Source organism: Xenopus laevis, chromosome 2L (assembly GCF_017654675.1).
Source record: "Xenopus laevis strain J_2021 chromosome 2L, Xenopus_laevis_v10.1, whole genome shotgun sequence".
NCBI classification, from domain to species: domain Eukaryota; kingdom Metazoa; phylum Chordata; class Amphibia; order Anura; family Pipidae; genus Xenopus; species Xenopus laevis.
In genome coordinates this window covers 142,277,653-142,421,831 of record NC_054373.1, presented here as the reverse complement: position 1 = coordinate 142,421,831, position 144,179 = coordinate 142,277,653, and the positions used below count along the sequence as shown (strand labels likewise).

At 39.4% G+C, this 144,179-nt stretch overlaps 1 protein-coding gene across 4 annotated transcripts; it reads left to right on the top strand.

The window, feature by feature from the left end:
- Window positions 1-30,368: 30,368 nt before the first annotated feature.
- On the top strand, window positions 30,369-140,095 carry adcy6.L (adenylate cyclase 6 L homeolog). 4 transcript variants are annotated; one of them, XM_041582486.1, is made up of 24 exons: window positions 30,369-30,638; window positions 53,162-53,349; window positions 62,925-63,086; window positions 64,378-65,236; window positions 115,797-115,946; window positions 118,114-118,235; window positions 118,756-118,867; window positions 119,305-119,432; window positions 119,759-119,917; window positions 121,054-121,195; window positions 121,825-121,953; window positions 125,036-125,061; window positions 128,129-128,276; window positions 130,759-130,856; window positions 131,167-131,254; window positions 131,333-131,449; window positions 131,915-132,073; window positions 132,541-132,716; window positions 133,343-133,375; window positions 133,829-133,958; window positions 134,248-134,511; window positions 136,490-136,694; window positions 137,949-138,073; window positions 138,213-140,095. In XM_041582486.1, exons 4-24 carry the CDS (start codon window positions 64,382-64,384, stop codon window positions 138,339-138,341), a joined length of 3,495 nt encoding a protein of 1,164 aa, XP_041438420.1. In that variant the 5' UTR covers window positions 30,369-30,638; window positions 53,162-53,349; window positions 62,925-63,086; window positions 64,378-64,381; the 3' UTR covers window positions 138,342-140,095. The 4 variants fall into 4 exon arrangements, with proteins under 4 accessions (XP_041438420.1, XP_018102846.1, XP_018102845.1 ...); XM_018247357.2 differs by lacking the exon at window positions 53,162-53,349; XM_018247356.2 differs by lacking the exons at window positions 30,369-30,638; window positions 53,162-53,349 and adding an exon at window positions 31,031-31,446.
- Window positions 140,096-144,179: the final 4,084 nt, after the last annotated feature.

Genomic DNA, 144,179 nt, shown 5'->3' with positions numbered 1-144,179 from the left:
TTGGTGCTCACTGAAGGGATCAGTGCCGGAACTAGGGGTAGGCAGAGTAGGCGGCTGTCTAGGGCGCCATCATTGAGGGGCGCACTTTTTTTCAAGAGTTAATTTAATAATTTGTTTCAGTAATTATGGTCACCCAGTTGGATGGAATCCATCTCCTTTCCCTTATCCCTCTTGCCGGCAAGTAATAGCTCCTTCTGTGCGGTGCACCGCGACGTGCGTACATGCGTCAATGATGTCACTGATGTGTTGGATGACAGAGAGAGGCAGAGAGCTGGGGGGCTGCTTGGTGTGACTCTCGCTGCTCTCAGCCTTGCACAGTTGCACTGAACTGAAGACATTCTTTCTATTACTGTAAAGTGTGAAGCTTCCTGCTGGCACAGCCAGGTACAGATTTTGGGCCCATATGTTTGCTGTTGCTGCTGGGCGCTGGCACAGGTACATAAATACTTGGGGGCAATATGATGTGATCAGATTTATTTTTGGCTGCTGCTGACACAGGTAAAGATTGGGGGCAATATGAAGGCTGCAGGAGGGCTGTATGATGGATGGCTGCTGAGCTTGCTTGCACAGGTACAGGGGGCAGTAATATAAATGAAAAAGTGTTGTACATGTTCTTGCTCTCTTTATTTAAAAACCATCATGGTAAGGAGGGAAATGGTAATGCAGGACAGGGGGCACTGATTGAAGCTCTTGCCTACGGTGCCAAACTACCTTGTGTCTGCCCTGGCAAAGATGTCACTCATATGTGAAAAAAGCGAAGTCATATAAAACATACCCATAAATCCATATGCCGCCTCCTCCCCTGTGTATAATACAGTACCCCAGCATATGATTGAACACCTTAGGGGCCACTAACAATAATTTTCAAATGCTAACAAACCCCCAAAACAAATACCAAAGTATGACACACACAGGGAGCATAGGGAAGGCAGAACAGAGCAGGAGACAGTAATCAGGACCAGTCTAATATGTACTTCATACAGTGACACAGTGCTGGTGCCCCATTAGCATTTTGAATAAAGTGTGAACAGGTGAACAATGTGGGCAGTTTCAGTCTGGGTCTCAGGTGTGAACAATACAGGCTTTAGGGGAGTGAACAATAGAGGTGTCACAAGTGTGAACAATGCAGGGGGATCACTGGTGTGAACAATGCAGGGGATTAGTCTGAATTGGAGGTTTAGACAATGCAGGGGCCAGTTAATCTCTGTAGTGATACCTTTTAAATCTTACATATGGTAAACAGACACAGCAGGTAGACTTTGATGTGGCGGGCCACATGAGGGGGGGTCGCCAGTTGGACAGCCCTGATGTAGATGTTGATGTTCTGAGACAATTTTTTATGGTTTTTTTTTCAGAAATGTAGTTATTTGTTCAGCAGCTGTCTGCTTTAGCACTTCAGCAGTTATTGAGGGGGTCATATTTACCATATCCAGTGATCAGTCAATGATGGAATGAGAAACTGGAATATGAATAGACGAAGGACCAAAAAAATATAAGTAAAAAAACTAAAAAATTGCAAACTCACAGCGCAATATGTTTTTGGCTGTCAGGCCAGTGACCCCCATTGGAAACCTGGGAAGAGGCAGAAAAGGACAGCAAATGATTAAAAAAAACGAGATTTTTAGGGGCTGTCTGAGAAGGTTAAAAAAAGTGGTCTTAATTTTTTAATTGAGTACAAACAATTGCATAACAGAATGAGCAAAATGTAGTGTTCGGCCTAGCACAAGTTTTATTTATCTATTTATTTATTTTATTTATGTTGTTGCTTGCCCAGAGTATCCCCGCTAGATCCCTCCTACACCAGTCCACCTCTTTCGTTTCAGGGGAGCAATTATTATGATGTAAGTTAAGGGAGATGGACGTAGTGACATTACACTCTCTACCATAGGATATGAGTAGAGCGTTACCACTAAGCAATATAAGTATGGGTTAACACTCAATTATGTTTCTGTGATGTCAATGGAGAAAGGATAATAGGGATAGAGAGCTTAGAACTAAAGAAAAGAAGTGATCACTCTAGTGTTTTGCACTGATACTTGTAGTTATCTTTTCTTTCCCCATGTCCCGCGTTCTCGCTAGCAGTTGAATGAACACACTGTATGGAAAACATGCTTTATTATTGTAAAAAGATTGTCGAGATGTTATTTTTGTGTATGCTATATAAACCAAAAATAAAGATTATATAAAAAAAAAAAAGTTGTCTTTTCCTTACCAACCACACAAGTTCAACCCCTCCAAATGAACCACAGTGCATACACACACTCGTACAGACATACAGTATATATGCACATATATAAACTATATATACCAAAAGCTGCCATCACAACATCGCCCAGGAGGACATTCCACAACCTCACTGTCTTCACAGTGAGGAACCATCTACACTGGCCTCTGGTGCGGTGATCCTTTTTATGGGGAAAAAAATCCCCCGCTATCTGTCTTTAATGCACTAGTAAAGCGTTATCAGGCATCTTTTTTTTCCCAGTGAAAAATATCTTCCATTGCTTTTACCAGGTTAGTAGCGCATCTCTGCACTCTCTCCAGCTCATTTATATCCTTCTCAAGACCAAAAGCTACACTATACTCAAGGTGAGGCCTTACCAGGGACCTATAAAGACAGAATAATGTTTTCATGTCTTGAGTTTATGCCCTTTTTATGCAAGACAGTACTTTATTTGCTTTAGTACCCACAGAAAAACACTGTCTGGAATTAGACAACGTTAGCTACAACAAAAAAACAGAACCTTCTCAACTAAGTATATCCCCAATACTGTACCATTTAGTGTATTGAAAACGTGCATCTTTAGTGAAGTGTATAACTTGCATTTATATTATTTTTACCACATTGTTCCATAAGGCATACACATAAAATTTGATAACTTGATGGAAGTTGCAAAGTGTACAGAAGAAAAGAAAATAACCAGAAATAGTCAGTACATGACCATGGAGTCAGAGAAATAGCCGGCTCATGACCATGAATAGTTAAGAGAGCAGATCTCTGCTACACCTATTGCCTCGGTTTCTGGTAATTATCTTTTTACAGTGATCTATGTTGTAAACTGCCACAGACAGCCTGTTAAAAATGATGGGTTATATATGTCATTTCTTTTTAAAAGTAAAATATAGATGTCAATTCAAAATGAGGAAGGAGCTGCTGCTTTTTATAGAAAATACTTGATTGCTAAAGGTAAATAAACCTTCAGGACATAGTAGCCATACCCAGCCCATGTATGTCTCTAACTTTGGGGAAGTAAGGTTTTCATTGAGCAAAATCTAATATGTGATGAATTAAGCAAGACTTTCAACACTGTCCCTCATTCTAACATTGTAAGAAACCTGTCAGAGAAAAGTACTGTCAGTTACTGTCTAATCGGGCCCGGATTTGTGGGAAGGCCACTAAGGCCTGAGCCTAGGATGGCAGGATTTTAGGGGGCAGCATGCTGCCCAACCACACCCACATTGGATCAGAAACACTGTGGATGCGCACGAGATAAAATAGTTTTTAAATTTTCCGTGCGCCAATCTTCATTGATCCAGTCTAGACAATGAAAATTTGTGAAAATAAAAGGGAGGGGACAGGGGCGACAAACATCTAGGGGCACCCCCTATGTAGATCTGGCCCTGATTCTGGCTGCTGTATTTTCAGTGTAGCAGTATTAAAAAAATGCATCATAATTTCTCTTACCAGAAATTCTACAAGCAAACCTTATGATTATACTGGGGCTGCCACGAGAAGATCATATAGTAGCCACTTCCTTCTGTTTCATCTTTATAGCCCTATTAAGCACATTAGTACTACTAGTAGAAAAACCAGAGGATCCTAACATTTGTTTCACTCAGTGCTGTGCCATGATATAAACAATGATCACTGCTTGATCCAAGTCCAAATGTTTGTGCAGACAATCAAAGTCTCTAGGTTTTTTCTTTATATGAAGAATGATACCATTCAGTAAAAACTATGATAAGCAGCTGCTACCTTTCATGCAGATATCCTACCAGGTTTACAACCAGTATGTTCTTGATCAGCACCATATGGCTTCCTTGAAAGTGTATAGTTTGCTAAATAAGTCTGCACAAACCTTGTGCGTGGGGTCAACATTTCCTACTATTGTTGTGGGTGGTTTGTGATGGCTAACCCATCAGGCTGAATATCTTTAGTATGCACTTTTAAAATATGTGTGCATGAAAAGCCATGGGTGGGTGCTACAAGTACAGTACAGAAAAAAATAGTTTGCTCTACATTATGTTGTTTCTGCTGCTGTCATAATTTTTGTACTGTTAGCATGCAGAGTTTCAGCAAGCTTCTGCACCATAGAGCAATGATTCAACACACATTTCCCAGAATTTACACAGTCCTAAAGCAACTGCAACACATAACATGGGTGTTTTAATTTCACAGTACACTTTTTCCCAGCTTCAGTGTTCTTCAACATTGCCTTTAACATGGTGTCTGTTGTTTTAAATGTACTTTTCCTAGCAAGCTTTTGCCTGCATCCTCCAACATATATAAGCTTGTGGGATCCACAACAGACACTTTCTTCACATTAAGGCAGTTTATTCACACACAGAGGTGACCGTTTATAAAATAAAACCTAAATTGTTAAAATTGAGTTCCATCACTTAAGGGGTTGTTTACCTCTGAGTTAACTCTTATGTATGATGTAGAGGGATATTCCGAGACAATTTGCAATTATTTGTGTTTTTTTAATTATTTAGCTTTTTAAACCATGCACTGATTTGAAAAAGAGATATGAATAGGAGAGGGCCTGAATAGAAAGATGAGTAATAAAACCATAATTGTGTAGCACCCACTAACCTACCTTTATTTTTCTAATTCAAGAGTTCATCCCCATAAAATTACACAACTCTTACTTGTACATAAACTTTCCTGCCTCTCCTCATTCTAGCATTCCCCAAAAAATGCCTTTAAACAATGAACTGGACTGGTATATTACACCCTTGGTACACAATCAATCTGGTATCATAGACCCTTGCGCCCATCCAGAGCAATCATTCAGAAAATCAAGTGTATCGGTATTGATACCATGAAGCAAGGGCTATTTTTCAAGTTAAAAAAGAGCTCTTGCAGCTCGAAACATGTTGTGTTGGTGAATAAAGGCACTTTGCAGCAGTATCCCTGCGCTTTGTGGTATCAATACCCATATGCTTGATTTTCCACAATTAGTACAAGAACACCTTTAAGCTGGCACAATGGATGGTTCCAAAAAACAAGAACTATACCAATGCAAAGTACTTCAAAAGAAAAGAATGATTGAAATATATACTGTATTCGATTGAGTAATATTCAAATGATTTTATTTCACAAACTGTGATTTCCTTAAATTCATGCAGAATAAAATACCAATAATATTACATACATACAACTAGCAGTTAGGCTTTATATAGACTTAAAAGGTTGAACTTGATGGACGTGTGTCTAACCTAACTTACTATGTTACTATGTCATTATGTTACACCTAGTGAATTCAGTAAGTACATTAATGTAATTAAATTCATATATTAAAAAACATTCAATCAAGTTGGTCTGTAACTGGGAAATGGGGCTATGGCAATCTTACTTGAAAAATTAAGCAATCAACCATGAGTTTTTCCCCCTGTTTTTTACATTTGGTAGTATTGGTACTATTAGAAAAAACTAATTTTTAAAATTGTTATCTTTTAAATTTATAATCCCATATCCAAAATAAAAACAATACAAAAAAATTCACATATCTTTACATAAACTTTAAACTTCATAAAATTTAGACTTTGCATACCACAATTAATAATCCATGAATGATTTTGGGCTATTACAGCTTAACTACAGTTTCATTACTTTGTCATAGCAAGGTCAGTCTACTTTGATCCAGCTATAGATTTTTGGTTTTGGCAATCGGCAATTCAGTGTGTGGCATTATAAGCATCTTAAAGCCTGTCTCCCAGTACACCACTCAAATATGGCAACAATTTAAGATTACCATTCCTTGAAGTAAAATTGCATAATTTGGGTGGATTTAATCGTCTGCTGTACATAATATCATTAAAAGAAGAGAATTTGGAGGAATCGGTACACAATGGGCAAGGTTGGGTGAGCATGATCTTCAGGCCCTCAGACATCACTGCATCAGGGACGTAACTACAGAGGAAGCAGTCCCAGGGGGTATAGGTATATACAATTTCAATAAATATTGGTAAAACAGATCAAATGCTAGACATTTTGGGAGCCTAATAATAATTTGTTGTGGGGCCCAGTAATATCTAGTTACACCACTCCACTGCATTAAAACAGACATGATTCTGTTGTGGAAATCACTGCATGGGCTTAAAGAAGGCCCGAGTTGTTGAAACCCTGTATCCCGCAACATTTCACTTTAAAAACGACAGCAATTGGTCTCCTCGGGTCCTAAATGGTTATAAAAAAAAGAGCTGCTGCAACACAATTGGATACATGCCCCAGTCCCAACATTTTTGGAATGTGTTGCTGGCATCAAATTCAAAATGAGCAGATATTTTTCAGAAAACAACATTTCTCAGTTTTTGGCTTTGTACTACGTGCAATTAAATATAGTGTTTAATTTATTTGCCAATCCTCCATTTCCCTTTTAATTTATATTTTACACAGTGTCCCAATTTTTTGGGGGGTTGTATGGGGAGGTCCCATTAAATAACTGTCGGTGTTCAAGTAAGCTTCTGGAGCATCACATGGACAATAGAGAGGTCCCTCATTCTCAAGAACAGTATTAACCCCATTGTTTATTTACACATATTTATTAAGTCAGTATCTCTCCATGACCCCTATAAAGTTGGGACTAGAGCCTAATTAGTAAATGCATGTCATTTCTATACAATATAGGTAAACTCTTCAATGCCGAGGTTGCACTAAGATTCAATTGATGCCATGTAATTAGGTTTGCAGCCGTACATTTTGTGCCAGCAAGCTGCTGTCTCATAATGACTGAGCCGAGGCCCACCTATTGAAAGGTGCCACAATTGTTACATCTCCGGGCATTGTTAGTAAGCTCATTTATGTTTTTTTAACCAGCCTACACACTCTTGTTTTCTCACATGAACTTTCACCCCAATTGGTTGCCGTAGAAACTCTGTTTACACAGTAGCCTGGATCAATCTTATAGATAGGCGCCTCTAAAAGGGAAAAAGATATACACAGACACATATACCTGTTGCTAGGCAACGGTTACATGAAGAGCTTCTCCAGTTCGAAACAAAATATCTCTTTGTAAAAAGACAAAAAGGACATGCATTGGGTCTGCAGTATATCAATAAAAGACACAGGATTCCAATGCACCTTTCAGGGATTCCTCAGATGAATAAGGCAATCAATGCTTTCTTGTTCATATTTCTTCCTTAGCCTATCATTCTGGGGGCAATGGGCAGATGGCCATCTGTGTTATATGCCATACATGCAAGTATAAAACATTTCTGTTCTTTGCACCTAGTCCAGCCAATCTTAAAAGAGAAAGTGCAGTATGAATGGATGCAAGACTTTTTATTAAGGGTTTGTTTCTCCTTTAAGGAAAACTAAATTCTAAAAATGACTGTGGCAACAAATGCTGTACAATATATGTTAAAGGGATACTGTCATGCAAAAAAAACATTTTTTCAAAATGAATCAGTTAATAGTGCTGTTCAGCAGAATTCTGCACTGAAATCCATTTCTCAAAAGAGCAAACAGATTTTTTTGTATACAATTTTGAAATCTGCCATGGGGCTAGACATATTGTCAATTTCCCTGCTGCCCCAAGTCATGTGACTTGTGCTCTGATAAACTTCAATCACTCTTTACTGCTGTACTGCAAGTTGGAGTGATATCACCCCCCTCCCTTTTCCCCCCCAGCAGCCAAACAAAAGAACAATGGGAAGGTAACCAGATAACAGCTCCCTAACACAGACCAGATAACTGCTCCCTAACACAGACTGAGTCGGCAGCTTATTGGCCCGTGTATGGGGGCCCCTGACGGGCTTCCCTGATCGAGATCTGGCCGAAAGTCGGCCAGATCTCGATCGGATGGGACTAAAAATCCCGTCGGATCGCGGCCGCATCTGTTCGCTGATTTGATCCGACCGCCCGTTCGCGTTCGCTAGGATCCGATCGTTGGGCATATCGGAGGGAGATCCGCTCATTTGGCGACATCGTCAAACGAGCGGATTTCTCCATGTATGGCCACCTTAACAGCTGTTATCTGGTAGATCTAAGAACAACACTCAATAGTAAAAACCTATGTCTCACTGAGACACATTCAGTTACATTGAGAAGGAAAAACAGCAGCCTGCCAGAAAGAATTTCTCTCCTAAAGTGTAGGCACAAGTCACATGACCAGGGGCAGCTGGGAAATTGACAAAATGTCTAGCCCCATGTCAGATTTCAAAATTGAATATAAAAAAATCTGTTTGCCCTTTTGAGAAATGGAGTGCAGACTTCTGCTGGAGTAGCACTTATGCGTTTTGAAAAAAACATGTTTTCCGATGACAGGATCCCTTTAAATGTACTGCACCAGACTAAAGGTTCAGTATATACTAGTGATGTGTGGGCCGACACGATACCCGCGGGTCGGGCGGGTTCGGGTCGACTTCGCACTGCTCCGGTTTTATAGTCTTGCGTCTGCTCGTCCCGCCCTTTTGTGACGTCATCGACGGGGCGGGCGGCGCGGGTCTATAAAAGGACCCCAGAAGAGCGGGCGAGCAGCAGCATGTGGGTCATGAAAACCCTGACCCGCACATCACTAGTACATACATAATAGTAATGATCCAGGCCTTCATATTGTTTACAGAGGCTCACAATCTTGGATTCTGTTAGCAGTCAGTGACCCTGCACACGAGTTAAAGGGCACCTGTCACCTGGAATAGTTTCCCCCACCAGATGTGCAGGCTAATAGAGCCTGTACTCCAGTTGGGGTAAAAAATTGTTTTGTTTTTTAAAATGCCCCAACATGTTCATAATCAGCGAGTGCTGCAACACAACATGGCTGCTCACACCGGGATCTGGTAAAGGTGGCCTAGAGCTGGCGGGTGCAAGTTTTATAAGAAAAACTCTATTAGCCTGCACTTTGGACGGGGGACCTATTTTAGGGTGACAAGTGCCCTTTAATAACTTGAAATCTCTATCAGTCTTTTAACCCAAAATTAGCAAAATGGCTAATATAATGAAAACTTAAGAAAATACATGTGAATTAAAAGTGCTCATAAACTAGCATTAAGAGTATTAAGATTATCAAGAGTAGTAAGAGTATTGCTGCTAAAATGTAATTTGCAGATTCTGGACAAATAGATATAATCTATATATAAGAGAAAGCATTTTCACTTTTTCGTGACACTGACCCTTTAGAGAATCTTACAAAATAGGCATAAAATTAGTTGCTAATCTAAATTAGAAGAGAAATTTGGGATACCCAACTAGGTGTAATCACTTCAAAGAAACTAAGGCCCTTCACTATGGGATAGATGAACTGTCTTAGAAAAGTGTCCAGTGGCAACTGTATATACATTTATTTGCATGTGGAGTTTGTTATATATTTTAAGTATTCTTTCTAATATAACTGTAGACTAGACTATATATAACACTAGACTGTATATGGGACTCTATCTGAAGTATCACACAGCAAGGTCATTTAAAAGCATTTGAACTTATACAGTAACACAGTTGTGTGAGCAGTGAGTAAACTATTTCAAATGAAATGCTTTCTGTAATTAACTGGCAGTTTAACTTTCTCACTCTGAACTTTGGATACTTGTATGCTATGCTTGATTTTTTTTTTATAATAAATCCCATTTAACCCATGAAAGTCAAGTGTGAAACTGGAAACACTGAATTGTATTGAGAAATGCAATAATTGTATTAAGAAATGCAATAATTGTATTAAGAAATGCAATGTATTGAGCTCAACATTGATGCTAATTCAGATTGCATTATGTTCAAAACTAAAATATATATGTTTGTGTGGTATGTGTCTGTGTAGTCATTTAATGCTAAACATATTTAGTGCTAATTTGTCCAGATTTATAGAAGCTATATTTTAAAATAATGCATACAAATTTAAATCCACACACACTGAACTACGGAGAAACTGAACCACAGCTTGGTGCGGCTGTAACCTTAGATATACTGTATTTTCCATTAATTTGCCCAGATTATCAGCAAATCAAATAAATGTAATTTTCAAGAAGACGGAAATGTCCAATCCATAGGGGATGCCAAAAGTTAGGGCACCCCAAGGATTGTAATAACTTACACGATACCATGGGTCGGTGCTTCTGTCCGGCCTGGGGTACTTGCGAGTGAGCAATCGTCCTCCTTCATTCTTCACGGGGTTATTCATGTGCAGTAGAGTTTAAAATGGCTTTTTCGCTGTACTGTGCATGCGTAGGCTGCTGGATTTTGAAGAAAGAAAAAGGGTGGAAGAGAATCTCTCACTCACAAGTTCCTGGGGCCGGTGCAATTTTCTGCTAAAAGAAGTATCAGATAAGTCATTACAATTCTTGGGGGTTCCCGAACATTTGGCCCCCCATAGATGATGCTTTCAATCTTGTATGCAGGTTAAATGGGGTGCACAGGTTTCTTAATGGAATACGATTAATTTAATTAATTTGGAAGGCTGACCAATCTTTTCTGTGGCTTCTAGCGCCCCACCTGGTTAGTTAATTTTGGTCTACCCTAAACAAAAAAGCTTAATTTCAAAATTCAGACAAAAGCAGAGAGTTCAATGCATGTAGGGAGTGACTATGATTTTTTTTATATGTAGTGAGTGGCTAGAATGTTTTTTATTCAGTAGTTTCCTTGTGTCAACAGGGCCCCCAGAGGGCCAGAGTCTAAAGTAGCAGCTTTAAGAGGGTGGGCATATACAGTATGCCCACTGTAAGAACTGATACATGAATGGTGTGGGTGGAGTCAGAATTGACAAGGCTTTAATTTAAAAAAATAAAGAAATTTTCTCAGCTAGGTCACTGTTTGAATAAGATAATTGGGTGGTTTATAAAGCTGTTCCCATACTATAACATCACTTTACAATACAAGCAATATCAGCATAGTGGATAGCAAAGCCAATTACAAGTTGCTGATGCAGGGCCTAGTTTTACAGATATGATATATGACCAGACTTATACTGATCCACAAAGCAACCCTCCTGCAAGGCAGCTGTCAAGGCAAAGGTTGCTAAATACTGTGCTTTGTGAGTCCCTCTATTGATATCACTGTAATAGAATCTGTGCTATGAATGTGTGATTTCTGAGTAATGTGGGGAACTCTCTTGAGAAGTCCTGGATCTCTCCGTGTTGCATATTTGAAATGCCTGTGATGTATGTGTTTTCGTTTGCACAAAAATGTTATTATTTGCTCAGGGCTACAGGGACGTTGCAGTTGTTCAGTGTGGCAATGTATATTGCCACAGTGAAGTAACAGAAAAGATACAATGGTTTCCAATATAATGTATTATGTTTGGGTTGCCGCTATTTAATGCATGGCATTCTGTGCATAAGAGTCATAATCAGCTGATCTAGGGTCCTGGACAGCTTGTCCTAAGGCTTTCTGCTGCCCTCTGCATTGTTTTGATTTTATATTGAATTGACTGCAGCTTCACCTGGGCAGGTAAAGGATGTAAAGGATGTATCAGCGACCCCATCTAAAAACAAATGCTCTGTAAGGCTACAAATTTTTATAACTTACCTTTCTATTCAGGCCTTCTCCTACTCATATTCTAGTCTCTTCAATGAATCAGTGGATGGTTGAAAGAGTAATTTAGATCCAAACAACCAGATTACTGAAACTGCAAACGGGCGAGCAGCTGAATAAAAAACTAAATAAATCAAAAACCACAAATAATAAAAAATGAAAACCAATTGCAAATTGTTTCAGAATATCCCTCTCTACATCATACTAAAAGTTAATTTAAAGGCAAACAACCCCTTTAAAGTTAATTCATCAATTGTGAGGTCAGCTAGAATCCAAAGTTCCAGTTCAGTTCGTTTGTCCCCTTCACTTAACCTAACAATTTTTCCTGCTGCAAACAGCACACTTAAGCTGGCCATACATGCAAAGATCCGATTGTTTGAATCCTCGAATATCTCATATGCCAAGAAATATTGAAACACAGCATGGTTGAGTTCTCTGCAGTAGGAGAAAATGTTTGATTTAGGAAGCACACTAATAAATTATTGTAGCTCAAGAACTAGAAGAAACTAATCAGTGTGAAAAAAGAATTATAATAAACTATAGTTTGTGTGCATAACTCCTTCAATATCCCTGTGTATGTTACAACCAGGGGCCCGCCGCCAACGAGGTGAGTTGAGAAACTCGCCTCAGGTGGCACTCCCGAGAGATCTCCAGGGGCGGCAAAAAGCCACTACTGGTACCTTTAAGAGCCGAATTTCGGCTTTAGTAATGCGAGAGAGCGCAATTGCGCTCTCCGCATTAGAGTTCCTGCCTCCCGATGGGTAAACCAGGGAGGGGGGGCGGCATTGCAGGAGCCGCCTCAGGCAGCGGTTTCCTCTAAATCGGCGCTGGTTACAACGTAATTGTTTAATTATAAAAAACAATTGGGTGGATACTGTTCCAAATACTATAGTATTAATTATGTGAGAACATTATATGATATCTGTAAACTTTAATATCCTTGTTGTGTTATTACAGAAGAGGATTGAGTCTCCTTTCTAAAGGTGACCTTTGTCCTGTGCACAGCCCTAGTACTAGGAAGGTCCCTAGAGAATTTTCTGTTTTGAAGTCAAATATGTGTCTGTTATTCCCATCTTCCTTACAATGTTTTACGAAACCCGCAATTCCCTTCAGCATATAGAGAAACCTTGATTGCCTATAAGTACCTGTTTTTAATATTTATCCACATTGTAATAGTTCCGTACAGTAGAAATGACAACTCTATTTCTTCCCACTTCTTATTATTGTGCTAAAAATGCACTGCAACACCCTTTGCATACTTGCCATAGCTTTAAGGGTACACAATTGCCATATGAAAAAATACCAAGGCATTGCTAGAGTTCAGCACCGGCCAAACTAGGGGTAGGCAGGACAAAGAATCAGCGAAGAGGTATGTGCCTAGCCCCACCCAACATTGTGCCCTTCTGCCTACCTCTAGGCATAAGGTTTTCTGTTCTTTTATTGTTAAAGAAAAATATGCACATGTACATGGTATAATTGGTGATTTTGTTCTGGTGACTTTGAATGTCGAGTTAATAATCATCTGCATTCACCACAAGCACAGTGAATATCATCATCAAAATTTTGCCTTAAGTTGGCTATACACAGGCCCCTCCAGATTGACTTGGCAGTTTATCAGCCCCTCTATGCTGCCTTCCAATTGGCCAAATATTAAATGGGCAGGTTTCAAAAACCAGTCAGTTTAGGACTGAACCTGAGCATTCATGCAGCCTTTTTCCAACTGACCAGCATAGAACCCCCTTATGATCTTATCCACGTCTGGGCTGGGATTCAGAATAAGCCCAGACATTTCAAGTGCACAGAGACCCAAAAAGCCTCCCACAGGCCCAATAAATAGCGACTGTCTATGCATTTTACAGCAGCTCATCTGACATTTGCCAGAATTGACAGATTGCCAGTCTGAGCCTGATCTTATTGTAGTACCCTGTATTCCATCTGCCAGTGTAGGGGCTGACCTCTGTTGTATGTGTACGCACGCAGGAGGATAAGATTTAAATAAATGGAGCAGGGGCATGGAGCAGATCTGCTTGTCTCAGCCTCCAAAAAATATGCAGGCTGAGAGCAGTGGAGCCTTCAGTCAGCTAGCTGAAATATGCTGGCTGATTTCAGCCTTACCACGGCAGTAGCCTATTCTCTTTTCTGTATTCGTAAGCATTGAATTGGCTTGGCACAAACAGACTCCACGGATTTTGGCGAAGAACCATGAATCTCTGCATTTTGAGCCGAAATCTGCCAAAATTAGTTTGCGCCAAGCCGATTCAATGCGGTAAAAAAAGAGGAAGCTACTGCCTGCAGTAGTGCTAAAATCAGTTTGTGTATTTCAGCTAGCTGATTTTGGCCCCCATGTGACCCTAGATGCTCTCAGCCTGTGTATTTATGCAGGCTGAGAGAAGTGGATCTGCTCCCTGCTCCATTTATTTGAATCAGATCCGCCTGCATGTGCCTGCGATGCACTCCGCATTGAAATACATTTTTGAAGATTTCTCATAGTCCTGTGTGCCGTTGGAATTCCTTTGCTGTACTCTGTTGTGGGGCTGCCGAACCTCTGCCAGTGAGCACCAGGCATATTGCTGTTATCTATTGGGTGTGCGGGATCCTGCTTTGTTCCTAGCACACATACCTGAGGTCAGCCCAAATACACAAAGGCCTACACTGAATCAACTGTCCTGCTGCTCTCCTTGGCTTTTTAACTATGGGTGGATTTCCTTATCAAATGCAAAATTTTATGTTTTGGTGCCAAAATCCAGGTGCAGGCAGAATAGGAACAGAGGCACAGCTGGGCAGTGGATTATCCACCATAGTCTCACCCTGGCCAAAAGGAGGCATCTCCGGGCAGCATCAGCTCTGCTGTGTGTGTACATGAAGGCTGATCGGATTCAAATCATTGGAGCAGGGGCAGGAAGCAGGAAGCATATCTGCATTTTTGGCAGGCTGAGAGAAGCAGATCTGCTCCCTGCCCTTGCTCCATTCTTTTAAATATGATCTGCCTGTATGTGCACACACACAACGGAGGTCAGCCCCTTAGGCTAGTGCCACCAGGGGGTTGAAATCAGTCTGTTGTAATAAGCAGGCAAATTTCAGCCCCTGTGCGGACAATAGCCTCCTCTTCTTTTTTCATCCAGACCTGTCAGCTCCAGCACAAACCACTTGGCTGATTTTGATGTGAAAATGCTGAAAGTCTTGCATTTCTTCACTGAAGACACAAGGGTTCCATATGTGAAAAAAGAGGTCTACTGCCCACGTAGGGGCTGAAATCTGCCTGCTTATTTTAGTAGGCTGATTTCAGCCCCTGTGTGGCACTAGCCTAAGCGGTTTGGAGGCTCAAAGATAAAGGGGTCCCAAGAGGAACATCACTGTGAGGGACTTAAGCTGGCCATAGACGTGCAGATTTACCTGCAATATCAGACATAAGTACGGACGTCCCCATCTTCCGACCTGCCACTAACTTTCAGTTTAAATAAAGTAGTAAAAGAACAGATCAGATGATATTCTGCCCTGACAGCAATCGTACGAAAATTTATGTCCGACAAAAGCTAGTGACAGTCTCCCACTGAAAATCGTCTGGTCGGCAATACATGCAGATATTATCGACAGCCAATCTTTTAACCTAGGCGATCGTCCAAACGACCGATCTCCATGGGTGAAAAATGTCAGGACTCTCCACACATGAATTATCGGATCTTTAAGTCTATGAACAGCTTTATACTCATGGGAACCACATTTGCTTAATGATTTCTACCGCTAGCTGTTGCTAATGCATATGACTAATACCATCAAGAAAAGTAACTATTGAAATATTTGCGATTGCATTGCATCATCTTGAAGTGTTTAGACTTTCAGCAAATAAATAAACATTCAACTGTGATTCAAAGAACCCCTTGTTCAAAGGTTAGCGAAGATCTGTATAGAGTGTTTGAAGTCAATGTTGAAAACTCTTCTTCCCTTACTACACTGAGGGCACACGTAAGGGTAAGGTCACACTGGGTGTTTTGGGGAGATTTGGTCGCCTGGCGACTAATCAGCTTGTCTTTGCGGCGACCAATCTCCCCAAACGCCTTTGCTCACTCTGCGCTGGCTAAAGACGAGCCGCTAAGACGAGCCGATTAGTCGTCAGGCGACTAAATCTCCCCAAAACGCCCAGTGTGACCATAACCTAATAGAGAGAGAAAGACCTTGGTAACACATGCTCTGCTAGGTGTTAGGGGCAACAGTGTTTACTCTTGAACCCAAAAGAGTTTTGTGCTCATTTTTTTTCATCTATACTATCATTATGTAGTATTTTGCCTGTTGTGCCTTCACTGGTGAATGATGTACAAGACGATGGTAAGTACATCCGCACCACCAAAATTGCATGAAATTGAAGGGTGTGCAATTTTACAACCATGTCTAGACTTCACATGTGCAACTTGCACCCATTTTTATGTATTGCCCCCCACACAACATTACATACTGGTTTCAAGCAAAAATACACACATTTTATTCTAACTGCAATGTATCTTTAATTATCTATAGTTTAACACCAGTAAAGGCTACCTCCTGACTACTATTGCTTACACATTTTTGTTTGACTGCAGTTGAATAACCAGGCTAAATGCCTGACTTTATTGTAACAATGTAGCCATCTCAGTGGTGGATTAATGAGATTTGAGGCCCCTGGACTACATCCACATGTCCCCCTTCTAGGCTGCTGCAGCTGTATGTGTGCAGTACTTAGTATGCATGGTTTGATTCGGCATGCGCCAGGTGTGTCTGACTTGACTCAGCAGTGCAAATAAAAAGAAATATAAAAAGAAACTAGAAAAATGAATTAATTATAATAAATAAATAGAAATAATAATTGAAAAAGCTATATAGGCAATTAATCACACTGGGCCTGTGTGATTAATCTGCCCATCAGCCACTTTATGCCATTCACTTAGATTAGGCAGACCAGGAAAAAGATAAATACGTTCTGTGATATATGATATTTCACAATGCTAATGCAATTAAAATGTCTCTGAATAAATAGGCATTCTTTATTTATACTTTATGAGAAATGTAAATGTTTGCCCTAGTGTGGTGCATGTGGTGCCACTGCCTTATTAAAACACAATACAAGGGTTATACATAATTATAATGATAATATTCGTGAAACCAATGATTTTCTCTTGCACCAAAAATAAATACATATCAAATGCCTAATAAAAGCAAAAGTCTGATTACTATGGTTTGGAGCAATGCTGGTTGCCATGGGCTGTTGGTCAGAAGAAAAACCTTTATATAAGGCAATTTTAATAATTATGGTTATGCCACCCATAATTTTTGTATGCCCAGCCACACAAGTGTGCACATGGGTTGACAAACGGGGTAGGAGGCAAGGGACTATAAGGCAGTGGAAGGATGAGTGGGAAGTGAGAGAACGAGGGCCCGGACTCGGGGTAGGCAGAAGTATGTGTCTAGCACCCTAAGCACGTGCCTCTTCTGACTACCCCTAGTTCTGACCCTGTATGTCAAGTATGGAGGGATGGCAATTTGCGCTCTGTTTTGGAATGGTTTATATGACATACTAACCCAGCAGGAAAATGACCAGGGCCAGATTTCCCCTCAGCTGTGCCCCGTGGCCTCATGGTCCTAGCGCTCCCTGCACGAGCATGTGCCATAGCGTTGGGGGACTCTGAGTTCCCAATGCACATTAGGATGTGGCTGGCAGCATGCCATCCCTAAAATTTTCCCACCCTAGGCCTGGGCCTTTGTGGTCTCACCCCAAATCCGGGCCGGAAAATGACCATGAAAATAACTTCCATAGCAAAAATATCGATAGATGACTGGACTGGAATTAACAAGTAGCCTGGAGCAAAGCACAGTAAGGACTGGAGTAAAGAGGGCTGAATGGAGAAGTAAAGCAAGAATAAATCATTAGAGAAATAATTAATATACTAAACTATGAAGAGGGTGGGTCACAGAAGTTGGGGTAGTTAGCATGAAGGAGGAAAGCTGCATGTATCTGACAGCTTGCATGGATATAGGAGTGGTAAAGACAGATAAGAAAAGAGAATGGAAGCAAATGGAGACAGGGGCAGGTGAATAGAGGGTTTCCCACCCTTAGCACATACTGCTCCCCATGTACCTGTACTGCACACTCTAGCCTTGGGGTTCCTTCTGATTGTTGAATAGTGCAAGTTGACTGACAGCTGATTTCCTTCAAGCATTCACCCTTTCCTATCCTGTGTGAGCATGATGTTCCCGACCTAGGGGTATATTTATCAAAAAGTGAAGTTAGAGATCACCACAGTCCACAAGAGTGAAAAAAATCCCATAGAAATGAATGGAGAGTGGCGAAATTTCACTCTAGAGGACTGTGGCGACCTCTAACTTTACTTTTTGATAAATATACCCCTAGGCTGCTTGCTACATCCCTCAACTATCTACCCCTAAGCTCTAGGGCTGGTCATTCTGCCACTATTTATTATTCATCAATATTTCTCCTTCTCCCACAGCCTTTACATCTAATCTTCAGAGTGTTTCCCCATTCGCCACAAAAACCAACCTGTATCCCGGATCCAAAAAATAACTAGTAATTCTCAGATGAGTCTTAAAGGGGCAGGCTTCTGTTTGGCTGGCTCCTGCTTTGAAACACAGAGACCTTTGCATCCAAACACTGACTCATCACAGCTAATCAAAAGTACACACACTGCAGGTAGTTCAAATAGACTTTTTTCATGTTCACAAGATAAACAAAGCAACCCAATGCAAATTAAAAACAGGAGCATTAGGAGATAAAAATAGTTGGTGGGATTTTCCTCCCCCCCCCCAAACATTTTTTTTGAATGGCAGCCCTGTAGTTAAAGTTAAAACATTTTAAGTGCATGAGCAAATATTCATGTTTTGCCAGCAGTATGATATCCTGCCATTTAAAAACAATACGAATGCCAAATGACAACTAAGCTAAGGCTAATGCCATGTGTGCTGGTGGCCCCCACTGCCCCTTCCAGCTGCTGCCATTGAATATGCACATTGAACATGCACATGAATATGCACATTGAACATGCACAACTGCACTTTGACTGTTTCCATTGAAATAAATAGTGGATGCAGAAAGTAGTAAAGGTGGGTGGAAAAAAGCTATATGTGACACTTGCCTTACATAACTACTATTGGAGTGATATTTCTGAAGATGAATATTTGTGTGCATAAAACCACTTTGGAGGGCCTAAGGCCCCCTTAATGAAAGAACAAACACCATATCACTGAGTCAGGTACCAACAGGGCCACCATTAGACATCACGGGACCACATGCAAAATGTCATGGGCCCTACCCAAAATGTCATGGGCGGCCCCACTCACCACATGCCCCACCCCCGGTTCCCTCCCACATCACAGTAAAGAGGCCACACAGACATGAGCACTAAAACAGTAAAAACACTTTTTGCCAAATGATTATTAAGCCTTAAGCAGGTACCTACTCTAAACAATTATTTAACCAGTATAAGTTTAGAAGCATTTATGTGAGCTGACCACTGTGTACGATGGGCCCTGGGTGCACACGCCACAGACCTTCAGCAAGGGAAGCCAAATACCAGAATAATATAAAATATTGGTGGCTAGGGTCCCCGCCTACAAGTTAAAAAACTTGGTGGTCAAAACATTGGTGATCAGGGCTCCCATAAAAAAAGAAAAAAAACATTAGTGGCCAGGGAATTAAAAAAAAGACCATTGATGTTCAGTGTAACTTAACTTTAAAGTTCGGTGGGTGATCTTCTCTCTCCTCAGGAGGCAGTCTTCTGTGTTTTCTGTCAGTGATGTTTCTTTGGCATCTTCAGCAGTTTTGACTCACATTTGGCGGCTTTGGCTCCCTTCGGCAGCTTCATCTGCATCGTCAACAATATCCAACTTCAAAGATTGCTCAAGAGGGGCCCAGCTAATTCTGAAAGTGCAGCATGGCTGGGACCCCATTTAAACTTGAAATGCACCGGGCCTGGTACAACTGTGCCCCCGATGGAGGCCCTGGGTACCAATATGTTAGGCACCCCCAACCCCCCAATTATACCAATACCAATGCTGCTTTTAGGTGGAAAATGTAAATGTAACACAGCTCTGCCATCATACGTCTGCCAGGTGTCACCAGGGCCGGGCTAAGCTGACAGGGCACCCTAGGCACCCCGGTTGGCTACCCCTGCCCCCCCATGTGTGCGTGCGTTGCCCACCTGGACTAGGGGTAGGCAGAAGACTTTTGAACAGGTACCTGCCCAGCACCGCCCACATCTTTGCGCCCTAGGCAGGTGCCTCTTCTGCCTACCCCTAGTTCCGGCCCTGGGTGTCACTAGTGCAGACTTAGACTTGCGGATGCATAATATTAAATTCAGAAAATATTACTCTATTTTGCACGAGTCTCAGTCAACAAAAGGATGGCTGAGAAAGATAAGAAATGTAAAGTAAATTAGGCTTCCCTGTCCTTTAATAACTAAGGTATGGGGATTTTAGAAATACAATCCCAGTCCCAGCTATTACCTCAAATCCTTGATCTAGATGAGATTGGCATCAAGATCTGAGTATCTAGGAGCCTTAACTCAGTAATGAAGTTGATTCAGAGTCTCTACATCAAGCTAAAATGCAGGATATGGGGTCAGAGATGCCACAATGGCCTGAGATGTCTGGGATGAAGGTTCAGAGACTGTCTCCCAAAAGTTTACATTTAATAGATCCATCTGGTATAGTCAAATGAGGTTCTTAGGGTAACAATACACAAAGAGATTAGTCGCCTGCAATAAATCTTCTCTACCATGAGCAACTAATCTCCTGCAAATGCTTTCACGTCCGCAATAATGTAAATTGCTGGTGGGAAAATATACACGTCGCTAAGACATGAAGTTTCCTTGCGAGGCAACTTTTTAAAAACCAAGCAACGGCAGGAGATTAGTTGCCTGCGGGAGAGGAGATTTATCGCGGGCTGACCAATCTCCTTGTGTGTCATTTCCCTTAATCCTCTTCTCTGCACCAAAAAACCAAAACAAAATCAATATGCCTAGGCTAGCAGTAGTGTTTGACCACCAAGTGTAAATCTTCCAATAGACAGCACTATAATGCCTTTATTTTATCTTATCTCATGGCAGCAAAAAAGGATTGCAATGTTTAGAGTGGCACCCCACTCTTTATCAAGCATATGCATAAGACATTTTTATGGAACAATGGAGTGCTGTCTATTGGAAGATTTACACTTGTTGGGGAGAAGCCCTTGTATCACTCATAGTAAACAACACCACCTTTCATTTCACCACACAAGCACGCTGCCTAGGAGTTATCCTAGACTCACATCTGTCTTTTTCACCACACATTCAAACACTTGCAAAATCGTGTCGCATTCAACTGCGCAACATTGCCTGAATATGACCATTTCTTAGTTCAGATCAACTAAAACACTGATTCAGTCGCTCATCATCTCCCGCCTTGATTACTGCAACCTACTCCTCGCAGGTATTCCAAGTCACCTTTCACAACTCCAATCTGTTCTAAATGCAGCCACTAGACTCATTCATCTATCTCGCCGCTCAACATCAGCTGCTCCCATACGCATGTCCCTTCACTGGCTCCCAATTTCCTCTAGAATCAAATTCAAATTACTAACACACACCTTCAAGGCCTTTAATAATGAAGCCCCTCCCTATATCTCATCTCTGATCTCCAAATACACTCCTTCACGAAACCTTCGCACTGCTTCTGATCTTCGCCTCACTTCTCCTCTCATCACTTCTGCTCATTCTTGTCTACAAGACTTCTCTCGTGCTTCTGCTTTTCTCTTGAACTCTCTGCCTTGAGCTGTCAGACTTTCTCCTTCTTTCCAAACTTTCAAGCGCTGCTTAAAGACCCACCTGTTTAAAGAAGCACCTTAATTAATCAATCATTGCTGCATCAAAAATCACAAATTGTTTCTAAAATCCTAATGTCTCAATTGTACCCTAACCTTCACTTTGTAAACTCTAATTTGTAGGGCTCTCTAATCCTATAGTACTCTATAACCCTTGTTTGTTATCCACCATGTATTCCCTGCTGTTATAACTAAGGTAAAGCACTGCGTATCTTGTCTGCGCTATATAAATAAATGATGATGCTGAACAGACTTCATGACGTGCACCCGGTCTGAGAATTGAACCGAAGAGTAAATGCGGTTTCATTTGAATTGTGTAGTCTTTAATCACCGCAGCCAAAACTGCTCTCTAAGGCAGTAATTTTATTGTTATTTTGACATTTTATTATTTATGTTTCAATTCAGGCCCTCTCCTAACTAGTGTCCCCAACTGGAGGCTCCCTGCCCTTAGCTGTGTTGGTAATTCCACCCTACCACCACTCTCTTATAGTTAGCAGTGTTCTTGGAAAGAGAATGGGTAGTGTTGAGGATACAACACTGGTTAAGTAGAAACATTACCTTTTTGGATGTACCTTACAGAAAGTGTTTAACTGATCTCTAAGGACTGGGAAGCTCCTCAGAAGGAGTTATGTTTGGCTGGGGGAAGTGTTGTCTCTCTTCACAAGCCAGCAGTTAGCTATTGCTTCAGAACAATTGCAATTTATGAAGGAGACATCCAACGGAGAAACCTCCTCTGACAGCAGGGTAGGCAGCGCAGACTCCCTTTGTACTGCCAACCCTGCTGAAGGAAATTAAAAACACAATGTTTCTTTTCATTTTCTTAACTGTACACATGAATCTTGCCTTGTTTTTATACTCACTCCCCATGTAAGATTTAACTGCAATTATCTATGGACTTTTCTGACTATGTGGGTTTCCTTTAAGTGCTTTAGTTTCACCAACACCATAAAACAGATTGGTTAAATGGCTCCTGATACAACTGACCATATACTGTGTAAGTATGTAAAAGGGACCCTAGAAGGTAAGCCCCACAGATATAAAAGATATTCATAGATGATTTTTTTTTTCTGCAGTCCTATAAACCAGATCACATAAACACGGATGGCAGAGCAGCACTGGTTCCTCCCATATGCTTGTCCAACATATTTTCCAATTTAGAGTGAGAGTCTGTAATTTAATGTGAATCATGATACTCATCCAGCCCTCCATATGTTATTAATAGAAAGAGCTATCTCTAGAGCTTTCCAGCAGTGATATGTGGCCTGCCTAACCCAACTGACCAGTGGGCAAAACACACCTGTGGTGGCATGAACTGTGCCTATAGAGCACACCGCCCACAATGTCATCATGCCCCCAATTCCTCCTCTGGCTGTTTGCTGTTCACACACACACACACACACACATATATATATATATATATATATATATATATATATATATATATATATATATATATATATATATATATATATATATATAAAATTGTGCCTTCCTGTTTTGTCCCCTCCAATAACGTTAGAAATGAGCGGGTTGGGCCAGTTAATAATATAAATAATAATAATATAAAAATAATGAAGGCTTAGCTGGGTTGGGTTAAAGATCTGCAGTGGGTCATGCTGTATGCAAAATGCAGAAAGTGAGCAGGTATCTAGGTGTGGATGAAGGTCATGAGATTGTAAAATGGGCTCCTCTACCTACACATATCCCTGTTATTAGTAGTTTATAATGCTGTATTGCAGTGGGTAGCTGGATAAGTCGTGCATAAAGCCGCAATGGGTTGTATCGAGCAGAAGGCCCAGGCATTTAAAAATGTGGTTTGCAGGTACATGTGTAGGCCTTCCTAAGGAGATCAGGGCAGGCCATTGGTATAAGTGACCTGCATAGTTTTAAATCTAAGGTTTCAAAACCTTACATTTAATTAAACAATGGATGTTTGCTTAGTCATCTAGTTTCCCATCTTGTTGACATCCCTTGTAATGATGTTACATCCTGGTTGGATTCAACTTCTTTAGAATTATTTATACAGGAATGCACTGAAGTAGCATTGGGGAGGAACTTAGCACTTTCAGTATGATTGGGATTTAGATGAATCCAAAAATTTTTGACAAGCAGACATTCAGAGACAATAGGTATTGAGAGCTCTGCCAGTAAAAGTTTATTCCACCCATGCTGCCAGTTTTTTATTGTCACACAGTTATCCACTAAATCCCCTAAATTCATGCATGTTAGATTCAGAACTGTTTTAAGCTTCAGAATGCCTTTGGCAAATATACTTTACACTGGCATTCTGCATTCTGAACCCAAACTATTTGTTGTAGTACTGCCCTCACCCTCACTTAACGGGGTTGTAAACTCAAAATTACAATTTTGTCTTTTGAAAGAAAATGCAAATCTTCAAAAGAAAAGATATATATGAGATCCATTGTCCAGAAACCCATTATCCATAAAGCTCCATAGGGTCACATTTACTAAAAAGCAAATTGTTTTTTATCTGATGAATTTTTGCTAAAAAGACAATTCCCAGTGACATTGCCTATTTACTAAAAGATTCAGCAACACACTTTGATAGTGAATTACCTCACCGGCAAACTTTTGCTGCGTTTCGCAAGGCAAATTTTCTCTCAGTCGAATGATTGTAAAGCCTCTAATTTATCATATGAAAATTTCAATTTGTTACCTTTTTCACCAAAATCTATTTCTCTAGGTTCTGACTGGCAAATTAATACAATGAAGCTACATCTTCAACATTATTATGTCTATTTCCTGTATTCCAAAAAAGTCATGAGCAAAAGTCAAAACGCTGGAGTTTTTTTCATATTTAAAGTTGGATAATGTTTACAAGTTGTAACTGTTAAATATAACTTATTTACACTGTTCTTAACATTTGAAGCTCATGCCACATTTGTTTTAGGGTGGGCTCATGGCCTAGGACAATAGAGGATCTCTGTCTTCCTTTCGCTTCCTTGGACATTTTTAATAAGAAGTGGCCACTTCCAGCAATTTGCGAACACCATTTATAAATATGTACATATGACCTTTAAAAAATTGACGTAAGCATAAGTAAGTTAACAAAGTTTCGCTAGGAAGAAAGTAAGGCTAGAGAAAATTTGTTATGACATTTTCAAGCCAGTATTGAACATGCTACATGGTTTTAAATTAATTTAGCTGCAATTACTATTGAAATCCCAAAAGTTCCTAATAGTGCCAGACCCCGTAATCTGGGCTACATCCAAAATCAAATGCATTGGCCAGCTATATAATAACCAAGGATTTAAACTCTTTGCTGTCCTGGCAGCAAAATATAATCTCCCTAGGACTATGTCATATATCTCCAGTTTAGACATGCTGCTAACAGCCAGTTTTCGAGCCTTCAAGGTCTCCCTTTCTGAACTTGAATGTGCTTTAAGGGCACCAGACACAAAAGGACTTTTGTCTTTTCTCTATTCCAAACTCAATAAACAAAGAGGCAATACTCTTGCGAACTGCCATAGATGCAGATGACCTCACTCATTCATATTTACCCTCTGTAATTGGTAGCAATTAAGTCTTTATACAATATAATATAATACATAGAATGTTATCTGAAACTGGCACCCTCCAACTCTGTCGGGCTTAAACCAGACAACTTATGCTTTAAATGTGGAGTGAGACCCGGTACTTTCTTGTATGTTTTTTGGGTAAACATTGAGAACTTGAGTATGCCGAATGTCACATCCCAAAAACATGCCTCTTGGGCTTAGTAGAAAACACATTTTCTAACAGGCATCAGCAAATCTTTTTGAGCCTACTATATTTCTATGCTAGGAAAAGCTATAGTCCTATCCTGGAAGCTGTGCACTGCAGATTCCTTAAAGCTCTGGAAAACTTTGACAAATTACCTCTCCTCAATAAGATGACCTACTTAAGAAGAGACAAATTTGAGGCTCAAGCACAGATGAACAAGTCACATCCCATCTAAAATATCACAACATGCTTAAGACATATTACCTTATACCTTAAAATGGTATTTACCCCTTTCTTCATCTCTACGCCTCTCTAGCTATCCCTCACTATACTATAATTACACAACTTTTTTTTAAAAAGAAATTATGTTTTAGGGGATGAATGTGACACAGATTTAAGCTCCTTAAAGAGTCCATCAAATAGCTCAAAATTCTCTTCTACCATGTTAAAAAAGAACCCAAAGCATTATTCCAAAGCCTATTTCATCATATTAGTCAAGCAAAATAAACTTTAATTACACTGTATACATTATTTGAATCTTGTTTCCATCAGTCTGGGAATTCATAATTATAGCAAGTAGGCAGGAGCCATTTTGTGGACACTGTTTTTCAAGGACCAGTAACATCAAAAAAATATTTAAAAAAATTTGTTTCTACTTAACGGAAAAAAAAACACCAAGACACTTTTAACTTTAAATTCGCAAAGTCTTTATTAAGAAATAACTTACCGATTCTCCGCATGCGATCCTCTTCAGAAACGGCGACAGGGCGATGATCCATTGTGTGGCGCTCGATTTCTCCTCCCTGGCTATCTCCGATAGAAGGCAGGAAAGAGAAATTGATGGTGACCCCCTGGGACAAGATTGAAGTCCTGGATCATTGCTGCTATTGAGATGCTGAAACTTTAGGCTGGTGCAATAAGTGGAGTATATAAAACATGCCATTTGCAGCCCTATTCATTTTTAGGGTTTAGTTCTCCTTTAAGAGAACGGGGGAATTTGGAGAGAGCATTGACATCTGGAAGTGATGAATGGAAAGTTAAAATTAATTGCTTGCCCTGCCTCTATGCCTAAGGCATAGAGGCAGGGCAGGCAATATTTGAGCTTTTTAAAGTTTACAACAGCTATGAACAATTTTAAAAAAAAGTATTTGGATTTCATGTTTAATTTGAAAAGGACTTTTGTTATTCAATGTAGGTTACTGGTCCTTTAAGAGCTAAGGGATGCAATTGCTAAAGGTTCGACTTCCACAGGGGACATGAAATAAAAAAGGCTGTCAACCAGTGCTCTAAAAAATGCATTAGTGCCAAAAATGGGCAATAGTCTAACATATCTTAGAAACAAATAAAAACAAAGAACTTTCTACAGTTCATTATGAGAGCTCATATCTGAGGGTTGCTTCATTAAAATGTTATTGCAAATAAAAAGATGATTGTCCCCTGTCCAGTGGGCTGTGGGCACAAACTGCATGTTTCAATATATTAAGTGCCAGTGATGATCTGACTGTGCTTCCCCCTTCCCACTGCAAGAATTCTTCTTTTCGGGAAGATCTTATTATTTGTGCTTTCGGTAGCCCTCTGAGGACCCTGGTGCTGGCAGTGACTGAAACTATCCCTGACTTGTGACCTCTGCTGCAGTTATTGTAAGGTGGTTTTCTTTTGCTTGTGCAGTTTATGCACCCCATATAGTGCACTATTGACCTTTATTGAGAATAGTTCTGTGACTATGCACAAAGCTAGGTAAATCTGCCCCTGATAATAACTATAAAACAAAGTCTCTGAGCTCTCATACCATATGGAGAATAGAGATTTACGTTACCAGGATTAAACCTCGAAGCTTATGATTATATGGCTCTATAAATCAAAAGTGTAATCTTTAATGGGCTTTATGACAAGACGAGAAAACTGAAAAATCAAACCACACATATAATATGTTTTATTCTGCTTAAAATAAAAAAAACAACAACAACTTAATTAATTTACATTTTCAGGAAAACTTTAGGAAAAGCAACCCTTTTAGATTTCTTTATAATTATTATAAAATCCTGTGACAACCCTTTGCATAAAGGTATTTCTTCTGACCTAATAATTTATTATGAACACAGTCTGAAAGGAAAAACCTGTCTAACCAGTAAGAGAAAAAGCTTGTGTCTTAAATTAAAATGTAATTTGAGCTTTGCCTGTCTGAACTTATGAATATAGGGAACATTAAATACAACCTTTTCAGCCAGAGCAACAACCAATACGAGCAGTCCCGTTAAGAGCTATGCAATGACCACTGTTTAATGATAAACAGCACAGCAGGGATTTAACATGTTGCAGTTCATTTAGTCCTTCCTGGATATAAAGGTTTTTTAAAGGGACAGTTTGCTAGTTTATTAGTAAAGTATTTGTATTTGTAACCATGGTTCAGATTAAAAATGATTCCAAATAGAATTAAAGGAGACATCTCAATTATAGCATTGGTATCCACTTCTGTGGATACAGGCCAACACAGCAGACTGAGAAGAATTACTAGTTGCATTGCCAAGAAGTGGAACATATAAAAATATTCCGTAGAGCAAATGCAATTTAAAATGCCTGAGGCGACATGCCCTTAACACACAGGGCGTTTTTTTTAATGTGTTTGAGATGCAGGTTTAAGCGCACCTAAATATATATAGCTAATTGATTACATTGCATTTTGCCTGGATGTACTACTCCTGAGCATTCAGAGTTGTGTTTTACTCCATTTATGTTTAATTGAGTTTTTTTAGGCGCAACAGGCTGCATTTATGCACAATCAGAAATCAATAGAATAGATTGTGTTTGGAAGAATAGGTTGTGATTGGAAGTGGCAAAAACGCACTTCAAAATAACACATATAAACACACTCAGCATGCACGTGTAAGTGCTTTAAAAAGAGCCCATGTGCAAAAGCCCTAAGGCTACAACAGAAGGCATTCTGTTGCCATGGTTTTTTTTATTGTAATTAGAGGTGACAAAATGCCATAGATAACGCCTATAAGGGCTGAACTCCACGGCACGTTTATGTCCGATTTGTTGCCATGCGATGACACACATGCAACATGTCAGATGTGCAGAAAACAATGGAACTGAACGTGAAATCGCAGGTACAAACTACCTGTATCTGTATCGGATGTAAACGCAGCACGATGCATCTTCATCAGACAATCGGATACATGTAGTTTGTACCTGTGATTTCATATTCAGCTCCATTATCTTCTGCACAGCCGGCATGTCGTATGTGTGTCATCGCAATGGCGACAAATCAGACAACAATGCTCCATGGAGTTCAGCCCTATTTATTCCTTTATAAACCTGATGTAAAACATGCGTACATTTGTTCACATGCCCAAAGCCAGTGTTTTGCATTTTTAAAGTCAAGTTGGCTAAACTGACAGGAATTCTGCATGTTCTAATGATGATAGTGCCAAGCCCACCGGTTTATTCCAGGGATGCACCGAGTCCACTATTTGGGATTCGGCCAAATCCCCGAATCCTTGGTGAAAGATTCGGCTGAATACCGAACCAAATCCTGATTTGCATATGCAAATAAGGGGCAGGAAAGGAAAAAGTGGAAAAAATTATTCTGTTATGATGAAAAGTCGCGCGATTTCCCTTCCCTCCCCTCCCCTAATTTACATATGCAAATTAGGATTCGGATTTGGTTCAGCCAGGCACAAGGATTCGACTGAATCCTAATCTTGCTGAAAAAGGCCGAATCCCGAACCGAATCTTGGATTCGGTGCATCCCTAGTTTATTCCATAGGGAATGAATAGGTGGAGTGGTGCTTTGCACCATCACTGGCATATTGTCAGTCCCACATCTCAACTACCAGTGGGTGCTGGGAGCTGTCATTTAAGAAAACCAAAAGGGTTGTAGCTTGCCCAACCCAGAGCTAGCAAAGATTCACCCTCCTCCACATGCTTTTGCCTATTGAGATAACAGCTCAAAACATAAAAATTTTTAAAGAATATCTCTTACCCTGGTGGTCCAGTGGCCTTCCCTGGTGTTCTAGTGGTTAGCGGGGGCGCACGTTGCAGCTCTGGCATGGACACCCGCCGCGTGCCTCCTATCTCCTTCAGTGGCAGTTCTCTGTGCTTCCGGGTTTATGCACCCGCTTGATGACGACAATGCGCAATGGCACGAGATTCAAAAAGTATAAAAGGGTAATTCAGTGTATAGCTCATTGCCGTTGTTAGGTTCTATTAGTAAAGTTCCTGGGTGTATATTCTTAGTGAATCCTTTTTGATCTTCTGTGTATTGACCCTTGCTTGCCTACTCGACTTTTCTGATCTCTCCAATCCTGACCTTAGCCTGCCTGATTACTCTGAACTCTCCAATCTGACCTTTGCCTGTCCTCCAACTATTCTACGCTCTCCAATCCTGATTCCGGCCTCTCTGACGATTATTTGCTTGTGGTGTTCTTCCTTCCAATATTCCCCTTTGCTTTTCCAGAACCGTTAGCTTTGCTCCTCTCTCAAATAAGACCCGATTAGCCGAGGGCTCCTCCCGGGGTGAAAGGCAAAACCAGGGAGCTTAGCTTGGGTTCTGGATATAGGGTGCCAAACGTGATAAAGAGATTCTCCAAGCAACAGGCATTAGCAAGAACATCACTGTTAGGGCTTCTATTGCATTTTTAAATATATAATTAGATTATTTTAAAATATAATCTATAGATAGCTGAAGACAATGGTAGCATTGCCAATGTAGCTTCCATATTGGCCATCTAGACCACCTACAACTTAACGGCCACCCAATAATTCTCCTTTATTGCAATGTGTACAGTATTTTAAGTACAGCTGCCACAACGTCTGTGTAGTTGCACTCAAAAATACTTTAACTCCTTTGTGACTACCACTTCAGTGTAAAGGAAAAGTTTTGTGGAAAAAAGGAAAATCCCACCAACTATTTTTATCTCCTGCAGCTCCTGATTTTAATTTGCATTGGGTTGCTTTGTTTATTTTGTGAACATGGAAAAAGTCTCTATTTGAACTGCCTGCCGTGTGTGTACTTTTGAATAGCTGTGATGAGTGAGTCAGTGTTTGGATGCAAAGGTCTCTGTGTTTCTCAGCAGGAGCCAATTAAACAGGAGCCTGCCCCTTTAAGGCTCGCCTGTGAATTACTAGTTATTTTCTGGATCCGGGGTAGAGGGCGTTTTCCCTGGACAACAGGGGAAAAAAAGAGCTTGTGAAGGCTGTGGGAGAAGGAAAAATATTAATGAATAAAAGAGAGTGGGAGAAAGACCAGCCCTAGAGCTTAGAAGGAGAGAGGAGGGATATAACAAGCAGTCTGGGGAGATCGTGCTGCTCACACAGCCAGGGAAAGGGCAAATCGGGAGATCAGCTGCCACCAAGCAGCACCATTCAGCAACCAGCAGGAACCCCCAGGTGAGTGTGTGCTGTACTTCATGGGGGGCAGTATCCACTGCATTAGGGGTGGGGATCGTATAAATGGATGCCCCTGTCTCTATTCATTCCCATGCGAGCTGTCAGACTCTTGTCAGCTTCCCCCCTTCATGTTGAGCACCCCCAAAACTCGCCTGCAGCCGACGCGAGCCTCACATTACATATATATATATCTATATAGATATAGATATAGATATATATATATATATAGTCTTTTTTGTCTTATGTAATAGTTAGGTATATAGATTATACTCGTTTTTTTTTTTGGCTTCCCATTCAGCCCGGTTAATCCGAGTCCTGACTGTATATCGTGTCATTCACTTGCCCCACACTCCCTGCTACTTCTTCATTTGACTCCAATGACAGTTTTGTGGAGCCAAGCGGTGCTCCTCCTGCTGCTGCTGTGGTTCCAGTAGCCATCATCCCACAACATATGCTCGGGTCTGTACATGTACACAAGGAGGGGGGTACAGGTTGGACATCCTCATGTTACTCATTTGTGTAATACCCTGTATGCCCACTGTGTCCCCCCCACCAAACGCACACAAACGACTCTCCCTGTTTCTATCTCCCCCTGTCTCTCCTCCCCTCACAGTCACAGTCCTTCCTTCTCTCTCCTCTCGCTGTCACACACACATACACCGTCTCTCACCCCTCCCTCCCTGTGTGTCTCTCTCGCTGTGTCTGTAGCCGGCTGTGCGGACCTTCCTGTGGGACAGAGGCATGAGGGGGGGCTACTATCTGCTGCCGGGCTCCCTGGGATGGTGGGGGCGGATTGCGGGGGTGTGAGGTAGGTCTGGGGGAGAGGGATTGCGGAGTTTTTTCCTAGGGAGGGAGCAGGGAGTGCTGGGTTGGTTGGAAATTCAGCAATGCAGAAGGGCCAAGCTGTGCGGGAATGTGCTGGAGGCAAACGATTGGATATCTACCGGTAATAATAGAGCTGCCTGTCCACTGGGACCTCTGACTTTCTGACCCTGACTACCCCCCCCCCCCAGGGAGAACTGACATAGTGTGTAGTCCTGTAGTTCTGTAATGTGCTCTAGCACTCATCCTACTGATTGTGTTTTCCAGCACTGAGCATAGACCTGCCCCATAGTACTTCCTATTAGTCCTCTATACAGGGCTATTAATCCTCTATACAGGGCTATTAATCCTCTATACTGAGCTATTAATCCTCTATACTGGGCTGTTAGTCCTCTATACAGGGCTATTACTCCTCTATACTGGGCTATTACTCCTCTATACTGGGCTATTACTCCTCTGTACTGGGCTATTACTCCTATATACTGGGCTGTTAATCCTCTACACTGGGCTGTTAGTCCTCTACACTGGGCTGTTAGTCCTCTACACTGGGCTGTTAGTCCTCTACACTGGGCTGTTAGTCCTCTACACTGGGCTGTTAGTCCTCTACACTGGGCTGTTAGTCCTCTACACTGGGCTGTTAGTCCTCTACACTGGGCTGTTAGTCCTCTACACTGGGCTGTTAGTCCTCTACACTGGGCTGTTAGTCCTCTACACTGGGCTGTTAGTCCTCTACACTGGGCTGTTAGTCCTCTACACTGGGCTGTTAGTCCTCTACACTGGGCTGTTAGTCCTCTACACTGGGCTGTTAGTCCTCTACACTGGGCTGTTAGTCCTCTACACTGGGCTGTTAGTCCTCTACACTGGGCTGTTAGTCCTCTACACTGGGCTGTTAGTCCTCTACACTGGGCTGTTAGTCCTCTACACTGGGCTGTTAGTCCTCTATACAGGGCTGTTAGTCCTCTATACAGGGCTGTTAGTCCTCTATACAGGGCTGTTAGTCCTCTATACAGGGCTGTTAGTCCTCTATACAGGGCTGTTAGTCCTCTATACAGGTTATAATTTGCACTGCACTGACTTCCCCTGTGTGTATGCTGTTGGGTGTGCATGATAAGGGAGCACCTATGTTCCAGTTGGGATATGATATTTGAAGCAATGGGAATTTCTGTGGGCTTGCTACTAAACTGCCACATAGCAAAATGCCTTGTATGGTTTGCTGGGCAGCAATGGTGCAATGGATCTGACATGATGAGACATCCTCCTGTGTGTATTTATCCAAGGGGCTGTATCTGCTCGGCTCTCCAGTCTGCACACAGAGCAGTGATGACAGGGGCCTAGTGTCAGTGTCAGACTGGCTCACATTGGGATACTAGGAGGGTCCCAAGGTGTCAGTGGACCCTTTTGCTTCTAACCATTTGGCCTATTTCATGGTCATTCCCTATTTTTCTTTAGGGGAAAAAATGCTTAAAATGGAAGAATATAGTATATAGATAGGAGATTAAAGAGATTGAGTGAGGATAAGGAATAATGCTTTGGAAAGCGGGCCCGCGGTTTAAGGTTTTCTGGTGGGCCCCATGCATCCCTGTCCAACACTGCCTAGTGTAGATATTGCAGGCTGTGATCTTGCTTTGCCAAGTGCTGCAATGTGTATCACACAATGATTGCAAAGAATTCACTTAGGTGCTTCATTGTGCTTGTGGTGATAATTAACCTTTCAGTAAATCTGCTCTGGTGGGCCATTCGCTTACAAACGAAACTGTCATCAGAAGTGGAGAGCTGCTTTTATACTGCCTTCAGTAAGTCCAGAGGGTAACCTTGGATGGGGGGGGGTTCAAACATTCATTGCTGTACTGGACCCCATCACTAGGGGCATTAAAGTTTACACAAGGGCCCATTTAGAGGATCGTTATGCAAGTCATAAGAGATTTTATGACTTCAAGCCTACTTCACTCTAAATATTGTTTATATTTTTGCATTGCTTATTCTGTATCTCCTAAGAGACCTATTTATAAACAATTGTTGATAGTTATATCATTTTACAATAATCCTTGCTTTATGTCTGAGTAGTGACTAAAGTATTTAATGTAATATCCTACTGGTGATTTCCTGAAGTGCGTTGTTTGACCTTAAAGCAATTTATGTGTGAGCAAAATGATCTGTTTAGAAATGTATGGCTGGTATATTGTAAGCAGGGTACTCCTCTGTGAAACTTTTGTGTGGATCTTTATAGTACCAGTTGCACATGGACAACATGGTGGGGCTCTTGGAAAGGAAGGATAATCACAGAATAATTGCTGAGTTCCTTGATTATTTGCCATATGTATGCCTGATATATTGTTTATATAACATTCTGTCTGTAATGATATATGTCTCAATATAGATATTATTGCATGATCATTATCTACAGTACCTTAGATGTGCTTGCTATAGTGCTGACTGATAATTTCTTTGACTAAGCTTTATGTAGGGTTTTATTTACTTTTAATATTACAGTATTATTGTTATAAAGTATTTATAAAGCACCAACATATTCCACAGCTCTGTAGAATGGGCGTATTGAGCATTAAGGCTATTATACAAAGCAGCCAATGACCAATACAAGAGGCCTAGACCAAAAGAACTTACAATCTAACAGAGGTTTAGACATAAGTTTAGAGTTTAGACCCAAGGTGTCTCTAATTAGACAACGTCTATGCCCAGTATTAAAGGGATGAGAATGTAACATTAAAGGCAATTGAACAAGAGGTCATTTTGAGCTTTGTGTTGTCCTCGCAACATATGCTAGAGCAGAGATCCCCAACCTTTTGAACCCGTGAGCAACATTCAGAAGTAAAAGGAGTTTGGGAGCAATGTTAGCATGAAAAATGTTCTTGGGGTGCCAAATAAGGGCTGTGATTGGCCATTTGGTAGCCCCTATGTGGATTGTCAACCTACATTGATACTCTGTTTGGCAGTACACCTGTTTTTTATGAAACCAAAACTTGCCTGGAATTCAAAATGAGCACCTGCTTTGAGGCCACTGGGAGCAACATCCAAGGGGTTGGAGAGCAACTCATGACCTACTGGTTGGGGATCACTGTGATAGAGAGTTGTCACAGAACACAATTTTTGAATGTGTATAATGGAAAATCTGTATGATAACTGAAGATTTGGAGATGATCTTTTCATCTTATGATGCATGTTTGAGCTGGCAGGCCAGGATTTGTGGGAAGGTCGCAAAGACCCAGGCCTAGAGAGCAAGTTTTTAGGGGCAGCATGTAGCCTGTAGGCGACATAGTTCATGGAAGGCATATTGCTGCACACCCAGTACCAGTCTATCATCTTTCTATTAAAGGAATTGTTCAGTGTAAAATAAAAACTGGGTAAATAGTTGTGTAAAATAAAAAATGTTTCTAATATAGTTAGTTAGCCAAAAATGTAATGTATAAAGGCTGGAGTGACTGGATGTGTAACATAATAGCCAGAACACTACTTCCTGCTTTTCAGCTCTCTTGGTTTACACTGACTGGTTACCCTGGTTACCAGGCAGTAACCAATCAGAGACTTGAGGGGGGAACATGGGTCATATCTGTTGCTTCTGAATCTGAGCTGCATGCTGAGAATCAATTGCAAACTCACTGAACAGATATGACCCATGTGGCCCCCCTTAAAGTCGCTGACTAACTCAGAGTTAGAGAGCTGAAAAGCAGGAAGTAGTGTTCTGGCTATTATATTAGACATCCAGTCACTCCAGGCTTTATATATAACATTTTTGGCTAACTAACTATATTAGAATTTTTTTTATTTTGCACAGCCTATCTATTTACCCAGTTTTTATTTTCACACTGAACTGTTCCTTTATGGGTGCAAAGGAGAAGGTGTGAGTGGCCTGGCGTAGGGTGATAAAAAAAGAAAAAGATATGTTGATGGAGATGTGAAATTGTTGTTGTTGTTATAGGCTTATGTCCGATATATGCAGGATTCTCAGCCTGCGGAATCTGCCCCTACACAGAGAATCAGCCCCTTCCTTGCCTGTAACCCGAATCACGGCATCAGCTTGGGTGCAGGCACACGTGGAGGATTTTGATGCCGAAATCCTTGCCTGTTGCCTGAAACCACTGTGTCGGTTTGGGTGCAGACACACGTAGAGAAATTTGCTGCAGAAATCCTTGCCTGTTGGCTGGAACCACTGCATTGGCTTGGATGCAGGCACCCGTGGAGGATTCTGATGCCAAAATCCAGCATGTATTTAAATCCACCACAACTGCATTACAGTTTTGAAATTATAGAGGTGTTTTAAAGGTAATGTAAACCCCCTCCACAAAAATTAAATCGGTGAACAGCCTCTTTGAAATCTATAGATACCTGCCACTCTGGTTGTTAAAAGGTTAACAGACTGCAGCATCCCCTTAATCACTCAGAAACCCTTCTACTCCTCTAACCCACTCTTTCCCCTCCCTCAGGAATTTACTTTGGCTGTTGGCTCTTGAGCATGCTCAGTTCTTTTCAGCTCAGATTACTAAACACACCCTCCAGTCTAACAGCCAATGAAGAGCTAGCATTGCTGGTTCCCATAGAAACTCTAGTTGTCTGATCCTATTTTTTTTCTCCTAACCACCTCTCCTGAGCTTAGCTTAACGATTACAGTGCTCAACAGCAGAAGGTTTTATCTAAGTATGTTGTGCCTGTGTAAACCTGCATTCATACATTGCATACATATCCTGTTTGCAGATGTCAGTTACTGATGAAAATGGCCGTCTGGTGAAAGCTGCTATTTGTTTTAGGAAAGTGTGATGGTGCTGGCAAATGGAAGGGGTATATGCAGTACAAATGATGTGGCTTGGGTGGGGAAGATATGACCAACTTGTATACATGGTAGGAAAATGAAGGGTTTACATGTCCTTTAAGTTTCCCCTGTTTATGTTTCCCAGTAGCACCTCAGAAAGCCTGGTGCTGATTCGCTACACCATTAAAGGGATTTTTTCAAAATGAATCAGTTAATAGTGCTGCTCCAGCACAATTCTGCACTGAAATCCATTTCTCAAAAGAGCAAACAGATTTTTTTATATTCAATTTTGAAATCTGACATGCGACTAGACATATTGTCAATTTCCCAGCTGCCCCAAGTCATGTGACTTGTGCTCTGATAAACTTCAATCACTCTTTACTTCAAGTTAGAGTGATATCACCCCCTCCCTTTTTTTCCCCAGCAGCCAAACAAAAGAACAATGAAAGGGAACTAGATAGCAGCTCCCTAACACAAGCTGCCTGGTAGATCTAAGAACAGCACTCAATAGTAAAAACCAATGTCCCACTGAGACACATTCAGTTACATTGAGAAGGAAAAACAGCAGCCTGCCAGAAAGCATTTCTCTCGTAAAGTGTAGGCACAAGTCACATGACCAGGGGCAGCTGGGAAATTGACAAAATGTCTAGCCCCATGTCAGATTTCAAAATTGAATATAAAAAAAATCTGTTTGCTCTTTTGAGAAATGGATTTCAGTGCAGAATTCTGCTGGAGTAGCACTATTAACTGATGCATTTTGAAAAAAAATGTTTTCCGATGACCATCCCTTTAACAATGAAATATCAGTTAAAGTATGGTACCACAATCCCTGTCTGTGGAAGGTACATTTTTACAAATCCTGTATTTGCTTCCAGGTACAAGTTAATGTTTCTGCACCCGTTCCTCCCTCATTCACTATCATTTGTACTTGGAATGAGGATATGAAATATTTTATCAATATACATTACATTACATTTGTATTTAAATATTTCTTTCCACAGCATTAAATCAGATCATATTCTATAAAGCAGGATGCATTCATTTTTACCAGCGCATTCTGTATTTCATTTAACTTATGATTAAGATGCTACGTTTGGTTGGGGCTTATAACATGATTCCGATTCATGAAGATATATCTTTGGTGGGTGCAAGTATATGCCACCCAACCTGGAACTATCCAGGTTACACCCAGACGTGCTCTCAATCCATCCTCTTACCAATAAGCCCTGCATTCCATTTATTATCCTGGACTTGAACATATAACCTTCTTTGTCAATATCCCCGGCCTCTCAAATAAACATTAAGAAGCACCATCCAGCCTGCATCCTTCCTGAAGTTTAATTTAGGCTGACAGGGAATGCTGGGAGTTGAAGGTCAAAAACTGCTGGAGGGACTCGGCAATTTAAATAAAAGTGATAAAATAGCAGCAGTGTGTATCTAAATCAAATTGTCTTAAATGTTTGTCCAGCATGTAGTTGCAAATGAAATGATCCTCTGAAACCATGTTTTGTGGTTGTGGTGAGAGAGGAATTTTAGCGAACAATAATCCTTGATGTTTGTTTTTGTAAATGGCTTAATGCAGTATCCTTGGCACAAAAGGAAGTGACAGTTTGTGTACACATCAGCCTTGTGTGCACAAATGTGGACAATGCTGTGCGCAATGGAACCTTGGTGCCTGCTAAAGCATATCCACTATAACTGATTCCATCCCATACTTTCTTTCATTCCAGGTGAGTTTCCAGGTTTCAGCATGTTATCAGTAAAATATGAATGGAGTGAAAACAGATCTGCTCCACAGTCTTGCAGGGTTTAGCTGCAGTATTGATATGACCTAAATCTCCATCTATGAATCAGTGAGAATCTGAGCTAAAAATAGGGCTAAAGAGCACTGGGCTGAAAGGATCTGGCTCTGAGCAATGTGCAAGTCGAGTAGTTGATCACTGATTGATTTCAGCTGATATGTAGGAGTGCACTATAACACATCCTAATCCAAAACACAATGGCACATTGCTTAGTAGCTTATCTGTTTTCATCACATCATGTGAGGCTACTGTATATTCCAGGGGCCCATTGCAGAGCTTCAGAATTGCTGCGTAGGTTTCAGTCCTGACAATAGGTGACATTGAAAGTCATGTGCTGAGCTTCCCAAAGTTCAAAGCTAGTAGCCAGTAACAAAAGAAGTATTGTTTATTCCATTGATTTTGCTGGTATGCTGTTAATATTTGGCTTCCCAGCTTACATATTAGACATTGTTCGACTAACGTTAACTGTATCAAGAAGAGATAAAGCCCCCCCCCCAAATGATGTAAATTGCTCAGAGTGCTCTTAAGTTTTCATATTAGCAGTTGTTCATTATGGGGGCCTATTTATTAAGCTGTGTAAAATGAAATTCAAGGAAAAACGGTGTAAAAAGCTATGTAAGATAAATGGCAAATTTTTCAAGCTGTGTTTTATTTTACACTGCTTCAGACCTTTGTAAGTAAAGCTGCCCGTAGATGCAAAGAGGATTCGAACGATCGGACTTCCCAACCTGCCACTAACCATTCTGTTCAAATAAAGTAGTAAAAAAAAAAAAAATCAGCCGATGTTCTGCCCCTGACAGCAATCGTACAAAAGTTATGTCCGACAAAGCCTCCCACTAAAAATCGTCAGATCGGCAGTATATGCAGAGAAATTATCAGCAGCGTCAGAAATCTTTTAACCTGTCCGATCGACCAAACGACCGATCTCCGCGGGACCAAAAATGTTGGGACTCTCAACCACACGGTCCGAAAATCATACGAATCCTTGGTTCGTACGAACGGATCTTTGCGTTTATGGCCAGCTTAATAAGTTCCAGTGGAAGTTGCTCAAAGAAAAAACATGTAAAAAAATTAAGCCATTTTAACACAATTTTTTACATGGCAATACCTGGCTATGTGTGGCGAATTATTCACACCACATAATAAATATGCCCCCTATATCATGATTTTCTGGTCGATCACCCAGACTAAAGGGGTTGTTCACCTTCCAAACACTTTTTACAGTTGTTTTTAGATTAAATAAATACTTTTTTTGTACTTTTTACAGTTGCTATCTACTGATCTACTGTATTATTATTTTTGATTGTTTATCAAATATTTAAGTTTAAATATTTGGTTCCACTCTCTGGAGTTTGTCTAAATTTTAGACAAACTCCAGAGTGGAACCAAATAGTAACGGTACCAATTTGTAACAGTACAGCTGCACCTGGAATATTGATTAGACTCTAAAAGCTCAATATTCCAGGTGCAGCTGTACTGTTACAAATTTCTACTTTAGTTGATACATTTCTTAGTGGTATCTTTTGAATCCTTTAAAGGGGTTGTTCATATTTAAAGGTATACGCAAAACGCATCAGTTAAAAGTACTGCTCCAGTAGAATTCTGCACTGAAATCCATTTCTCAAAAGGGCAAACAAATTTTTTTACATTTAATGCTGAAATCTGACATGGGGTCAGACATATTGTCTGTTTCCCATGTGCCCCCAGTCATGTGACTTGTGCTCTGATAAACTTCAGTCATTTCAGTTCACTTTACTGCTGCAATGCAAGTTGGAGTGATATCCCCCCTCTCTCTCCCCTCCCCCAGCAGAACGATGGGAAGGTAACCAGATAACAGCTCCCTAACACAAGATAACAGCTGCCTGTTAGATCTAAAAACAGCATTCAATAGTAAAAACCAGGTCCCACTACAACACATTCAGTTACATTGAGTAGGAGAAACAACAGCCTGCCAGAAAGTACTTCCACGTGCTGGCTCATTCTGAAAGCACATGACCAGGTAAAGTGACCTGAGATGGCTGTGTACACACCAATATTACAAATAATACAAAAAAATACACTTGCTGGTTCAGGAATTACATTTTATATGGTAGAGTGAATTATTTGCAGTGTAAATCGTGTAATTTAGAAATAAAAACTACATCATAAAAATCATGACAGAATCCCCTTAAATTAACTTTTAGTATGATGTCGAGAGTGATATTCTGAGACAATTTGCAATTGGTTTTATTTTTGTTATTATATGTGGATTTTGAGTTATTTAGCTTTTTATTATTCATTGGCTGTCCAGTTTGCAATTTCAGCAATCTGTTTGCTAGGGTCCCAATTACCCTAGCAACCATGCATTGATTTGAATACTGGAATATCAATAGGAGAGGGTCTGAATAGAAAGATGTGTAATATAAAGGCAAAAACAATAAATTTGTAGCCTTACAGAGCATTTTTTTTTTTTAGATGGGGTCAGTGACCCCTATTTGAAATCTGGGAAGAGTCGGAAGAAGAAGGCAAATAAAAAAAAAAACTATAAAAAAAAAATAAAAAATGAAGACCAGTTGAAAAGTTGCTTATAATTAGCCTTTCTAAAACATACCAAAAGTTATTGAACCACCTCTTTAATGAAACTCATGGATTCTGCTCAGCAGTACCACCAAAGATAAGAAATGTATCAACTACTGTATCTAATTGGAACAGTCAGTAAAGCACCCCAAGCCAAGATACCAGATGAAGGAACATTAAAAGTTGGACTTTCCAAATAAGAGACGACTAGCTTTCAATATGTACAAAAACCTTTCTCCAGATATCCTATGCCTTCAGGAAACACATTTTACCCAAAGGTCCTACCCAAAATTCTTCCACAAGCTATACCGCACCCACTATCTGGCTTCCACCACTAGCAAGCATAGGGGCGTTGCTTTATTTATCCATAAAAACTTCCCCTTTATTACTCTTTACTCCACTTTAGATGCTAATGGTCATTTTGTAATACTTCGAGGTACATTATACGATCAACACTATACCATCGTCTCCAGTTATGCCCCGAATGCTGATCCTCTCCAATTTTTTGACTCGCTTTGTAACCTATTGCCGGACTTAGATAACACCAGACTCATTTGGGCGGGAGACTTTAACTTGTCCTTTAACCATGCCCTCGACCGATCCCAATCTAGCTGCCCTATGCGACATAGGACAATCACTAAGCGGGTTGACCAACTACTCCATACCCACAAGCTCCTTGATTCATGGAGGGAGGTTAATGGTTCGACTCGTGACTATACCTTTTACTCCCACGCACATAACTCCTACTCCAGGATCGATTACATACTGGTTAACGCTTCCGATGCCCCTTCACTTATAGACTCTAAACACATACAGTGTGCCTGGTCGGACCATGACTTAGTATTGACTACATTAGACTTACAAGTCCCCTTGTTCAGGCGTCCCACCTGGAGATTGAATGAGAGCCTATTGGCAGACCCTGAATGTGTAGACTTTATCTCGCAGGAGTTAACCCACTTCTTTCAAGACAATTTGCGGCCCGAGGCTTCGATAGATTGGGTCTGGGTATCACATAAAGCCTTTATCAGGGGTTGTTTGATAAAGTATGCGTCCCGTAAAAAGAGAGAGAGGATGCAGGTTCAAAAGAGTCTGGAGGTCGAATTAGCATCTCTAGAACAAACCAATAGACTCCACCCATCGAAGAGACTTAGGCAGCTGATAGATGAGACTAGGCAAAAACTACATGCCTGCCAAATTGCACAAGCCGAGAAGGCTATCCGTAAGACTAAGCACAAATTTTACAGGTACGCGAATAAAGCTGACAAAATGCTAGCTAATTTACTTAAATCTGAATTACGGCAGGGCCAAGTCCAAAAAATCAGATTATCTAATGGTACGATCTCCTCGAATCCTGATAAGATTCATGATACTTTTATTTCCTTTTTCCAAAAACTATACACCTCCAGCTCCCCTGGAAAGCCAGGTGCGGTGGAGGCCTTTCTGGATCAGTATGCCCCTGAGCCCCTTTCCGATGACCTGCAGCAGATCATGACCCAAGATATTACCTATGAGGATATTGAGTATACGATTAAACATTTAAAGTCGGGCAAAGCCCCAGGCCCTGACGGATTCTCTTCATTGTACTACAAGAAATTTGCGACCCAGCTAATCCCACAACTCCAGAAATTATTCCAGCACGTCACCGCTGGTAAACCCCTACCTCCTGAAATGAACGAAGCTAGCATTTCCCTTATTCCGAAACCCAATAAGGATTCCTTGAACCCCAAAAACTATAGGCCAATCTCTTTACTCAATTTGGACATTAAATTACTCGCCACTATCTTAGCGAATAGATTAAACCGGGTCCTACCCTCTACCATTCATAAAGACCAAATTGGATTCATCCCCACCCGCCAAGCCCCAGACAACATTAGAAAGTCCCTGAACCTAATAGCATACGCCAACAAACATAAAATCCCTACGTGCTTCCTGGCGCTGGATATAGAGAAGGCCTTCGATACGCTTAGCTGGCCCTACCTATTCTCCCTTCTTGGCAGGGTGGGTCTAGGGTCTACTTTAATCAATACACTCCAGGCTTATTATCAGGACCCAAAGGCTTCTCTCTCTCTCCCCTCTACTAGCAAGGTGAACCACATCAAGATCCAGAGAGGTACGAGACAGGGGTGCCCTCTTTCCCCAGCCCTTTTTGCCTTAGCGATGGAGCCTCTAGCTAGGGCACTCAGGGATAATATAGATATTAAGGGCCTTCCTGTGAAGGGTAGAGAATACAAACTTTCGCTTTTTGCTGATGATTTACTCATGCATGTAACTAACCCTCTTACTTCTCTGCCCAACCTCCTTCATGTCTTATCACATTTTGCAACAATGTCAGGCCTTAAGATCAACCCGGAGAAATCGGAAATGCTTCCCTGCAATCTTCCACAGCCTATCCTTAAGCTAATCGAACTGAACTTTGGATTCTCCACTAGGACTGATTACCTACAGTATCTGGGGGTGAAGCTGACGTCTTCTCTCTCTACCCTGTACAAGACCAATTACCCTTCATTAATTCATCTTTTGATGCAGAAGCTTTCCTCCTGGGATAAATATAGGATTTCCTGGGTCGGCAGAATTCATTGTGTAAAAATGGTGTTACTGCCGAAGATCCTTTACCTATTTAGGACTTTGCCTATTCCGGTGCATGTAGCTGATATCCGAAAGCTGCAGGCGGCCATTTACACCTTCATCTGGCAAAATAAGGTTCCACGGATTTCGAGGCGAGTCATGTACCTACACAAATCGAACGGCGGCCTTTCGGTGCCGAACTTGATTAAATATTATAGAGCTTCCAGACTTGCCCAATGGGCTCCTTCGCATGCTGGTGCAGCTGCCCCTTTGTGGGTCCAGATTGAGGACGACCTGCTTTACCCCCACCTTACCAGCCATGTCCTGTGGCTCGGCAGAATCCCTTTGAAGAGCTTTCCGAAGCATCCCCCATCACACTTGATATGCTCAGCTTGTGGATTAAACACCGCAGGAGTTCTCAACTATCTTCACTCCCTTCCCTCCTCAGCCCTATAATTAACAACCCGGACTTTGCACCAGGTCAGTCTAAGAAGGCTTATGCGTGGTGGCTCGGGAAGGGTGTGACCACGCTGGAGTCCTTGGTTCACCGAGGCAAACCTCTCACTATGCAGGGACTAACTCAAAAATTTGATCCGCCCCAGCAGGAGTTATTTAGGGCTTCGCAACTTATTCACTTTGCCCATCGGCTAGCTAAGCAATGCCGTGACGGCTCCTTCACGTCCACTTGCTTTGAATCGTTTTGCAGGCAAGCACCATTGGCACCAGGCATTCTCAGTTTAACGTACAAATTACTCAACAGGCTGCCCACTGAATCTTTCAAACATAACTACATGCTACAATGGGAGAAGGATCTCCAAATTACACTCTCGACCCAGCAATGGTCTCAATGCAGCCTTACGGCGAATTTGGGGAGTACTTGTGTTTCCAATAGAGAGACCTCGATCAAACTCCTGCACAGGACCTACCTGGTGCCCTTGCGACTGCATCGGATCTACCCGTCTTGCGACCCGCATTGCTTCAGGGGCTGCCAAGCCACAGGCTCCATGCTTCACATTTGGTGGACGTGCCCAGTTATCTCCATCTTCTGGGATCGCATCACCCAACTATTATCCAAGATCTTCCATATTGACTTTCCCAAGGACCCCGCCACTTTTCTCCTGGGGAAAAAAACGGCCAAACTGTCCAATCCGTCTCATAGGCTGTCACAGCACATTCTCACAGCTGCCAGGTTGATTATTGCTCGCAACTGGAAAAAACCCACTATCCCTATTCTCATGCTTAAAGCAAAGATAATTGACATTGCAGCTAACGAAAGATTGTCTTACATGTTGCAAAATGACCTGGAGGCCTACGATAAGATTTGGTTGCCCTGGTTAATGTATGAAAATGACCCCTTGCTTTTCTCAGCATTGCATGTATAACCTGTCTCCTTTCCTTTGGGTCCTCTCACTGCATGTGCCCTTGATTATGCTCATGATTATTGTTCTCGTTTACTTTGACACCTAGCCCAGCCGCCGTTTTTACTTTTACTTTTTACTTTATTTTCTTTTTCTGTTTTTCTTTATTTATGTGTTTAATTTCATACTGTTACTGTACTCATGCGACAATGCGATGTATTCTTTCTTCTTTTATTTTTCATTTACTGATATTTTTGGAAAATCAATAAAACTTTCAGTTTAAAAAAAAAAAAAGTTGGACTTTAATTTTAGAAAAACAGTTAAAGAATTTTTTTTAAAAAAACAAAGCAACTAAAAAGGTGTAGCTGGTACAGTTTTCATCACATTTAATGCTATTTAAAGCATATTTTCAATGCACATGAATTATATATTTTCTATTGTTTGCTAAATAATTGCCTTCTTGTAAAATATATAAGTATATTCAAAGTCACCTCAGAGTCCATGACCTTTATAACTTTGCTCGTCCAGGAGTCTTAGTATACTTAACGTTTTTTTTTACTTTACTATGCATTGCTACTTTTTCCACTAGGATGGTGCAAACAAAAACTCAGTTTTCTAGACCACCCCTTGTAATTATCACACTTCTTTGGAGATAGAAAATTATAACAAATCAATGGAAGTTGGAATTAGAGTTCTGTGAACTTTTTTATTTATGACAATAAACTCTGCCTGCTTTGACGTGCCATTTGTTTTATCCTTTTACTGCAAGCATTCTGAGCCACTCCATGAAAAGTGACAGAGCTCATGCAAACAGAATTTTTTAGTTCAACACATACCTGTTTGCATTTTATTTGTTTGGGTTGTAATAATTCATATCTGTGTTTTCATTGTGTTTTTTTAATGCAAACTTTAATTATTATAGAGGTCTGTGAGGATACCCTCAAGGGTATAACCCTGCATTTTGCCTTATATGTATTTGCATTTGGCTGCATTTGTTTATAGTGATGGAGAAAAGGTAAAAACACAGTTGGTAATATTTAGAGAAATTTCCATTTTACTTTTAGTGCAGAGAGCATACTTTTAACTCTCTGTACAAATAATGCAGCCACCTTAACATTCTCCATGCAGAAGTAGGGACAGCAACACGCATCATGGAGACTGCAGCAATCCCAAAAATGCCAGTAGAACCGAAAGCATCAAACTTTGGGTGCTACTGTAGCGCACTTGCATTGCCTTTGCAGTTGTGCTTGAGGTCTAGGAGTTGTGTCACATGTCAAATTGTTGCAGATTAAAGATAGATTTCATTATCTCAAATAAGAAGATGCCACTGCCCATGCTCTGCAAATTCCACAAGATATGTGATTTTCCATGTTGTAACCTAACTGTAGGCTAATAAAAATGCCTGTTTTGGTTTTTAATCAATGGTGGGTCTATCTTTTAACTGACCCTGATGCCCTCTATCTGTCGTTGTGCAAATGTGCAAAGCTTCAGGCAATGTTGTACCCATAGCTGGCCAATGAGTCAGTGCTGCTGTATGTACATCTAAATGAGAAATCCGGTATGGTCTCTCCAAGAAACACTATTTCCATGGTGACCACAGCTCAATCCACATTGGTGCAATACAAGCAATATATGTTAACTCATAAGGTTAATCAAAGAGATGAGAGGCTTGGGAGCCAGTTAAGGAAGGTACCCAGAAACCCAGTTTTTCTCTGGGCCCAGTACAGGTATAACATTTGGGGCCCCTGTACAGAAATTGTGACATCTTAAATGTTGGTTTACAGGGACCCAGAAATGACCGTAACCCCTGTGGCCCTATGATGGATGCCCTGCACATGCCCAGGAGCATTACATATGCTGCTGCCTGTATGGTTCATCCCTGTGATTCCAAACTCAGGAGAATTTCTATCATCCACATCTGTCACTGCCCTTGTAAATGCAAACCAACCATGATTAATGTCATAGGGAATCCGTATAGCATCTGCATGAACACTAGCCCTGTAATAGAAAATATCTTTCTAAAATCCAGTACCTTCTGCAGGCATTTATCAGTGGCTCTGTGGAATAAATATCTATGTCCTATGGGGTGGATGAGAGAGAGATATAAACAGCAATCCTATGGCATGGGCATGTGTGTGGAATCTGCAATTATGTAATAAATGTCTTAAAACATATTTATCAATGTGATAATTTAGTTATCAGGCAACGTAAAAGGGGGCACTAAATCATAGCACGTAGACTGGTAACCCATAGCAAACAATCAGCTCTCATCAGCCAACTGTATTAAAACTAATGAAAGGAAAAGTCTGATCGGTTGCTATGGATACTGCATTTTAGAAGTAACATTTGCTTTGTATATTGCTTTTTTAGGATCATTCATTCCTCTGCCTGACTAGTGAAGCATTGTATAAAACCTATTGCTAAATAAATGTATTTGTGTTGCATATAATTTGAGAACTTCAATATACTCCCACCAGCGTCCATCTACCTGGGGATGCTGGGAACTGTTGTTCAGAAGGAAAGGGGGTAGACATTGCGGTACTTGCTGAAATTGGTATTTGCAATCACTTAATTCGCTGTTGAGAAAGGAGCAATAAATCCCATTCCCCTGTTCTGCTTTGAACCATGGAGGAGTAAAATCAGGGCCACTAACCACGTCTGATGAATGCTTTGGAAGATGGATTAGCTTTAGTGCCAGGGCACATGGAGGATTGGCTTTGCTGATTTCAGCCTGCATTGTTTGTGAGAGAGAAGCGGATCCACTCCCTTCTCCAGCTCCGTTGGCTTAAAAGTACAGCTTCTACTTGCATGCAGGCACGCAGAGCGGAGGTTGGCTAGAAAATGCATGCTTTTTCATTTTGGTGAACTCTGCTTCGCCCCATGTACCTGAACTAAGATGGAAGCTGTATTTTTTTGTGCAGATCAACAGAACTGGGGAAGGAAGTGGATACACTTTATTCAGCCTGCACAAAGAACGCAGCCTGAAAGCAAGCCCATAGGCCTTGTCCCTTACAGTCCTAGTGGCAACAGCATGAGGGAACTGAGAAGAGGCAAAGCCCAACAAAAACGCACAGGGCTGGTGCAACTAAGAAATTCCAGTGAATGCATAGTAGAGGGCTGAAAACTGATTTCCTAAAGGGAACTACTTCACCAATTAGAAAATCCTTTGTATAGAAACATAGTATCTTTTCGTCCAGCATCTGCTAGTTTAATATGTCTTGAAAGATAAAGTTGTAATTGACTGAAATAAGGTTTTACGCCCATGGGTGTATTGAGAGCAACTATTAGCATGACCTGTGTTTATCACTTCTTTGGTACTTCTAACACTTTTTTTTTCATTTCATTTGGGTTCAGCTAGTTCACCAGAAATAAAGACTTTTTTCAATTGTCCCTTTAATTTTTTTATATGTGACGTTTTCTAATATTAAAGTTTATAGTTTCATTTTCACATTCTTATGCCTTTCTAAGGCAGTTCTGGGAGGGAGGTCACCAACTCATGTAAACTAAATTGTTAGATAAACTGATGCATTTCTTATTTTTGAATCTGCTGTACAAAATCTCAGAGTTCCCTGAGTTGATAATAGTTCAATAGTTGTTAATATTCCACAGATCCTACTGTGGTTTTTGAATCTTATAGTGCTCAAATTTAGACTGTAGAGTATTTCTTGGTTGTGTCCAACTGCCCATAGCAATGAGTTAGTGGTTAGAATGGCCAGGCTGAAAGATGAATAGGGCACAGGGACTGATATGAAGCTCTTTTATGCTTTGGTGTTTAAAGTGATGCTTTAAAAACACAGTTAACTGCTATTAGCAGTTTTGCACAACACTCCTCCATGTAAGAAGCATCTAATTCAGGTATGTCATAAATTAATGTTTTTGTATAAGGCCGTTAAGCAGAGTGGTTCTGCAGGACAGACAGAGCAGAGTAATAAGCACTTTTACCTTATAGAGGGTGGCATGAGGGGTGGTTTGAAAAGTAAAACATGCATTAGTGGCAAATGCTGTGGGTTCCTCTGCACTGATCTGCACTTAATAATTGTAAGTGAAAGTGATGTGATTGGGAAGCATCTGTGGGCATATGTGTGTCATAACGGCAGTTTTAAGTTTTACTCTTTAAACCCACCAGGTACCATATTTCTAACAAGAGGTTGGATATTGTGTGGTGTAACCACATGTGGATGGCAAAAATACAATTAACTGTGAGCCGTGCAGCCATATCAGTTTCCTTCCTTTTAAACAAAAACAGTCCTGTCATGCCTTGTGACTGGGATTCAAGCTATGGCTGTAGAATAACCTGGGTAAATCTAGCTGAGGTTCTGTGGCGCCATGTGTGTTTAAGAGCTCCATGGGATCTTGGCCAAGAACATATAGATATAAAAGTAAGCTGTATGCGTGCTGTTTGGTAGAAAGAGTCATAAGAGTCACAGATAAGTGAAGCTATACCTTAGCAGTTTATGCTCTCTGTAAATTGGATAGCATTCGTATAATTAGTAAGGGATTGTTCAAGTCTCGCTATATAGGAAAGCAGAGTCCCGTTGTTTGATAAACAAGCCCCAGTGACTTTCAAGTAAAATGGCACTTGTAAAACGACATATATCTGGAAAAGTGTACTTGTTTCTCTGTTATGGGGCTCCTGTATAAGCCTATGTGTGTATGTGTGTGTATATATATATATATATATATATATATATATATATATATATAGATAGATAGATAGATAGATAGATCCAAAGTGTATGTATATGTAGATATATATATATATATATATATATATATATATATATATATATATATATATATATATATACAGTACATCAACCCCAAGAAAAGAGGGCTTCTCAGGTTCTCTTATGGGCCCTAGGAGACTCCTTTTCTGCAGCTAATATTCTTGGAGACAGCCCAAAATCAACATATGTGTGTATGATTTTCATTCCATGGTCAAAGGTACTCGAGGGCAAATTCCTGGGGGTTTAGTTTATTCTTACTGCATGCATCGAACAGTGGTAAACTAAATAAATACGTTTAAAACACTAAGGCGGTTACTTACTAAACTCAAATTTTTTTTTGGGCAAACATTTTAATTTTTAGAGGGGGAAAAATGTTGAACTTTTGAGATTTATTATGCCCCAAAACTGCAAAAAGTCAGAATCTGAAAATGCGCCATCTCAAAACTGTCAAGGTCATGTATAAGTCACTGGGAGATTCCTCTTTTACAATCTGAATATATGCAATGGGTTTTTCCGACAATCCAAAATATTCAGGGGTTCTGGGCGACAACCCGAAAAGATCATACAATTCAGGCTTCAAATCTGAAAAATTTGTACGATTCGGGTTTTTGCTCTCTTTTAATGAGTTTTTCCCTGACCTGACCTTTTTGAGTTACTTTATTGATAAATACGATGGAAATGTGGATGGGAGTTTGGTCGGGCTTGGTTTAATAAAAATATGAGATAAATTAGTAAAAAAAAAACCTTAAAGTATAGCTTAACAATTTGTTAAATGATTGTCTACTTGGTTCAGTATGACACCAAGTGATTTCTCTGGACTACATTTATGAAAGAGAATGTCTAATTCTAAGCAGCTTTCCAGTACACATGCATTATACATTTTCTATGGTTTCAAAGTTATTTGTTAATGCATTTGCAGTTGAAAGCAGTATTTGTTTGTCTCTTTATTTTACCTTGGATCTGATTCATAAAATAATGTTACAGGAGTTCAATCTCCTCTAGGTCTTTTTTTCAGAAGTCATAGCCAGGAGAATTCAGGTTTCAAAATTACATTTGCAAATAAGGACCCCTTTAAGGCAGCATTGGCAGCACTGGCTGCTCCATTAGACCATATGCTGATTAATAATACTCCTTTGCGTTGTAATACAAACGCTTTGCTTCTTGAGTGAGGAGGTTTGGATTGGTAAGTTGCAAACACATTTGAGGTATTATAGGGTGCTAACATTGGGCTTTAAAGGAGAAGGAAATTTGCCAATGTAGCCAATAGATAATTAACAATAGTGCAAGATATAGCACTATATTTATTCTGCAGAATGCTTTACCATACCCGAGTAAACAGCTCTAGAATCTCTCTCTGTATGTTTAGGATACAGCTGCCATATTAGCTTGGTGTGATGTAACTTCCTGTCTGAGTCCCTCCCTGCTCACTCATAGCTCTGGGCTCAGATTACAGTGTGGAGGGAGAGGTAGAGGAGCTAACTGAGCATGCTCAAGCCCTAGTCCTGGAGGTAGTGCAAGATATAGCACTATATATATTCTGCAGAATGCTTTACCATACCCGAGTAAACAGCTCTAGAATCTCTCTCTGTATGTTTAGGATACAGCTGCCATATTAGCTTGGTGTGATGTAACTTCCTGTCTGAGTCCCTCCCTGCTCACTCATAGCTCTGGGCTCAGATTACAGTGTGGAGGGAGAGGTAGAGGAGCTAACTGAGCATGCTCAAGCCCTAGTCCTGGAGGTTTAAGCTGAAAGAGGGAAGTGTAATACAAAAGCCCATGTATACACAACAGAAGGAAAGAAATGTGGTGTTTCTTTTGACAGAGGAATCAGAGCAGCATTACTTTGAGGGTTTAATGGTGTATTAATATACCTTTCTGATAAAGGCGACTTAGTTTTAACCTTTTCTTCTCCTTTTAAGTGAGGTAAAGTGTTAGAAATGAAGTTGAATTGCAAGCATTGGTGCTTTATTTTTCTCGAAAATGCTGTAAAGTTGATGTGTTCCAGAAGTTCAGAAAATCGACTTGCAAACTGGTCAGGATGCAACTTTACTGCTTTTGCTGAACATTAGTAAGAAAAATCCCTCTATATATTGTATGTTGCATTGTACATTGTAAATGCCTTTATTTGCTTTAATAGGCACATAAACCTATTATAAGTATTTTCCATTTGTAATGAACAGATAATGACATGTCCATAGCCTGTTCAGAGAATGTTCTACAAGGTGACAGCCCACGCAGGGTTTGAAAAACAGGAACCACTCCAGGTGTTGCTGAGCTACATTTTCCAGAATGTCCCTATGACTTGACTTGCAGCGCTTGTAAATCAAAAAATCTTTATTTTGCCTAATGAAAGAAAGTTAGCTAACTGTTATTAGTTTGATGTATGCACTTTTTCTCTTGTAGAGTTGTGTTCAATGTGTTGATTCTTTATACATATATATAATAATAACTATTTTGTGGTTAGCAATCTCTCTTACTCCCTTTCCTGTTGGTTTGCTGACAGAGGAGGGAGTGTGGTAAAATCTGATTAGGTTGTCATTGGGATACAGCAAACAGAACTAGTAGTAAACATTGACTTAGTTGAAAGATTTCAAGTGCTCACATTCAAACCAGTGAGACCTTTCACTGTGGCTACCTGTAACCTGTTTAATGCCAGTGAGGTGTTTGTACAATTACTGCGCATCTTCCTTTTTCGTTCTAACATCTCAGGCTGAACTGCGCAATTTATTAAGTCCAGGTCCAATCAGGCAATATGGATATTCTGGCAAATGCCAGAAGGGAATTGACTTTCTGCTGGGCCTCTGTAAAATAGTCCTTAAAATGCCAGAACCTGTTTAGAGTTTCATTCCAGACATGCAACAATTTAAAATAAATGCATAGATGATATCACTTTAATTACAGGTAACAACCAGTGCTGATGGCTGTTTATATGGCATGGGGCTGTTTACCCTTTGATTGCCCAATGGAGAAGAAATGCATTCTTAAAGGAGTTGTTCACCATTTAAATTACATTTTGGTATAATTTAGAGCAGGGATCTCCATCCTTTTGAACCCATGAGCAACATTCAGAAGTAAAAGGAGTTGGGGAGCAACACAAGCATGAAAAATGTTTACACTGCAAATAATTCACTCTACAATATAAAATGTCATTCCTGAACCAGCAAGTGTAATTTTTTTTTATTCTTAATATTGGTGTGTAGGCAGCCATCTCAGGTCATTTTGCCTGGTCATGTGCTTCCAGAAAGAGCCAGCACTTTAGGATGGAACTGCTTTCTGGCAGGCTGTTGTTTCTCCTACTCAATGTAACTGAATGTGCTGCACTGGGACCTGTATTTTACCTGGAGTCAGATTTCAACTTAAAATATAAGAAAATCTGTTAGCTCTTTTGAGAAACGGATTTCAGTACAAAAGTCTGCTGGAGCAGCACTATTAACTGGTGCGTTTTGAAAAAAACATGTTTTCCCATGACCATATCCCTTTGATTACTATGAAAGGGTTCATGAAACATGCTTAGAGCCCCAGTGATCTGTGCTTTTCTGTGATGTGAGGGCAGGTATTGGGAGTGGCACTAGTGCCTAAGATGAGACCTTATGACACACTTTTGTCCTGTAAAGTGGATCTCTGTGCCTTGTTTTTTCTAATGTGTCAATGTTTGCGCAATGATGTTGCTGTTTTACAGTGAAATGGGTGAAAAGCTGCTGCTTTATGTGTAAATATATAAAGGGGATAAACAGATGCTGTCTCACAACAAACATGCAGTCTTTGATTCCCACCACACCTTGCCTGACTCCTGGCTTTGCCATTTGCTCACATTCCTAACTCCTTATCGCTAACAGGTTGTGTTTAGTCCCCATGATGCTTGTGACTGTGTTTCTATAGCAACTGCATGTGATGTCACAGGCATGACGACTGAGCCTTTGCTTGTTCCCAGGCAGGGCCCTGAATGTCTGTGTGGGAGGTGAATACAAAGGCAAACTGGATGGAGCACACAGCTTGGAGACCCAGAGCCACATACAGGATGTATTCCATGTAATCTGCCATTGCTGCTTCTTTCTAGTGAATAATGGATTGTGGATTATAAATTCCATGCTATTGCTATGCCTGCCATTAAACCCACAGGTAACAAATAGTGGTGCTGTTCTACTGGAAATGGCTGTTTTTCTCTTTTATTGCCAGATGCAAGGGACAGACAAGGAGTCTTGTGCTGGGCATTTAGGATTTTGAGGTGCATCTCATTGCTATGGCAAGCATGTCTGCACTGAATCTCAACAGCTGGTATTTAATGACAAGCCCATCAACCCAGAGAGACTGATGGGAATTGTAGTCCACGAACAATTGTAGAGCAGTGCTTTGTTTATGTGTGCTTTTGGTAGTTTCTTTATAATTTCAGCCACAGCTTGTTTGCAATCTTTTTTTTTTTTCTCTTTTATTGCTCTGAGCATAAATTGCAGCACTGACTACAGTTTGCTGCATATGTACAGAATGATCTCTTATTCAGAAATGTCTCTGTGGTGATTGTGAATGTAAAACCGTTGAGCACAAAGCAATTTAGAAGTGTCCCTTGGGTTTACATTTACATTTGCGAAAACTGCTAAGTGGTATTTATTAAGATTTTGTTTTGTTTATAAGGACATTCGCTGCAGATATTGGAGGCTGTTTATCATTTCTTGTATGTGATAATGTTAATGGCAAGGCTTAAAGGGGCACTCTCATGAACAGAAGCAATGTTAGTGCAAGGTTAGTGATCCCAAACAGAGTTCAGATTGAGGCATTTGGTTGCTGCCTGTTTGCTTTGGTGCAATTCTTTTTAGTACAATATTTGGTTATCCAGGCTTTAATTGGTTAATGTGTATCACAAGTTCAGTGGTCCCACACAATACATAGAGCAGGACCACATTCTGGTACAGGTATGCGAGTGTTAGGGTAAGGCCACACGAGGAGATTCGGGGAGATTTTGTCGCCTGGCGACTAATCACCTCGTCTTCTAAGCGACTATCTCCCCGAACTGCCTGACTCCTGCATCGCCACATGTGCTTTAATGCAGGCGACTTTTCATTATAGCCTATGGGTAAACACGCTGAGGCAGTTCGGGGAGATAGTCGCTCAGAAGACGAGGCGATTAGTCACCAGGTGACAAAATCTCCCCGAAATCTCCTCGTGTGGCCTTACCCTTATAATGAGCCGCAGGAACAAAGGCAGCCATAGTGCAGTAACTTCAACCTAGACCAGATCTTAGTGAGCTTCAAGGGCAACCTTGTGCAACCACAAACATGGCAAATCCTGCTGTAGCAAATTTTTTGAATCTATGGAATGTAACGTTAAGGGTAGGGACAAACTGGGCGATTTGGGGAGATTTAGTTGCCTGGCGACTAATCGCAGCGACTTTTCTCTCCGAATGCCTCCCCTCACTCTGCGCCTGGATAAAATGAAAAGTCGCCGGCGCTAATCACACACGGCGATTCGTTTTCCGAAATCGCCCGAAGTTACCTCACGAGGAAACTTCGGGCGACTTCGGAAAACAAATCGCCGCGTGTGATTAGCGCAGGCGATTTTTCATTTTATCCAGGCGCAGAGTGAGGGGAGGCATTCGGGGAAGATTGGTCGTGGAAAGTCGCGGCGATTAGTCGCCAGGCGACTAAATCTCCCCAAATCGCACAGTGTGTCCCTACCCTTAACCAGTTCTTTGACAAGTGGATAATCAACAGGGTCACGGGGGGGGGGGGGGCACTGGCTCCCAACGTGCTCTAACAGATGATGTTCAGGTTATACACTTTATGGACAACAACAGTTGCTTCTAAGGTTAAGAACAATGGCACATTTTGACGCCTATGGTTAAATCTTGCTTCCCTAGGGTTGACAAAACATACATACAAATACATCTGTATGGCTGCCTATTCATGAGCAGACATTCATAGTGGTTTGGGCCACAATCTGCTTTTCTCCACCTGCATTTATGTTTTGTTTTAATGTGTGCCGTAAAACAGATAATAATAGGCTTTAGCTTTGGGTTTGTTTATATAACAACACCTGCCTTATTTAATTTTTTTAATTAAAAGAATAGGCAGAATCCATTTTTAACATGAGTCCAATTTATTGTACTAATTTTTTGGGTCTAAGATGTCCCTTTACTTTACAGTACAGAAGCCGTCCATTCGGAACATTTCTACATCCAGTGGCTGCTTAAAGGAGAAGGAAAACCTTTTGGCGCAAAACTCCTCCATCCTCTACCTTCCCCCCCCCCCCGGGCAAATGCGGTCCTCTCCCGTGGAGTTTGCAGGCGCCATCTTCTCCTGTACGGTCTTCTTCCTGGATTCCCCGGCGTTTGGCGGCGGAGGTGCAGTAGGAGCATTTGCCGGTTCAGCTCTACTGCGCATGCGCCGAAAGACACAACGTTTTCTGATTTCTTTTTTCGGCAACTTTGTGACTTTCGGCGCATGTGCAGTCGATTCCAACCAGCAAATGCTCCTACTGCGCATGCGCCGCCAAACGCCAGGGAATCCAGGAAGGTGACCACACGGGAGAAGATGGCGTCTGCGAACTCCACTGGAGACGACCTGCACCAAGGGGTAAGTAGCAACTTCGGGGCATTTGCCCGGGGGGGGGGAGGTAGACTGGGGGGGGAAGAAGGGAGGGGCCTATGGGAGCGGGCGTTTTTACCTGCGCTCCCCTTCGTTGCGCTTTCTTTTGTTCAGCCACAGAGGAGCTCAGGAGTAGACACAGTCAATTATTTTGAAGGGGGCTGTACTCACCCAGCCACATGTAAGAGCCAAACGCAGGTTGGGACGCAGCATGTTGCATTTCCCCTGCTTCCCCTGTTCGGCGCATACATGCGTCTGTTTGAGTACAGACCCCTTCAAAATAATTGACTGCGTCTACTCCTGCGCTCCCCTGCGGCTGAATGGAAGAAAGCACAACGCAGTGGAGCGCAGGTAAAAACGGCCGCGTGTTAGGGCCCTAATACAGCCGCTGGACAGCAGCTATGTCTAAACTTTGGAAGCTTAATCAGAATTATGTAAGAAACAATTTTTGTTTGTTTTGTTTGACAAATGTTTCATATTGCTTTTTGTTTACAACACTTACTATTTCTTTATTGCTAATTGCTTAAGTAAATGGCTTATCTTTACAGCGCTAACATAAACTACCCATAGAGGATTCTGCCAGGAGTTTGACAGAAATTCATGCTTAGTGACTCATTTCTTGGTTTTATTATCCCATTATGACATTTTTTAGAGCATTCTGGTATATCTTTATCTGCATTTACACAGTGAACAAAGGTTCAGTACAGCATTATGTGAGCACACAACTCCATAATTTCTTTGCAGCAAAGTGTTGCTGGTAAAGCATGTAGCCATAGCTGGTAAACCAATCACCTAGCCGCAGCTGGGAGGACAATGCATACAGGTATGCCACCTGTTAGTCAGAATGCTCAGGACCTGAGTTTTCCCAGAGAAGGGCTGTAATTTGGACCTTCATACCTCAAGTCTGCTAGAAAATCATTTAAAAATTAAATAAATCAAATAGGCTGGTTTTACCTCCAATAAGGGTTAATGATAGGGATGTACCGAATCCACTATTTGTGATTTGGCCAAATCCCTGAATCCTAATTTTCATATGTAAATTCGGGTCAGGAAAGGAAAAAGTGAAAAAAATCTCTGTATTATGGGTTTCCAGATAACGGATCATGTACCTCTATGAGTTTCTGCACATATTTACATCTTTAACCATGGGAAATCTGCATGTGCGTCATATTTTTCAATTAAATTGTTAATTACTCTTAAAGTACTCTGGAACTGTAAGCAATATGGCAGCTGCCATGCACTTGAGTAAATAGACCAATACAAGGAACTGTACTGTTCACTTATAGGGATATTATAAGTGGCAGTGGAGAAACCTGTTTTTCTATAATGAGATTTTCTATAATGTGATGTATATTTTTGATTGTATATTTCTGGTACACTTGGAAGTCTGCAATAAAACATTTAAACATTAACCGAACAAGATTGTTTTGCCACCAATATGGATTCATGCAGTTTAGTCACCATTAGGTACCACATACTATTATATTATTACAGAGAAAAGGGGAATCCTTTTTAAAAATTAGATTTATTTGCTTAAAATTTACTCAATGTGAGATGGCCCTTTCATAATTTGGAGTTTTTTGGTGTTTCAAGATAGGGGATTCAATACCTGCGCAAGAAAATCATATGGTTATTCTTTCATTCTATCTTTTCTTCTTAGGCTTTAAAATAATTTGTCCTTTAGATAAGGACCCTATTCCTTATTTTCGGCTATACAGAAAGCAAGAGGAGAAGCAGCACGAAATATATTCGCCTATGCAACTAGACGAGTGCCTATAGGTTTAGAATTAATGTATTATAGATAGATATGCTAATATTTTTCTGCCAATTTATATTATGCATTTTAGCATTTTATTTAATATACATGTTTATTTATAACTCTATTAATGATGCATCTACACACTAATGTTCAGAATGAATAATGGGTTTGCTTATGTAGATGCTACATTGTACCATATCTCATAGCAACCAATGAGCAATTAGCACTGATCAGTCTACTGTAAGTTGGACAGTAAAAGCTGTAGGGAGTGTGATTCCAACAAAAGCTAATGCTTGATTGGTTGCTATGGATTTTGCCCTTTTGCTAATAAGTGGACCCCAACTGATTGAGTTTAGTTGGATATTATATATGCTGATTTAAATGCTGTACAGCATAAGTCTTTAGGCTTTCATGTATTTGAAGGCATTTCGTTTTAATGCTGTCCTTGTCACACTGATAGATGAAGAATCTTCTTAACGTACTGTGTAGGTGTTACATATTCAGCAGATGAGGGAGAAATTACTGATCTTAGAACAAGATGTCCCGTGTTGCAGGGATGTGATTTATTGAACGGAATGATGTCCTGTTGAGAGTGTCAAGGTGCAAGGGATTAAATATCAATGCAATCTATTTAATTGCTACAGTTCTGTGGCTGCAGTGACCATCTATGTGGGGTTGAGGGCAGACTGTAAAATAATCTGCTTGGATATTCAACTCTTCCAGATATTCAAGCAAAGAACCTTAAAGGAACTGTAACACCAACAAAAATTAAAGTTTTTTTAAAGTAATGAAAATATAATGTACTGTTGCCCTGCACTGATAAAACGTATCTGTTTGCTCCAGAAACACTACTATAGTTCATATAAACAAGTTGCTGAGTAGCAATGGTGGAAATTGAAAAAAGGCTATATGGCACAGGATGCATACTGGATAACAGATAAAGTTATGTTCTACAGAGCTTATCTGCTATCTGCTGTGTAACCTGAGCCTTTTCTCTTTTGAATGGCTGCACCCATTGCTACACAGCAGCTTCTTTATATAAATAATAGTAGTGTTTCTGAAGCAAACACAACAGTTTTACCAGTGCAGGGCAACACTGCATTATATTTTTATTATTTTAAAACAATTACATTTTTTTATGTTACTGGTCATTTAAGTAACTTCTTTACAAAGTAACGTTGTTGCCAGACTTGGAAAGCTTGACAAGTTCATATAATGGCTTTGGCTTTTGCTAAATGGGGAGACTGTACAAATCTCAGTAGCTGGTTATTATTATTATTATTATTATTAACATGTAGTTTTAGAGCACCAACATATATAGCTTTGATTGAAAAAGCAAATGAGAGCACACAATAGTAGTAATATTATATTATAACTAGTGATGAGTGAAATTTAGCTGTGTTTCACTGCAGAAATGTTGCCCATAGACTCCAATAGGTGAAAATTTTTTGCACAACAAAAAAAACATTTGATACCCATAGACTTCAATGCATTTTGGCGAACATTTGCTGTTTTTTGCAAATTTTTGTTGAATCGAAACTGTCAGATTCGCCCATCACTAATTATAACATGTTCACCTTTGTATAAAGTATTCTAAGCATGTTTTCAATTGGTCTTTGTTATTTATTCTTGTTTTTTTTAGTTGCTCCTATATTTTTCTGAGCAGAGGTACTGATCCCAGCAGGCTTACAAGGTTGTTCAACCCACCTGTTCCTTTCTACAAGTGCACTAACAAGGACATAGTGCGCCTGTGAATGAAGACACAGAGCAAATTTCATAACATAATATACATGTTTATTTATAACTCTATTAATGATGCATCTACACACTAATGTTCAGAATGAATAATGGGTTTGCTTATGTAGATGCTAAATTGTACCATATCTCATAGCCATTTAAAGGATCAGTAACAGAAAAATACCCTTTTAAAAGTAATCAAAATATAATGTATTGTTTACCTGCACTAGTATAATTGACGTGTTTGCTTTGGAAACACTACTATAGTTTATATAAACAAGCTGCTGTATAGCCATGGGGGCAGCCATTCAAAGGACAGGTTACATAGCAGCTAATAGATGTACTCTGTAGAATATCATTGAATTCTATTACAGAGCTTATCTGTTATCTACAAAGTAACCTGTGCCTATTCTTTTTCAGCTTGAATGGCTGCCTCATGACTACACAGCCGTCTATATATTATCTATAGAAGTCTTTCTCAAGAAAACACATAACTTTTACCAATGCAGGGCAACAATATATATTTTTAATTACTTTAACTAGCCAGGGGCAGAAGGGGACATTTGCTTGGGGAAGCTACCAATAGAAAACCTTCCATTGGAGAATGTATAATTATATATGAATTTATAGCAGATGGTCTTTTTGGTAGGAGACTTAGCCTCCTTATTATTCTATGTCACTAATTACTTCACTGTAGTGATGTGTGGGTCTCCCGCCCTCCCTCCACCCGTGCCCGACCGACTTTCGGGTTCCTATTATAGACCCACTCCTACCCGCCCTGCCGATGATGTCACAAAAGGGGCAGGTGAGCAGGCACAGCATCTATAAAGGAAGATCTGGGAAGCCAGCATTTGATGATGGCAGGCGGGGAGAGCAGGAGAAGAGCTCAACCCACACCTGCCACCTGCGAAGAAGAGTGCGAGGTCGGGCCGTAACCGCCCTGTAGGTAAACCCGCGTTCCCACGGGTATTGGGCCGGCCTGCACATCACTATTTCACTGATCACTCAGAGCCATTTTATCAAGACAAATTGTATACAGAAAAGCCATGTCTATTGTATAAATATCTATCTATACAAAGTTTTACTCAAAATATCCCTTTTAGAATGCAGTATAAAATAAGTTTGCTTGCAGACTGGCACAGAAATACGTTTTTTGAAACTTTGTTTATAGAACAAGGAAAACTTGTGCTATGTACAGTGATAATTGCAAACTCATGACTTTATACTGATATCTGTTTTGTGTGATAAGTTAAACAATTGCAAAACAAATGTGCTATTGACACAGAATTCAATACCAGTCCAGCAATGGAATGTTGAAACAGTCTTGTGAGAGTTCAGTTAAAAGCTTCCATTCAGTTACCCACTGCAGCTCCCGTACATTAAGATTTCCTCCAACAAAGAAAAAAGTTTGAAGAGAAGCTTTAAAATGAACGATCCCATAGCACAATACTGTTCTTATAGTAAACACCTTTCAGCATCTGTATTTATCTGCAGACCAAGAAGTAGCCCTGTGTGGCATTAGCATTAAGTCAGTGGTTGTGAAACGTTTCCATTTGAAGTCCCTTCAAGGTCCAACCTTTTGGTCAGGGTCCCCTTTAGCTCATGAAATGAGAACAGGTATAGGAAAAAATCAGTACATCACTGATTCAGTCGTAGTTTCAAGAATATCTAATAAATCAAATACATATTCACCCCAAATGACATCCCTACTGAGCTTTCATGCATGGAGAGCAATTGACCATTCTCTTGAATACTCATCAAAACTGGCCTTCAGGATGAGCTTTGCTCAAATTACCACCCAAAAGTGGCCAGCCCCAAAAGTTGGGAACTACTCCTCTAAAAGTCAGTTGAAACCTTGGTAGGTTTTATTTATAAAGCAAATCTAAAAGCCCTACATAATCATGGCTGCCTCTCGTGAGTTCATAATACAGATCTTAAGTGTTTCCAATAGCCTCTCCAAGATGAGGCCTGTTTACTCAAACCTCCAGGTGTAGTAAAGAATAACCTTACTAAATAGAGCATCCAAAGTACCTTTTCAGAACCGGCATCAATTTTTATTAACCAGTTATTTTGTACTTGTGGTCGAGGGAAGAGCCAATAAAACACATTTAGTTTGGTCTATCAATACAGTGTCTAATGCTTGCATTTTCTTGGGCTGTGAATATATTAGTACTGCCTAGCCTGCATGTGTTGTGCCCAAGAGGGATTAAGCAGGGGGCCCTAGTTCAGTCGGCTATGGGAAGACTATAGTGCTCTACTAAAAGGAACAGTAACAACAAAAAATTGAAGTATCCTAAAGTAATGAAAATATAATGTACTGTTGTGCTGCACTGGTAAAACTGGTGTGTTTGCTTCAGAAATACAGCTATAGTTTATATAAACAAGCAGATAACAGATAAGCGCTGTAGCATACAATGGGAACTTGATTCTTTTTAGATATCCAAAGTTAAAGGTTTTTATGTGCATCTGTGTGTGTGTGTGTGTGTGTGTGTGTGTGTGTGTGTGTATTAAGGTTAACCCCAAACCAAAATGATTGGGAACACATCCTCTTCTCAGTCTGACATTGTCCCTTGCTAGATGCATCTATTGTTGTACTCTAGCATGTACCTTTAGATTGCATATGTTCTTCCATACTAGCCTTTGCCTTTGTGACTCCACCTTCATTTTCATTCCCATATTACAGCTGTTAATCAACCACGCTAATTACACATGCTTCATATCTATACTAATCAAGTTCAAGTCATGCCACATGTCAATTAGTGCACTCTGCTCCCAATCCCTAATCTGCCAGTACAAAGGCTCCTTCAGAGTTTCTCTTCCCTTGATGAAATTAGCAATGAAGGGTGCAACCACACAGAGAGAGAAAATCTGAACCAGAATTTGGCACAAAATTGCAAACTTCATCAAGAGGAGGAATGAAAACTCTTAACAGTATCTGCTAAGGGCTCAACAAAACAGGTAGCAGGTTGTCCATTAGCTTCATAAATATTCAGGCAGGTTAATTTAGATTAGCTAATCTGAAGCTGAGACTGATGTGATGAGGAAAGATCTCTGTAAAACACTTCCCAAATGAGCCAGGGTTATATATAATTATAGGATAATGAATAATATATAAATATCCTGTTTACATACTTTATGGTGAATCACTGCAGTCTGAAACTTGGCTGGTGGAGCAACACATGCATACTTCTTAATTGCCAGACAAAAATAAATTTTTACTGGAAATAAAAAAGGGAGTATACACAGAACAATCATAATAAAAATAATAAACCAGTGAGCACGTGTCTTTTAAACTTTGTTTTGCCTTTTATCATCTAATCCTTGGACTTTATAGTTAATCATTTGAATAATTTAAAATAATTTCCATAGCTATCTCATTCCTTATGACTTCTCTGCTTGGCTATGGCTCACTCCTTATCGAAAACGGGAGCATTTGAAGTGGTAAAAGATAATGTTTAATCTTTGTTCAGAGATAATGTATTTAAACCACTACAAAAGTAGCTTCATATGACTACCTGGCCCATGCAGTAAACTGTATCCATGCAATAAACTGACCATCATTCTATCTTTAAAATGTCTGATATGCATATTTTTTGTTTTTAATCAACCACCTCTCACAGGTGCCCAATTGAGATCTCACCTAATCTCCCTTCTAATGCCATTGAATTAGTAAACTCAGAAGCAGCAGCCCTCACCCACCTCTCCACCCGACGGAATAAATGCCGTGTATCACCCACCCAGCCTGGAGCCTCTGGGAAGCTGCCAACTCCCAGCCAGGAGAGGTAAGTGCTCAACCATAGGGAATATTTCAATTGTTTGAATGTAGACAGCAGTTCTAGTAAAAAGAGTCAATGGAAGGATACTGACCACCAAAAGTTCCATATGTTTTTAAAACTGGATCATGTGGCTGTACACACATTTATCATCTGAGATAATACCAGCTTAAAGGAGAAGGAAAGGTTAAAATTAAGTAAGCTTTATCAGAAAGGTCTATATAAATACACCTCAAAGTACTGTATCAGACTTCCTGTTTTCACCTTAAACCTCCAGGGCTAGGGCGTACGCATGCTCAGTTTGCTCCTCCCACCCTCCTGTAATCTGAGCTCAGAGCTATGAGAAAGCAGGGAGAGACTCAGGCATGAAGTGATGTCACAGCAAGCTTATATGGCAGCTGCTGTCCTAAACAAACAGAGAGCTTCTAGAGCTGTTTACTCAGGTATGGTAATGCACTCTACAGAATAAATATAGCATTCTTGCTTGCACTATTGTGTCTAATCTATATGCAATAAACTGCCTTGGTAGCTTTCCTTCTCCTTTAAATTGCATATGCATATAACTGCTAGAAAACACATCTCATACATTTTGTTCCTCAATAATATTAAAGGGGTGGTTCACCTTTAAAGTTAACTTTTAGTATGTTATAAAATGGCTAATTCTAAGACTTATTTATTACTTTTTATTACTCATCTTATTATTCATGCCCTCTCCTATTCATATTCCAGTTTCTTATTCAAATCAGTGCATGGTTGCTAGTTGGACCCTAGCTACAAGATTGCAGAAATTGCAAACTGGTGAGCTGCTGAATAAAAAGTTAAATAAGTCAAAAACCACTAATAATAAATGAAAGTGAATGGCAAATTGTCTCAGAATATCACTCTCTACATCAGTGACCCCCAACCAGTAGCTCGTGAGCAACATGTTGCTCTCCAACCCCTTGGATGTTGCTCCCAGTGGCCTCAAAGCAGGAGCTTATTTTTTAATTCCTGGCTTGGAGGCAAGTTTTGGTTGTATAAATACCAGGAGCACTGCCAAACAGAGCCTCAATGTAGGTTGACAATCCACATAGGGCTAACAAATGGCCAATCACGGCACTTATTTGGCTTATTTGGCACCCCAAGAACATTTTTCAAAGCTAGTGTTGCTCCCCAAATACTTTTACTTCTGAGTGTTGCTCATGGGTCCAAAAGGTTGGGGATCCCTGCTCTACATCATACTAAAAAGTAAATTGAAAGGTGAAAACCCCCTTTAATTTTCAATTCTGTATTGTAATGTTGCTATCGGTCTGATTTGCAGCAAAATGTCCTGGTTTAGTGGCATCCTGGTCCCCAAAGTGGACGAACGAAAGACAGCATGGGGGGAGCGCAATGGGAAGAAGGGCAAGCGAAAAAACACCTCTTTATGTGGTCCCAGATATATGAGCTGCCTTCAGGACCCTGAAATGGACAGAAACAACCGCACCAACTTCGGCCTCCGTTGCACCTGGCAGGAGGACCATTATGGCAAGAAAGGAGCAGGGGGTGACCTGGGACTCAAATCTGTGGCCCTTGGATTTGAGGATGGAGAGGTTAAGGGCTCCAAAATGGGATCAACAGAAGTGGTGGGCACACAGGATAGTGAACAAAACTTGACTCCTGGAGAATGCTGGGTACGATTTTTACAAGTGTTCCAGTCAAAGAAATTCCAGTCTGCTAAACTGGAGCGACTGTACCAACGTTACTTCTTCCAGATGAATCAGAGTAGTCTGACTATGCTAATGGGAGCCCTTGTACTGGTTTGCCTGGTCATGCTGATCTTTCATTGTACTCATGGAGAACCCCAGGTAGTCTACGTATCTGTCCTTGCTGTTGCTATGGCTCTGTTTTTGTCACTAATGGTGGTGTGTAATCGCAATGGCTTTCACCAAGACTACATGTGGATAGTAAGCTACCTTGTGATAGCAGTCCTGTTTGCTGTGCAGGTTCTTGGGGTTCTCATGGTGACCCCACGTAGCGCCTCTGAAGGAATCTGGTGGAGTGTATTCTTTATCTATATTATCTATACCCTACTTCCTGTGCGCATGAGGGCAGCTGTTCTGAGTGGACTAATTCTGTCCTCCTTACACCTTATCATCTCCTGGAGACTCAACCTGACAGACATTTTTCTTTGGAAGCAGGTAAGTGCTATGTTTACATTAATGACAAATATAGTTTATCTGTAAAAACTGTTAATTATACAGGTAGGGGGTCAGTTATCCAGAATCCTGTTATCCAGAAAACTCCGGAAAAGCCATCTTCCATAGACTCCATTTTATTCAAATAATCCAGATTTTTCAAAACTGATTTCCTTTTTCTCTGTAATAATAAAACAGTGCATTGTACTTGATCAAAACTAGCATATCATTAATACTTATTGGAAGCAAAATCAGTCTATTGGGTTTATTTAAAGTTTACATTATTTTCTACTACACTTCAGGTGTGGAGATGAAAATTACGGAAATATCCATTATCCAGAAAACCCCAGGTCCCAACCATTCTGGATAACTGGTCCTATACCTGTACATTAAAACTGACATTTTTATTTTTGGTGGTATATTATGCTTTAGCCGAAATGGGATGCATTGCAAATGATGAAAAATGTATGATTTGTTTTCTATAGAACAGATGTTGTCAAGACTAGAGTGATTGCAGATCAAAATATAGCTTTGATTGCTTTGTCACCTGCTTATGTTACCTCTTATTTTGGGAGGTGACACATTTTTGTTGGCTGCAACAGAACAGGGCAACCAGTTCTTTGGCTGCAGCATTAGCAACTCATGCTTGAAATAAAAAGTAAATTATTTATATTAAATGTAAGTAGCTTCAGGACTTCAGTGCCATTGCTTTGTTTCTTGTTGGAGTCATCAATGTGACTTATATGTTATGTATCACTATGTTGGTGTTAATAGTAATGTGACTATGACATGTTTTATATATGTTACACTAAACCAGGGGTTTCCAAGCTCTTAGTACATAATGGTCCTGTGGGCAGATATTGTAATGTGTTTCATTATAGAGTGAACTGTAAAAAGATGGTCTTGGGACAGTTTCTTGCATTTGTTAAATGGAATGTGTTTAAATTCAGTTTGATTGTAAATGATTGGTTGCAGAAGGGCAAATCTATAAGTAGCAGTTTATCTTGCTGTTGATTCTCTCTCTTATGCTTTTAAAGGAAACTGGAATTATTGTAAATGTCCTAAAAGCAACCATAGTGATGCCATTACATAAGACATAATCATTTAATTCTGTTTTCACTTATCAGTTAGATAAATGTATGTACTTTCAAGTTTAATTGATTAAGGAACAAAGATGCAATTTTACTGGCAGAGCTAACCCATGATATACTTGTACATTCCTCTATAGTAGTAAATGAGGCCCATTTTTTTTGGGATCAACTTTGCTATTCTTCTGATCCCACAAGCACAATCAAAACAAATTTGAAGTCCACTGAAAGGTCCTATGTATAAATAAATTGCTCCCGTTCCCAATCTGCTGTATGTTATACTATGAGATAAGGAGAGCTAATTATATTGTGGCTTCTCATTAGACTGCTGATTTGTTTTGATTAGGTTTGCAGGGATCAGTAAGTTGAATGTGACTTTACAGTTTCAGATTTTGTCTGTTTTGTACAACAAATGACAAAAACAATACATAATTCCTAATTAAGTACAAAAAGTATGTTCAGCGCAAAATCTATTTCTTGAACTAGCATTGAAAAAGAGGGTACTGCTGTCCCTTTAATACATCACTTAAAGGGGTTGTTCACCTTTGAGTCAGTGTTTAGTATGATGTATTTGTGGGTTTTGAGTTATTTAGCTTTTTATTCAGCAGCTTTCCAGCTTGGTTGCTAGGGTCCAAATTACCTTAGCAATCATGCACCGATTTCAACAAGAGACTGTAATATAATTAGGGGAGGGTCTGAATAGTAATATAAGTAACAAAAAGTCACAATAAAAAGACATTTGTAGCCTTACAGAGCATTTGATTTTTAGATGGGGGTCAGTGGCCCCATTTGAAACCTGGAAAGTCATAAGAAAAAGTAGGCAAATAATTCAAAACCTATAACAAAGAAATAATGAAGACCAATTCAAAGGTTGCGTAGAATTAGCCATTTCACAACATACTAAAAGTTAACTTAAAGATGAACCACCCCTTTAACAAATGTAATTAAAGTAGCATTAAATGTACAAAAGTTGTCTAGCTATCCCAGATGAGCACAAGGGTCAGTTTCTGCATATTTCCAGTGGAAATATTTGTAAGCTGCCAATCCTGCTCCCACAGGAGATCTATTGACTACCCCTGGCGAGAAAAAAAAATTATAGCTAAAAATAATAACCAATGTATTACAAAGGATAACATTTGGTATGCAATTAACACAAATAAAGACACTGGATCTAGGTACCCATTGACTTATTTAGAGAAAAGTTGTGAGGCTCTAACAAATTATTTCTTAGTCTGGGAAGCCAGCTTTACTTGTTAAGCCAGCATGTCTCTTTGTTCCTCATATTTGTTCAAAGAAAGAAGTGGCAGTTTCTCTTTTTAATATATTACAACTGAGACACCAACTTCTATTACCAGCCACTGGCCATGGCCTATAAGGAGCCCTTCTTGCATTACTCAATGCTTTCTGTACATATACACAGGCCCATCTACCCAACTAAATGTTCGTTGCGCATAGACACATCTAATTCTGCTGGGGAGATATACAAATTTGGGGAGATGCAGTAGAGCAGGAAGTGCCCATACTTTACTAATGTGAGGTCTACTTTTAGTGATGTTGTCCTATTATGTTCTATGGAATTGTTAGCATTCTGTTCCATGGAAAATATTACTTAAATATTGATTTATAAGAAAGTGTATATTGCTATATTTACAAAAAACAACTATTTCTTCTGTAACCTTAACATAATAAATATCTGAATGAAAAACATGAAATAGGAGGCTAATTTAGTCAAGCAGTTTGTGGACAGTGTCTTGAGATCTACTGTTCACCAGCTAAAGGTCTACTGGTAGATCCCGACCTAACTTTTGGGCACCCCTGCGTAAGTTATGGACAACTTGGGTCCAAAACTCCTGAGTAATCCGGAGGGTTTTTCTAGAAAAGTTTTTGTACTCCAATTCACACTTGCAATTTTGGTTTCTAAGCCATTTCAGCATATCTACGCTGAAATGGCTTATCTCTATCGCCTGTTCTGTGGATGCTCTTTGTTGTTTTAGTGGCTTGCATGCATGGTTTTTAGACTCTTTATTGTCAACTGAGATGAGATAAGACTACTTTGTCCTCTACTTAGTCAGCTTACATTCAGTATAAGGTCACGTGTGAAAGGTTCTCCCTTATTCCTCTTGCTACAAATATGTTGATTGTTTTTTGTTTGGTTGTGTATTACCTTTTAACAGCTTTCTTATCAACGGTACCCAGCAATGGTTGCTAGGAGGTAACTGGGCAAATTTTTGTGCAAACTTAAGGGCTGGGAGGATGTCACAAAGCACTTTGCAATTTCACAAGCATTTGAAGGGTGGAAACTGGAACAAAGAATGCATAGAACCATAGACCAGTCTATGCCGCCCCTTTATGTCACTCATTGCAATTTCTGCGACTTAGCATGCTCCTTGACATCATAGCTCCTTTCCTTATGTCTTTTGCCCACCCTTTATGTCAACCACCCCTTTACATAATCCCCCCTGCCAAGTTTTAGCTACAAGGAAAGCGCCAAACCAAACAGACTAATTCCCATCATAAATAGTAAACTAGGGTGCCTGCTTAATGTATCCTTATGTGAAACACGTGTTATTGTACATTTGTGGGTCCGTGGCTTGCAGCTTTCTTTATCCATAATTGGGGGGCCAACTTTTGTGCAATTGGTAGCATAGCTCAAGTCTAAGAGAAAGGAGGATTTATGTTTGTTGTTACATATGGATGACTTTCTGGCCACCTCTTTTTGATTCAATGGGGTATTAAAATGTTGCTTAACAGATGCTGGATTTGATTGATCTGAATTTGGCACGCATTCCTTTCAAATCATGCAACAACAATGGTGAATATGTGTGGCCTGAAAGAAAAGACGGTAATTTAAACTGGGCCATTGAAAATCCGCCTGTTTTTAGGTCTATGTACTGTATGTACAACCTGAGCATTTCACTAACTCTTTTCCAGTCTGAACACCTCACTTGTTAAAGGGATTGTAATGTCCCATATTTTAAAAAAAAAAAAAAAAAAAAAAAAAAATAAGGACTTGTAATATCCTAGGAAAGAAAATAATAGTAAAGTGAAGCATGTTAAGATAGACATGCTAACATAGTTATGCACAAAGTTAATTCTCTTTGAGTCGTTTTATGTTCAATGACAAATCTATTGCATTCAATTTATATATTTAAAAGTGTGAAATGCCAGTAGGCAATAACATTTTGACCTCGACATGGCAAAAAGAGTACTTCCAATTATCAGTAATCACTGAGGTTTTCATTATAGCAGTTATATCTACTAATGCTTTAGTGGGCCACATGCAAGATTGCATTGGCCTTATGTGCAGCCCCGTATATCTCAAATGGGCCACCCATCATTTTTGCTGATTATATACGTCTATTAATAATAATTAATAACCACTCTTTAAAGTGCAACTTTTTAGAATTGGTTTTATATGGCTAATTGTCCGAGCATCGAATTACTGCATTTTGATTCGGTTTGACACTGTAAATTATTCTGTTTTGTGCTCCATAAATATAATAATTCTGAGCATTCCATGAAATCTTTCAAGGCAGTGAAATTTGCCAGTGTGTCCCTTCCTAACCGAGCATAAAACAGTCTGCATAGCCACGCCTCCAAAGAAACCAGTTGGGCCTCATCAATGAGCTAATTGTTTTTGTTAAGTAGATTGGACTTTATTTTATTTAAAAACAAAAAAACATTTTGCATAATAATATAATAAAAATAATACATTTTCCTATATATTATAATATATTATGTTACATTTATTTGTAAATATAATTACAGCTGTAAGTAGTATCTGTTTGTCCCTTCTATTCTCTAGTCCTGACTACATGTACACCAAAGGAACAGTAACACCAAAAAAAAGAAAGCATTTTAAAGTAATTAACATATAATAAACTGTTACCCTGCACTAGTAAAATTTGTGTGTAAACACTACTATAGTTTATATTTAGACAAATACAATAGTATACTACTATAGTTTATATTAATAAGCTGCTCTGTAGTCATGAGGGCAGCCATTCAAGCTCGAAAAAAGGAGAAAAGGCACAGGAGACATTGCAGATAACAGATAAACCATGTAGAATACAATGTTTTTTTATCTGTTATGTAACCTGTGCATTTTCTCCTTTCTCCAGCTTGAATGGCTGCCCCCATGACTACGCAGCAGTTTTGTTTGTATAAACTATAGTAGTCTTTCTGAAGCAAAGATTCAAAGTTTAACAGTGCAGGGCAACACTATATTATATATTAATTACTTTGATAAACTTTTAGTTTTTGTTGTTACGGTTCCTTTAAAGAATCCCCAGCTAAGACTCCAGTTCCCACAGTGCCCTGCATTTTCTGTGATTAACAGCCCTGTGAAGAAAATGACTCCCAGAAGGCACTGTATAATTTGCAGTCTTTTTTGGATGGGGAGGCGACTCTCCTTCCTCTGCTGCAAATCAAATAATGTCACGTCTTCATTCAAGAAATGATGGTGGAAACTGATCTGTGGCAGATGTCGGACATTTTCATTGCAAAGAGGAAGCAGGGGCCAAAATCAGGAGAAATCTTAACAGGTTTAGAATATTATATGAAGCAGAACAAACGCTGATAAGAAACACATGTCCCAAAATATAAGGCAGAGAGCTCTGGAGCTATGGGATCTGCCTTCCCTCTCTGTCCAGTGACAGTTTTCTCTGTGGCTTAGTTTTTTTTTCCCAAACGCAAACCTGCCTGCGTTACTTATTCCCTGTGTACTGACCTCCAGTCAATGCTGGAGACCACTATGGGTAGTCTCTTCCATCCTTTAATGTAGCTGGTGATCTTAGAAACCTGCACATGCCCCAGTCATCCGTCACTTTAGTTACTGCCTTGACTTTGTCTTTACAGCTATTTGAAATTATCCTGATATGTATTCAACAAAGATTCTATATGAAATATATTGCATGCTTGAATTACGTATTACAAATGTATTACAAACTAAAAAGCCGGTCAGGCTAAATAAATAACATTTATAATCCTTTATTGAAAATATTAAAGGGATGATTCTCCATTTTTAGTATGTAATATAATGGCCAATTCTAAATAACTTTTCAATTGGTCTTCATTATTTATTTTTTATAGTTTCCAGCTTTCAGATAGGAGTCACTGACCCCATCTTAAAAACAAATTTGCACTAAAGCAACAAATTTATTGGCATTGCTACTTTTTTTTTTTTTTTTTTACTTATCTTTCTATCCAGGGCCTCACCTATTCGTTTTCTAGTCTTATTCAAACAATGCATGGTTACAAGGGTTATTTGGACCCTAGCAACTAGATTGTTTTCAAAATGCAAACTGGAAAGCTGCCGAATTAAAATCTAAATAACTCAAAAACCACAAATACTACCAAATAAAATCACTGTCTACATCATACTAAAGTTAATTTAAAGGTGAACAACCCCTTTAATACAATGGAATCGTTGGCTTTAGATTACATTTTTGGAATGTTCTACTGATTTATGATTTTACCTGATGCTTCTGAGTAAATTGACTAGTGTTTTAAAGTAATGAATACCTAATTTACAGATGTTCCGCACTAGTACAGCTAGCGTGTTTGCTTCAGAAACTCTACTATAGAGCCATTCAAAGTTGAAAAAGGAGAAAAGGCACAGGATACACAGCAGATAACAGATAAGCTCTAAACTATAGAATGGGATTCTTCATAGCTTATCTGTTATCTAATGTGTATCATGTGCTCAAATGGCCGCCCCCACGGCTACACAGTTTTATATAAACCATAGTCTAGTTTTTAAAACAAATACACCCGCTTTTCCAGTGCAGGGCAACAGTACATTATATTGTCATTGCTTTAAAACGTTAACTTTAATTTTTTGGTGTTACTGTTCCTTTGACACCTGCCTTAAAAGGACTGCAGGCACAGGGAATCCTTGGCATAGTGCACCTATAGGTACTATAGTTGCACCAGCTGAAATGCCAATTTCCAATTTACCCTCTGCTCCTTTATTTCAAATTTCAAACTGCCGCAAGTCTTTCATGCTCAGTTGCAATAGATTTAACTGGAATTCTGGGAATAAATGTTATTGCACTTTGTGTCACTTTAGTAAATGAGACTTTTTGCACTTATTGGGACCAAATTTACTTTATGTATCTTGGGCCTATATGATAATTGAATGGTCTTTTTAACCTATGTCATTCTAACAGTCTTCTTATATTACATATTACATATGCATGCACTTGCACCTGGTGTGTCGCCTTCGATTATTTATTGTTATAATGCTGTTTATAATGCTTTATCACTGAAACTGTCAGTCTGCTGACATTTCTTGGGTGGCCTTCATTTCCATGCAAGTCTACCTCCAAGAACTGTGCTTATTTCTTCAAAAAATCGTATCATTTTTCACTTATAAAAGTCGACAAACTTTTGTTAGATATCTACACACAATATTCGGCCCCCTTTTTCGCCCCAGTCACCACTTGCACTCTGTCTAAAAACAATTTATCTGTATTATCCTATAATCTGTATTATTCTAATAGATGCAACCAAATAAAGTGTTTTTTTTGCTGTGAAAGAACTGGTCTTTCAGTTGTCTTTTGACTTTTATTAACCAAGTGATTATTTTCTAGCTGACTTTGTATCTCATATGTAGATAATGTCCTGCATTGTACTAAACTGAGTTTTATATACCGTGGGCACTTAAAATTGTAGTGTACCTCAGTGGCGGAACTACCGGGGGAGCAGGGGGTGCGAGCGGGCCAGGGCCCGCACCCCCTCAGGGCCCCCCGGCAGTCCGCGCGCCGTACGGAGGGGGGCGGCTGCGTGTACTGTGCCAGGGCCCCCCCCCCCTCTAGTTACGTTTCTGGTGTACCTTCTTGTTCTACAATGTACAAGAGTTTTATTAATAGGACTTGTGGTGAAAATACTTTTTGGATATTGTTTTTAATCACAAGAAACCTTTGGTTTTGAGATAAGCAGGGTAGGCAGGGAAATTGAAGCTCCTCCATGTTTGGCTAGTGAGAGAGATGTTTATATTACCAGTGCACAGATCACCCCCACTGCATAATGGCCTACTGCTATGAAAACAGTCACACCAAAGAGTGAAGGGAGGGGATTGTATATAAGTAATGTAATTATCTACCTCCCCAGGACTAGACACGGAGCAACTGTTTGCCACATATATCTTAAGAAATAACACCACATAGGATATATATATATATATATATATATATATATATATAGTCGCTATTTTTTACTATTCTGTATATAGCGTCAGCATGCTTACACAGCACTTTACAGAGATGTATTCATCGTTCACACCAGTCCCTGGCTCATGGAAGCTTACAATCTAAGGTCATTGTGCATATTTATGTTGTGAATTCTAAAAAAATATATAAAACTCATTTTAATGTACCTATATTATTAACAACAGAGATTAGTAGTGGTAGAATAAAACCAAGAAATAACATCAGTACTAATAAGGGACATTTGCAGTCTGATTGTCCTGTGAGGAATACTAGTCACTATTCATTTCAGTACACCATAGCCTTTAAAAATGTTTTATTTTGTGAAGTTCTTTGGTAACCGGGCAGTTAAGTATGTTCAGAATTATTCACTAATGTGAATATGAGATTTTATGTTCTATATCAATTATTGTGCACACCAGAATTTGTTGTATCATGACTTCAGTGTGCATGCTTGAGTGCAGAGCTTAGAGGGAATATCCAGATCTCTATACCACACAAGCCAGGCCTTTGTTAGTTAGAGAATGGATCTTTTTGTGCAATATGTGTGTTGCAGTCCAAACAAGTACATTTGGCTTCAGCAGCCGTTTCTGTAAAGGCATTATCTTTACTGGGCAGTCATTAAGCAGCTAAAAGAAAGAACAGACAACAACCAGTTTGCCTAGAGGGATATCTCATACATACAGCTTTTTGTTTAGCTTATTGATGAGTATTTGCAGGTGCTCTTAGCCCATCTACACACTGCCGTCATGATTTTACTTGAAAAGCTTTTTCAGTGCCCGAACAACACAAAAATGAATTGCACAATTCTGATGCTCTGTTTTATCTTTGTTTTTTTTTTGTTGTGTTCTGTTTTGACATAGCATTGCTATGGAGCTATTATCCCCATTTAAAGGCACTAGCTCATGGGCAGTAACATTGCAGTCATTATCTTGGGTTCTCTTGTAAGATAACTTTTAGTATGATGTAGAAAGTGATATTCTGAGACAATTTGCAATTTGTTTTCATTCTACATATTTGTAGTTTTTGAGTTATTTAGCTTTTTATTCAGCAGCTCTTCAATTTGCATCTTAAAGGAGAAGGAAATGCTAAAATTAAGTAAGCTTTGTCAGAAAGGTCTATATAAATACACCAGTAAACCCTCAAAGTAATGCTGCTCTGAGTCCTCTGTCAAAAGAAACACAGCATTTCTTTCCTTCTATTGTGTACACATGGGCTTCTGTATCAGACTTCCTGTTTTGAGCATAAACCTCCAGGGCAGGGCTTGAGCATGCTTAGTTTGCTCCTCTCCCCCTGACTCCTCCCATCCCTGCTGTAATCTGAGCTTAGAACTGTAAGTGAGCAGGGAGAGACTCAGGCAGGAAGTAATGTCACACCAAGCTTATATGGCAGCGTCTATCCTAAACAAACAGAGACAGTGTCTATTGCTGTTTACTCGGGTATGGTAAAGCGTAATAGGTATGGTAAAGCACAATAGTTGCACTCTGCTTCAGCCACATTGCCATGTGAATATACCGTATATTATTCTGTGTGCAAGTAAATGGGTGTATGCCACGTTAAAAAACAAAGTAGGGTGGTTAAGGTCCTTCTTGCCGGCTCCTGTTTAGTTCTCTTTAGTTTTCTTAAGCTTTGCTAAATTCATAATAGACGCCTTGTGCAGAACATTTTAGGCCAATATTGTGAGGTGACAGGGTTTTGGATAAAAATTCCAGCAATTAAGGTAAGGGCACACCTGGTGATTCGTGGAGATTTAGTCTCCTCTTTAGTTTCCTCGTGAGGCAACTTCAGGCGACTTTGGAAAACGAATCGCTGTGTGTGCCATGCCATAGTCGCTTTTTTTCATCCTCCATGACTAAATAATAGGAATAGGACATATTTATAAGGGCTCTCACAGGGAAATTTACCCAGGGAGCTTGAATTTGGATTGTACATAACAATAGACCACATGGTCTGTAGCCCCCCCCTTGAGAGCTGAGAAAGTGGACCACTAAGTAAAAAAATAATTAAAACTTTGCAATTGGGTTTTTTTATGTATAGTTTTTTAATTATTTGCTTTTCTCTTCTGCCTAGGGTTACCATCTTTTCTGGAAACAAAATAGCGGCCTTCCTATATAATTATCTTTTTTTCCTGGCCAGTAAAAATGATGGTTGATCCCAATGTTATGAACAATGGGATCAACCATCATTTTTACTAGCCAGGTGGCAACCCTACTTCTGCCTCTTTCCAGCTTTCAAATGGGGGTCAAAACTATATGTGAGGCTACAATTTAATTGTGATTGCTACTTTTTATTACTTATTTTTTTATGTAGGCTCTCTACTATTCATATTCCCTTCTCTCGTTCATACCACTGCCTGGTTGCTATGGTAAATAAGCAACTTTAGCAACTAGTTAGCTGCTAAAATACCAAATGGAGAGCTGCTGAATAAAAAGCTAAATAACTGAAAAACCTTAAAAAATAAAAAATCAAAACCAATTGCAAAAGCTGTTATTTAAAGTTTATTTAAAAGAAATAAAGCAGACCTTTCAACTGTTTTTATTAATGAGGAAGAAAAGCTGTGACCTCTGGCTGCTCTCTGAGCCAGTGTTCCGAAGGTTTTGCATCAGGCTTAATGCACTTACCCAATGGTGCACAAAATGCATAAGTCTATATTAGAGATGAATGAATTATTTTTTTACTTTCATTTGACTGGACTGTGTGTGTGGAGGTCATGGTGAGGGTCTAACTTTTTGGGTTGTTAGATTGCTTACTCCTGTTGGTGAAGGTGATAGGCCCCTGAAGCCTATGTTTCCTATAGTGACCCGTGGACAATTTGGGAATGGGAATGAAAACCCATCTAACTATACATGTATGGAAGCAGTTATTCAGTATGTTTGGGACCTAGGGTTTTCTGGAAAATGGATCATTCTGCAATTTGGATAAACACAACTTTATTCTACTAGAAAATCATGTAAACATTAAATAAACCAAAAAGACTGGTTTTGCTTTCAATAAGGATTAATTATATAGTAGTTTGGGTCAAGTACAAGCTACTGTTTTACAAGTACAGAGAAAAAGGAAATCATTTCTAAAAAAAAAATGTGAATTATTTGGATAAAATGGAGTCTATGGGAGATGGCCTTTTCATAATTTGGAGCTTTCTGGATAACTTGTTTCTGGATAATGGATCCAATACCTGTATAAAGATGATCACACACACACAAATATATATATTTAAGCTGTGCTATCAGTTAGGTCCAAGAAAATATCACATACCGGTATATATCACCAGGACCAAGAAAATATCACCAAAATTTGGAGCTTTCTGGATAACTGGTTTCCAGATTTCGGATCCCATACCTGTATAAAAATGACTAATCAAACACATATATTAAAGCTGTGCTCTCAGTCAGGACCAAGAATATATCACCAAAGGTATATTACTGATGAATAACCCATCGGCATATATATTTATATAGAGAACTCCCAAGAGACCGACAAAGACCGTATCAGCCTGTGCACAGAGTAGGATTCCATGATCTGTTGGCTTTTGTGATATTGCCACCTGCCACTTTTAATTACTTCTAAAGCCCTACATAATTTTTGTTACAAAATACGACTACCTGTGCCTGCGTATTGAATGTTGGTGTGACGCTACAGGGTTGTGTTCTGGTTTTGCAGTGCCAGATGTCTCCTAAATGATAATGTTCATGCTGACTCTGCATTTCATCAAGTGATGGAAATGGAAGAGACACAGGTTTGTTTATTGGCTCTGTTATGCTTCTTAAGCTTTTCTCACTCCTTGTGTGTTTATCTTTCTTCATCTTATTCAGGATGGAGTATTACTGGCCCACATTAAAATCATACTACCTAATGTATAAAACCAGCAGGCCTACATTCAGTCTGTTTTGGGGAGTTTTCTTTTGCTTCACTGTTAGTTATCCTTGTTAGTTTTTAAAATAATGTTGTGCTGCTGTCCAAATCCTTTACATGGTGGGATCTTCTTATATTCCACATGTAAGGGCTGGAGTTTATAATACTATCACAGGAGATAGTTTGTAGAACCATTGTGCTTGTTGGGTGCCATAAAGCCCATTGGTTTCAGCCCTCGGGTTTCTGATTTAACATACCATAAATTGGCAGATTGTAGTTAAAAGGGTGACAGAATCCACTCTACTGTGGCATGTGGTTGAGAAATACCTAATTACTTGTGTGGTTATTACACACACACACACACACAGACCAGCAACTCAGGGAATTTTCATTAGCAAAAAAGTATATTTTATTGCATGTGCAACTGACGTGACGTTTTGCTCCGTATTGGAAACTTTCTCAAGGCAAACACTGATACAAAACCTATATACCCACCTCTCATATATATTTATATTAAAAAAAGTATATTAAGTGAGTACGTGATGTGATGTTTCGGTCCCTATTGAGAAAGGTCCCAATAGGGACCAAACGTCACATTCACCGTACACTTCTTTGCTAGCTGCAAAATCCCGGTGTTGCTGATATTTTTTTGAAAAATGTATGCTTATTCTACATTGCACCTGGGTATCATTTTGAAGTGCCACCCTAAGAGAAAAAAAAAAAAAAAAAAAAAAAAATATATATATATATATATATATATATATATATATATAAAATATATATATATATATATATATATATATATAAAATATAATATACTTGTATATATTGGGAGACACACTCTAGAGAGAGAGACAGATTGTGTTTGCGTGTCTCCCATTTCAGCCTGAAATATGAAACTATGGATTTCAACAAACATCCCTGTTTTAGGGATTCTTTGTGTTGAACTTTAATTTTTTTCTTTCTTCTGGGAATAATTTTCTCAGACAGTTAAAAATAGAATCTGTCCCAGGCTTTGGCAGTGTTTACTCTCAGAATTAATAGGCTGTAAGTATCCTTGCTGCTTTGTGGTACATGCTGGGATGTCAGCTGGGAACTTTCCCTTCACTAGTGAAGATTTTGCTTTTTAATTATCTTGTGTTATTGTATTAGATGAAACGTACAGATACATAACTTCCCATAAAGTTATTTATATTGTTTGCCCTGGTGGATTAAATTGTGAATTAGTTAAGATAATAGCAATATAGGCCTAATGTGATAATGTGCAGAGAATATACAAACTCTGTGTGTGGCAGGATTAGCTGAATCTGAAAAGTGCTAAAAAGTTATATTAGTTGCTAATCCTTATTGAAATTGATCTAAATTGAGGAACAGATTACTTTTCTATTTTTTCATTTGTTTTAAATCTTCGTTAATTCTTTCTAAAGCCAATTAAAAAAGGACTATTGCATTGTTATGACAGCCTGCCCATAGTTAGAACACATTAGTTATTTCCTATAATGAAGTTCAACGTGCCATGTAGCACAGCTTAAAAGCATTTTACTAAGCTAACATATTAACCTTGATTAACTCTATTATTACTTTGCTCTGCATTGCTGGCTCTCTGCTAATTAGCTAATGTTGCTATAGTGAAGTATTAAATGAATACTTGTAAAAACCAGCTTGCAAACATGACTTGGGTAATAGTTTCTGGGCCCCACAGCAGATTTGAGTCCTTAAAACTTACAACGTCGCATGTGGTTTCAGTGGCGTATTTACACCTGACGGAGCTTTTTTAAAAACGCAACGTAAAAACAGCATGTCTGGCCTTGCCCTTAAATTTAATGTTCATGTCTCTGGGGTTTCAGTCTGGGAGCTCAGTAATCCAGGAGCAGATTCTGAACTGTTACAGTTTGCTACATTTAGTTGATACACTTCTCAGCAGCATCTGTGGAATATTAGCAACTATTGTATCAATTATAACAGCGGGTTCTCAGGGATTCTGCTCAGCAGGGCAGAGTCGGCAACCCCGTTAGGCGAAAAATGAAATTTTACACTTCAATATTAGAAAAACGGTCAAAATAGAAAGTGTTTTGGAAAAAAGCTGAGAAACAGCACCCCCTGTACATCTTCATCTTCATTACTTTAGGTTAAGTAGATCAAATGTATTCATTAACTTTTGTTGGATTAAACTTTGCAAGCCTTGGCAATCACTAATGGAAGTAAAGTCATTTCTCAAGCAAGAAGTCTTAAAAAGAGTTGCTGTTACTTCCTGTTGTTATGTTTCTGGGCCTCCCAGGCTGCTTTGGCTATTATAATGCCTATGGCTTTTTACCTATTGAGGTATATGTCATGCACAATGACAAAAATCATTGCTGTCTTGCTATCTTTTATGATTTCCATATTCATTACAATGGTATCAAGCAACCCTTGACATACCAAGCACATGGGTGGTTATTGTTCCACGGTGGAGGAGCGGAAAGGTGTTCTGTTACCAATTGTTCTCTGAAACTTGTGTTGTGAGGGCAGCCAGTTAGTCTACCCAGGAAGTATATGTGAGGGAAATGAATGTACAATATAAACAATAACATGCAATGTTTTATATACATAACAATTATGTTTGAGCAGAACACCAGATGTTCTATGTTGGATCCAAAACCTCAGCAATAAGAAGTCTTCATTACAGTGATGGTTGCACAGTTCCATAGAGGTTTTATTGCTTTAGATCAGAGCGGATATTAATATTAAGGTTTTGTGTGTTACCTTTTTCCTTTCTAGAAAATGGCAGCTTTGCTTCTGTATGAATATTAATGAGGAACTGTCATGACCATTTTAGTTTTTAAGTATTGCCAAATATAATCGTTTATTAAGTCTAAGCCATATGAGAGAAAACCAAAGTTCATTCTTGATGCCCCTTACAAACTTTGCTGCTTCTTTCCACTGCCCTGTTACTTTTGATTTGGCATCAGATATTCTTGCTAAATGGGGGTGCAGTCTCCCCTGCTAGTGCTCTGCTTGCTCTACAGGTCTTCTACAGGAAGCTTTAGCTCAACATTTCAACCAGTGTAGAAACAGCATTTGTTACATCAGCCCCCAGCCAGTTCCAGTCCATAATAAAAGTAAGTCCCTGCTTGTGAGCTTTTACTTCCAATAGCAAACTGTGTTTGTCTATGTTCTAATAAACAGGGGCTTGGGGGCTACATGTACATGCAAGAACTATATGTTCATAACAGTAAAGTTTTAGACAGGGTAGGGACTGCTTAGTTAGGGTGCCAAGGAAAACTTAACAGTTTCTGGCCCAGAACTGGTATCTATTTCATTTAGGGTCTGGCCACACGGGCAGATTCGGGGAGATCAGTCGCCAGGCGATGACTAATCTCCCTGATCTGCCTTCCGCCAGTAAAATGTAAATCGCCTGGGGGCAGGCACACGGAGCACTTCATTTTCCGAAGTCGCCCGAAGTTTCCTTATGAGGCAATTACGGGCGACTTCGGAAAACTAATTGTTCCATGTGCCTGCCCCCAGGCGATTTACATTTTAGCCGGCGGAAGGCAGTTCGGGGAGATTAGTCGCCGCAAAGAAGAGGAGATTTTTCGCCTGGTGACTAATCTCCCCGAATCTGCCCGTGTAGCCAGACCCTTAGAGTCTTCCTCCAATACTTAGGCTAGGACCACATGGCGCCAAAATCAGCCTGCTGAAATCTGCAGGCAAATTTCAGCCCCTACCGTGAGCAGGATCATTCATTCGGGTCTGGAACCCTTGTGTTGGCTCTTGCAGGAACACACTTGGCAGATTTCTGCAAAGACGCGCAAGACTTTGCATTCCGCTCCAAAATCCACCGTGTGTGTTCGCTCTGGAGCTGACACAAGGGTTCCGTATGTGGATGAAGAAGGGGGATACTGCTTGTGACAGTGGCTGAAATCGTCCGGCCCCGATTTGTGGGCAGGCCACAAAGGCCTATAGGGGCGGCATTCCTCCCAGCTATATTCTCATTTTTGCAGAAGCACTGGAGATGAACAGGAGATTTGACAGCTCTTAAAATCTCCTGCATGCCTAATCTCCTCCAGTACCCCAGGAAACCCCCGGAAACCAGTTAATATGCTTGCTTGTGGGGTGTGGGTGATTGCAAGGAGCAGTTGCAAGACTCTCTGGCCTAGGGGCACCCGAATCAAAAATCCAGGTCTGGAAATCGGCCTGTGGATTTTAGCAGGCTTATTTCGGCCCCATCTGGCCCTAGCCTTAGTGTTCCCATTGTGCACGGACCACAAGAAATTAATTTTGTTTATAGAGAGATAACTTCCCTTGTGTGTATGCAAAACAGAAGGAATTCTGAGAAAAAAGGCTCAGCATCAATAAATTCCCCCGAGGCTGAATCTCACCCACTAGTTTTATAGTGAGCAGGCCTTACTGCCTATTTAATAGAAGAACAAATGATCAGACTTTCTACGTGAAACTGTACCTATAAAGGAGGGTTAACTTAATGAAAAGATGGCATTTATTTTCATTAAATGCTTTTTGTCTCAATGCTTCTTGTCTCAATGCTTCTTATTTACAAAATGTTGTGTTCCATAAAACTGCACAATTAAGACCCAGTGCACTGATAACTATAAATATACGGTATGTTGTCTTCTGGTTAAATGAAGGTCAGAAGGTAAAGGCATCCTTGCTTGCCTTCGCTGCCATTTCCAGCAAATGTAATTATGATAAAACAAAGAGAGCACAGTCTGAATGAAGCTGATATTAAAATATACAATGCTCGACCTTGATGTCTCTTCTGTTTTTGTCTGCCAAATAAAAAAAAAAAAAGGCTTTCCTGGATAAAATTCAAGTTATGAGGAAGGGAAACTTGTTTGGGTGCTTGGGAGTCAATAACAAAAAATATAAAAAATAAATTGATGGGGGGGAAAGTGCTGTATTAAATAGGCAGGAGGAAGTGAACTTCTGATCTATCCTTGGTGTGTTGATTTCATGTTATATTCCTGTTTAGATATAGACATCTTTATTATAATCTCTTTAGTATAAAATACTGTGTTTTATGACTTCTCTGCTATCAATTCATTTTTTTAAATTTTATTTCCATAAATCTGTGTACAGCAATATTTTCGAATTAGTTCATTTGTAACCTTTATTGTGGTGAGTACATTTGACTATTTTGCTCTATTATTCTCTACATGATAAAGGTAAGGGCGTTCAATATACTCCACTGGCCTTCAGCATGTGTTGCTGACGATTGATTGCTCATCAGATGCAGAGGGGTGCTATCAAATCCAATAGAAAGCTTTATGTTGGAATATATCAATGTTGATGTGGCTGGCACAGGCTGATAAAAGCTGCTGACTTGGCCCTCACAGACTTGATAGCTTATTGGCCTGTGAAAGGGTCTCCTGATGGCCTGCTTCACTTTATTGGCCAATACGGTTATAAAAGTCATAGGTGTCTTTATGTGGGACAGGTCTTCCTAGGCTCCCAGTGATCTGCACAAGCAGATCTGACAATATATGGCCAGCTTTAAAGCCTCCTTACATTTTTATTATTCTCTGCCTATGACCAGCAGAAGAAGCCATTAACAATATAGAGAATAGAAGCCCAAATAAGGTAATGTAGTTCTGCTTCATTTACATAAGGTTATAAGGCAGAACATACCATACCTAAAGCAAGGGTCATTCAGATAACCATTAACAGTTATGATGTAACATTCACCATTGGGTTGAGTAGATGTATATAAACATACAGCTTTTTTAAAGGCTTTATACCCCCAGAGCTAAGTCACATAGGAAGTTTCTGCCATAGACCATCCAAACGAATGCATTCATTTAACACCTAGGGGGGCTATATAACCTAGTGCCCGCTCATGTATTCAGATAATGCAGCAGCCTTCAAATACAATAACCACTGCTGTTGCAGAAAGATATGGTGATGCCATTCAGCCTTGACATCCATGGGCCAAATAGTTAGACTCAGAGTGTTAGATGAGCTAATCAATCATCACTTATTGACACTTCTAGTATCATATGTAATTAATTTGTGCAGATTTTACTAAAAGTGACTTATTTAGTGCTATTGAAATCGAGTCATTTTGGCACCATGTTGGTGCATATGCATTTTACCTGGCAATAAGTTAGAGAAGGGCTATGCATCAGGCCACTGTTTTTGGTGTTCTTTATACACCCATCCCTTCCAATGTCCGCTCAGTCAATCTTTGTTAATGTTATTATGTAATACAGGTATGGGATCCGTTATACGGAAACCCATTATGCAGAAAGCTCCAGGTGATGTGGGGCGAGTGACATTAAGGGTGGGACTGATGGCGTTGCGATCATCGATTGGTTGATCGTCATGTCATTCACTTCAATGTCCTGTTCGGATTTCCAAATAAGGTAATCCGTACAGGAACTTTTCACCTGGGCAGCCCTTCCAAAAACTGGGCTGACCGGATGAAATCCGGACAGGTGGCAACCCTATATGGGTTACTGCTCCTGGGCCAACTTAGTAACTTTTTTACATAACCAGGGAAAAGACAACAGTATTTCCCTAATTAAAGCAAAGAAATACTGTTTAAGGGGTAATAAAAATGAAGCTGCATTAAAATAAAATATGTCCTTTTAAAATGTTATCACGTTATAGAGAACGTTCCTCCATGTAGTGGAAAAGGCAAAGCTTTCCCAGATAGTATCTAAAACCCTTGATTTCAGTGAGGCTACAGTACAAAACTGCTCCATATAAGAAATGTAAATCTAATGAACCACACTTGCAGAATGTATCTTTAGTGCACAGATGGCTTATTGTGACCTAAATGTTTATTCTTGGTAACCTAGTGTATAATTCAATTTCCTAATAATTCAGCCACTTAGCTGTTCGAATCTATGTTTTTCCTGGCTGTATATAAAGATTTTTCCTAGTATCTTTCACCTTTAATACAACCAAAGAATGGTCACTTTTCTTTCAACTTTTTCTTGGCCTTAATCACTAGTTTATAGTGTGAATGCACTGGGATCTTTCTGTTTAGTGGTGTTGCCTTTTGATCAATTTGCCAGTGATTCCCTTACATTTTGCAAGTATGTACAGTATGTTTGTTCTTCAACTCTCATGCTTGGGATTGCTGCCTGGTTACTGGGAATTCATTACCCTAGAAAGCAGGCAGCAGTTTGGAAATCAACATGGAAGATCAATAGGGGAGGACCTGAAAGGAAATCGAAAAAAATTGAACTGTCAGAAAATATAATAGTGAACCCAGCATTTTAAGTTGCAGTCTAGAAATAGGCAGAATAGTAACACTAATAGTTCAAAAACATTTGAAAAGTTACTTAGAAGAGGTAAATCTGTAACATGCTAAAAGTTAATGCGAAGCCGAACAACATTTTGAGTAAGCTAATATTCCATGTAAATACACAAGTCAATTTCAGGCCCTTTTAAAAAATGTGGGGCATCTCAAATCGTGTTTTTCTCAGTGAATTTGATTTTATAAATGCAGCTTGGTTTAATCTAAGTAACACCCTCAGAACCATGCGTGTCAGTTGGTGTTCAATATTTGTCATCTTGTGGGGAAACCCAGGTAACGGAGATGTAGGACATATTGGTCCTATACAAATTAAAGTTAATTTACAACTAGGTCACCAGGAGGTGGTAACTGTCAATACACAGACTCATCTCTCTGTCTCACTGCAGAGCTGCCAGACAGGCCTAATTTAACATCAGTCAACTGAACAGACCAGCTAATTAAAGGGACTGTAACATTAGTAAGGTGGCGTATCTTAAAGGGACATTATTCTGTCCAGTTATGGTTCCACTTTTCATTCTGACTCAAAAGTAAAGGTGCCAACAGCTTTAGGGGGGCATTACTGCTTGGTCGAATAAAACAAACATTTTGTTTCATAGGAATATGGTTACTTGAAAGAACTGTTTCCATTGCATTGTTTTAATAGCTGCCAACTCCCCATATCCAGGCATGGTAGTCTCTGCTTATGTCTTTTTATACTTTGGAAATGACTCAGGTCTTTGAAATTTGGCCAGTTGCACAGAAGTCACATACAATTTATATTCTAGTAAACAGTGCTCATTGCCTCCTCTCATTCTGTAGCTTATTTGCAAAGGGAAAGCTAATAACACAATAGGGTTATTCTAGCCATGACTGGTATGCATGAATGGTAGCAGATACACCAACCTGGATTATTTTCATTCCTGGTGCCCCACCTGCTCTGGACACATTAGATCCCATGCATGGTATTCCATTTTGCCTATTTTTGAGGGAATATTTTTGTTGCATTGAAGTTGGAAAATACGATTCTGCACCCTCCTAACAGTGGGATTCAATTTATTTTCTTTAATATTTTATACTTTTGTATTTTTCCTTTATGAATCTGCTATTTAGACCTATGTCACACAAACACTTTTGCCCTGGCATATTTCAGCATGTAAAAACTGCACAATAGCCTTAAATGGGAAGGGCAGGCATGAGCAAATTTCAGCCAGAAAACTCTCATCAAAGCAGATTGAAGCTTGGGCTTAAAGGAGACATATAGCATACATTTAAACAAAATGAATTTTGTAGGCAATAATGTATACTGTATGGTGCTGGTTTTACTTTTGCCTGTAAATTAATATTTTCTTCAAAATTAGCCCTTTTATTTGAGCTCCCCATAAATGTTCTTTGGTCCCTGTCCGTGTTTCAAATGAAGGGTGGACATGTCCTAATGGTCCCTTTCAGAGGCACAGTAGAATGGGGACAGCTAATCACAGCCCTGCAGTCACACAAACAAAAGACATGCTGCAGTTTCCTATCAGGTCAGGACTAGCTACTGATTAGTTCCTATCCTACAGTGCTGAGTGCTGCCAACTCCCCTGCACAGCCTGGGAAAGGAGGCAGTAGGAAGTGGAACAGATGGGCGGGACAGAAAATTTCAATAAAGTGACCAGAAAAACAACTTTTTAAAGCACATTCCTTCTATATCTAAAAGAGTTTAATACACTAGTACATTCTTGTTTTTTGCATAATATGTCTGCTTTAAAAGTGTAAAGTGACATCAGCCATAAAGGGGAAGTTCCCTTTTGAATGGACATTAAGTTGTAGAAAAATGTTATGTAAGTACTGTAGTATTTATTTTTTATATTGGTTTATTTTTTTAAATTAATTTCCTTCTTAAAATTGAAATGCTCTCTTTGGGAGCCACAGTGAATGGTCACTGCTTTAAGAAAGCAGACTGTTTGTGTGGCTAGGCTTTATTTGTTCATTTTTTATTTCATACTTTACTGTTCATATCCTCTTTTATTTATGTTCCACTTGCATAGCCAAATTGCTGCCTGGTAGCTGGGGAAAGTGAATATAGAAGTGTAAATCGTACATGGCAAACTGGAGAGTTGTAGGAGGTCGAAAAAGTTAAACTGTTGAAAACCCAAAGCAACTAAAATGACTGGTGCTTGGTGATTTTCTTAGAATACAGCTGCCACAGCATACCAAAAAGCTAATTTTAAGGTGAACAGACCAACTTGGATGTTGCTTGCTGCCTTATTCTATGCTTGTATGAAAGTTGTAGTTTGGCTCTCAGAAGAGTAATGGAAAAGCTTAAATTATCGCTGCGTTACATTATGAAGGCCGTTCTGTGTTCGTAGGCTTTCATTTTCGGGAGCCAAATGCTAAATATAGTTATGTAATTTGCAGTTTGCGTGAGTGTATACATGGCATGCAGACAATTAAAGCAATTCAACCATTTAAACATGACCCTTTTCAGTGGCCCCTATCTTCCCAAACTAAAGCAGAATATATCAAGAAGCAACTGGTATTGTTGTAGTTCCCTAGAGCGCTGTAGTGTTTGCAGGGACAACTGCATAAAATTAGGAAAAGTACTGGAATAACTTCTATCAGAGCTGTCCAAGCTGTTGCACTTTAGCTCACAGCTTCCACCAACAACCAAAAAGTACTGCCAAAGCGACTGCAGGCCTCTGCTAGACAATCACCCATGATTCACACCAAGACAAAGCAGGGAAGAGGAGCTTGTATTTCAGGAGTTTTACACTTGTAAGTACATAGGTAAGATAAACACACTCTGATATAAGAGATCTACTCACTGTTGCATCGTGCACCTACCCTATCCAGTCCACAGATTTGTGCATGTCCAGATGCTGAAGGACTTCAACTTCCAGAGTCCACTGGATGCTTTTGGTTTGCAGCCCATCAGTATCTGGAGGCCTCAGGTTGACCATCCCTGCCATAAATACACCAAAGGATTATATTGCCAAACTTTATGTAGCTGCAGAAGATTAGTTAAAGAGAATAATTGCGTCATCCATAATGAAAGTTTTTCATTCCCACAATGTAGAAGCTAATAAATGCTATAAGTCAATTATTTCTATATAGCAATTTGTGATTTACTTGTAGTTCTGCTTGGTGGTGTTCCTTCTCCACTATCATCAACCATAGATTTTCTTCTCTATTCTTTACATTCCCTCTCTGGGAATGGATATGAAAAGCTTGGTGGGTCATTGCAATTTTAAGTGTTCTTAGAGTCTAAAAAGTTATATTTATGAGGGGTGAGAGGTATGCAAGTATCCCCTCCTCTCACCCCACATAAATACAATGCTACTGAACACAGGCATCTATTCATAGATGTGGCTACAGATCTACTCCAAAACAGTATGTACCCTATTGCATTCTAATTCTGTTTATTATGCAGTATAGTACACAAGTCATGAATGATGTGATTATTTTCGAGATGAATAAGAGAATTTCATCTCGTAAAACAGAAATCTGCAGCCATTGACCAATTGCTGAAATTCATAAATCGAAATATAACCATCAATATTGGTGGATTCTAAAGCATTATGTGTACATTGAATTGAACTGTTCTGCGGTTGCTTTAGTTTATAATAGTTATCCCTATAAATGAACAAATCTCCCTTTACATATACTGAAAAATCTTCAGACCTTCTCAAGTTCCATTCAAACTGCTCTAAACTGCTCTATATTAGTTTGGGTACAGTTTATCAAAATGGCAAAAATTCAGGTCCTAAAAAAGTGACAACGTCCCTTTAAAGGAGAAGGAATGTCTTTTTCCACTTGGGGTGCCAAATGTTAGGCAACCCAAGTGATTGTATTTACAAAACTGCACCGACCCAGGGTTCTTCCAGCGAGCACCATAGAGCGATCCTCTTCCGGCTTCTTCTTTCTACAAACTTCCTGGGGCAGACCCATGCGCAGTAGAACAAAATAGCTGACTTTTTAGTTAAAGTCCGTCTTTTCGCTCTACTGCGCATGGGCAGCCGCTATAAGAAAGAAGAACCTGGAAGAGGATCGATCTGTGGAATTTGCTGGAAGAACCCCCGGGCCAGTGCAGTTTTCTGCTGATAGGAGCACCAGCCCGGGGTTTCAAGTAAGTAAATACAATCACTTGGGGGTGCCTAAAATTTGGCACCCCTAAGTGGAAAAAGAAATTCCTTCTCCTTTAAAGAATCATAACATGTATTTAGAGCAGATCGTAAATTGCCAATTCATTCGATTTTATACATGTGATCATTTTAGTTTAATAGAAAAAGATTACAGGGTGCTAGTGTCACACTTGTCACTGACATTAATGAAAAGGTAATTTTGGAGAACACAGAGGCCCAATTTAATTTTTCTAGTGGTAATTTAAGTATTGTAATCTGGGGACATCTATGACAGGTATTTCTAGAGAAAATGAAATTTCGGTCAAGTGATTACATTTTTTACACTCTCAATTTCTATTGGCGTGCATTTCTCTTTCCTGAACTGCTGTTTTGGCTTTTTGCAGGACAGATCATGTCAGATAGCTAGTTATTTTCTTTCTGTAGATAAGCAGTGCTTTAATGAAGACTATTCAGCTGTCATTGTCTACTTCGACTCTGTTATGGTTCAACATACATTGCTTCACTTGGTACAGCCCTGTCCAACATTTTCTGTGCAGAAGGCTTGTTACCTGATGTACTACAATTATAATGAGATGATAATATAATATAATATTAAATGTAAAGAAATCTGTGGAGCCGTTGGGTATTTTAAGAGCCAAGAAAACTTAGTAGTTACGTTTGCCATAATTTCTGGTAAAAAAAGAGCATTCTTATATTTTCATACTTTGACCTTATCAATAACATTGATGTCAAGAATCATGTATGGTAGCATCAGGCCTTGATGATACACAAAACCCATGAATACCCAGTAAAATATATATTTATAAATGGTGCTTTGTGCATTTGCTGTAACTGGAGCTTAGTGATGACCCTTGTGCCATGTGACTTTTGGAAACTTGGAAATATGAATCCAAAAAATATGAGGGTATTGAAGTCACATTGGAGTTTCATGACCTGTAGGTATTGGCTCTCAGCCTCTTGCCCTTATGTGGTCATTCACCTCGGTTCAAAAAACAGTTTTCGCATTTAATTCTAAGGAACTTTCATATAGAGAGAGAGAGAGAGAGAGAGAGAGAGAGAGAGAGAGAGAGAGAGACACCCCCCCCGTACACGCTTTCTTGTCGGGTGCTGTGGTTGAAATATTCACAAGAACAGTTATCCTTTTCTCCAAAATTTAGTAAAGTACAAATATTACATCTGGTTATATATGTATGTATATATACACACTAATAAAATTATTTGTACCTTTTTTTGGTAAATATTTGTCAGTGTAACTGCACTACAACGTCGTATTTATTTCTTCCAATCTGTTCTGTTGTTCTGACTTTTGAAACAATGTAACAGGTCAGTTCTACTGCAGATCTGTAAACCAGTTGGCTTCTATTACAGCTGTGGAACCTGTTATCCATGATTCTTGCAACCTGAAGTTTACCTGATAATGTATCTTTCTGTAATTTGGATCTTCATGCCTTAAGTCTACTAGAACATTAAATAAACCCAATAGTCCGGCTTTGCTTCCAATGAGGATTAATTATATTGTATCTTAGTTTGGATCAATTACAATGTACTGTTTTAATACAGAGAAAAGGGATATCATTTTTAATAGTTTTCGATTATATTAGATAAAATGGAGTCAATGGGAGGCGGTCTTTTCGTAATTGTGATCTTTTTGGACAACAAGTTTCCGGATAATTGATCCCATACCTGTACATTATATCAGGAATCAAAACCAGAAGTAAATAGAATAGAAACAGACATACAAACACTGCTTTGCTTAGCAATTTAATATACAAAAAACATAAAATCCACTTAACAGTTTTACCTTGTGTATAATGGAAATTTGCTTAAATTACATTTTCTTTCTTTATGCTAAAAACAGTTTAGCACTATGTAAATTAATTTATTCCTGGACCGGCACTCTCTATATGATGTGTTTATTCTTCACACATCTGGACTTTTGTGCATATGTGTGAAAAAGAAATAATCACATCATAAAGGAATGCTGGTCCTGGAATAGTTAAAGGATGAATAGTTGATTAGCCTCTCTGCATAAAGGAAAAGGAAAGCTACCAAGGTAGTTTATTGCCAATAGATTAGCCACAAAAGTGCATCACTTCCTGACGTGAGTCTCTGCCTGCTCGCTCATAGCTCTGGGCTCAGATTACTGCTGTGAGGGGAGGAGGAGAGGAGCAAAATGAGCATGCTCAAGCCCTAGCCCTGGAGGTTCATGCTGAAAGAAGGAAGTGTAATACAGAAGCCCAAGTGAACTCAATAGAAGAAAATAAACACAGCATTTCTTTTATTCTATTGAGTTCACTTGGGCTTCTGTATTACATTTCCTTCTTGAAAAAATTGGAATGAAAAGGGCATCTGCAGATTTGTTTTCTCCAGAGACTGTTTGGAGTTGCTCCTTGGTTGGCTTAGTAATGCTGTGATGTCCTTTCAGCAGTCCCTACTTGTCCTGACTTTGCACCTTTGGAATTAATCATTACATCTAAAGACTTCAATTTACCAGTCTGCATTTAGCAGGTTATCACTAAATAGCAAGTAACACTGACTGGTCAAAATAATGTAATGTGATTGTGTATGCCTCTGTAATTATTTAGCTCGGGGAAACAAGAATGCAGCATAAAAGGAAATCTAAGTGTAGTAGATTATCGGTCGTTGTAGTTCCACAACTTCCCAATTTTACTATAGAGTGTCGGGTTACTCCTTACATTCACCAAGTGTGAGCTTAAGGGTCAGTTCACACAAGCAGATTCGGGGAGATTAGTCGCCCCAGCGACTAATTGCCTCTTCTTCGGGGCGACAATCCCCCCGAACTGCCTTCCCCCTGCCCTCCGCCGGCTTAATTTAAAATAGCCTGCCACTATGCACACACTGCGCTTCATTTCTTTGGGCCACTTTGGAAAACGAAGCGCCGTGTATGCATTGCCGCAGGCGATTTTCATTTTAGCAGGGGGAAGGCAGTTTGGGAGGATTGTCGCCCCGAAGAAGAGGTGATTTGTCGCTGGGGCGACAGATCTCCCTGAATCTGCTCGTGTGGACTGACCCTTAAGTTGGGTACTTAGTACTTACAAATGTTTAAACTTTAAAACGCATACATCAAAACAGCCAAGATGGGGCTGTCAATGGTTGCTTCATGCTATTAGAAAATGCAGAGCGCAGATATATAGTGTAAAACCTTTTATTATATATATATATATATATATATATATATATATATATATATATATATATATATATATATATATATATAAAAAACATCAATTTCACTCACATTTGTGTAGTATAAAAAAGGCACATCAAATCCCCTCTCATCCTCGAGTGTCCGTGCTACTGCTGAGTTTGTATTTGGTTTTGTGGGTTGGCTCTGACCCGCGTTGCCTCCACATGCTGTAACACTTCTGGGACGATTGGGGATGATGTCCGCTGCCTTCGGCTTCCTACTTCTCCCGAGTTTACGCGTTTCCATGTCAACCTTACGTAATATATCTGCTGCTCTATAGTTACAAAGTTTTCAAATTGTTCACTCCTAAATCAAATACCAATTCCTTAAAAACATACAACTCTAAAAAACATACAATTCTAAAAAAAAAGGGGGGGGGGCAATGCTTCCCTTATGATGAATTGAACGCTGTGAACATTTGGGTATATAAATTAATTTGTATATATAAATTCTCAATCTTAACCCATATTTTCAGGTGGGGAAAATAATTTTTTTTTAGAAATTAATTACAGGTTTTTTTTTTTTTTTGTTTTTTTTTTAAACATGTTTTTATTAAGAGTTCTTAAGCATGTCTTACAAATATTGGATCATAAGTATCTAGTTGGTGATCATCATTGTATTATAGGTGGTTTTTAAATCAATTGATAAATAAATTAGTAAATTAATTGGTGAATGAATTAAATGTAGATAATTTGTCAATAATTTAAATAATTGTAAATAATTTTCATTCAATGTGCCCTGGATTACCAAGGGTACATTTTATTTAATAATTGGTTACTCTTTGTTAATGAAATGAAATGTTTTTTTAGAGCTTTTTGCACAATTCGTTTATTGACTGTTAATATAATTTTAAAAACAAAAAAACGTTCTTAGAAGTTATCAATTCATCATGTACGAAAATAAATTTTTCCCACAGATATTTGTAGATTCCATAAATTACAATTTTACCTATTTGGACAGATAATGATGCAATATTTGTGCTCCCTAACTACAATACCAAAAACAAACTCAGCAGTAGCACTGGGTTTACACTATATATATCTGCACAATACATTTTCTAATAAGTAAGTACCCAACTTAAAGCACATGTGGTGAATGTAAGGAATAACTTGACACTCTATAGTAAGATTGGGAAGATGTGAAACTATAACAACTGATCTACTACACTTTCCTTTTATGTTGTATCCTTGAGGAGTAAAGTACTCACAGTTGCCCCTCCAAATATCCTTCTTTTCTGCCCACAGGCTGATATAAGCCTATCACAGGCACCTGAGATGTCCTGTAACCATTTTAAATCAGAAATTCCTGCTAAACCTCAGACTGTGTACCCTTACCTTATCCCCTGCTAAAGGTCTTGGATTTCTGATAGCAATATTAACTATTATTTCTGTAAGTGCAGAAAGGTAAATGAAGGGTGCAGGAAACATAGTTTCATGTCTGTATGTGTTCTGGTTGGAGACTCTATCTATATGGTTGCTGTAAAGCATAAGAGGGCTGTAAATTAATCTAAAAGGTTATAACAATGCCAGTGCCCATAACACTGTTCCCACTCAATCAATTGTAACAGCATGTGCATTTTAAATATCCATGACAACTGTTATATAGTTATAGTCGTGAATCAATAAGTAATTACATTTTATGGTATTACATACGTATACAGATAGAGCCGCCAATGTTTTTCCTTTTACCCTGTTGGAAGGGTACTGAAATGTGATGTGGCTGTATGGACTGCTATGTACCCTGCAAGAAATAAAGTGGGTGACTGCAGGAGTTTGCAGTAGGGTGTGGACGGAGTGCTTCTAACCACATGGGATGGCATGAGAGTGAATGAATGAATTCCCTGAGATCATTACATGATGTGTAATTGTTAGAAGTACCGTTTTATACAGTATATGAGACTGAGCCATTTCCACCCAGATTTCTCTGATGTAATACATAAAATGATCATTTTTTTCCCTTTGTTTGACTTTCCTTTCCCCTGTGGTGTTTACTTAAATCTATATGTTTAATCCTGCGGGACCATAACCTCCTGTCTGCTGTGAAAAGAAGGACAGAGCCTTGGAAGAAGTAGAGCAAGACATCAGCCCAGGTTAAGCCCCAGACTGTACGAACAAAGGCTTTGTAATGTGCCGCCATCCCCAACAAAAAATGTCCAAATGTCTCCCTCATCCCATAATCTTCTGTAGCTCAAGTTTCAGCAAGATTCCAAAATGGTCGCTAAATAGCCTGGCTTCGGTCTCTCTTTCAGTGAGCCGGTGGAATGCACTTAGTTATCGCTAGTGGCAATCTAGTTCAAATTAATGTTTAATGAACTATTAACTTTTAATAGAGTTAATTTAGAAAAAGTAGAACACACATTGGCTCAAGTCAGTGCCAAGAACAAATCTATTTATTGGTGTGAATCTGTTTTGTGACAGCGTGGGGAGGAAATTTTCCTAAACTTTCCCTATTTACAGTACACACACCTGTTTTAAACTGCGGCAGTACTAAATCATTGTATACGAAAATGTATTTTCTTGTGACTGGTGTCGGTCAGCTCCTCAAAGAAGCATATTTTATGTTGTAGTTAGATGCTCTGCTGCAGAGAAGTCCAGCTGGACAATATACGTCACTGCTTTTATGTAAAACCACATTTTATACAGCAGTGTGTCCCTTCTATAACTCAACACAAGCATTTCTATTAAAATGAGGCACATTTAACCAAGTTTTTTTGCTGTATTTTCTGTATTTTGAAGCTGGCACATGGTTTTAGGCATTTCAATCTGATGCTGAATTTTATCATAACCTATTTGCCATATACCGTAAACCATGGTGTATTGCATCTAAAAAACAGTGGCATAACTAGATATTACTGGGCCCACAGTAAATTATTTTTCAAGTCCAAAAATATATCTGGGTTGACCTGTTTTACAATATTTAATGAAATTGTATATAAATCCTAGGCCCCCCTGCAGCTGCATGGTCTGTTACCTCTGCATTTACTCCCCTGCTAAAATAAAGTTAGGACAGAAACCTGTCTTGCTAAGGAGGAGACCATCCACTACAGGTATGGGACCTGTTATCCAGAATGTTTGGGACCTGGGGTTTTCCAGATCAAAGTTATTTCTGTAATCTGGATCTTCATACCTTAGTAAATCTACTAGAACATCATGTAAACATTAAATGAACCCAATAGGCTGCTTATGCTTCCATAATAAGGATTACTTATATCTTAGTTTGGATCAAGTACCAGGGTACTGTTTTATTATTACAGAGAAAAAGGAAATTTTTAAAAATTTGGATTATTTGGATAAAATAGAGTCTATGGGAGACGGCTTTTCCGTAATCCGGAGCTTTCTGGATAACGGATTTCTGGATACCTGTATTATAAAGCTGGTGTTGACACCCCCCCCTTCCATGTCGATATTGTGTTACAAGCTAGTACTGTTTCTGGGATACACTTTCCATATAACAGTGTGCCAGAAATACACTATACACCATACCCTGTAACACTATGCCTTTAGATACACTATACACAATGACCAGTAAAACTCTTTGAAATATAATAAACACCATTCCCCGTAACAGTGCCCAAAACAACCAATTTTGTCTTCTTCGTGCAGTTCTGTGTTTTAAACGTTATATGTTTATTTCTCTCTATGTAATTGTTGTATTGTGGGCTCTCCAGTCAGAGCTGCTGCATTTTTCCACTTGACACCTCATACTGTGTTTTTCATATCTGCTTGGCCTCTCGGTTTCACATTCCAGCTGTAACGGTGCCTGTTCATCTCCATTGTTAGCCCTTTGTATGAAGCAAGTTCAAGGTAACCCTGGTGTAGGCTGCCACAGAACAGGGAGGGGGCAAATCAGTCATTAACTTAAGTCAAGGTCATATGGCGTAAAGTGAAACTGGCACAATAATGCACGCAATACCACAAGAATTCAACAAAGCTTTTACTTACCTTAAAGCGATACAAGAATATCTTGCCAATGTTCTGCTTTGGCATTTTGCTGTATAACATCTTCATATTTGGATGACCAAAATACCAGCTCAGATGTTAGTTATTGAAATAGGGCTTAATACAGACTATAGTTTATTTTTGCAGAGTAATGCACATTTGCTGGAAATGGCTGTCCCCATCCAATGTCACATGAAACATAAACTCTTACTACACTAACTCCCTGCCACATGGCTTCGAACTCTTATATGGGCACTACTTCCACTTGTTCATTCTAGCTCATCTTTTCTGTATAATGACCTTCTCCTATATTCCTCTAGGTGCACCTTCAGCATTGGGTTTATTGATTCTATTAAAAAAAGAACTTCTTATTCCTTTCCAGGATAGCTAATAACACTACATTACATTTCCTCCAGTAACAGCAGGATGATTCTAGGTAATAATAAGGACTACAGCATGAAAAGTGTGGAATAAATATATACACACATACACAATATATGGCCAGAAGTCTATTCAAAAAAGATCTTTTTATTCCTCTCCAGGATAGCTAGTAAGAGTACATTTCCTTCAGTAACAGCAGGATGATTCTAGGTAGAAATAAAGACTACTGCATGTGAAGTGTTGAATACATATCTACACACATACACAATATATGGCCAGAAGTCTATTCAAATACATCTGCACACTGAATCTCAAATGACCTGTCTTACAGTGGAAGTCTGACTGATGATTTTCAAGGTGACTCCAGAAGCAGGGCAACACAAGAATTATTCTAAGATTAAGATAGCATTGTATGGAGAGATCATTGCCATTGGACACTGAAGCAGAGGACCCACATCCTCTGGAGTGATTAATTTAATATAACCATATGACAGTCTGAAGAAAAGTCTGGCATTGTCAGACACCAGAAGAGCACTAGCTGCCTTAATGCATAATGCTGACGTTAAAGTTGTGGTGAAGGAGGAATAATGGTCTGGGGCTGTTTTTCCACGGTTTGGGATAGGACCCCTGGTTTCACTGAAATGAAACCTAAGGCTACAGCATAAAATGACATCCTTGACTACTCTGTGATTCCTACTTTGTCTAAACAGCAAATAAGGCCCTTTCCAGTTTCATGGCCACATGCACTAAGCAAGCGCTGTACAGAATAGGGTTGCTGAGATGGAAGTGGAGGAACATGACTGGCCTGTACACCTGTGGGATGAATTGCAACATAGATTGAGAACCAGGCCTGATCTCCAACATTAGTGCCAAACCTCATTAATGCTTTTGTGAATAGATGAAAGCATATCCCTCCAACAATGTCCTTACATCTAGTGGAAAGCCTTCCCAGACAAATAGAAGCTGTAATGGCAGTAAAGGTAAGGCAGATGTCCACATATGTATGGCCATATAGAGTATATGGTTATAACACATTTTCAGCACTCATCAAATATCTTGTGATTTTGCTCTAAATACTTATATAGGTAGTTTTAAAAGACCTTGGATCCTTGCTGTAGCAAGCAATGCCAGTCAGCAGCATCAAGGGCAAATAAGGTCTTGAGCTGTATTAAAAGGGGCATAGAGTCAAGGGACTTTTTGCTTTCATATGTACACTTTAACAGAGGCAGAGCAAGACACTTGTGGTACTGATATGGGGCTGGGGTGTTCAATGGGGTCTCCTCTAGCCTGCCTAGTCAATGTTCCAAACCTCCTGAGATGTACAAGGTGCTGTGGGAGCATGCTTACTGTGTATCAGCCTACTATACACTGAGCATGTGCTGAGCATGCACCTGCCACCACTGCCCCACTTCATGCTGGTAGATTCTATCTTACCAACTAACTGTTCAGAAGCACTTACCATAAGTACCGTCCGGGTATGTTTCCAGTACCTCAAGTTCGCATTATAAGAGCTCTGGGCTAGGGACAGCATTTGTGTTAAAACATATACAATTGTGGTTTGTTACCCCAATCAGCAACTATATGTTGTTATATTTTTTTGGTTCTGTAAAGTGCTGAACATTATTTTTGATGCTATAAATAAAAATACATTTGCCTAAAAGGAGTCAGGCTTGTCAAGTGTCAGCTTCTAACTGCCTTGGGGAAACCAAGTCTATATTTCTGTGATGGGTGTATTTTTTCGCCTTCTTTCTCCTCAAAAATGACGCCCATAGACTTGTATGACGTGCGTCAAAAAAACCAAAAACCGATGTGCGTCAAAACAATTTCGCCGTGCGACAAATTTTTTTTTGACACCCATAGACTTTAATGGGCATCAGCGACATTTCGCCTGCACGAATTTTTGGCAAAAAGGTTCAAATTCGCCCATCCCTAACCACAACATGTGCCATCACTAATGGCGGAACACAACCGCTCATGGTCTCCAACTGTTTATAAGGGTTTGCGCCACTCGTGATCTATGCAGTTAGAAATCTCTAGGAAATTGTGTAACGTTTAGCAGCCATGCTGAGTAAAAGCATTGTTTGTAAACAGCAGAGAATAGGTTATGGTGGGACAAAACAGGATTCTATAATGTAAAAACTGAGGTTTGCTGATACCCTGCAGGTAGAACTGTTTTGCGCTTTTCCTTATATAACATGCAACTATTGGCCTTAATCTGGCCATACATATGGAGATACGCTCGTTTGGCAAGGTCGCCAAATGAGCGGATCTCTCCCCGATATGACCACCTTCAGGTGGGCGATATCGAGCTGATCCAATCACGGGCCCTAGGGCCAAATAATCTGATTACGATGAGGCAAAACGGTTGGATTGAGGACCACTTCAACGAGCCAATGTAGTCCTTGATTCGATGGGATTTTTATATAAATATGTATAATAATATTAATAATTATTATAGGTTATTATAAAAGCCATAATCGTACACAATAAATAGGCTTTGTGTGCATGTGTAGGTAATGTATTCCTAGTTCCAGCTTTGCTTCAAAAGCTCCCGTACATTTATATAAAAAGGTTCCTTTGTCCTGAAGCTGTAGAGGTTGCCATGAAATTCTCAAGGATTCAATTTGCACAGCAAATATCTGATATTCCAGTCAGAATACAATTGTTTTTACCAATGTCGCACAGATGGAAACATTATGTTACTGAGTAGGGCTTTGTTCTAAAGACCTTTTTTAGTGCAATCTATGCACCCTGTAGCTTCCAGCAGATGAATCATTTTAGCTTATTTATAATGAATAAGCAACACATTTCAATCTTTGAAAATGTATAGTCACTTGTCCTGCTTTCCTGGCAAGGAGAATTTTCCTGGTAGTCATATGATGAGATCAACTTCTTTCCAATCAGCAGAACAGCACTCCTCTTATGTTTTATGAATAGAGCTTAAGCTGTCTTTTACCCGAGTAAGATCCATGGTGATGCCAATGATCCTATACCTGATAGCTGATAGCATAGCTCTGAATGTCCAGCATCCCAGGGAAGTTACAGCCGAGGCAGCAGACCCTGTGGCTGCTGAAGGCCTGGTGGAGGTCTCGACTGATGTGCAATTTCTGTGTGTGTGTGTCTGTACAAATATGACATAGAGTATGATTTCCCACTGCTATTTTACAAAATAATAATTGCTTATTTTAGGCTTTTAGACAAGAGACATGCAGTGTGTATGGAGAAAAAGTCCTAGAACAGATCACCATAAGTTATAAACACCACATTTATAATGATATAGGAGTGAGCTGTATAAAGTTATAATTTACAGTTTAGTCCCATAGAGGAACGACCAAACTGTAGATTATTTATATATTGATTAACTCAGTGAAAGGCTGTGCATGTAATGTGTGCAGGACGAGAGTGGGGAATAGCAGTGTGACATTCTTGCCCTACTGATATATTTAGTTTCCTTCCATCATTGGGAAGAGTGGCAGCATGCCAGATTCCTGCTGCCTGTGGTTAACCATTCTTACCGCACAGGAAAGTCTCGCTATGTGCAAAACCCTCTAGAATTGCTGTTCTTTTTTTTGTATAAATATTTTGGGGCTTATACTCACCAGTGAAAGAACCTCTATCTGTTTTCTCTTGCTCTTCTTCAGGGTCTTCCTCACCCACTCACACCACAAATATCCCTGTGTTTCGTTCTATCAGACGTCTGTCTTTCTCATTCTTCTATGGCTTCTTAATATTAGTTAAGTTAATATTAATATTAATGTTAATATTTTAACCAAGAAATGCTAATGCCCTACAGTGTACAAATATCAGTCTCCAGTAATACCTTTTTTATGGAGTCTGAGTATTGTGTTTGTAATCATTTATATGTGTGCTGGTTGTGCATGACATGCAGTGGACCAGTCTTGGGGGCCCATACAACTTATTTGTCTGGGGCTTTCCCTTTGAACACAAGTTGCGTATTAGAATTTTTGGTGACACCCCTTTGTGTGCAATACACAAAAGAACAGCTAGCAGTTGGGCATACCTCCCAACTGTCCTGTTTTTTGTGGGGCAGTCCAGATTTTGACAGCTCACCCCGCAGTCATGGATTGTTACTGAAATGTCTGGACTTTCTCTTTGATCTCCTGCACTGAATAGCCAGAAAAACATACAATGTTTCTGATTGGCTTTTGGCTGAGAGCCCAGAATACGTGACAGGTGCACTTAGATACTTTTGCAACAAATTAAGATAATGAAAGAAACAATTGTAACAATTTTAGATAAGCAGGTCTCTTGGGGGAAACTAACTTTAAACTCCCCTGCATTAGCAAAACTGTAATAACCTGCCAAATTTTGTAAAATGAACATGGTTATTAGGGGGTGTGGCCACAAAAATGGGAGAGGTCCAAAATTTTTCACAAATCTTTTTGTCCCTCTTTCTGTTTCCAAAATGTTGGGAGGTATGGTTAGGTAGGTTTTACTAGGACAAATGGGTCAACGTGATGGTTGTGTTTTTTTTTGTTTTTAACCCTTTAAGTGCCACAGAACGTAGAATCTACGTTCTGTGGATCAAAGGACCAAAGTGCCACAGATCGTAGATTCTACGTTCTGCAGCACTTCCGGGTTTGCGAGCGGAGGAGCGGCTGTTAGAGCCGCTCGCTCCGCTCCTTCACGATCCCCTGCCCCTAGGCAACGAGCAGAGCAGGGGATCGAGTGGCCCCTGGGGCGCGATCGCCCAGGGGCCCAAAAACAGCAGCAGGCACGTGTTACTTACGTGTCCTGCTGCTGCAGCCTACACCGCGCCGGAGATCTCCGCCCCCACAGCACAGGGACACAGATGACGTCGCAGATCTCTTCCAGAGGCTCTTCCTGATCGTGTGCAACAGTCTCCAGCGACTTTTTCAGGTTAGTGCAACAATTACACACACAAACACACCAACACACACTTATTACAGTAATACACACTTAGATTCACACTTACACACACTTACACATACATTTTTGGGGATTGGGGGGGTCACTTACACTCACTGCACTTACACACACGTGCACACACGCGCACATAACATGTAATTTACCATTTGTACACACGCACACGCACATACATGGCATTGTGGCTTTTTTTCTTATCGCATCGTTTCTTTTTTTGGCTGAAAAAAATGTTTTATTGCCATTACGAATAGCGTATTCGCTAACCGTACTGTGCAATACCTTTTGTATGTTATTTCGGTGATTATATTGCAATTTTGGGTATTTTGGTGCATTTTTAGCCATTTTATTGAATTTTTAGCCATTTTATTGCATTTTCAGCTCTGCGTATGTTGTGTTCACTTGTTTCTAGCCGTATAACCTGTTTGGCCCAGCTAAAATATTCAAACTGTGATTCTGACGGCCGATAACACTAGTCTGGAAAAAAAAACATTGATTTTTGTGATTTTATTGGATTTTTTTTGCATTTCACTCTTTACTGCCTTATTTTGTTTTGCCTTGTAAATTTTTTCTACTATATATCCATTTGGGGGTCTCTGTGCGCCACATAGTTTGGTATATCTATGCATACTGGGCATCAAAGTGTTCAGTAGACCCCTGGCGTTCATATTTAGGATGTTTTATGCTGATAAGTTACGAAATGTGTGGCATATAATGGGGTAGAATTGAAGCTTTGTGACGATTTTCAGAAATTTGATAAGAACCGTTACGTTCAGCATTGCTTTGCAGTTTGGCAGTTTGCAGTAGAAACACTTATTTACCCATATTGGATTCGTCAGAATGTGTACTTTCTGAAAATATATGGTTTTCTGGGGTCTCTGTACTGTTAGGGGGGTCTAATGTTGCATAATACACACACCAGGTGCTTATATTGCAGCAGCCAGCGCATCAGCCGTGAAAATGTATATACACTATTGTCATTTGGGGGTCTCTGTGCGCCACATAGTTTGGTATATCTATGCATACTGGGCATCAAAGTGTTCAGTAGACCCCTGGCATTCATATTTAGGATGTTTTATGCTGATAAGTTACGAAATGTGTGGCATATAATGGGGTAGAATTCAAGCTTTGTGACGATTTTCCGAAATTTGATAAAAACCGTTATGTTCAGCATTGCTTTGCAGTTTGGCAGTTTGCAGTAGAAACACTTATTTACCCATATTGGATTCGTCAGAATGTGTACTTTCTGAAAATATATGGTTTTCTGGGGTCTCTGTACTGTTAGGGGGGTCTAATGTCGCATAATACACACACCAGGTGCTCATATTGCAGCAGCCAGCGCGCCAGCCGTGAAAATGTATATACACTATTGTCATTTGGGGGTCTCTGTGCGCCACATAGTTTGGTATATCTATGCATATTGGGCATCAAAGTGTTCAGTAGACCCCTGGCGTTCATATTTAGGATGTTTTATGCTGATAAGTTACGAAATGTGTGGCATATAATGGGGTAGAATTCAAGCTTTGTGACGATTTTCCGAAATTTGATAAAAACCGTTATGTTCAGCATTGCTTTGCAGTTTGCAGTAGAAACACTTATTTACCCATATTGGATTCGTCAGAAAGTGTACTTTCTGAAAATATATGGTTTTCTGGGGTCTGTGTACTGTTAGGGGGGTCTAATGTCGCATAATACACACACCAGGTGCTCATATTGCAGCAGCCAGCGCGTCAGCCGTGAAAATGTATATACACTATTGTCATTTGGGGGTCTCTGTGCGCCACATAGTTTGGTATATCTATGCATACTGGGCATCAAAGTGTTCAGTAGACCCCTGGCGTTCATATTTAGGATGTTTTATGCTGATAAGTTACGAAATGTGTGGCATATAATGGGGTAAAATTCAAGCTTTGTGACGATTTTCAGAAATTTGATAAAAACCGTTATGTTCAGCATTGCTTTGCAGTTTGGCAGTTTGCAGTAGAAACACTTATTTACCCATATTGGATTCGTCAGAATGTGTACTTTCTGAAAATATATGGTTTACTGGGGTCTCTGTGCTGTTAGGGGGGTCTAATGTTGCATAATACACACACCAGGTGCTTATATTGCAGCAGCCAGCGCATCAGCCGTGAAAATGTATATACACTATTGTCATTTGGGGGTCTCTGTGCGCCACATAGTTTGGTATATCTATGCATACTGGGCATCAAAGTGTTCAGTAGACCCCTGGCGTTCATATTTAGGATGTTTTATGCTGATAAGTTACGAAATGTGTGGCATATAATGGGGTAGAATTCAAGCTTTGTGACGATTTTCCGAAATTTGATAAAAACCGTTATGTTCAGCATTGCTTTGCAGTTTGGCAGTTTGCAGTAGAAACACTTATTTACCCATATTGGATTCGTCAGAATGTGTACTTTCTGAAAATATATGGTTTTCTGGGGTCTGTGTACTGTTAGGGGGGTCTAATGTTGCATAATACACACACCAGGTGCTTATATTGCAGCAGCCAGCGCGTCAGCCGTGAAAATGTATATACACTATTGTCATTTGGGGGTCTCTGTGCGCCACATAGTTTGGTATATCTATGCATATTGGGCATCAAAGTGTTCAGTAGACCCCTGGCGTTCATATTTAGGATGTTTTATGCTGATAAGTTACGAAATGTGTGGCATATAATGGGGTAGAATTCAAGCTTTGTGACGATTTTCTGAAATTTGATAAAAACTGTTATTTTCAGCATTGCTTTGCAGTTTGGCAGTTTGCAGTAGAAACACTTATTTACCCATATTGGATTCGTCAGAATGTGTACTTTCTGAAAATATATGGTTTTCTGGGGTCTCTGTACTGTTAGGTGGTCTAATGTCGCATAATACACACACCAGGTGGTTATATTGAAGCAGCAAGCGCGTCAGCCGTGAAAATGTCTATACATATTGTCATTTGGGGGTCTCTGTGCGCCACAAAGTTTGGTATATCTATGCACATTGGGCATCAAACTGTTTAGTAGACCCCTATGTTTATATTTAGGATGCTTTATGCTGGTAATGATACATGGACAATACGATGCTGGAAAGTTGAAGCTTTGAGGCAATTTCCAGATATTTCACCAAAACCACCAAATTTGGCAAAGCCTTGCGACTCAGTAGTTTGGAGCAGAAAGGCATGGGTACCCATTTTAGATTCGGTAGAATGTGTACTTTCCAAAACTATATGGGTTTTGGGGGGCAAACATATATTTCTGTGTTTTTACCCCACAAAAATGCAGTCAATGTGTTGATTTTTCATTAGCTGAAGTTACCCACGGAACTGTTTGTATGCGCTAACTTCATTTTGGGGCCTCTAAATGCCAGATACTTTGGTAAACTTATGAACAATGGCCACCAAAATGTTCAGAGGAACCCTGGCAATCATATTTAGGGTGCTTTTTCTTAGTACGTAATGATACATGGGTGATATAGTGCTGGGAAGTTGAAGCTTTGAGGCAATTTTCAGATATTTCACCAAAACCGACAATTGTGGGAAAGCCTTGCAACTCAGTAGTTTGGAGCAGAAAGGCATGGGTACCCATTTTAGATTCGGTAGAATGTGTACTTTCCAAAAATATATTGGTTTGGGGGGTAAACATATATTTCTGTGTTTTTACCCCACAAAAATGCAGTCAATGTGTTGATTTTTCATTAGCTGAAGTTACCCACGGGACTGTTTGTATGCGCTAACTTCATTTTGGGGCCTCTAAATGCCAGATACTTTGGTAAACCTAAGCTTTGAGGCAATTTTCAGATATTTCACCAAAACTGACAACTTTGGGAAAGCCTTGCGACTCAGTAGTTTGGAGCAGAAAGGCATGGGTACCCATTTTAGATTCAGTAGAATGTGTACTTTCCAAAAATATATGGGTTTGGGGGGTAAACATATATTTCTGTGTTTTTACCCCACAAAAATGCAGTCAATGTGTTGATTTCTCATTAGATGAAGTTACCTACAGGACTATTTGTCTGCGCTAACTTCATTTTGAGGCCTCTAAATGCCAGATACTTTGGTAAACCTATGAACAATGGCCACCAAACTGTTTGGAGGAACCCTGGCAATCATATTTAGGGTGCTTTTTCTTGGTGCGTAACGATACATGGGTGATATGGTGCTGAGAAGTTGAAGCTTTGAGGCAATTTTCAGATATTTCACCAAAACCGACAATTGTGGGAAAGCCTTGCAACTCAGTAGTTTGGAGCAGAAAGGCATGGGTACCCATTTTAGATTCGGTAGAATGTGTACTTTCCAAAAATATATTGGTTTGGGGGGTAAACATATATTTCTGTGTTTTTACCCCACAAAAATGCAGTCAATGTGTTGATTTTTCATTAGCTGAAGTTACCCACGGGACTGTTTGTATGCGCGAACTTCATTTTGGGGCCTCTAAATGCCAGATACTTTGGTAAACCTATGAACAATGGCCACCAAACTGTTTGGAGGAACCCTGGCAATCATATTTAGGGTGCTTTTTCTTGGTGCATAACGATACATGGGTGATATGGTGCTGAGAAGTTGAAGGTTTGAGGCAATTTTCACATATTTCACCAAAACCGACAATTGTGGGAAAGCCTTGCGACTCAGTAGTTTGGAGCAGAAAGGCATGGGTACCCATTTTAGATTCGGTAGAATGTGTACTTTCCAAAAATATATGGGTTTTGGGGGTAAACATATATTTCTGTGTTTTTACCCCACAAAAATGCAGTCAATGTGTTGATTTTTCATTAGCTGAAGTTACCCACGGGACTGTTTGTATGCGCTAACTTCATTTTGGGGCCTCTAAATGCCAGATACTTTGGTAAACCTATGAACAATGGCCACCAAAATGTTCAGAGGAACCATGGCAATCATATTTAGGGTGCTTTTTCTTAGTGCATAATGATACATGGGTGATATGGTGCTGGGAAGTTGAAGGTTTGAGGCAATTTTCACATATTTCACCAAAACCGACAATTTTGGGAAAGCCTTGCGACTCAGTAGTTTGGAGCAGAAAGGCATGGGTACCCATTTTAGATTCGGTAGAATGTGTACTTTCCAAAAATATATGGGTTTTGGGGGTAAACATATATTTCTGTGTTTTTACCCCACAAAAATGCAGTCAATGTGTTGATTTTTCATTAGCTGAAGTTACCCACGGGACTGTTTGTATGCGCTAACTTCATTTTGGGGCCTCTAAATGCCAGATACTTTGGTAAACCTATGAACAATGGCCACCAAACTGTTTGGAGGAACCCTGGCAATCATATTTAGGGTGCTTTTTCTTGGTGCATAACGATACATGGGTGATATGGTGCTGAGAAGTTGAAGGTTTGAGGCAATTTTCACATATTTCACCAAAACCGACAATTGTGGGAAAGCCTTGCGACTCAGTAGTTTGGAGCAGAAAGGCATGGGTACCCATTTTAGATTCGGTAGAATGTGTACTTTCCAAAAATATATGGGTTTTGGGGGTAAACATATATTTCTGTGTTTTTACCCCACAAAAATGCAGTCAATGTGTTGATTTTTCATTAGCTGAAGTTACCCACGGGACTGTTTGTATGCGCTAACTTCATTTTGGGGCCTCTAAATGCCAGATACTTTGGTAAACCTATGAACAATGGCCACCAAAATGTTCAGAGGAACCATGGCAATCATATTTAGGGTGCTTTTTTTAGTGCATAATGATACATGGGTGATATGGTGCTGGGAAGTTGAAGGTTTGAGGCAATTTTCACATATTTCACCAAAACCGACAATTTTGGGAAAGCCTTGCGACTCAGTAGTTTGGAGCAGAAAGGCATGGGTACCCATTTTAGATTCGGTAGAATGTGTACTTTCCAAAAATATATGGGTTTGGGGGGTAAACATATATTTCTGTGTTTTTACCCCAAAAAAAATGCAGTCAATGTGTTGATTTCTCAGTAGCTGAAGTAAAGTCCTGATCAATTTGGATGTGCTAACTTCATATTGGTGTCTCTAAATGCCAGATACTTTGGTAAACCTATGCATAATGGGTATCAAACTGTTCAGTGGACCCCTGGCAATCATATTTCAGGTGCTTTTTCTTGGTACCTAATATAGTTTGGGATATGCGGAGCAGCAAAATAAAACCTTTGAAATGATTTTTCAGAATTTTGAATTTTTTTTTGAAGAACCGCTATGTTCAGACAAGCTTTTATGTTTGGTAGTTGGGAGTAGAGAGACATAGTTACCCATTTTGTAATCGGCAGAATGTGTACTTTTCAAAAATGTATGGTTTTCTGGGGTAAACCTACGGTTTCAGGAGTTTTTGCCTTGGAATCTAAAGCATGCCGTTTTCTGCCTTAGTGCTTTCAAAATTCGGCAATATACTGCCGGGAGTTTTTGAGGTACAGAAGTCCTAAATCTCCCTAAAACTATACATATCTGGTATTGGCACGTTCGAGAGACATAAGGCTTTCCAAATCAGTTGGATTTTCATCCGTAAAATGAAATATTTTTCTGGTATAAATTGATATACAAAGAAAAATGGTAATTTTTCTTTTTTTTTTTGGTATTTAGCACTATAAATTTTTTTGCACAGGTGGAAATACATGAAAACTCAGGTTTAGAAAGCTCAGTTTCTACCGAAAAAAACAATGTATAGTTTTCCTAGGTAAACTATAGGTTTCCCCTCAGAAAATGCCCCTAAAGTGAGAGAGCACAAAATGTTTCAAAAACGGCTGGCATTTCGCGTAACCAAAATGTGAAATTCTGCTGGCACTTAAAGGGTTAAGCACAGCTACTATTATACAAACAAATCATTGTACTCAAGAGCAGGTGTGTAACTTTAGAGTAAACAGACCCTGGTGCTGCTGGGGGCCCCAGGAACTATAAGGGGCCAGTGGGCCTTTTACTGCTAAGCAGCTGCAATATACAGTATCTTTATGGAAAATATCTTGTTCCCAAAGTTTAGGGGCTCAATGGCTTTGCTGTGGGGCCCAATATCGAGTCATTCCACTGCTGAAAAGTTCATGTATAAGACTCATATAATTCAGTAAAAAGATCCCAATATATACATTTCAGTGAATGAATGTGTTAATAAATCAGTCAGTTCATCAATGGTCATTGGAATATACCATAAGCTTTTTTTGAAAGTTGGCAACCGTACCCCACCATGGCACAGTTAATTATTTTCTCCTAGAGAACAAACATTTTGCTATAACCGCTATGTTAGTGCTTTTTTGTTGCTAGCATGTTCCACTGATGCTTTTCCATATTTAGCATTTTTGAGATCTATTTTCAGTTCTGAACTTTGAAACAGCATCAGTTTTATCAGTTGTGGGTTTTTTGGCTAATAGTATGTACGTGTCTGTTTCCTCCTGCGGCAGATTAGGATTATGCTGTGTAATCATTCCTGTATATTATACATACACACTGCAGCGATATCACTGTCCCCCCTTCCACATCCCAGAATCCTAGTGGGCAAAGGCACTTAAGTGAGTGATGCTATTAATATCTCTAGTGGGTTTGGCGCCAGCACCACCCTGCATTTCTGCTTTTAACATGTGGTTCTCATAAGCAAAGCTGCATATTAATAATACTGTGAGTAAAATGTATTCTTGTAAATGGAAAGAATGGGTGAGATTGTTGTGGCAGTTGGATTAGAGAGAAGAAGCTCCAGCGCTGCAGTAAGGCAGAGGCCCTAGTCAAAGGGGAAACAAAATATGTAATCAGAGATGTTCTATCTGTGACTCTCAAACTACAGTACAGGTATGGGACCTTTTATCCAGAATGCTCAGGATCTGGGGTTTTCAGGGTTAACAGATCTTTTTGTAATTTCAATCTCCATACTTTTAAGTCCACAAAAAAAAACATTTAAAATGAAATAAACCCAAAAGGCTGGTTTTGCTTCCAGCAAGGATTACTTATATCTTAGTTGGGATCAAGTACAAGGTACTGTTTTATTATTACAGAGAAAAGGGAAATCATTTTTAAAAATTTGGATTACTTGGATACAATGGAGGCTATGAGAGACCGCCTTTCCATAATTCTGAGCTTTCTGGATAGCAGGCTTCCAGTTAATGGATCCCATACCTGTACAACTTGCAGCACCCCTAACAGCTTCCAGCGGCTAGAATTCCACAAGATGGACATCCCTAATGCAGATACTGAAATCTAACAGTTTCTAACAGATTTGTCTTTTATAGTTTTGCCAATAGTTATTTTTATTCTGTGATTCCTCTGCCCTGCCTTAAACTGGCACTGTTAAAAAGACAGCTGTATGATCCATGAAAAAAAAAATAATAATAAAAAGTGTACACCTTAATAATGAATGTCTGTAGTCTTCTGACCCCATCTAAAAAATAAATGCTCTGTAAGGCTTCAAATTTATTTGTATTACTTATATTGCTATTCAGACCCTCCTCTAATTATATTCTAGTCTCTTATTCAAATCAGCGTGTGGTTGCTAAGGTAATTTGGACCATAGCAACCAGATGGCGGACATTTGCGATTGGAGAGCTGCTGAATAAAAAGCTAAATATCTCAAGAACCACAAATAATAAAAAATTAAAACCAATTGCAAATTGTCTCAGAATATCACTCTCTACGTCATACTAAGGGGCACATTTACTATTGGTCGAATATCGAGGGTTAATTAACCCCTCGATATTCAACCCTCAAAGTAAAATCCTTCGAATATCGAAGTCGAAGGAATTACCGCAAATGCTTCGATTAAAAATCGAACGATTCGAAGGATTTTAATCCATCGATCGAAGGATTTTCCTTCGATCAGAAAAAGCTTAGAAAGGGGAGGTCCCCATAGGCTAACATTGGTGCTCGGTAGGTTTTAGGTGGCAAAGTAGGTAGTCAAAGTTTTTTTTAAAGAGACAGTACTTCGACTATCGAATAGTCTAACGATTTTTAGTTTGAATTGTTCAATTCGAAGTCGTAGTCAAAGGTGGTCAATTCGATGGTCGAAGTAGCCAAAAAAAATTTTGTAATTCGAAGTATTTTTCAATCTAATCCTTCACTCGAGCTTAGTAAATGTGCCCCTAAATGTTAACTCAAAGATGAACAACCCCTTTAAGAGCTATTCCAGTATGATCATCAGCCAATGTACCTGTTCCCTCTCAATAGGTTTGCTCATAAGTTTCTGGTTCTCTTGACCAGACAAATTAACTGGCCACTCTCTGTGTGTGCCATATTATGCAAAAGTCTCCCAAGGCTCACCACTAGCACACCTTAGAACTTCTGGTGCCCAGCAGTAATATACATAAGCAGCAGTGTGCATCCAGTATTCTTAGCTTGTTGCTGCTGTGCTGTTTTGTGTCTTTGAGTGCGGCATTAGTAGGATAGGTCCCCAATTGACTATCTTGTCTGAAATATAATGAACACAGGCACTACTTTATGAACACCGGTGCTAATTTGCAAACATGCAGTTGTCAGTAGCAGCTAGTCAGGCGTTTTGCTTTAATTTTCCAACATGTAGACTTAGTTTGCAGATTGGTTGCTATTGGCATTTGCAATTGTGCAAATTATCATGCACATTTGTAAATAAGCCCTGCTGTGTTCAAGAGAGAGTTATACTGCACCAAGTGACTGCTTATGTGGAATAGAGAGTACAACCTCTTCTTTTGAAAACAATATGACAAGGCTTTAAAGGATCAGTAACACCAAAAAATGAAAGCGTTTTAAAATAATGACAGTATTGCCCTGCACTGGTAAAACTTATGTGTTTGCTTCAGAAACACTACTATAGTTCATATAAACAAGCTGCTGTGTAGCACTGGTGGAAATTGAAAAAAGGCTATATGGCACAGGTACAATAGTGGATAACAGATACCACTATTATGTTCTACAGAGCTTATCTGCTATCTGCTGTGTAACCTTAGACTTTTCTCCTTTGAATGGCTGTCCCTCATTGCTACACAGCAGCTTATTTATATAAACAATAGAAGTGTTTTTGAAGCAAACGCACCCATTTTACCAGTGCAGGGCAACACTGCATTCAATTTTTATTACTTTAAAACACTTATTTTTTGATGATACTGTTCCTTTAAGTACTAGGGAATCTTCTGCCAGTGGGATTGGTTATTTGTGACACTGGATTGAATAACCTGGAAATGTCAACTTTACAATCATGAATGTAATAAACAGTCTAAAGCAAGACCAGAACTAGGGATAGGCAGAATAGGCACCTGCCTATGGTCAAATGAGGGGAAGGGAGTGCTGGACACATACTTCTCCTTGTTCCCCCTCTCCATCCCATTGGCAATTGGCAATACATGTTTGTTCGCACAGGGAGCCCTTCTTGGCCCGGCAAGGTCTAAAGCTGCTACATTAGCAACCCATAGAAATCAATAAGTAGGTAGCATTTTTCTGGCCAATTGTTTAAAAATACACTTCTGATTGGCTGCTATGGGCTACTAGATGTGGGCAAACATAAAACTTTTTTTTTTTTGTTGAAAGCTTTACATCCAGTGTCTGACTGGATGTCGCTTACCTATTCCTTCACACAGCGGCGACCGGGGCCAAGGAGGGAGGTCGGGGATCTGTCTGGAGCCAGGGAGGGAGATAGAGCTGCGGTGCTTCAAGTAGGAAGCGGGTCTGGGTCAGCAGGCTCCACAGGAGCCAGGGCCCACCGGGTTTTTTATTAAAATGTTAAAGTAAAATAGTGAAAGCAATTGCTAGAAGTAAAAAGTCTGTCCCAGCCATTGGTACTGACCATTGCGATCTGAAATGAACTGTTCCAACAGAGCCCTGTAAATATATACAAGGAACAGTTAATAGAACAGTAGGATTCTGAGATAAGGATTTCCTAATTATGCTCTCACCAGTGCTCTGCTTCTCTCTCCAGCAGCACTTCATGCCATGTTTGTGGCTTTCCCTGGAACTTTGGCAGTTGGTTAACTATGGCAAGGATTCTAATAAATATCGTTTGTTAAAGGCTGAAGGTGGCCATACACGGGCAGATAAAGCTGCCGTTATCAGTCGTTTAGACCAATTTGACAGTTTATCTGCCCGTGTATGGGGGCTTCCGACATGTCTTCCTGATAGATATCTGGCCACGATATCAATCGGGAAAGTTTGATTTTAACCAGACCAACCCGTCTGAGTCCCTTGGCGTATCGTAATCCGATCGTTTGACCATACGGCCGAACATTCAGATTACTACCGATATAGAGATGCGTTTAAGTTTGTGGCCAAGGATGTTTAAGGTGGCCATACACAGTGGCGTAACTACCAGGGGAGCAGGGGGTGCGATTGGGCCAGGGCCCGCACCCCCTCAGGGCCCCCCGGTAGATTGTGCGCCACTGAGTTTTTTTACTAATTGTGGCTATACGGAGGGGGGCGGGGGCCCGGCTACACGTCGCGCGCGGCAGGGCTGCCCCCCTCTAGTTGCGCTACTGGCCATACACGTAACAATTTGACCATTGGTTGCATGAAAGATCATTTCACTACAAATGTTAAGAGCTGACTCGTCAGATATGCAGGTACAAACAATAGATTTCTATCTCTATCTGGCTATTTAGACGTAACCCTTTGCCAAAGTTCAGGCACGTTGTTCACGATTTTCCGTCTTGTCCGATTAACAAGCTGATATCCAAAACGTTTACTGATATTGGTCATCTTGTCTCCCACCATACATGTACCGAATATAGTTTGATAATTTTGTTTTCTACAAAAAGAAAAAAAAACACATAATTAAAATAAACAAATAATAAAAAAAAAATTGCAAATTGTCTCAGAATATAACTCTCAACATCATACTAAAAGTTAACTCAAAGGGCAAAAAACCCCTTTAACTGTAGCTCAACCAAATGTTAACCTAATTCAGACACAACTGATAGCCCATCTTGAGGGACCAAATTCATATGTTGCTTAAATATTTATAATGTTTTCTGAAAACTACCCATATCTATTCAGTCTCAGAGCCACTGTTTTCAACTGAATTATAAATAATACATATTCATGGCCCTGGTCCAAGAGCCTTGTAGTGTGAAATACTTTATAATGATATGATGTTTTGTAGACATAATGCAGAATTTGCAGGATAAGGGGGAATGTACAATATATCCCATAGATGTGTGTGTATATCTCTATATATAGGTGTATGTATATATATATATATATATATATATATATATATATATATATATATATATATATATATATATATATATATATATATATATATATATATATATATTGTAAATCAACATATGGACAGCACCACCTTCCATTAAGCTGCCCCTGTGCACAGAGAAATAGTGTATTTGTAGATAAAGAAAACACCAAAAAAAAAAAAATATAGATATAGATATGTATTGCCACCACCCTGGAGACTCGTGAATAATGATTCTGAATAATGCAAATATGCCAAACAGTGTGATACTCAGGGCTTTTCTTGACCTTTTCCGGACCTGTCACTAAATACTTTATTCCCTCTGAGTGTAAGGTTACCAGATCATGTGAAAAACTGGGGATGTTTCTAGAATATACAGCTAGAAGGAATGCATTGATTTAATTTAATTACAGTTAGTTTGCAATGGTGCTGGAGAAGATGTTGCAATTGATTTTATGCTATTGCCAGTTTGTGTTTCTCTATATGAATGTTACAAGCAGCCTTGGATAAGCATTTCTTATTTTTAACAAGCAGAAAAGAGTGACTTATAAAGGGTGTTTTGTAACAGTCATGCATTGTATTACTCTCTGGCAACAGAAAAAACATTTTGCACAGATAAAACTGATTGCCGACTGACTGTAATGCACTTTAAAGAGGCAGTATAGACCTGTTATAGACTGCAATGAATAGCACTTGTGCTGGACATACTTTCTGTTTGCTAACATAACAGTGAAACTGAAATCACTTTTAATATACACTTGAATATACAGTATATAGTTGAGCAACTGTGGGAGAAGGAGAAGGCAGTTAAGAGTTTCAACCACAGCATTAAATACCCACAATGCCACTGGCTACGACTCAGGGAAAAAGAGACAGAACTTTTACTTTCTAATTTCCCCTAGGAAAAGTGATTTCCCATTCTTCACTGATTTTTATAAATGTAAAATGTCAGTGGGGGGGGTTGCTTAAGACAATGAGAGTCAAAGGGAGTTACAGTAATGATGGAGACAACACTGAAGCAGCACTCAACAGGGATACAACTCGCCCTTTCATCTGCAATTGTTGGAATTACAGAGAAAACGCTGCATTCTGGGTTAAAAAAAATGGTGACATAGATCCGAAATTTTTATCTTATCTAAATGTCCCCCACGTATTATACACTGCTTTGTTTTAGAGTTTCATTGCAAGCAGATACTGTTTACTCCATTTGCCTTGCTGTATCACGGACAAACTCTAAAGCTGGCCATAGATGCAAAGATCCGATCGTACAAATCTTCGATTCGTAAGATTTTCGGATCTTGCGTGGAGTGTCCCGACATCTGTCGTACCATGCCGATTGGTCGATCGGACAGGTTAGAAAATTTCTGTCGGCTGCCGATTTCTCTGCATGTATTGCCGATCTGACGATCTTCAGTGGTAATAGTGTTAAATAGTGGTCCACAGGTTAGCAAGGCTGTTGTAGCACTAGTCTCTTAGGTTCTAATCCATCCAGGCCATCAGTGTAGAGTTCTTCGGTTTTTCCTATGTGTGTGGGTTTCCACTGGGTACTTCTTGTAACTAAAATTCTACCTTCAGGTCTGACTGGAAGGAACAAATCCAGCCTAATACAAACACCTCTCTCTGTATGAGTGGGACAAAGACCAGACTTTGCACTATGTTCTTGCTTCTCTGATATGTTTTTGTTGAAGGTCAAGCAGATTATAGGATGTTTTGGAATTTTGAGGGCTGTATTTTTTTATATTAAATTGTTTTACTACGTTTAATGCATTTTTTTCCATGCTCGTATTCTATTATTTGTAAACATTTTTACATATTTGTAGTTTATTATATTCTGAGTTGTTATAATGTGAATAGCATACTTAATTCTGTCTTGTTCCGTTGCAGTTTTAGTGAGCTAATAATTATTCCGTTTCTACTCTTGTATCCAGAAGAACCCCCATTTTATGTTTTTCAGGGGACCAGAAAAAAAATGGTGTAAAATCCAGGAAATTTTAAAATTGGGGAAATGTATTATGCATAATATATAGGTAGAACCACAAAACAACAATGTAAAATGAGGGAAAACTTAAAATAAGGGGATGAAAACTTGAGGTTCCACTGTATTATGTTCTTCCGACCACCGTGTACAGAATGAAATAGAATAAGATCATGGCGACTTGTGAAATGTGTTCAGAAATACTAGGGAGACACCAAATAAGGTATTCAGCCAAACCGAATCCAAACCCTTCAGCTCTGAAAGCAGTACAGTTAGTTTAAGATTTTAATACTTTTCCCTGTAGCTGTAGCTTTTATATTGCAAACAATATCCAATATTGCAAGCTCTTGTTCACAACTTTAAAGGCCTGGATCAGGGATGCTGAACCTCTAGGCATGTGCAGTAAGTTCAGTATACCATATTTGTTTTTAGACTTTAGTCTAAGGAAAGATGTCAGGTTGCAGTGTGGTTTCCTATATGTTAATGTAAGACTAGATTTTTTCCAGATGCAAACTAACGTTTTGCCATTTTCCCTTCTGTCATTTAGCTCAGTGCCAACGTGCTGATCTTCCTGTGCACAAACATTATTGGCATCTGCACTCATTACCCAGCAGAGGTGTCCCAAAGGCAAGCCTTTCAGGAAACAAGAGGATACATCCAGGCTAGGCTGCACCTACAGAGAGAGAACCAGCAGCAGGTAAGTACAAGTAATGGAGTCATCTTCAGATTGTTTTCAGCATTGGTTTTGAGCCTGTTGTTATCAGCATTGCTGGTTTAAAGGAACAGTAACATCAAAAAATTAAAGTGTCCTAAAGTAATGAAAATTTAATGTACTGTTAAATGTAAAACTGGTGGGTTTGCTTCAGAAAGCCTGCTATAGGTTATATAAACAAGCTAGTGTATAGCCATGGGGGCAGCCATTCAAAGCTGAAAAAGGAGAAAAGGCACAGGATGCACAGCTGATAACATATAAACTTAGATAAATTCTTAAGAATTCCATTGTATTTTACAATTATCTGCTAGGTGTCCTTGTGCTTAAATGGCTACACAGCATCTTGTTTATATAAACTATAGTTGTTTTTCTACTTTTTTACTAGTGCAGGGCAACACTACATTATATTATCTTTACTTTAAAACACTTTTTTTGGTGTAACTGTTCCTTTAAGGCTGAAACAAAACAGCCATTTGCCCTGGGGCCTTAACAATAGGTACTCACATATTTAAATATAAGTTATGCATTAAGTCATTAGGTATTTTCAAGTAATAAGGTACGGGATGGGCAGCATGCAGCCCTCCAGCTATTGTTGAACTGCAACTTCCAGCACCTCACTATTAGCTGAACGAAAGCTGTAACTTGAAGGCTGCAGGTCGGGCATCCTGATTTGGGTTATTGCCTATCCCACTAATTGGGGCTCCAGCACTCCTGCATTTCCGTATCTCTGACCCAGTTTGTTATTTATTAAGCAGCCGCATGGTAAATTGTTTGACCATTCTTGTTAAATTCCCTCTGGGACAGTTCTCAGAAGCCAGTTGCTGCTTTTGAATTTTTCTTTTGAGCATGGATGGGTGATAACTGGGTAAATATTGTAACATTGCTTCCACCTTTAACACTTCACTGAGCCTGCACTAACAAACTTGTCAATAACACTCCAAAAAGTCCAAGGGACACTTCCTAGTCTTGTTGACCTTGTTGCTGCAAATGACACAGTTGACTTCACACTGCCTAGTTGTATACTTTCTGGTCTCCATGACACAGCTTTATCTTGGTTTTCACACTAACCAGGTTCCTGCACGTACAGTATTTCCTTCCATTGTCTCTCTGAAAGGGAAAAGGCTTTATAATAAGCCTATTATCTTGGGGTTCTAGAGCTCATGAACTGTTGAGCTCTCTTGACTCATGCTCTCCCTTTTGGCCGTAATATATTTAAAAGGGGTATATTATTTAACTTAAATATATGAATATACTTTCTGTAAGGGGGTATATGTACAGTGTACTGGAGCTCAGAAGTTACAGTGCAATGACTCTGGTGAAACAAGGTTAATAATCCAGCCCCATGGCTTAGGTTATTGCTCTATATAAATCTTTTTTTATAATATTTGAGACTGGAGCAAACTTTTCCTCTTAAGTTGCCCATACGCATAGCAGCACCTTCTCCACTGCTAACACTCACATGTTTTTTTATTGAGTATGAAAGTGACAGTTGTACTATTCTCTCTAGATCAGGGCTGAACAGTAGGCCCCAATGCAGCCCTCCAAATGGGGTTTTATGACAACTAGCTACTTAAGGGGGTCCATGGATATCTTTGTATTAAATAATCATTTTAATCTAAATTATCCCCCAATATGTATTATATTGGAAAATCAAGCAGTTACATGGAAAATTATACTACTAGTGTAGATCATAGGGTTCCATATTAACTGCTGGCTCACCAGGGAAACAATCCATGGAAGGGGGGGTGCGGGCTGAAGGACAGACTGGTAAGTTTTAGGGTGAATTCTACTTGCAGTCTTGTATAACTCTGGAATAACAGGATGATAGTTATGCTGTTGACTGTTGGGCAAATTTCAAGTAGTCTGAACAGCACCACATTGACTTACATTGACATCCCCTGACAAGTACTCATTCCAGGCCTTACCAGGCAATACTTGCCCGAAAAGGCATTTGTATTCTTTTTAAGGCAACTGCTGCATGATAAGGGCTTAATGCATCAGAAGCAGCACTGTACATTATTACCCTAAGGGGGTGCCAAGCAATTGGTTTACAGTAAGCAGCATGAATGTGGTGTTTGTAATGGGCACATAGGGGTTGATAAAGGTAGCATTGGTATTGGCACTACATCAGTATCTCTGCTGATATTTCCAGGAGCGCCTCTTGCTGTCTGTCTTACCACGCCATGTGGCCATGGAGATGAAGGAGGATATCAATACCAAGAAGGAGGACATGATGTTCCACAAAATCTACATTCAGAAACATGACAATGTGAGGTATGCATATTATGAATTTATGACTGTAAATCAGCTTTATACTTGGTGGTGGTCTCACTTGGCCATTGGTCATTGTACACACACACACACGTCCTTTTATCATCTAATCATCCAGATATACAATGGGCCTCAGACCTTATTCAGTTATTCTGGATAATTGCTGAATCAGGATTTGTACTGACCGATATGACTAACAAAGTGAGCAGTGAAAATAGCAGTAATCTGCCCATTTGGGAGTTGGACCAAACAGGCGTAGCTTCTGATATGTACCCAGAATAACTTTTAAAAATCACAGCTGCCAAACTGGTTTATGGCCTTCTCTTGAGTATGCTTACAACTGTATAATAAACATTTAGGGGCTAGATTATTCTGTTTCAAGCACTAAAATTGCAAGTTGCCCATGTAAAAGTGGTCATCCTATGGGAGGAGCTGTCTGGTAAGTGAATTTCTAAATGTATTGCTGTTGTAGAAATTAGATAAAATGTATCAATTTTTATTCACTATCACCCTCTTTTCACAGTATCCTGTTTGCAGACATTGAAGGGTTTACCAGCCTTGCATCCCAGTGCACAGCACAAGAACTGGTCATGACACTGAATGAGCTCTTTGCCCGATTTGACAAGTTGGCAGCAGTAAGTAACACTGAAAATATACTTGGAACATTGTCAGCAAACCTCTTCAGAGGCTTCTAGAAATTACCATCTGCTTTTGTTAAGATGGTTCATTGAGTGACTTGTCTTATATGATGTCTGCATCATACTGGCAAAATATACCTAATTCCTACCATACATCCCTCTCTTCAGCAGCTTCGTATCTCAGTTTATAGCATGTATCCTGGTTCCTCGCAGTTTTTGTTAGAAATATATAAAAAAGGGGGTGCATTTTAAGTTTTTTGTTTGCCTATCCCACTTGTGTGTCACTTCCATTGATGATGTTAACATGTAGAAATGGAGTTTGTATATAATAAGCTTTTGTTTACCATGAGAAGAACAGTATGTGTTCAATGGATTACCAGTGGATAATATTTCCTCACTGTATTTTGTTTTTACTGCCTTATTCCATTTACTAGGAGAATCATTGCCTGAGAATAAAGATCTTGGGAGACTGTTACTACTGTGTCTCTGGGTTGCCTGAAGCTCGAGCGGATCATGCTCACTGCTGTGTTGAGATGGGAGTGGACATGATTGAAGCCATTTCGTAAGTGTATTTGTTGTATTAACCAATGGATAGGTAGGTAGATCAGGCAGATAGACGTTAGACAACCTGCATATCTAGTAATCTAAAAAAAATCAAATGCCCTCCTCTGATGATATTCTAGTGACTTAATTGACCAGTGAATAATAATGTATTGAATTTTGCCATGGACAAAAGTCACTGCTCATTTACAGCTGATGCCCCCTTAATGGCAGACCTATCAGACACCACTTTTCAATATGCCTTTAACCTCTTGGCCCATTTTGCTATGGATTTTCATATTTTCTCATTCCTTAATGTGTGTTCTTATTCCGACCCTCATTTCTTAGGCTGGTGCGAGAGGTCACTGGTGTTAACGTCAATATGCGTGTGGGGATACACAGCGGCCGTGTTCATTGTGGGGTCCTTGGTCTGCGCAAATGGCAGTTTGATGTCTGGTCCAACGATGTGACACTGGCCAATCATATGGAGGCTGGTGGGAAAGCTGGGTATGTGACCTGTTTTTTCTTATGTCATAATCCATTATTCTTATATTAACTGTTGTCCCAGTGTGAAATGCACAAGAGAGTTATTCTGATATTCAAGTTATGTTGAATATTATGAAAAAGAGAAAAGCACCCAGATGTAAGCTCTAGTGCCACTGCCATTGCCCAGGCAGGCAGACATGTTCTGGTGGTGTAAATAAACATATGCAGCAATGTCATTTTCTGCATATAGAGTAAGCTCAAAAGTGATCATGTTGCTCAGGATAAGATTTAACCCCTTATGAATATGCTAGCTTTGTTACTTTCCAAGCAGTCACTCATTGACTACTGATACATGCTTAGCTCCGGCATTTAAACTCAACATTTGTCTTAGAAGCAATATTTGTCATAACTAGTATCTATTGCTGTAGCATGGCCTTGATTAAAGGAGTTGTTTATCTTAAAATGAACATTTAAGAAGCTATAGACAGCAGTATTTTGAGACAATTGGTCTTCATTTTATTGTTGTTTGTCAATTATTTACATTTTATGTGCTGCAGCTCTCAATGTTAGAATTTACGCTGGTTGCTAGATGTTAATTTTAGTGACCAGGCAAACATTTTGAATAAAGATGGAAGTTGCAGTAGAAAAGTAAAATAAGCATTTATAAATAAGAATAACAATAACATTGAATTCACAATGCTTTTTGGTTTGTGTGCTTAGTGGCCCAGCGAACAGAAGGCTAATAGTCTAAAAACCCATACAAGAAGAGATAAAAAGTTGCTTAAAATAGCCCTGTTTATAACATGCCAAAAGTAAAGTTGAGCTTCTTAATTAAATAATTGCTTCTTGTAGACACATAATGTTGAACTAAAAATTAAAACCTTGACAATCATAGGGTTCACTGATAGTATGGAAATGATCTAAATTAAAATAATTATTGTTTAATATAATATCTTTTATCCAATGGCTTGAATTCCAGACAAGCAGATTCCTTACTATTTTTGTTGCTTTTGTGTGCTGTTCTCATCCTTCATCACCACAAAATATGTTGGAGCTTGTTCAAGGAAATTGCTGGCAAATTGATAATGTTCTCTATTGTTAGTTGCAATTAATACTTGCCATCTTGCTAGTTCTTAACCCAGCATCTCTATTTGCAGGAGGATACACATTACAAGTGCAACGCTAAAATACCTAAATGGAGATTATGAAGTGGAGCCAGGTAATGGGGGTGAGAGGAACGCGTACCTAAAGGAGCATGACATAAAAACCTTCCTCGTGACAGGATGCAGCCAGAAAAGGGTAATTTGAAGGATGTTGCCCTTTGTTGTTTCTCAATGAATTACCCTAGTTGTGCCTGAGGTCTTAATAACAGGATGACCTGATGTAATATTAAAATGGCCATCAGCAGTCTTGAATGAATATTAGGATTGTCATTGGTATTTGCAGTGACATTTTAAAATCAATTTTCAATATTTTTTTGCAGCTGTGTCTTAGCATAACTCCTTAATACATATATTCTGTATCTCAATTTGTTTTTGATGCATATCTGGTAAATGCAGCACCACTAAAAAATCAGCAGCACAATAACCATAAGATACTAAGATGATTTATTCTGAGTGCAGCATTCTTAGAACTGCCATGTGCAATAAACAAACCATTTAATTGGTTATCACTATTCTGTTGCATATGTTCTAAAATACTTTTATTACCTCTGGAATATTGTTGATGTATAACATGGACCTTCCAGTCCTTAAACTGCAACTCCAAGTTACCCTTGACAATCAAAGGGATGCTGGAAGCTGTAATGTGATAACAATTTGAATGCTGATTGATTAGATGGTGAAGTTGAAAATTGCAGTAGCTTTCTCAGGATCTGTGTTAATGTCTGTTCTCCTGGCTATAAATGTGTTTTTTTTCTTCATCACTAGAAAGAAGAGAAAGCAATGATGGCAAGGCTACAGAGGGCAAGGGCCAATTCCAATGAAGGTCTCACACGTGTCTGGGTGCCTGAGCGAACATTCCCACGCAATAAAGGCTCCAAGGCTTTCCGACAAATGGTAGGCATAAAGAAAATGTTTGGAGGTTGCAGTCAGGTATATATTTTTCACAGGTTGACAGAGAGATCCCAAGAGCATTTTATTGCACCGCCATGAGTAGTTCTATGTATTAAATTTGGTATAAAAGAATCTATAGAAGATCATAATCTTATATTTAAACAACATTAACATTTAGGGGGTTATTTAGCAAAGGTCAAGTTTATGAAGTTTTTGAGGTTTTTTTCTACCTCCTATAAATTCACAACTCAAATGTTTGTTTATTTAAGAAAAAACACGATTGAATGAAATGGGGGGAAAAATCTAATTTATCAAGTTTATAGGCTAAAAGAAAATGGAATACTTGAATTTATCATTTTCAAGTGCAAGCACCATAAAAAAATGAAAAGCATAAAGGCAAAAAAAACATCTTCAAATGGTTAAAAGGACCTCTGCCATTGACTTCTACATGACCGCAAGGTTTTTGATGGATTTTTTTTCAGACTCCGGCTTTTAGCAGATTCAGGCCTTTTTTTTTTCCTGAAAATTTTTTAGTGAAACTAGCCTTGAAAAAACCTCTACTATTTAGGGAAAACACAACTCAAACTTAATAGATAACCCCCTTAATACTAAGTATTTCACACAATTAAACAAGACCATTTGTAGTTTCAGACAGAAAGGTTTTTTTTTATTGGATGACAGCTTGGTGTGCAACTGCCTTAACAGATATTGTTTACACACTGGAAAGACCTTATACAATTAATTAGAACAGTTAATTACCTTATACAATTAATTAGAACAGCAGGATAAGATATATTAAAGTAGCTATAATGAAAAGAAGGCAGCACTGTTTAAACTTGTATAACAAGTTAAGTGGGATTGTAAAAATAGAAACTTAAAATAATTCTTGCTATCCCCTTTATTCCTAAAAATAAAATCAATCCCTTTGGTGTGAGCCACAGACTGATTTGTTGTCCAGATGTAATGGACTAGTAAAACTGGAATGGATTTCACCCTCAGATTATATGGCACCAAGCACTCAAAGCTGAGATGATGATTGCAGGATAATATGGATTATGGCCATTGCATAGGGGCTTGTTAGCTGCCGCCTTCACAGTAAGGCTGTGCTATTTGTGTTACCAGATTCCTCTTCTGTGTCCACACACACACACACACACACACACACACACACACTGCAGGCTGGTTCCCAGGGACTAAACAGCGTGAGAGCGAGGCCTCCCTCTGAGGTTAAGCACAGACATCACATGGATGCACATCTCCTTTCACAGAAACACTTAATTAATACTTTGTCACAGGGCCTCCTGTGGGACCTGCTTAATGAGTCCTGCCAAGGGGCGAGCAGCTCCCAGCTCATATGGCTGCTTTTGTAAAGAACCTTCTCCCATACTCTAAGGACAAGCTGTAAAATAAGTCTATAAGCTGATGGTCATTTTTTTTTTTTTACCAGCAGAAACTAACATGGAAAGTCTCTTATATGTTACTATGAAACACTTGCAGATTTTAATTAGTGTCTTGCCTGAACTTTGTGTTTTCCCAGTATTTTAAAGCACTCAAATGCATATGTTGTTCTTTTATTAATGTGACTTTATAGTGTGAACGAATGAAAATCCCCAGATTACAAATACTATAACTGTAAAACAGTTATCGCTTAATGTTGCAAACATTTAAGCTTCCCCAGGTACAGTTACCCATAGCATCTAAATTGCAGTTTTTTTAAACTATTAAATGAAAAAACACGCATCTGCTATGATCTCTTTCATCATCCCTGACCCTGTTCTTCCCCATTCTCCATCTTACTTGATACATTGAAAGTACTACATAATGGTTAGTAAACTTAGACAACCAAGATTCCGTTATTCTGGTAGTGCAAGAAAAATAGGATACATGGATACTATGGATACATACATACATAGAGGATGGTCAGATTGCAGCTGCATTCACAACTGATTGCATTCCTTGTCAGGGGCAGAGATCATTAAATGTGTTTTCATAACAAATAGTGGAAAAAATCATTGCAGAACTGAGCTTTCTTGGAAAAAGCAAGAGTGGATAATACTCTTACTGGATTTGACACTTTTATTGCATTTTCCTTTTCAACCAGCTTTCCCTGCATACAGAACTCCTGGCACCCCCATATAATTCTGCATGTTTCACTGGACACTCTCCCCACTCCCCACACACCCTTTCTGCTAATTTCACATTGCTGTGCACCTTCTGTCTGCATCACAGCTTTAGTTAACAACAGTAGAGGCAGGCACTAGCATGAGGGTGATCTCAGACCTGCAGTCATGGCAAGACTATACCCCTTAATGTTATGTCTATAAGGACATAGAATATATATATTATATCGCTAAATGCGGCACAAGCAGATTTTAATCAGATATCTAGAGTAAAAGCCAAATATTATGTTGATTGACACCTATAAACGAATGGCAATATTGAATTCTTTATCTAAAACTGCTGTGAATAACGTATCACTTCAGCTGTCTTTTCTCTATATCCTCCAGAGAATTGGGTTGAATAAGTGTGGCTTTGCTCTTGTGGCGTGCCTTTATACTGGGTCCTGCTCTGACAACCAGGAATGGTTTCTGTGTGAACACAGCAGTGCCCTCTGTCTGCTAAATCTAAGCACAGCTCCCAGTCCTCAGTCAAGAGAAAATAAATGCACAGCCTAAGGCTAATTTTATATCAGGAATCCAATGTTGCCAGTAGTGTCACTATCACTTTAACTGACCTACTTCACTTCCATTGTGCTGTCATGTATCATATTTATTTGTTTAAATACTAAGAGATGATGTTGGCCAAAAATGGTTAGGCTCAAAAAGATAACGTGGTATTTTAAGCACTAGGGTCAAACGAATAGCTTTGTGTATGAAATAATTCATGTTTATTCTAATGGCACTTGCCTTCGAGACATCTGGAGCAGATTGTTGTGTACCTTTTGATATACTATAGATATCTTTGGAACGGAGGCTGCCAAGTGTTAAATTCTGAGAAATGGCCTCTTGCAGAGAGGGTTGGTCAAATACCCAACATAATATATTTCATTTCTTTCTCAATTTATTTCATTTGTTTCTTTTTTTAGGGGATTGATGAATCAAGCAAAGACAAGTATGTATATGAAAAAAAATTATTTATGTTATCTTCTGTTCATTCTTCTACTAACACGTATATACTTGTGTACGTTTACTTGATGAATGTCCTTATATCCTATTGAGGCATAAATATGCAGGGTTGTAACAAGAAGGAAACAAGACCCCAGAAGTCCCTTAAGGGCGATGGCAATGCGTCACCGCAACTTTTTGAGTACAAGTCGCCACGATGAATAGCAGGACACTTGCATTATGGAGAGCAGTTGCATCGATTCGTTTCAAAAGTCGCATCGATGAATTGCCATGTGTGTCTTCGCCCTTAAGGAGATCTTAAGATTAACTAAAGAAGTAGGGCCAGAAATATTATACATTATGTTTATGACCACCCTTTAGCAGTGAATATATGTGCCATCAAAGATGGCTGCTATGTGCAGCTGTCAGTTACTGAGCTTAGGGACTGACAAAATATACTGTATGTATATTATATAAATGTCACACTATAAATATAAGGGCAGATTAATATTATTGGTACATGGCAGCTTAGAAACCAGCACAATTAGCATCAGAATTAGCCCTGCAGCATCGGTTTATATGACAGGCAAACCTGCTTGATGATTTTTGACAACCCCTAAGCTTAGCTTTTCAACAGCTGCTCAAAGCCCACTGAGCATGTGCATGTCACAGACACTTCGAACAAAATCCAAGATGGGAAACTTCTGTAAAGTTTGATGAAGTTTGATGGCCTGGATCATTACTACTATAGAAATGCTGAACCTCTATGCTGTTTCAGTACGTTCAGTATCAAAATATGGCATTTCTAGTAATATAAATGTTTAGGGTTTAGTCTAGGAACCCCGCAATATTTTCTATTTAGGTAACCCTAAAATACTTGGCTAGATATGCCGATGGAAACAAGCAGGGAACCAGCGACATTAAAGCATGAAAGTTTGGAATTTTAGCCACAGGTCAGGTCTCAGTGTCCATCAGGGACATAATAGAATGACAGGCTAGAGACAGAACCCATATTAGATTAAGAACCCTGACAGGGAAACAGTCTAGAATACAGAAGAAGGTACAGTGCATTGGTTGTAAAGCTAGGAGCATGTGGCAGTAGCTTTAGACATTCAGTTTTTCATCTGTGCTTTTAACCTTATGGTTATAGGCTGGATTCCCTGCAGATGTAGCAAGTAGTATGCTGTATTTGTAACCCAGTCGTATAATTAGATATTGCTGACTTCACTGCAAAATGGTTTTAGGACTCCCTCCAAATTCAGATAGATGACTGCTGGCGCTAGAAAGAATAATAACATGGGTTTCAGTTGTACAATGTACTTCAATGCAACTTTTCATTTCAAGGAAAAAAATATTGGTATTTGCTATAATTTTCTTGTCGTTATATCATTCTTATATATTTTAGCATTTTGTTTCAGTGTTCACAAAAGTAGATCATTATAAACTTTAATGTATATATTAACCATATTTATTGAAGACTTGGCCCATTGAATACAATACCCATATTAAGGGAAATGAATGTTTGTTAAAGGGGCTGCTTAAATAAGTAAGAGAAAGGAGTACTTAACAAATCGCCAGAACATTAGACAATAAGGCAAGGATGTGGGTTATCTGCAGCAGGCTAATTGCTACGCAGCTATTTGCACATAAAAATCGGATTTAAAAAATCTAGAGCTATTATCCGGCCCCCGAATACAGGTAAAAATGCATGGTAGTATACTGTGCAACACAAAAAATAGGATTAGTGATTTAAATCAACACACCTGTTATTTCTGGTAGGTAAATATTTTCTTTGAAACAGAAATTCTGGTTTTTATTGTGTTGTGTTTGTCTGTGGTGTGTGAGTTCTGCTGCCTGCAGGCATCTTTTATCTGTTGTCTAAACAAACAGCCCCACACCCTGCTCTGTTCATAGTACATTGGGGTAAAGAGTCCTATGAAAAAGAAGATATTTTTAGATTTAAAAAAAAAATTATTGTGCACAAATTTATTAACTTCCTGGGTAAGTTGGGGCACTGATTCCTGATTCCTGATATATTATTAAACCTGTATTCTTTTTCCAAATTTTGAGCAATGTCATGGATGCTCAGTCCCCTAAATTTTGTAGTAAGATTTACAATTAGTGCTGAAAGCTATCAGATTATCTGATGGAGAATGTTCTCATGTCAACGTCTCCCTTAATGTATGAAAAAGGATAATTATTATTACTACTTAACATCTTTGTCCTTTTAAAGGGGTGGTTCACCATTCAGATAACTTTTAGTATAATGTAGAGAGTGATATTCTGAGAAAATTTTTTATTATTTAAGGTTTTTTGGCTCTTTAATTTGCATTTTAAGCAATCTGGTAGCTAGGGTCCCAATTACCCTAGCAACCATGCACCGATTTGAATAAGAGACAAGTATATTAATATGAGAGGTTCTGAATAGAAGGATCAATAATAAAAAGTAGCAATAACAATACATTTGTAGCCTTACAGAGCATTTGCTTTTTAGATGGGGTCATTGATGCCCATTTGAAAGCTGCTAAGAGTCAGAAAAAAAGACAAATAATGAAAATCAATTGAAAAGTTGCTTAGCATTGGACATTCTATAACATACGAAAAGTTCCCTTAAAGGTGAACTACCCCTTTAAATTAATTAGACTCATCTTACATTATGTTAGCATTATCCTTTTTGTTTGCAATTTTTGCACTCTCAGCTGCTGTCTTTTTAATGTTTTATGACCCCTACCCAGAAAACAAGTTATGCTCCAGTTAAACTCCCAGTATTTGTGTATCACATGAGCTGGTGTAGGGTTGCTGGGAGTTCAAAGACCTTTCCTTGCCAGAGCCTATCATTTCTCCATCATTACATTTCCCTGTATGTCTCTTCACACTTTATAATTATTCTAACATTGTATTATAAGTTGTCTCTTGATGTTGTTTCCCCCTGTTTATATGACACTTCTCCTAAATCTTGCCGGCTTTTCTTTGTAGTGCCTGAAGGGTTGCCCTCTTAGCTTGTACTCTGCCTTCCAAATCGATTATTCTTACTGTCTTACTGCCCATTTAGTCCTGAATTTCTTGTTTTACAGCAGAAACACGCAGGAAGCTCTAAACCCTGAGGATGAAGTTGATGAATTTTTAGCTAGAGCAATAGATGCTCGTAGTATCGATCAACTTCGAAAAGACCATGTCAAGAAATTCCTCCTCACCTTCCAGACGCCAGACTTGGAGAAAAAGGTAGAATAAAATTGAATTGGATTTTTGTTTGTGATCACACTGACTAAAGCAATGTAACATAATTCCACGAGGACTGGAAACGGCTGTGTGCATCCATATCCACCACCTCAAAAAACACACTCAACCTCCATAATATAATTATAATAAACTATATACAATATACATCAAGGTGCTTATTGATGTCATCAGTTATCACATCTTATTGATTTCATTTGTTTCACTGAAACTTAAAGGGATACTGTCATGGGAAAAAAATGTTTTTTTAAAATGAATCAGGTAATAGTGCTGCTCCAGCAGAATTCTGCACTGAAATCGATTTCTCAAAAGAGCAAACAGATGTTTTTATATTCAATTTTGAAATCTGACATGGGGCTAGACATATTGTCAATTTCCCAGCTGCCCCAAGTCATGTGACACTCTTTACTGCTGTACTGCAAGTTGGAGTGATATCACCCCCCTCCCTTCCCCCCCCCCCAGCAGCCAAACAAAAGAACAATGGGAAGGTAACCAGATAACAGCTCCCTAACACAAGATAACAGCTGCCTAACACAAGATAACAGCTGCCTGGTAGATCTAAGAACAACACTCAATAGTAAAAACCCATGTCCCACTGAGACACATTCAGTTACATTGAGAAGGAAAAACAGCAGCCTGCCAGAAAGCATTTCTCTCCTAAAGTGCAGGCACAAGTCACATGACCAGGGGCAGCTGGGAAATTGACAAAATGTCTAGCCCCATGTCCGATTTCAAAATTGAATATAAAAAAATCTGTTTGCTCTTTTAAGAAATGGATTTCAGTGCAGAAGTCTGCCGGCGTAGCACTATTAACTGATGCGTTTTGAAAAAAACATGTTATCTGATGACAGGATCCCTTTAAAGATGTCAGAGTGCCATGACCTGTAAAAAAAGTGCTTCAGCCTTGGGCTTTGTACATTTTTTTTCCTACATAACTGTTGTCACAAGAAGTCGTATTGCAATAAAAGCCTGCCACACACAGGCAGACATTGCCTGCAGATATTGCGACTCAAGAGTTAGTGACTGATATATTGAGAGCGGTGGATGTGATCTAGTGATGTGTGGGTTGACCCGAAACACACAGTGACCTGTCGGTTGACCCACCTGTTGACCAGACTCGGGTTGAAATCTGGCCAAACATTGCGGGTGAGCAGTGGGTGTGGGTCAGATTGGGGAAGTACACTCCTCCACTGCTTCAGAAGATTCCATGTCTTGGAAACAGGGGCGAACACAGAAGCATACAGAGAGAGATGATGAGGGTATGGGTTGGATGCTAGTCCTACAATGGCAACATTTTGCGGGTTAGGGTCCGGTAGGAGATGAGGTTTTGCGGGTTAGGGTCAGGTGCAAGTTGAGTTTTTCCTGACCCACACATCAGTAATGTGGTCATTTCCCACTCTGATCATTTGGGGTCTGATTGGCCCAGGGATCCACATGATTTGATTTGGCTTACTATTCTTTCAGTGAATGGCCAGCTTAACATGTATCATTTTGCCACTAGATTGAAAGGTTGCCAGGGAACCATGACAAAGTATAATTTTAAAGCAGAAAGGATATATGAAATGTATGGACCACTAGGCACCCCCCCCACCCATATTGTTTTTTTACAATTTACAACAAATCGATCACTGTTTGCCATCAGCAGTGGAAGGTAGAAAGTACAGAAGACATCATGTATTTGATAGTGAAAGATAGTGAATGGCAAGATGGATTCTAAGGAAATTCTAGTAAAAGTAAAAACCTGCATATTTTAATTTTTGACCAGTTTTTTTTACGGTCTTTATTGATACAGGTATGGGATCTGTTATCAGGAAACCCATTATACAGAAAACTCGGAATTACAGAAAGGGCGTCTCCCATAGATTAAAAATTAATACTTTTTTTTCTGTAATAATAAAACAGTAGCTTGTACTTGATTCCTACTAAGATATAATTAATCCTTATTGGAAGCAAAACCAGCCTATTGGGTTTATTTAAAGTTTACATGATTTTCTAGTAGACTTAAGGTGGTGGCAGATGGGGGGATTAGTTGCCCAGTGACAAATCTCCTCTACTCGAGATCCCGTCAGCGTTTCGTATTCTTGCCGGTGGGAAGGCTGTGCAGGGAGATTAGTCGCCCTCAGTAGCAGAGATTTGTCGCTGGGCAACTAATCCCCCTGTCTGCCACCACCCGTAAGGTATAAAGATCCAAATTATAGAAAAATCTGCTATCTGGAAAACTCCAGGTCCCGAGCATTCTGCATAACCAATCCCATACCTGTATAAGCTTTTGCTCACAGAGTAATATAAGACAACACACAAATCCTTCCTGTACTAAGTAGTAAACAACACTATCTCCCTGTAGAAGGTCTGTGGAATGTTGCAGAGCCAGGATAGAAGGTACTTTGTAGTTTAGAGTCAATGGCAGTTTTAGTGGGATGCCTTTCCTTTAGCTCTTGTTATTATTTTCTCCATATTTCTTTTCCAGTACTCCAAGAAGGTGGATGACCGGTTTGGTGGCTACGTGACCTGCACCCTGCTGGTTTTCTGCTTTATTTGCTTTATCCAGATAGTGATCTTTCCTCAGTAAGTTAATTGGTGCATCTGCTTGTTTCTGAGTATCTTGTTTATGAGTTGTTTATGAGTAGCAAATGGCACATGGGGTGATTTTGAGAGGTTTAGTAGCCAAGACACATGTGCCAAAATGCATGTAATTAAACTACATTTTCCCTTTGACATGTTCACATTCTTGCATGTTGTCAGGCTATATTTTGCTGACATTCAGGTAACTGGCACGCCATATTTTTATACTAGAAAATTGGGGCGGCTAAATGCCTAAAATTGCCCTGTGTGCTCCAAATTCAAGAACAATTTTTTTTTTGTAATTCTCCTGCAGCTCGTTCCTCATGCTCGGGATCTACACCAGCATCTTTATCATTTTGGCCAGTATACTCTTTGTTTGTGCCATATATTCATGTATAAAGGTAAGTGCCTCTTAGAATACTAATTGTACAAGTTTGGGTCACTGTTTTTGGAGACATCACCTGTGGTCTCTTTTGCAGCTCTTTCCAGCAGCGCTGCAACAAGTTTCTCGGAAGATTGTGCAATCGAGGATCAATAGCACTCTTATTGGGATCTTAACCATTCTGTTGGTCTTCACGTCAGCCTTTGTTAACATGGTAATAATTAACTTTTTGGCTGGAAAGACTTCTTTTGCACTAAATTTGTTCATATTATTCAAACAGCAGATCTTCACCATAAGATGTTCTAGTGTCATGTATCCATGACTACTAGTATATGTATAATTATAATTACAGTATCTGTGCTTAGATAAGATGACGGTCTGTTCCCTATGCTTTTCACTTTTTCCACTTGTGTTTTTACATTGGTGGAATAATTCCAGACTGGCTGTATTGCCCATGCCTCGTGCCAATGACTTCAATGGCATCTCCCTGTCACTGTTGCAGATTTTGGCTCAGGCTGAAATCCTCCCCATGTGTATAGTGAAAGGCAGGATATCTCCTTCCGAATATGCACTTATCTAATCATGCCTGCCAACCATACAGCTTGTATGTAGCTCTGCAACAGTACTTAGATCTGCTTTAGACTAATACTCTAAAAGTATCTTCTTCTTGTATTTCCAGTTTGCCTGTAATCACGGGAGCCTCACTGACTGCGCAGGTCAAGAACTGAACATTAGTTACAAGTTTGTCAATGTCTGTCATCTGAGAATGCTCAACTACAGCCTGAATATGGAGTCTCCTCCATGTGACTCTGACAAACCCTTGTGCAACTTCCCTGAGGTATGTCCTAAACAAATGGCATTTTGATGGAAAAGATCCATTAATTGGTGTTCAGTGTCATGTTAGTTAATCCTATCTGCCTGTTAAGCACATGTGCCTCATGCAACATGAACAGTTGTAGTTGTATTGATGTAACACATTTTCTTGTAGCTAGAGATAGCAGTAAAAGCACTTAAGTGGAAGAGGAGCTCCATCTGCTGTTTAGCACTGAGCATTAAAGCTTAAAGCGATGAAAACATGTTTTTGATGATTTCATATATTATCTTTAAATGGTGGTTTATGCTGAGAAGGGATGTTCTGTGCATAACTGTGCCCTCATTACAATTTATAATCTATAGAGGAAGGTCTTAAAGTATTATTATAAAGACAGTGTTTTTTTTTTTCCTTGGAGTTAATAGATGCATTGGGTATGCCACAAAGGTGAAATATTGTGACTTAATATATATCTCCTTTTTATTTACTGACAGTATTTCAACTACAGTATACTGCTAAGCCTGCTGGCCTGTTCCGTCTTCCTTCAGATTAGCAGCATTGGAAAGCTGGCACTTATGCTCTTCATTCAGATTCTGTACATTATCATCGTTGAGGGACCTGAGGTCGTTCTTTTTGACAACTATGATCTGCTGGTGACAGTTAATGCGCTGTGAGTCCTGGTTGCATAGAACATTTCAGATGCTATTTTATATACCTGTTGCTCAATTTGTATGTGAGATACAGGTCAGAAACTCATTTTTGACTGGGGTTTAATACAAGTGTTCAAGACCCAATCACCTAGGGTCCTTTTATATACACCATATGCTAGTAAATATTGGCTTTCGGGGCCTTATTAATGACTGGGCCCCTTATGTATGTACCTACGTTTACCTACTGATGCTGCCAGAATGACATAGCACAACTATACTGGACAGCCTGACCCAAAAGATTGTGAATAATGGACTTCGTATGCATTCATTGTGTGTGTATGAGTTTAATGACATTTTATGTCAAAAAGTAGGTGATGTCATATGCACATTACAATATACTGAAAAGTCCAGTAAATTGAGTAACCACAAACACAAAGTGCACACGGATTTAAGCTGCCAATTCGGGCCCTTCAGACCAATTCAGCAGCTTATTTTCCCATGTATGGGGGATCCCCGACACTATTGACTATTAATTTTGTTTTGTCGTTGTCAGGTGTGCATGATGTAAAAATGGCTTTTATTTTTAATCACAGAGTTAAATCGTAATCTCTTCAAAGAGAACTTATATCTTAAATTCTTTCCACAGACCCATTAATGGCACTGGAGACATTGAGGAATGGTAAGTAATCTCTGATAAAGGATATGTGATCCCCATAAATCTGGGCAGTCTCATCTCCTTTCCTAAAAACATACATCCATGCTACTGGCAGTTTCTCATACTAAGGGGCTAATCGAGTCTGCAGCTGGTTATGATACCAGTTTGGATGTCGGTGTCCTGCAGAATGCCACAGAGCTTTTTGGAGGACATAAATTGTGACTGCACAAGGCAGAACCCATGTGGGGTTGTTATTGTAAGTTTTGTAAATCACCTATTATGGCAAAAATGGCATGATGCAGTACTGAAGGGATGACAAAGGCAAATCTCCTCCCTATCCTACTTTGAAAGTGTCCTTGTCTGCCTGTGGTTTAGATAATTGCATGAACTGCTATAAACTATGAGGATTTATTGGCTGTCAGCTGAGCATAATAAAGTTATCACTTGAAACCTATTTTATTTTGGTTTTGTTTGCAGCTCTCCCAGCAGTAAAATAGCTCTGAAATACGTGACTCCTGTCATCTTGACTGTGTTTGTTCTGGCTCTGTATCTCCACGCCCAGCAAGTGGAGTCCACGGCACGACTTGACTTCTTGTGGAAACTGCAGGTATGTGGAATGGCCTGTGCATTAGCCTGTTGTAGACTCAGCATGGAGGATTTCATACCTTTTAGTTAACAAGGGAATTCTGGTTAAGAAGTCCTAGTTTGTTAAACGACTAAAGTATGGTTTCTTAGCAGTCATATACATTATCTAGCTGCCTGTGGTACATTAGAAAAGGCATGTTCATATTCCATACTGTAATAGTGTCTAACGGCAGTTAATTTCTCTTCACAACCAATACTCTGACTCAGGGAAGATGCTCTGACTATGGAATTTCACTTCTTTTTAATTCCAGGCCACGGGAGAGAAGGAAGAAATGGAGCAACTGCAAGCCTATAACAGGCGTCTCCTGCACAACATCCTCCCAAAAGATGTGGCCGGTCACTTTCTGGCCCGAGAACACAGGAATGACGAGTTGTATTACCAGTCCTGTGAATGTGTGGCGGTCATGTTCGCCTCCATCTGTAACTTCTCTGAGTTTTATGTGGAGCTGGAGGCAAACAACGAGGGGGTTGAGTGTCTACGTCTACTGAATGAGATCATTGCTGACTTTGATGAGGTGATATAAAGATGGCCTTTTATTTTCCAATGTGCACTATATGCTGTTCTTTGTGTCTAGCCTAAATAAGTTGTGTTGTTGCAATCAGACACAATTTAAAAAGCCTCCATGTTCCCGAAGTTTGAAAGTCCACCTAATCAAATGAAAAACATATACATTAAAGGGGGCATTTTATCTTAAATGAATTAGTATAATGCAGACAGGAATATTCAGAGACAATTTGTAATTGGTCAGCAATCCGGCCCCCCCCCCCAAAAGAAAACTGGAAAAAAGCAAAAGAGGAAGGCAAAATTATTAAAACAAAGCTATAAAAAATAAAGACCAATTTCAAAGTTACTAAGAATAGGCTTTGCTGTAATCTACTAAAAGTTTTATGCAAAGGTGAACTACCCGTTTTATACCAATAGTGACAGATATAATTAAAACCATAGCACAAAATGCATTTTATCCTAGTGACCTGGGTCATTGTACTGAGAGTGAGTTGCCCTACCTATTGCCCTACTGAAAATTTCCAATAACCCACACACATATCTATTGCAATGCTATTTTCCTTGCGGGATGGAATCAGCAGAAAAATTGTAATTCCCCATCAACCCTTGGCATGTGAAAATGACAACCTCCAGCGCACAGAATCACTGTACTTGATAAATTCTGGGTTCATCACTTCATAAAATATAAGTATATATCAGTGACCCCCAACCAGTGGCTCATGAGCAACATGTTACTCGCCAACCCCTTGGATGTTGCTCCCAGTGGCCTCAAAGCAGGTGCTTATTTTTGAATATCAGTCTTGGAGGCAAGTTTTGGTTGCATAGAACTACATGTACTGCTAGTCAGAGCCTCCTGTAGGCTGCCAGTCCACATAGGGGGTACCAAATAACCAATCACTGCATTTATTCGTTGGGAATCTCTGCTCTGATCTATGTGCCTTAACCTCTAATCTCTACTCTCTAATCTCTGTTCTTTAACCTCTACACTAGCCTCTGCACCTTTACTGCTAAAACCTCTACTCTCATCTTTGCAACTTAACCTTTACACTCTAACCCCTGCACATAACATCTGCTCTCTAACCTCTGCACCTTAATGTCTGCTCTCTAACCTCTGTACTTTAACCTTGACCTCTACTCTCTAACCTCTGTACCTTAACATCTGCACCTTTACCTTTGCTCTCTAACCTCTGCACCTTTACCTTTGCTCTCTAACCTCTGAACCTTTACCTTTGCTCTCTAACCTCTGCACATTAACCTTTGCTCTCTAACCTCTGCACCTTAACCTTTGCTCTCTAACCTCTGCACCGTAACCTTGGCTCTCTAACCTCTGCACTTTAACATTGGCTCTCTAACCTCTGCACTTTAACATTGGCTCTCTAACCTCTGCACCTTAACCTTTGCTCTATAACCTCTGCACCCTAACCTTTGTTCTCTAACCTCTGCACCTTAACCTTTGCTCTCTAACCTCTGCACCTTAACCTTTGCTCTGTAACCTCTGCACCCTAACCTTTGTTCTCTAACCTCTGCACCTTAACCTTTGTTCTCTAACCTCTACGCTCTAAACTCTGCACCTTAACCTTTACTCTTTAGCCTCTGCACCTCAACCTTTGCTCTCAACACTCTTAACCTTGGCAGCTTAACATCTGATCTCTAACCTCTGCACCTTAACCTATATGATATATACCAGAGGTCCCTGACCTTTTATGAGCTACATTCAAATGTATAAAGACTTGGGGAGCAACACACACGCACACACTTGCCCCACATCTGAATGTCTTAAGCCCAAAGTTCCTCCAAGGTTAAGATTAAGAACCTCTTAATTGTCTAAGAGTTGCATGAATGTCTTGCGTTCTAATCCAATCTAATGGCAATCATCTTTATTTTCACTCAGTACTTGCCACAGAAAGTGCTTCCAGTTTGTAAATTCAGTTCCATGCCTTGTTGTTCTGTTCCTGACATGTCAATTTTTTTTATTTTATGGCAAACAGATTATCAGTGAAGAAAAATTCAAGCAGTTAGAAAAAATTAAGACTATTGGTAGCACTTACATGGCAGCATCGGGTCTTAATGACACCACATATGACAAAGAGGGAAAGACTCATATTACCGCCCTTGCAGACTATGCCATGAAGCTCAGGGAGCAGATGAAGTACATAAATGAGCACTCCTTCAATAACTTTCAGATGAAAATAGGTGCGTATGGGTATGGTAAGATGCATAGTGCCTGCCAATGATGTGTTCATTAATCCAGGTCATGATATAAAGTATTTAGTAGTGATAGGTCTAAATCAACTGGACTTGTTTAATAATCAGGCAAACATTTCACTGCTCATCCAAGCAACTTCTTCAGTTTAACTGAGTGGTCAGGAAATCCACAGCATTTTAAAACCTTGAGGGTACTACAGTCACCTGCCTGAATAAGCTCCATGGAACCACAGTGATTGGATAATGCTCACAAAGAAAAGAGGTAATCTGCAATCGCCCATTATCAAGGACCACTAAAAAATGCCCTTCCTTTTAAGATGGCCAACTACGTCAAAGTCATCCTTGATCTGGCCAGTCCTACACTCACATCCATCTTATTCTACTGTTCCATTATGCATTTTACTCAGGGACTCTGTTTTATCTGCAACTTTCCAAGGTTAAAACTTCCAAATGGTTGCCCTTTTATTGACCACCACTGGGATCACCTGACTGTAGTCGGTGAATGATTGGAGCTTCAACATAGAGCTGGCCACTGCTGTATAAACTATTGCTTTCCTGTTTTTGGTGTTGTGATTGGGTGTTTTACCCTTAAAGGAAAAATATAATCCCTCCTATCTGACATAAACGCATAAAGTTTTAAAGGATTTAAAGTGAAAATTTCCTAGGGCTCAGTTGAAGAAGCTGCTTGAAACAGTGGTAAAAAAGTCTTCAAGATTACTCGGTAAGTCAAGTTGCTTTAGGCCTACCACTTCAATATACTGGACAGTGATCATTTTCAGATATTGAAAGTGTTAATAATTGTGGCTTGTGAACAGGGCCGGAACCAAGGGTAGGCAGAAGAGGCTAGGGAGCAACGATGGGGGGGGGGGGGTTGGTAGTCAGCTTCTCCTTGTTCAGGCCATCCAGTTGCGCTCACAATCCCAGTCCCACCAGCTCCCCACCGCTTCCCTATGCTCGCTTATCCACATGCCCCCAAAAAATCGATGTACTGAGAATTATCTTTCTCCTTTCAGTATGTTGGTGCCCCTGCAGAGAGATTGCAGTAACTGCATTTTTAGTCCGTGTTTTATGTTACAAAAATAGTGTTCTTCCCTCGAGAATTTTGGTGTATTACTGTCACACTGGGACCTATATTGTGAATATGTAGGGGATGTGCCTTGTTGAAACGCTGCTGTTGATCTGGATACTGAAAAAAAGAGATCACATTTTTTCCCATGCACCATATTGGCATGTATTTTGCAGGGCTTAATATCGGGCCTGTGGTCGCTGGAGTTATTGGAGCTCGAAAACCTCAATATGACATTTGGGGAAACACTGTGAATGTAGCTAGTCGCATGGACAGCACTGGGTTACCAGACTGCATACAGGTGGGCATCACAATTTTCTAATACTTGTTTCTAATTGGCTGTTCATGTATGCAGTACAAGGATGTGTACATAAGCAGGTTAAAAATAGTAAAATAATTCTAAGTGAGACTAATAGTAAGTTCATTTTCTCTGTTAATAGGTTACAACTGATTTGTACCAGGTCCTGGCAGCCAAAGGTTACCAGATGGAGTGCCGTGGGGTTATTAAGGTCAAAGGGAAAGGAGAAATGACCACCTACTTCCTCACTGATGGACCAGTCAGCAGTTAGCAGGAAGCTTTGTTTTTTAGGGGCAGAAAGAACAAGAAGTCTCCTCCTATCCCAAATGCTGAGTAACCAGAACAATAAGGAAGCTACCTACATCCCCAGCAGCAGTTGGGTGCGATGGGGCTGGGCGGTGCCAAAGTCCCGCACCTGAGACATAGAGCTTGGCAGTGGCGTGTTTGTTTGGTGCTGTGATCACTGACCGTGCTGTCCTGACACAGAGCTCTAGCCTGTTCAGGAGAGAGACTCCACTGCATTTTGAAAGCACAGAGAAGCAGCTTTCACCCTGGCACTTACAATAATAATAATGCTCACTGGCGGTACGTGCAAGTTATTTATTGTGAACAAGACATTTTATTATTCTATTTCTATTTTATTTTTATTTCTTGTCTTTTAATTGCCTTGGGTTAAACAAAGCAAGAGAGAGTTTTAAAATATACATGGTACGTGTTTTAAAGAAGAAGCTTCTCTAAGAACTGACCAAAGAGACAGAAGTGCAGGCCTCAGCAAGGAATATGAGGGCATTGCCTTGTACGTCTTCATGCGCTGTATTTTTACTCTTGTTGACTGGCTAACCTGTCTCCAGGTGCAGGTGAAAAAAAAATCTCTTCAAGGTCCCAGCAGCACCTGCAGGACATTCAAAGGGAGACAAAACTTCAGCAAGTCAGTAAATACCTCCCGTTCTCTTCCCGTCCTTTACCCAAATACTTGCTTCACTGCTCTGGAATGAGAATGACCTTTTGAAAGGAGCAGTTTGTGACTCTCAGGAGTTACAGCCCAGTGAAATCTGGGTTAGTTAATCGGACTTTTCTATTCCCACTTGGAAATTTTTTGACAGAGGCTCTGAGATCCCTGCTGGATTATCTGACCATTGCAGGTGGAACCATATTCTGAAAAGAGACATCAGCAGTCTCCGCCTTTTTAATCTTTTCTCTCCTGATTCAATGGAATTTCTTGAGCAGAAGCAGGAGGTCAAGCAGATTGATTGGTTTTCAGCGTCTTTACTTAATGACGCATGATGTCTTTTTTTCACTGTGAAGCTGGTGTTCTCTTCTTCTCATTTGCCAAAATACACCTGACCTGCAAATCAGAAGCTCATCATTTTGATAACAGGGATCGTAGGCCTTTCCTTTCAGAAGCTGTGCAAACATTAGGTACTACTTGGCCTTTGACTTCCTTGGACTGCAAGAGGGGTCTAGCGCCTTAATCCCTTACTTGTAGCTGTGGATCACTAAAGGTGTTAAATAACCATAAAATGGTTCATAAAGCACTATCACTTTTTGAAGATAACTCTATGTTACTTAAGGCAAGTTTTGGGCATATTTAAGAGTCGTCGAAGAAAGATTTAACTGCAAAAAATATTGTTAGACAATGAGTTGCATGCCCCACTGGCAAGATAGGTAGTTAACACAAGACAAAAATTTTGTCTCCAGCAGTGCTTAAGACAGCTGGCACTAAGAGGGAAGAAAACAACTCCAAAGAGTTGAGCCTCAAATATTAGAAAGAGCAGTGATGAACCTCTCTTGCTTCCTGCCAGATCCTCCACATGAGACAAGCAAGCACAGATTAGTGATCAGTTTCATGTTGTTGTCTCAGACATTGATGATCTTAGTCCCCAAACAGGTCCTGATCCAGAGGCCTTCAAAGGGCCTAGCAAAAATAGATTCTCGGGGAGTGCAATTCCATCTCTGGTGCCAAAGAGAAAACTAAGTTACAAGGATATATGTATATATAAATAAGTAACACATATAAGTGTGTATGTGTGTGTATATATATATATATATATATATATATATATATATATATATATATATATATAATACACAAAAGCCATGAATATCTTGTAAATTATATCCTTATAAACGGTGAGTAGTGATGTCATCAGTTATAAACGGTGAGTAGTGATGTAATTTCTGTCACATGACTCACTAAAATTTGTGTATTATAATAAATAAAGTACCCCCAGTTGTAAAATATGAGGATATTATAAGTTACCTCGGAGTTCCATGACCTGTATAAAAACACTCGGCCTTCGGCCTCGTGTTTTTATAGGGTCATGAAACTCCTCGGTAACTTATAATATCCTTATATTTTACAAGAGGGGGTACTTTATTCACTATATATATATATATATATACTGTATATATGTATATATGTGTGTATATATATATATATATATATATATATATATATATATATATATGTGTGTGTGTTTATAAGTTAAACACACGCATACAGCATATTTATATACACACCCACCTACGCACACATACACACAACACACACACACATATATATATAAAGGGATGTATTTTTGTACATTTGGCTTAATGCTGTGTCATTCGGGCTGTTTCTTAAGTAAATAACATTATTTTCATGTTTTACTCAAAGAATCTAAGCAAAACAAGTGTTTTCAGGGGGTATTGTAAGAAGGAAATTAAAATGTACCGTTTGTTTGGTTCTTTTCTTTATAAAAGCCCACTTTAAAGCCAGACACACACACTGCAAACACACAGAGGAGTAACCCAAAGTCCACAGTTCCTTGCAGTAATAAGGATGGCTGTATACAGGGTTATACAGGAAGAGTAGTGGGCCCGTTATGTAACTTGTGAGAACTATAGTGTTATGTTAAACCATTTCCTACTGTACACAAGATGCTAATGTATCCATGGGCATGGGGTAGATGAAATGATAAACCAGATAGTAATATCTACAGATACAGGTAGAAGAATGAAGTACCTTGCAGAGATCAAAGGACAATGGGCTGGTAACTATGTTGAATAAAAGAAACCAGTACATAACTTGTCCAGACTCTAAGCTTTTGATATTAAAGGAGCAGTGTAAATGGGCTGTATAGATATATAGATCACATGGAAATACCTTGCTGCCAAATATAATTTTTTGTTTATAAACCAGAATATTATTTCTACCTTACCTGAAATAACCATCCCAAATAGTATACCAGTATAAGATATGCAAGGCAAGAGAGTCCTATGAAAAATAAATTATCTGCTAGATATGACCTGATTCATCTATAGAAATTAGCATGGGAAATGTATTAGAATTAGCCCCCTACCCCTGCAGCATTATACACATAACATTCTTTCCAAACCTGTAACATCTCAATATACTGACACATCTTTATTTATTAGAACAATGAGATTATCAACTATTCATTTTACCTTAAAAGGAAGTATGAGCATATGTGTGCATAATTTGCAAGGGTTCCTTTATCATGCATGGGGCAAAGTGCAAAAACACAGGTGCAAGCCTCCAGTTTTTTCATAACTTATATCCTATCCTGTCCCCTAAATTGCAGGTTATTCCGACACACAAGTTAAGAGTGCCTGTGGGTGCAGGATACAAAAGAAAACTTTTCTATGGCACAATTATGTCCCGGTTACAAGTGCTTTCTGAATGATCACTAAGGGTGGCCCAGTGCATTAGTAAATGAGATTTCCCCCATTGTTTCCTCTTTGCTTTTATATCGGTGGAGAATGCCCTGCTAATTGTGTCAACAGCACCATTTAGAATAAATTTACTTATGTTTATGTCTATGAAAAATCACCAAAGGCAAGCAATATGCCACGTTCCACCACTATATCTAAATGCAAATATACAGACAGCTGTGCTAAATATATATGAGATCAGACCTGCTTATCATACATTAGGCGCTTTGTGTATAAGTGTATATCCTTGTACATTAGAGTTGCTTTACATCACTAAGTGTGGCCAGAACTTCTACTATGGCCCTTTCGCGATTGCTGTATTTTAGAAAGTCCATAATATCTAGTTTCTATAATAATTTAAAAAAAATACTTAATGAATTTTAGCCAGTTAGGGCATACTGTTCTCAGCATTGGGGTGTGCAACCTGTAAGCAACTGCCTGACTGGCCAATAGCCTTACAGTTAAACACTCAAATCACACCAGCTACGGTTAATGTATACTATTTGATACTGTCCCTAAGTTTGTACACAGAGGTAATATTGTACTCAGGCTTGTTTTTTAAGAAAGCAGCAAATCAATGGAGCATTACACTGCACGGGTACAGCTTTCCTAACAGTGGCCCTGGGTATGTGCCAACACTATGTGCCATATTTTTCCAAAAACTCAACCCCTATGGGATGAAAGACAAAGAAAACAAATAGCCTTTACTGAGTAGGAGAAACATGTTTGTTCTGAAAAATTACGAATATTGTTAACTACATGCACTGTGCATTTGGTTGTACTTCTAAAGGGCTGTAGCTCTTATATCCCATTCTAAGTACTTGTAAGGCTTCTTATTATTTCAGTATTTCCTGAAGCAGTTACCACAAGGCTATCATGCCTGTGTATGTAGATCTATATGGTGCCGTTTCGGTTTGCTATAAAATATTTATAGGTACCTTTAAGAAGGTTTAAATAAAATATGGAGCTTAAACTACACAATAATACAACAAGGATTTCCTGGAGGAAAAACTAAATTCACCTACAGGGATATGTAGTAAATTGCATTAGGTCAAAAAAATCAGCAAATGCTTTGCACCTAATTTGTGCTTCAAATCACTTCCATTTGCACCTATTTATTACTTTTTGGTAAAATATATATATATATATATATATATATATATATTCCCTTATATGTTACTGCAAGAAGTGCAGTCTATTCACCTTTTTTTTTTCTTGCACTAAGTCCATTTACTAGATTGCTGTCGTTGTGTCTGTCTTGGCCATAAAACTTTTATAGAGAAGAAAAGTCTGTGCTCAAACCCCAGTTATTATACATTCCGAACGTTTATATTTCCATGTTTATTCTTTTTATTACCTTTTTCTTTCTTTAAATTGAATCCCACTTTCCTGCCTTTGACCCACAAGTCCAGTTTAAAGTATTTTCATAAAAAGATGGTGTGTTTTGCACTAATTTCTCTCTGATTTGGTGCCTGGAGGACTTGCGAGATTAGCGGTTTCTGATTGGATGTGCATTCCAATGTATAATCATCTGTAGTGTGCTCCATCAGCAGTGTGTGTGTATGTATGTGTGTGTGTGTGGTTTGCTTCAATAGCAAAAATGTCTGTAATATAAAGGCCAACACTGTACAGTCAGATTATGACACAATACTGAATATTTTTATATAACAGCTTCACTTTGATGTGCTGTTTATCATGTTTGTTTAGAATATATCGTGTGCATATTATTTTACTACTGGAAACTATTAACAAAGTCATGATTTGCCCTGGCTACACAGTTTGCTGCATTTCACCGCAATTTTACCCCATTCCCTTAAATGGGGTACCTGACTGTAGTGTATGTATACTATGCTTATTTGATGTTTGCACCTTTAATACACCGACTAAAGTATTGCAGGTTTCCTTGCTCTCTTGCTTTATGTATGGGATCATGCTTAGTTCTTGCAGGCACGGTCTGATGTCAAGACGAGGACTAAACATCCTTCCTTTGCTTTCAGGTTCAGCCCTGTTCCATGTGTGCAGGAATCCTTTCCTACATTACATTGTTACATGTGCATACAGAATAGGCAAGCAGTGCACTCAGGTTTGAACATATGCCACATAGTGGCAGGTTACACAAAGGTGCCAGAAGTTATAAGACAATTGACACTTCTCATTTTGACATTGTATTGCATGGGAAAATATTGTTGACTTTACAATCATCTGATTATGCTACAAAAAAATTCTACCAAGATAACAGTGGACTGCACAGATGAACCAGCTACAAGAGACACACAACATGTTTCCAATGGTTACAAGCTTATTATATTCCTCATCAATATTGAGGTCCAGGCTATTATTACCTGGGAACAGGGAATAGAAAGTCCAGTCACATAATCCATAGAAATAGTCAAAT

Bases quoted from the DNA above. Each gene is read 5' to 3' on its own strand.
- adcy6.L (XM_018247356.2), top strand. From the start codon at position 31,106: ATGTACACAAGGAGGGGGGTACAGGTTGGACATCCTCATGTTACTCAT. The intron at 118,868-119,304 runs GTAAGTAACACT...TCCATTTACTAG, and splicing joins GATTTGACAAGTTGGCAGCA to GAGAATCATTGCCTGAGAAT. The intron at 121,196-121,824 runs GTAATTTGAAGG...CTTCATCACTAG, and splicing joins CAGGATGCAGCCAGAAAAGG to AAAGAAGAGAAAGCAATGAT.